Source organism: Cherax quadricarinatus, chromosome 5 (assembly GCF_038502225.1).
Source record: "Cherax quadricarinatus isolate ZL_2023a chromosome 5, ASM3850222v1, whole genome shotgun sequence".
In the NCBI taxonomy this organism is placed as follows: Eukaryota; Metazoa; Arthropoda; class Malacostraca; order Decapoda; family Parastacidae; genus Cherax; species Cherax quadricarinatus.
In genome coordinates, this window is record NC_091296.1 from 60,292,413 (window position 1) to 60,436,591 (window position 144,179).

The 144,179-nt window shown below is 40.2% G+C and overlaps 3 protein-coding genes across 20 annotated transcripts in view; 2 read left to right on the forward strand and 1 right to left on the reverse strand.

The window, feature by feature from the left end:
* Nf-YA (nuclear factor Y-box A) overlaps positions 1-5,303 on the forward strand; it is a 157,598-nt gene extending 152,295 nt beyond the window's left edge. For 3 of the 8 annotated variants that reach the window (XR_011394337.1, XM_070102779.1, XM_070102808.1), the window contains 2 exons: positions 1,978-2,080; positions 3,757-5,301. Coding sequence is in view for 7 of the 8 variants with exons in the window: in XM_070102779.1 (XP_069958880.1) it covers positions 1,978-2,052 (75 nt within the window). In the remaining variant the exon portion in view is untranslated. Of the gene's footprint in view, positions 1-1,977; positions 2,081-3,756 lie in introns of all 8 variants that reach the window. The other 5 variants (XM_070102789.1, XM_070102791.1, XM_070102781.1 and 2 more) reach the window with 3 other exon arrangements.
* Positions 5,304-12,979: 7,676 nt separating this feature from the next.
* Positions 12,980-105,508, forward strand: LOC128685066 (carbohydrate sulfotransferase 15). 7 transcript variants are annotated; one of them, XM_053771526.2, is made up of 10 exons: positions 12,981-13,179; positions 60,333-60,473; positions 60,817-60,896; positions 69,444-69,571; positions 85,983-86,152; positions 86,467-86,926; positions 91,657-91,813; positions 93,678-93,828; positions 97,966-98,159; positions 104,856-105,508. In XM_053771526.2, exons 2-10 carry the CDS (start codon positions 60,380-60,382, stop codon positions 104,901-104,903), a joined length of 1,482 nt encoding a protein of 493 aa, XP_053627501.2. In that variant the 5' UTR covers positions 12,981-13,179; positions 60,333-60,379; the 3' UTR covers positions 104,904-105,508. The 7 variants fall into 7 exon arrangements, with proteins under 7 accessions (XP_053627507.2, XP_053627501.2, XP_053627503.2 ...); XM_053771528.2 differs by lacking the exon at positions 12,981-13,179 and adding an exon at positions 17,686-17,754; XM_053771531.2 differs by lacking the exon at positions 12,981-13,179 and adding an exon at positions 36,733-36,755.
* Positions 105,509-112,833: 7,325 nt separating this feature from the next.
* sds22 (protein phosphatase 1 regulatory subunit sds22) overlaps positions 112,834-144,179 on the reverse strand; it is a 48,491-nt gene continuing 17,145 nt past the window's right edge. For all 5 annotated transcript variants that reach the window (XM_070102910.1, XM_070102907.1, XM_070102906.1 and 2 more), the window contains 7 exons: positions 143,887-143,942; positions 140,886-141,082; positions 123,496-123,658; positions 120,954-121,070; positions 118,323-118,514; positions 115,962-116,131; positions 112,834-113,828 (listed from right to left, as the gene is read on the reverse strand). In XM_070102910.1, coding sequence (XP_069959011.1) covers positions 113,825-113,828; positions 115,962-116,131; positions 118,323-118,514; positions 120,954-121,070; positions 123,496-123,658; positions 140,886-141,082; positions 143,887-143,942 — 899 coding nt within the window. In that variant the 3' untranslated portion in view covers positions 112,834-113,824. The remainder of the gene's footprint in view (positions 113,829-115,961; positions 116,132-118,322; positions 118,515-120,953; positions 121,071-123,495; positions 123,659-140,885; positions 141,083-143,886; positions 143,943-144,179) is intronic.

Genomic DNA, 144,179 nt, shown 5'->3' on the forward strand with positions numbered 1-144,179 from the left:
TTATTTTGCAGAAACAAGCACCAAAAACAGTGATAATATGGATAATATGGAATGTACTGAATGTATCCTTAGATGCGCGCACACTGGCTGGCTTGTAAACACTGGCACACATGGGGCAATTCAGGCCACATGTGGGCACATCTCGTACGAATCGTATCGCGTACCGGGTTTTGTAACGGGAACCGAGGCAAATTTTTTGCGATATAATGCTTCGGATACCGGATTTATCGGTTACCGATGACTTCGCGAACCGGGGGTCCACTGTGATTTGATTTACATTACGTATTTCTCATGGGAAATATTACTTTGGTTTTCATCCATTTTGGATTTCAACTGACCTGGAACGGATTAAGGACGAAAACCAGGAGTCTACTGTATAAAGTAATGCTATTGGGTGGGTTATTCCATATTTTAGGTCTGTTTGCAATTTGAATTAAGCCCTATATGTATTAGGAAAATAAGATACTGTACTTATTTGTATAAAGCCCTTGAGTTGGGCTATAGCTCTCCAGGAAGAGTGTAATTTGGATTAATATTAAAATGCCTACATTTTTTTTTTTTCAACAAGTCGACCGTCTCCCACCGAGGCAGGGTGACCCAAAAAGAAAGAAAATCCCCAAAAAGAAAATACTTTCATCATCATTCAACACTTTCACCTCACTCACACATAATCACTGTTTTTGCAGAGGTGCTCAGAACGCAACAGTTTAGAAGCATATACGTATAAAGATACACAACATATCCCTCCAAACCGTGTTTGACGTATATATACTCAAATTCTAGCGGCTTCAAATCAAGCAGGAGAAAGCTGGTAGGCCCACATGTGAGAGAATGGGTCTGTGTGGTCAGTGTGCACCATATAAAAAAAATTCTGCAGCACGCAGTGCATAATGAGAAAAAAAAAACTCCGACTTTGTTTTTTAATTAAAACGCCAACTTTGTGGTGTATTTTCTTATAGTATTTATTGTTGTATTCTTGTTTTCTTGGTCTCATTTGATAGAATGGAAAACATATTATAGAAATAAAGGTAATTTTGATTGGTTTTACTATGAAAAGAACCTTGAAATGGAGCTCAAAGTAGGGAAAATGTTTGATTTTTGCCAATGTTCAAAAGTTAACAAACGATGTCATTGTCCAGTAAATGTCCAACTAGCCATTCTAATATGCAGTCATGAATGGGTTGACATTATTTATACAATTATTACAATATTGCAGTAGTCTGCATAACAGTAAATCTTCTATTTTTTGTTTGAATAAAAATTCAAAATAGAAAGCAAGAGTAATATCAGAGGGGCCTGGAGACATGACTGATGAACAAAGAAAATGTTATTTTAGAGCCAGGAATGTCTGCATTGTTCATTCTGGACCCTATTTTGAAATTTGCATATTTCTTAATTTGCATGAAATTGGCCAAATTTCAAATTTCTGACCACATTATTGGGTAGTTGAAATCGGTAAATGGGCAGTTTCTTGTACTCAATCGATAGAATAAATGGAGTTCTTAAGAAATAGCTACGAGTTTGGTCGCCTGGAACAATGGAATTAGCCGAAAATAGGGCTCAAAGTGGGCAAAATCCCTGATTCGTAAATATTGCCGAGGTTGCTAAATTTGCGAGAGCGTAATTCCATAAGTTTTCCATCAAATTTCATTCTTTTGGTGTCATTACCATCAGGAAAAGATTCTCTATCATTTCATAAGAAAGCTTTTTTCTTTTTTTTTCCCGACACCAGGAGACGCCTCAGGATTTGGGGTTGTGACAGTCAAAGGGTTAGTATATTTAATAGCATTGGTAAATTTGATACGTCTTTCTCAATGGCGTCACTACCCTCAATCAGATAGAAGCTACCTAGATGTGGCAGAAGTGAGAGGATAATGAATATCTTTAGAAAGAGATGTAGAGAAGAGTGTAAATATATTATACTCAGATATATTTATTTCCATTATTTTTATTTTGGATTTTTAATGCAATTTTCAGAATGGTATGGATGAGCTGATAACTGGTGATCCTGTACAGTCCCGAGTAACAGAAACCAAAGTCTTTGTTAGCTGAGGCATCTCGGGTTGTTCTCCATAGCTTGGTAAGTTTTTGTCTTGGCGGTTGTTCTAATGACTGTGCCATTTTTGTTGCATTATTCATGTTGGTGTAGAAAGATGTAGTGGAGGACGTAGATGTTACAGTCCATGTTGAGATACTTGGGAGTGGACGTTTCTGCAGATGGGTATATGAAAGACAAGGCAAATCATGGAATAGGTGAGCAGGGAAAAGTTAGGCGGTGTGTTGAGGCATCAGTGAAAATTTATCATTGAAGACAAAGGGGAAATATACCATGTTTTTGTAATTAGCTGATACCTGCTAATAATACCATGAAAATTAGCATAAGGCATTGGCTGTAAATGTTGCAGCTAGGAGGCTAGAGGCAATGGAATTGTCATGTCTGAGAGTAATGTTGAATGTGAATATTATGCAGAGAATTCAGAGTGTAGAAGTTAGAAGATGGTATGGGGTCACCAGGATATAAATCAAAGGCATAATTATGAAAATGGTATACAATACCAGAAAGTAGACGAGTAAGATGCATGTGCAACAGTTAGGTATCTTCATTGTTGAAATGTTTCACCTACACAGTAGGCTTCTTCAGTTGAATACAGAGGAAACAGTGAAAGCAGTGGAGAGGTAATGATGTGATCAGTCCATCACACTTGAAGAAATAGTTTTGAATTGGTCAGTCCCTCTGCCTGGAGAAGGGTTCAGCTGTATATGCTGGAACAAAGTGAAGTTGAAGCTTGGTAATGGAGCCTTGTGTATTGCCAAAGGTGAGGCAGTATATAAGGCTCCAACTTCACATTGTTCCAGATTATGGAGCTGAAGTCTTCTCTAGGCTAAGGGACTGACCACCTCAAAATACTTATTAAAGGTTGTTAGACTGATCATATCTTTACCTCTCCACTGTTTCTGTTGTTACCTCTATTCAACTGAAGAAGCCTACTGTGTAGGCTTCAGTTAAATTCAGAGGACACAGTACATTTTGCTCATCTATAATTCAAAAGGCTGATGAGGGAGTATTGAAGTGGTTTGGGCATTTAGAGAGGATGGAGTAAAGGGTGTTAAATCTGAGGATGAGTAGGGGTCATCCCAGGAATGGTTGGAAGAAAGAAGTAAAAGAGGTTTTGAGTTCTAGAAGCTTGCACATTCGTCATTAAAACCTGAGATATTTAAATAGTTGGCTGGCTGATGCTATGGTAACAGGCAGAAAGAGAGCCCCAGTAATCCTTGCTATGCACCTGACAGCTGATTTAAATATTTCTACAATTGCTAACCTTTTTCTCTCAGACTTAGCTAGGTTTGGTAGAGTATAGCTATGCATATGAAGTTACCATACCACAGGTGGGGACTGAACTCATGGCGAGTGAGTCATAAAACTCGAGGCCAGCACGTAAGCCACTGGGCCAGCTGGCTACAATAAGATTCATCCAGTTAGGTATATTTATACACCAATCATGTCATTACAATTTTGCAAGTCGTGTGTGGTTATGTATAACAGATGTCTTAGTATGGATATGTTAAATAACTAGGAATAGCATGGTTCAGTGTTTTATTTAGGCAAATTTGAGGGGAACATTACAGTGTTGGTGTCCATATTTATTAGGGTAGTTTGACATTAAGCCCATATTAAACTGAGCCGCCTTACACTAATTACTTAAATTACATAGTGCAGTTGCAATACATACTTGAGTCGATTTTCTTTTTTCTCAGAGGAAGGTTGACACGTGCCAAGCAGGTAACCTGCCATTCTGTCATACGAGGGTGAAAGATGGACTGGTGGCTGAAGCAGTGAGCTATTTTTTGGCAGTTTTTTTTCTTTTTTTTTTTCATTGTTTTCTTAGCTACAGAAGTGTCAGAAATAGCCCATCATGTCACTCGGTCACCTTCGGGCATTATAGTGTATGATGTATCCTGCTAATGGCACAGTGCTTTCCACTGGAGAAGAACCCTGCCTATTTGGTGTGTGTGTGTGATAGGTGTGAACTGGAGAAGTGGCATGAAATCAGAAAAGGCATTTTCATGAATTAGTATTGATCTCAAAAGGAAAGATTGTTTTTGTGTCAATTTTGCTCAAATTTAATAACCATTATGAAAGAATTGCACTAAGTGTACAAAGGAATTTATTCATGAAAAGTGTGTGATTGTAGCTTTAACTTGTGATTGAATGGTATATATTTCTATTTTTTAATTTGTTTACTGGATAATATATATATATATTTTTTCATTGTAGTTAAAACTAATTGCTTTGACGTTCCTAGAGTGCAAGAGCATTTATATGGACACATGGCATTTGATGAGTTACGGACTTTAAACCTATTACAGTACAGATTTTTCCAGTGTGTTAAAATTACAATGGATTGTTAGATGGTATTCATCAAAATACGTATACCATTCATAGTGTTAAAACAAAGTTGGTTAATTCCTTGACAAGTGATTTTGTTTTATCTTAGAAGGGAGTTTGTCTTGATTTTCCAGATATTGAAATGTAATTATATTACCATAGGTATTTCTGTACATGATGGAAATATTATTTATTAATATGTAGCATTAGTTAATTTTTTTATAATTTAGAAATATACATATGTATATATAGTTTTCCTTGATCTTCTAAGGTTATTGAGGTTTGGGGTTAAATACTTTATTTCAAATGATATGGTAGTTAATTTTTGACATATGTATGCCTAGTACATTTACTTTGCACATTAAAAGTTTTATTGCAGACTTTGAGAGAGTACTGTCTTCAAAGAGATGACTTGGTTTTAATTAATACAATTATTCAACTTAAAATCCTTTACATACCTCATATTAATGTTTTGAAGAATGTACAATTTCTAAAATCTCCCAGTTAGACCTCCTCTTTTGTACTTTACAGTTTATTACTGTGGTGACTCCCTCAGCAGGTGCTGGTATTATTCATAACTTATCAGAGACTCCGCTCTGGACCTTGCTGTCTTAAAATGATTGTTTTTGTGTCAATTTTTACGTCCATTCTAATGTCTAATTGCATCAATGGTAGCCTCACATTTTATGATGTACGTTACTGACACCTAAACTCGATTGTCATGCATTAGCATATGTCACCATAGATCATTTTGGGTGGGTTCATCGTTTAATTGATCAACTACAATCTTGAATCTTGAGTCAATATTAATGATCTGTGCCAATGTTGAAATCACTTTGTAGATAGAACTAATATTACTTTATTCCTTTTACATAAGTATATTTGTTGGAATTTTTGTAATAAAATATGTTTGTGTACTTCTTTGTTTTATTCTTCCCATTCATAGTATTGCTTATTCACTGACAACAGTTTATTGGTTTATTTAATTATACTACTCGCTCAACTATGTTTTGTGTAACTTCATAATATATGACAAAGGGAGCTCTTGGCTATAATGGCACTTGAAGCCTGTCGACTACACTAAGGTCATTAAGGAAAGGGAGTTTATTGCTATAATGGGGATGTAAAGCCTATCAACTTGTTCAACTAGACTAGGGTCAGTAAGGAAAGGCTTAGAATTCATTTATTTTTCCATGCATAAATTAAATTTATCATGATATGTTTCTTAATGTGGAGTGCTGCTAAGTGAAGCTTTGCTCGTGATAAGATTTTGGTCGGATTTTTAACCCCAGAGGCTTAGCCACCCAGGGTAACCCAAGAAAGTCAGTGTGTCATTGAGGGATTGTCTGTCTTATTTCCATTGTGGTCCTCAATCTTGTCCCCCAGGATGTGACCCACACTAGTAGACTAACCCACGTACCTACTTGCTAGGTGAACAGGACAACAGGTGTAATGAAAAGTGTCGAAATGTTTTCACTCCGCCGGGAATCGAACCCAGGCCCTCAGCACATGAAGCAAGAGCTTTGCCAGCCAGGCCACTTTTCAACAGCATACCAGTTTCTCGTAAAAATGAATGTATCACATCAAAATATGCATAAAAAATATAAAGAGGAACATACTAGGCTACATACAGCTTATCCTAGAAATGACTTTTTTTCACACATTACACTTACATACGCTTACACGTGTGGGTACCTTAATGATTATAATCGTAACCATGATTTGTAAAGAGGTGGAAGGGTAAGCCAGTGGAAAGCCTCGGTCAGATGACCAAAAGCTCCAGCTGTGGGTTATCATATAACTAAGAGAAACATATACTTGCCTATCTACATTAGAATTCAGTGAACTATGCAAATTAGGTTGTTAACATGCTAAACTAGTATGATAATTGTACCTGTGTACCTGTACCTAAATAAACTTAATAAAACTTCATAAATCTAAACTAACTTAGAATAGCAAACATTTAATTTTGTTGATGCTTCGATAAACAAAATTAAACACTTGCTGTTCTAGGTTAGGTTAACAAGCTAATTTGCGTAGTTAACTGCCAATAACGAGAGGCTTACGTCTGGCAGTGCGGGACATCATAGACCTCTAGAGCGTTGGTACCTGCTCATTGGTTGTTAGTAAGTAAGTTTATTCAGGTATACACAAATACAGTTACAAAGAATTATCATACATAGCAGCATATGTGTAGAGAACCTAGGATAACCCAAAAAAGTCAGACAGAGTGACTTATTTCCATTGGGGTCCTTAACTTGGACATCAGCATTCCATGTGAGCATATGTAGAAGGGCAGGAGTTGGCAATTAGAGCATCTTACTGCTGACAATGGAACTACAGGAGATATAGAATTTATACTTGACAGCAGTATAGTTATGGAAATAAGTCACCCTGTCTGACATTTTTGGGTTATCCTAGGTTCTCTACACATATACTGCTATGTATAATAACCTATGTAACTGTACTTGTGCATACCTGAATAAACTTACTAACTAGTGGCAGCGGAGCATTGGCAGCAGCGGTCTCGTGCGCCTGGTAGCGGAGTCTCGGTAACGGGTCTCTTACGCCTAGAAAAAAGTCTCGGCAGCAGTGGAACCTTGAAAGCAAGTCTCGAATGCCTGACAGCAGAGCTGTGACATTGGGAGAATATTACACACCTACCAGTGAAATCTTGGCAATAGGAGAATCCCGTGTACCTGGCAATAAAGTCTTGCAGTAGGAATCTCATACACCCGGTAGTACAGCTTTCGCAGCCAGTGTCTCGTACATTGGACAGCGGAGCCTTAGCTTGGGTGGCAACGCTCTCGCCTCACACGCTGAGTGTCCGTGGTTCGATCCCCGACACGGGTGAAAATATTTGGCATACAGTGGACCCTCGACCAGCGATGGCATCGATTAACGATAAATCTGACTAGCGATACATTTTATCGCAAAAATTTTGCCTCGATTAGCGCTAAAAAACTCGACCAACACTATTCCTTCCGTCTGAGACGCGTCCACTTCTGGCCAGTGTTTACAAGCCAGCCAGCCACCGCGGTCGCTTCCAAGCATACAATCGGAACATTTCATATTATCACAGCCTTTTTAGTGATTGCACCTGCAAAATAAGTCACCATGGGCCCCAAGAAAGCTTCTTGTGCCAACCCTACAGCAAAAAGGGTGAGAATTACTATGGATATGAAGAAAGAGATCATTGCTGAGTATGAAAGTGGAGTGAATGTCTCCGAGCTGGCCAGGCTGTGCACAAAACCCCAATCAACCATCGCTACTATTGTGGCCAAGAAAATGGCAATCAAGGAAGCTGTTCTTGCCAAAGGTGCAACTATGTTTTCGAAACTGAGATTGCAAGTGATAGAAGATGTTGAGAGACTTATTGGTATGGATAAACGAAAAACAGATAGCAGGAGATAGCATCTCTCAAGCGATCATATGTGAAAAGGCTAGGAAGTTGCATGACGATTTAATTAGAAAAATGCCAGCAACTAGTGGTGATGTGAGTGAATTTAAGGCCAGCAAAGGTTGGTTTGAGAGATTTAAGAATCGTAGTGGCATACATAGTGTGATAAGGCATGGTGAGGCTGCCAGTTTGGACCAAAAAGCAGCTGAAAAATATGTGCAGGAATTCAAGGAGTACATAGACAGTGAAGGACTGAAACCTGAACAAGTGTTTAATGGTGACACTGACAATGTTGTGAAACACGTTAGGAATGTCATAAAGGAACGGGAGGTACATGCCTCTATGGGCAGATATGTTATGCAACAGAGGTCCAGTGACTCTCAAGCTGGTCCTAGTGGCATTAAAAGAAGGGAAGTAACCTCGAAAAAGGACTTGCCACCTCAAGTCCTAATGGACAGGGATTCCCCTTCTAAACACTAAGACCATCAACACACTCCCCTCTTCCCATCCCATCAATCATCACCAGATCTTCAATAAAGGTAAGTGTCATGTAACTGTGCATGTCTTCTTCAGTTTGTGTGTATTAAAATTAATATTTCATGTGTTAAATTTTTTTTTTTCAATACTTTTGGGTGTCTTGCACGGATTAATTTGATTTCCATTATTTCTTATGGGGAAAATTAACTTGACTAACGATGAGCTCTCAGGAACGGATTAATAGCGTTAGTCGAGGGTCCACTGTATTTCCTTGCACCTGCTGTCCCTGTTCACCTACCACTAGTCGACTGGTGTGGGAGGTATCCTGGGGGAAGAGACTGAAAAACCTCAGTAGAAATAAGACATGACTCACGAAATCGTAGTGACACGATTGCAAACAAGCCATACCACGGGCGGGGATAGAACCCGCGGGTTCTATCCCCGCCCGTGGTATGGTTAGAAATAAGAAAGTTCTCGATGACACTGGCTTTCTTGGGTGGCTAACCCTTCCCCGGGTTAATAATCTCAAATCTTATCCAACTCATAACAGTGGACACTTGGCAGCAAGAGCTGCCTATCCTTAGAGAGAAAACTTTGCAGCAGGAGACTTTTGTAAAGCTAGCGGCAGCAAAATCATGGTAATAAAATAGTCTCATACGTCTGGCGGCAGAGGTACGACAGAAATCATTGTTAATTTATTCGGAAGCCTAGGTACGGCAGCAGTGAGAGCATCGAACACCAGGCAGAGGAACCCTGACAGCAGGTGACTCGTATGTTGATGGTTCATATGTGTCTGACCTTTTACTGTTACAAAATGGCATTACCTGAGTCACTATGCACATAGCTGAAAGGTGAACCTTGAGAAACCTGTGGAAGAGAGCGCTTGTTACAACTCCGCCATGCTATGTGGATCTCAAATGAACGACACTCGTTAATAATTATTTAACCAGTTCTCATTCTGCTGCGTTAATATTCTTACGAGGATTAGATATCAGTCTGTTAACGCTTCTCTTAATCATACAAATACGATTATTTAAATTTTTAAAGTGAGGTTATGTTAGGATGTTACCTGCCATCCAGTTATAACACGGAATGTCCGAGCTGCAGTTGTTGAATTTCTACCCTTTCTAATATGGAACCAGAATTTAATACTCTCAGTTCTGTTAAGTTAACGTTTATTAACCTATATTTGTGAATGCCTTACGTCTGCCAGTGCCGAACAAGTGGTTCCACATACAGCGTGGTTGTTCTCACAAACACTGAACTAACAGCCGCTGTAACAAAGGGGCAGATCTTAATTAACCAGGAAACGTTCAGATCTGCACGTGGTACCAGAATGGATTGTTATGGAGGTATCAGATGAATAACCTACTTCATCAGCGTCAAGTTACCCTCTGTGAAGAGTACTTCCCTCAATGGAGGTTCCTTGACGCTGGTGAGGGGCTCTTGATCTAGGGAATTGGATCTGTGCTCGTTTCCTGAACTGAGCCTGAATACCTTTCATTCCCCCCCCCCTCCCACATGCGCTGTATAATCCTACGGGTTTAGCGCTTCCCTGTGATTATAATGTGAAGGGTACTGCAGAGGAGAGCTGTTTAAAGAATGTTGGTAGAATGGTGGTGTTTTGTTGGTCAGGAAACAGGACAGTGTCTACAGCCAGGCTATCACCTCACTTAAAAACAAAGAATAACTACGGAGTCATGGGAGGTGGGAACCAGAGCGGCACTTAGCACCGGTTCTGGTTTCTCATAATAATGCTAACATTCCAGTAGCTTGGTTAGGGGGTTATAACTACTACAGGTCTGATAAATTAGACACATGTGCAACTCTTAGGTATCTTTATTGAGGAAACGTTTCGCCACACAGTGGCTTCATCAGTCCATACGTAGGAGAAACTTGAAGAACAGGAGGAGAATGAGGTAATCAGTCCCTCAACCTTGAGTCGATGTGTTCAGTCCATCAAACTTGAATAGAATACGGCATATCAGCGGAGAAGCAGCTTATAAACCGTATGGCAGAAGAGGTGCAGCAGACATAGGTCGTGTCACATTTGTTCAATGTGACACGACACACAATGTGTGGCGAAACGTTTCCTCAATAAAGATACCCAAGAGTTGCACATGTGTCTAATTTATCAATATGTCGGTTCTCTGAACCATTCATCTACAAATCTGTCAGACACTGCAACTTCTTGGGATCTTAATACTTAGGAATTCTTCGCTTGCCTAATTCTTGGGCACGACCTACTTCCACATTGAACAAATGTGACACGACCTATGTCTGCTGCACCTCTTCTGCCATACGGTTTATAAGCTGCTTCTCCGCTGATATGCCGTATTCTATTCAAGATTGATGGACTGAACACATCGACTCAAGGTTGAGGGACTGATTACCTCATTCTCCTCCTGTTCTTCAAGTTTCTCCTACGATTGGACTGATGAAGCCACTGTGTGGCGAAACGTTTCCTCAATAAAGATACCCAAGAGTTGCACATGTGTCTAATTTATCAACATGTCGGTTCTCTGAACCATTCATCTACTACAGGTCTCTTGAAGGGGAGAGCTTCGTTGATGGCGAAGGGTTCTTGATCTAAGGAGCTGAAGCTACCCTCCCGTTCCTTGGATCAAATATTATTGCCTCTCATTTCTCAGGTCCAGGAACTTAACAGACTAACGGTTCACTATAGAGATGCCATAACAAAATGTGAGGTGTGTGGACATAAGGCCAGGCCATACACCTCCATGCAAACCTTATAAGATATGGCAAAACACCTCATTGTTAATGATAACTGAAATCTTGAGGTTGTATCTACATTTTGCAGTGACTATAAAATTATTTTTATAGAGATTGCAACCAAGTTATAACCCATTTTTAAAAAAAAATAAGATATGTTTTTTTTATCTTATATTCCCTACTGTACTGGGTATAACTATATGAAGCAATTGTAAAATACGAAATGACTAGTATTTCTTTCTAGCTATGTAACAGTGTTCGGTGGGATCTGACAAAGACCCATTGTGATCTCTAATTCTGTTTTTTTTTTTTTTTTTTTAGCTGGCGCTCACGGGAAGAGCATGGGGAAGGGGGGTATACAATAAACTAGCCGCTCAGGCAGCACTACTGATAATATCTTTATTTACTACAAGTACATGTATAAGGTATACAGACCATAGCTGACATCAGTGACATACTACTGTATAGAAAGCTGCTTGTTATGCTGAACATTTCGGGCAGATTAGGTCAGTTTTGTTCCAGGATGCGACCCACACCAGTCCACTAACACCCAGGTACCCATTTTACTGATGGGTGAACATAGATAACCGGTGTAAGGAAACACGTCCAATGTTTCCACCCCTTCGCCAGGGATCAAACCCGGACCCTCACTGTGTGAAGCGAAATTTTGAGCCACTTGACCTGGTAACACAGTGTTAGTCTAACAATGTATTATTTTTCAAGGAACACTAGACTCTTAAAGGTCATACAGCGTCTAGTGAGTGGGAGGTAATCAGGTTTGATCCAAGGAAAAGGAGGGTAGTCCCTGAGATGAGATATTAAGGAATCTGTGCGGGTACTGTGAGTGAGTTGCAGCAGCTGCGGTCAGCATATCTGCTCCTTAAGATACACGGGTTGTCACATAGCAACATGTGGTAACACTATGTACACTTTCTAGCTCATGTTTCACATTCTTTTACCGCCTGAGTATCACGTTCTGGAGATAAAGCAAATTTTGAGAACTGGGAGGAGGTGTCCGCTGGGCTTGTCCTCCAGTCACATGCAAGCAAGGTAAAAAAAATGCAAAAGACGACATTGCAATCTGTTGCATTACCATACATTCCCACGAGTCCACCAGGACATAGCTATCTACTTTTTATGTAGCCTAACCTACACCCCAGCTTAGATTTATATCATAGTCTTGACACACATGACTATATTACTCAGAAAACCCACATTTTGAAAGCCCAAGAAACAATCCTTATTTAAGCATTAATCCTTCATCATTTTCAGCACAGATTAACAGGAATAAAATATTCAATTTTACCGTCTTTTTCAGAATGTTGATTTGTGTAATTTTCAAATATGACATTACCCTTTTATTTGTCATGATAAATAACGCTGTGGGTTTTTACGCTAAAACTTAAGAAATCAATAGGTATATGCCTGTCCATTAAGTTTTTTTTTTTTTTTTTTTTTTTTTGCAGGGAGTCGTCAACGTTAATGTATATGAAAATACTACCACTATTTACATGATCACGTCAGGGAACCTTCCGTACACTCCTAAGAAAGAATTATTAGTTTTTTTCTTATTGCAAACCACAACAATGAGAATCAATAAGCAGCACTTAATAAACCTCTCGTCACACAATTATACCCGCAGTGTACACATAGCCTATCTGTAAACTCACAAAAAATATAAAACTTTTTTAAATCATTAATGTAAATATTGTGATTGTTAGTGAAAATTGTACATCATCACACTCTGGCAACTAGAGACCCCAGACGCCAGCGAGATTATTGCCATATATAGTAAACATTAAACTTTATATACTCTTTCTCGCTGTGTTTTCCATAACTTCATTTTAACTCTGGTCATACTAATGGAATGAATATTATACATCAAGTAAGCAACACAAAAAAAAGGGGCAAGGCATGCTTCCAAAATAGCTATACTATTTTTTTGAAAGTAGGCATCCCACCACAATTTTGAGCCGAAAGGTTGAGTCCATCTTCAAGTCAGTCAGTCCAAGACTCCCGTCCAGGGTGGGTGACGTTGGTACGTAGTTACGTACGTGTGTGTGCGTGTGTGGGACGTGTCGCCCAGAATAATACATATACAATTTTCGCAAGAGAAAAAGATGCCAAGAGATAATATATGCTGTAATGATCCTGGGCAAAGATGAACATAGCGAGATTGCAGGTATGTTTCTATACGAAAGTTTGATAATCCAGGGTCCTGGAAATATTAAGAACACTTTCAGTTTTAAGTGTTATTATTTTGAGAAAAATTTAAGGATTCTATGTATGTATGTATATATATATATATATATATATATATATATATATATATATATATATATATATATATATATATATATATATATATATATATATATATATATATATATATATATATATATATTATATAAATAATGTCGTGCCGAATAGGCAGAACTTGCCATCTTGGCTTAAATAGCAACGCTCATCTTGCCATATAGGACAAGTGAAAATTTGTGTATGCAATAATTTCGCCAAAATCATTCTGAACCTAACGAAAAAAATATATTTGATTGTGTTTGTTTAGCACTAAATTACTGTAAACGTATTTAAAATATATTTTGTGGGGTTAGGCTAAAATAAATTGCTTTTGTTATAATAAGGTTAGGTAAGTTTTCTAAGATTCTCTTGGTGCAAAATTAAAAATTTTTACATTAACATTAATGAAAAAAATATATATTTAAACGTATAAGAGAAAATTTCAGAAAGGACTTAATTTTAAATGAGTTCTTGCTAATTGACCAGTTTTACATATTCGGCACGACATATACTATATATATATATATATATATATATATATATATATATATATATATATATATATATATATATATATATACATATACATACATACATTATATATATATATATATATAATATATATATATATATAATATATATATATATATATATTATATATTTATTTTTCATAATATAACATTGTCTATATATATATCAATGAACTTTAGTTCCTTGGTAATGTAAGAACTCACGAAAGCGCTAGGAATTTCGTTATTTTTTACAGTGGTTCTGTATATTGTTCTGTCTGTGTATATATATATATATATATATATATATATATATATATATATATATATATATATATATATATATATATATATATATATATATATATATATATATTTCGCAAGAGCAGGCGAAATATACACTAACACTGATCTCTGGCTGAAGGAGACTGAAACCTACGAACCTTGGAACAAGGTACGCAGTGCTTTACCAACCTACCCACACTTGGTAGATTGGATATACAATCGTCCCCCCATCCTTAATTCCGTCTCTTCATATAAAGAAAATCAGTCCTTTTCATCAGGTATTCGTTTTTAATAACAGTAACAGTCAAGCGGCGGCTCTGTTACAGAAGCGTATTGTTTCCCGGTCTTCACTGTCACATTTGTTATATTCTCACAGGCTATTAATATTCAAAAAATAATATATACACTGAACGTTGAGAATATCAGTGTATATACACTGAGAGGTGCTGTGTGTTTTTCATGGTACATAAATTTTTATTACATTTATAAGGAAGCGCTAAACCCCTTTGGGGTCATATAGCATCTGGTTAATGAAAATGTTCAAAGGTTCGATCAGAGGAAAAGAAGTGTAGCTCCACTTTCTAGGATCAAGAGCCCTTCATGGCCATCAAGGCACCCCCGGTGAAGGGGTCTGTGGAGAGGAAATGAGAGAGCCGACTGTCTTAGCTCTCAACGCCACAAAGAGATCATTATAACACGGACGTGCAAGTATATAAAGGAACTTCGAGGGGGGAAAATGTTGAGCTTTCTCCATGAGGCTCTTGAAATATTCTCCTACCGCCCTATCTTATCCATACATACATGTTTACTTTGTTATTTAATACGGTACACAAGGTTTAAAGTACAAGTACAAAATATTTTTCCATAAAATACAAAGTTTAAGGATACATTAAAAGTATACATATGTGTCTGTCAACGATTACATTTACAAAGTTCCATTCAGTTCATTAAAGCTGGGACGCGTTTTAATATTGTTTGTGCTGTAGAAGAATGATGTAGGTTTTTGTTCAGACAGCTGTACCAGGTAAAGCAAGTGTTATTCGCCAAAGTTTTGTAACACGAGCGTTCTTTAATCTAGAACATAGTACAACATAACAGTTGTAATCTTCATGAGATCAGCGAAACGTGTTATGTATAACACTCATTACTTCTACCACTCATTACTTCCCCAAGTATTGCATATAATCGGAAAAGAAGTCTATCGTCGCACCATGGGTAGTAAGCGTGCAGATTTAAGCGTTTCCTGGCAATTCTCGACATCTTTTGAAGACGAGAATGGGTGAAAATATAAGAATTAATTTTCTTGCCATCAATCCTGCCCACCACCTTACACCTGGACATATATGCCTCGGCAATTTTATGACTACCTCCCATATCATGGGTACTGGGTGCATAATAAACTATTTAACATTACAAGGATATATAGAGGGGACTAAATACATACTGTCGATGCATTACAATTACATGGATATATTACGTTTAGCCTCTTGGCCAAGGCTCCAGCACTGAGGCTTTTGAAGGCTACTGTGATGGTGGGTAGTGCTTGCCTAATTGTAGGTGCAGGTGTCGGGACTCAGCTCCTGGCCCCGTCTCTTCACTGAACGCTACTAGGTCCTCTCACATTCAGTGTTAGTGTGCTCAAACGTTTATGATTGAGAATTGCCTATGTAACATGATCGTCAGCAGCCCATTAACAACTGTTGCCTCAGGATAAGTAAGTTTATTCAGGTATACACATATACAGTTACATAGATTATCATACATAGTAGCATATGTGTAAAGAACCTAGGATAACCCAAAAAAGTCAGTGACTTATTTCCATTGGAGTCCATTCACAATGACTTAGAGATTACAAATAGCTTTATATTAAGAAGTGATACGATTTTTACTCATGAGGCTTACAAATAATTCTACAGATAATATAAATTTCTATAACAATTGTGAAGGCACATATATACTGGCATACAGTAATGGTAAATCCTATATTTAACATAGAATAACCCAGCACAGTCAAGCAGTACTACATATCTCCACTGTAGTTCTTAAATTTTCATCACTATTTAATAAAACTTATTTTTAATCATATTTCGAAGATGTGGCACCACACTATCATGGATTATATGAGAAATATTTTATATAAGCATTAACGCTAAACTTCATCTCTGTTTTCACCATGTTAAATGAGGACTCATGGCCATTGAAGCACACACTGAGAAGCTCCAAGGCGGGTTAGACAGATCAGTGAATGGGAATGGTTGATGTGAGCTAGACCTGCCTAATATGGATCAGTAGGCATAATGTATAGTGCTCCTTTTTTGTTAGGTTCGTAGGAATATATGACCGAGCTCCTCATTTATATGTATCAGTTTTAAATCTGACATGTATCGCTCCTAAATTGGTAACTTCATTGCTGTAGTTTATCACACTGCTTGTAGGCGGCTTAAGCCGGTAGGAGACTTGGACCTGCCTCACATGAGCCAGTAGGCCTACTGCAGTATTCCTTCTTTCTTATGTTCCTATAACGTCAGTTCAAGTGACAGTTTTATGGCTTTACGCTTTGTGACATGATAAATGACTCGCTAATATAATTATATATATATATATATATATATATATATATATATATATATATATATATATATATATATACATATATATATATATGCAATAAGATCACAGTAAACAGGTGATTTCAGAATATGCAAAACAACCACTCTGAAAGAATAGAGAAATTCCAAGCGTTTTCGTGACTACTCACATTATCATAGTTCCTTGATAATGTGAGTAGTCACGAAAGCGCTTGGAATTTCTCTATTCTTTCAGAGTGGTTATTTTGCATATATATATATATATATATATATATATATATATATATATATATATATATATATATATATATATATATATATATATATTCCTGTTTAAACACTGTGTCAAGAAAATATGGTATTTACTCTGTTGCTTGTTAATATCTTATAACATTGTGTGTATGTTAACCTAAACATTATGCTTGGTGAAAACAGGATAATCTCAGGCTTCCCTGCACACCATATTGTGTTACTGTTTATCATGTCTTATTCCAAGAACATGACATCCTATCATTTCCTGAAGATTATTTTTTAAATGCTTAGTGCGTGCGTGCGTGCGTGCGTGCGCGCGCGCTCATGTGTTGCCTCAGGATTTCCCAGGTAATGAAAGGCCCTCGTTTATTTTGTCCTGATCAATTTCCGCACGTTGGTTGTAACAGAGTCGCAGTTATGCCTGAGTGTACTGAAATGGATTTATAGCTTAGGATAATTATTAGGTCTGTATACAGTACTGTTATTCTTGGTACTTTCACCATGATTTTTAATAGTTTTATGTTCTGTTGTTCCGTATTTACTGTCATATTTAATCATATTTTGGATTCGGGCGTCACTGCCCAATGAATCTCAAATGTAGTTTCATGTGAAAGCTGCTAACATTGTCTTGACTACGCTGAGGAGGCTATTTATCAGTGGAACTGGTTTTGGCTTGTTTATAGCCCTAAATGTTAGCGAAGTTGGGTTATTCTAATTGAATTGTTTTGACATGGTTTGTTGACGAAGCAGAGACTGGTGTGTCTGGCGGTGGGAGTGTGTAGTCTTGTTCCATCCATTAGCCTAATTCTTTCCTCTCGTGCTGGGGTGAGTATTCTTGTTCTGTAACGTACTGCTACCATATAGTGCTGGGGTGAGTGGTAAGAGTAGTGCTTGCTGGGGTGTGGTGGGAGTAGTGCTTGCTGGGGTGTGGTGGGAGTAGTGCTTGTTGGGGTGAGTGGTGAGTAGTGCTTGTTGGGGTGAGTGGTGAGTAGTGCTTGTTGGGGTGAGTGGTGAGTAGTGCTTGTTGGGGTGAGTAGTGAGAGTAGTTATTGCTGGGGTGAGTGGGGGGAGTAGTGCTTGCTGGGGTGAGTGGTGGGAGTAGTGCTTGCTGGGGTGAGTGGTGAGAGTAGTGCTTGCTGGGGTGAGTGGTGAGAGTAGTGCTTGCTGGGGTGAGTGGTGAGAGTAGTGCTTGTTGGGGTGAGTGGTGGGAGTAGTGCTTGCTGGACTGGTGGGAGTAGTGCTTGCTGGAGTGGTGAGAGTAGAGTAGTTATTGCTGGGGCGAGTGGTGAGAGTAGTGCTTGTTGGGGTGAGTAGTGAGAGTAGTGCTTGCTGGGGTGAGTGGTGGGAGTAGTTATTGCTGGGGTGAGTGGTGGGAGTAGTTATTGCTGGGGTGAGTGGTGGGAGTAGTTATTGCTGGGGTGAGTGGTGGGAGTAGTGCTTGCTGGGGTGATGGGAGTAGTGCTTGCTGGGGTGAGTGGTGAGAGTAGTGCTTGTTGGGGTGAGTGGTGAGAGTAGTGCTTGTTGGGGTGAGTGGTGGGAGTAGTGCTTGTTGGGGTGAGTGGTGGGAGTAGTGCTTGTTGGGGTGAGTGGTGGGAGTAGTGCTTGTTGGGGTGAGTGGTGGGAGTAGTGCTTGTTGGGGTGAGTGGTGGGAGTAGTGCTTGTTGGGGTGAGTAGTGAGAGTAGTGCTTGTTGGGGTGAGTAGTGAGAGTAGTGCTTGTTGGGGTGAGTACTGGGAGTAGTGCTTGTTGGGGTGAGTACTGGGAGTAGTGCTTGTTGGGGTGAGTGGTGGGAGTAGTGCTTGTTGGGGTGAGTAGTGAGAGTAGTGCTTGTTGGGGTGAGTAGTGAGAGTAGTGCTTGTTGGGGTGAGTAGTGAGAGTAGTGCTTGTTGGGGTGAGTGGTGGGAGTAGTGCTTGTTGGGGAGTGGTGGGAGTAGTCCTTGCTGGGGTGAGTGGTGAGAGTAGTGCTTGCTTGGGCGAGTAGTGGGAGTAGTGCTTGCTGGGGTGAATGGTGGGAGTAGTGCTTGCTGGGGTGAGTGGTGAGAGTAGTGTTTTCTGGGGTGAGTGGTGAGAGTAGTGCTTGTTGGGGTGAGTGGTGGGAGTAGTGCTTGTTGGGGTGAGTGGTGGGAGTAGTGCTTGTTGGGGTGAGTGGTGGGAGTAGTGCTTGTTGGGGTGAGTGGTGGGAGTAGTGCTTGTTGGGGAGTGGTGGGAGTAGTTCTTGCTGGGGTGAGTGGTGAGAGTAGTGCTTGCTGGGGCGAGTAGTGAGAATATTCTGTGTAGTACTGGACAAGATGCGTGATGGAGTTCCCATTGGAAAGTGGTAACATATTTTGCGCATTGTGACCAACTATCCAGGAAGGTACTACCGTCCAGTCATATGAATGTGAAACGGAAGCCTGTACAACGTTTTGTACTCAGGATTGCTAGCTTATATATATATATATATATATATATATATATATATATATATATATATATATATATATATATATATATATATATATATATATATATATAATATATTGTGAACATGTGGGATAGAAGATAAATCTTACCCACTTTCTGCTTACTTTCAATATATTGTACTTCACTTTCCTGTAAGTTTCTTTGTAGTTACTATTAATGCAATATTTCCTTTAAGATTTGAGAAGCCTCGTCTGTGACCGGGCCTCGGGGACAATTATTCCGAACAAGTAACAATTAACACATACTTGGTTTGTGACAGTTTCTCCTTATAGTTTAGCGTGTCTATATGTTTTCTGCTTCGTTCTTCTTCATTCCCATGGCATGTGTTTCAGCGAGGTGCTCGTGGCTTGGTTGCCAGTGCCCTCAGCTTACACAGAGAGTCCGGGATCGATCCCGGGCACGAGTGAAGCGTTGGGCATGTAGTAAGTAGGTACCGGGGTGTTAGTCGACTGTTGTGGGCCACATCTTTGGGGACAAGATTTATAGACCAGTTTGCCGTTTATATCTTCCCTAAAAAAGAGTCGGCCTATCTCCAGGTAGGCTCCCTTTAGCCAGCGTTCTTCTCTTGCGTCTTTGTAAACTAATGGTGTATGAGGTTCATCGACATGGTAGTCCTTTTCTTACTGCGAAGATCAAAGGTAGATTTTACATATGACTTGATCGGTTTTATACTTCATGCATATCACGAGATAATTTCCTTCCTTAAACCCGTTATTTATTGACCCCGGCTCTAAAAAATTTTGCCCTCTTTTTCATATTTCCTGCTCCTGGAGAGGATGGTATAACCTATGATATTCTCAGAACTCTAAGGCACGTGCCTGATAACCCTTTGTTGGCACTGTATAATCTCAGTTACATTGAGGGCGTTCTTCCTACTTCTTGGACCAATAGTCTCATTGTGCCTATCCCTAAGCCCCAACAGCCTGATACATTTAGGCCGATCTCCTTAACTAGTTGTCTTTGCAAAACTTTTGAAAGAATGATGCTTAACAGATTGTACTACAGAATCAGACATCAACTTTCCCCCTACCTCTATGGGTTCATGAAAGGTAAAAGTGTGCAGAACTGTATTTCCACCTTTCTCACTGCACACACCTCTACTAGTTTTACCACTTTTCTTGATCTAAAATCTGCATTTGATATTGCGAACAGAACCGTTATACTACATGAACTAGCCAAAATGAATATTGGTGGTAGCTTACTCTGCTGGATAATAGGATACCTGTCAAATAGAGTATCCTCTGTCCTTTACCAAGGCTTCAGAAGTGATTCTAAAGAAATGTCTTTAGGTACACCGCAGGGAGGAGTTCTTAGTCCCATGCTATTTAATATTCTGATTAATGCTCTCCTAAATGCTCTACCTGCCTCACCTAAACATATAGCTATAAGCTATGCTGATGATATCATGATCCATACAACAGGGCATAAGAAGATGAATACCATTCTTAATGAAGTTCAAGCAATTTGTAATCGACTAGGCCTTATAATATCTTCCTCTAAAACAAAGATATTAACAAGCAAACGACATCCCCCACCCATCTATTTGCAGGGTGAAATCATTAGCTACGTTAAAACTTACAGATATCTTGGTGTAGATGTACCCTTTAACAAATCCACTATACCACAACTAAACAAGAAATGCAAAGCTAGGCTAAATGCTCTCAAAGCTGTTGCTGGTTACAATCCCAACTATGGTGCTAATGTGAGAATCGTGAGAATGATGTACATAGCCTATGTTAGGTCCTTAATTGATTATGCTGCTCCCATGTTGATATTAGCTAGAGAAAGTTCCCTCCGACCCTTGGAGTTAATGCAAAATGAAGCTCTCAGGATTATTCTTGGCTGTCCCAGATCTACAAAAGTTCTTAACATGAGGAAGGAGCTTGGTATTTCTAGTATCAGTGATAGGATTGTTGAAATTAACACTGTACTCGGTATTAGAATGTTGAGAAACGAACCAGACACTGTCACAGTGAATCTTACCAAGTGTCTAGAGGTAAATACACACAGATCTAAATGGATTGTGAAAACGTGCAATTGCATTAAGTTTTATAACCTGCATGAACTGTATCACTGTAGGCAACAAGAGCATTTCACCCCTCCATGGAAGATGTGTTCATTTAATATCACATACCTACAAGTCCCTCCCAAGAAGCTCATTGCTAGTAATCTCTTCCTTAAATCTCTTGTTAGAGCAACTGCTCAAGAAGAAATTTTTCGCCTAGCTGGTAGTAATAAGTTATCACAAGTTATATACACTGATGGATCTAAACAGGAGTCTTCTGGCAGGGCTGCATCTGCTCTTATTGCCACCTCCCTAGTTAAGAACGATAATAAATTTGTTGAGTTAGGCATAAGAATTAACAACTGGGCGTCTACACTGCAAACTGAATTATTTGCAATCCTAATGGCGCTAAAGCTAACCTATGACACTGAGCTTGACTCTATCATCATTACTGATTCTATGTCATCATTGAAGGCTCTTGGCTCATATAATGACTCCAACAACATGCTCATTGGGGAAGCCAGGTATAGATACTCAAAAATTAGGGACAAAGGAATTAATGTACAATTGCTATGGATCCCATCACACATTGGATTACTCCTTCATGATAAAGTTGATATGTTAGCCAAGAAGAGTACCCAGAAGGAGAACGTAGAATATAACTTTGGTATAACTGTGTCTAGCATTAGGAATAATATTAGGAGAGAAGTAAATAATGAAGATGATTGTTATAGGAATGCAGTTAGAAGCCTGAGTAGATCTATAACCCACTATGATAACATGAACGTAGATAAGTATGTTTATGGAGCAACTTGCAATGTGAACAGACTGACTGATGTTGTAGTGGCCAGGCTTAGGCTTGGTTACAAGTACTTCTGGCAGTTTGGGAGACACACAGATGATGATCAAACTAAATGTAAATTATGTGATCAGGCATATGGTCACTGTCTTGAACACTATGTGCTTAATTGTCCACTTATTGAGGAATACAGAGACAGACAGTATAATAACCTATGTGACATGTCAAGATATCTTATTAATGAAAATAAGATACCAGATATACTAAGCAAATTTCCTAAATTTGCTTGTAACAGATAAGTGAACTATAGATATGTAGATATAAATCCATATGTATTCCTGTTAACCCTTTGGGGCCTAGTTCCTAGGCCTTTTGTGTATCCACATGCTCTCGCGCTACCGTCCACAGGATGGATATGGGGTGCACAATAAACTAGCCACTTCGGTGGCAAAATCTAATCTAATCTAATCATCGTGAGGAGCAAGAGGAGAGAAAATGGAAGCAGGAGGCACAGAAGACTAGGGAGGATAGCGTGGAGAGCAGGAGAGAAGTGAGAATGGGGAGGTAGTGTGAGTAGCAAGGGAAGGGCAGTGAGGAAACGAGTGAGGATAAGGAGGCAGCGTGGGTGATGGCTGGCCAGAGGTACTACCAAGTCAGGCAACAAGGGTTCAAGGCGACCAACTTGTGCTCGTCGAGAATACATATGACGCATTGTACCTCAATGGAATTAATAGCAAGGCAATGCGTATATCCTCCAGAGTAGCTACGCCAAACGACGAGGTGCTCATTTTACCGTAGACTGTGCAATAGAAATAAAAAAAAACGTATAAGCTACACTGTGAATTCATGTCTACATACATAATTCATTACGATTGTAACCAGACCATAAACAATGTAAATAGTTCATTACCATAGTAACTTCTTTGCTATCTTAATTTTGGAGCCTAGTCCCTGGACCTATTATGTCTGTAATATTTTGACTACCCCCTTCCCTCTCCGCAGGATGGGTATGGGGTACGCAATAAAGCTATTAAAGTTAAAACGGTCTACAATTAGATTCACTTGTGAGACCACATTTATTAGTGCCTATTCGGTTGAATTTTATTATACTAATAAAAGAAGTCTGATTCAGAGCAAGTATATAATTTTTGAGATAGTTTATAAACTGCGTCAACGAGCAGACAGAGGTGACAGCTGGCGCAGCCTCCTGCTGTTTGCAATGGCTGTCTGGCTGTCCTACCGAGGAGGGACAGGCACCTAGCAACATCTGTTGTTGGGGCAATGGATGCATTCCCTAGAATGTTAATTTCTCATTACTCTGTAATTTGTTCATGATTGTAACCATGTATGGACGTGTGTATGATCCATTAACTTTGTAACTTGTCATGAATGTGACCAGCTCTACCTGGAGCTCATTACCTTTGTAACTTGGTCATGATTGTGACCAGATCTAGTTTATTACCTTTGTAACTTGTTCAGCTGTCAAAACTTTGGAGTCCAGTCCCTGGACCAATTGTGTACCTCTGCAATCTTTTGACTACCACCCACCTGGAGGTTATTCCAGGGATCAACGCCCCCGCGGCCCGGTCCATGACCAGGCCTCCCGGTGGATCAGGGCCTGATCAACCAGGCTGTTACTGCTGGCCGCACGCAGTCCAACGTACGAGCCACAGCCCGGCTGATCCGGCACTGACTTTAGGTATCTGTCCAGCTCTCTCTTGAAGGCAGCCAGGGGTTTATTGGTAATTCCCCTAATGCTTGATGGGAGGCTGTTGAACAGTCTTGGGCCCCGGATACTTATGGTGTTTTCTCTAAGTGTACCAGTGACGCCCCTACTTTTAATTGGGGTATTTTGCATCGCCTGCCCAGTCTTTTACTTTTGTAGGGAGTGATTTCTGTGTGCAGATTCGGGACCATTCCTTCCAGGATTTTCCAAGTGAAGATTATGATATATCTATCTCCTGCGTTCCAACGAGTACAAGTCAAGTGCTTCCAAGCGTTCCCAGTAGTTACGGTGCTTGACAGAACTTATACGTGCAGTAAAGAATCTCTGTACACTCGCTAGATCTGCAATTTCACCTGCTTTGAATGGAGATGTTAATGTACAGCAGTATTCCAGCCTCGAGAGAACAAGTGATTTGAAAAAGGATCATCATTGGCTTGGCATCTCTCGTTTTGAACGTTCGCATTATCCATCCTATCATTTTCTTTGCACTTGTGATCGTGGCACTGTTGTGATCCTTGAAAGTGAGATCCTCAGACATTACTACTCCCAGTTCCCTTACATTATTTTTCCGGTCTATTGTATGGCCAGAGTCTGTAGTATACTCTGTTCTAGTTATTATCTCCTCCAGTTTTCCATAACGGAGTATCCAGTTTTCCATAACGGAGTAGTTGGAATTTGTCCTCATTGAACATCATATTGTTTTCCGTTGCCCACTGCGTTCTCAGCAGATGACAGCCTCATGCAGATCCTAGTATCATCTGCAAAGGATGATACGGTGCTGTGGTGTATATCTCTGTCTATGTCTGATATGAGGATGAGGAATAAGATGGGGCGAGTACTGTGCCTTGTGGAACAGAGCTCTTCACTATGGCAGCCTCCGATTTAACTCTGTTGACCACTACTTTGTGTTCGATTTGTTAGGAAGTTGAAGATCCATCTCCCCACTTTCCCAGTTATTCCTTTAGCACGTATTTTGTGCGCTATTACGCCATGATCGCATTTGTCAAACGCTTTTGCAAAGTCTGTGTATAATACATCTGCATTCTGATTTTCTTCCAGTGCATCCAAGGCCATATCATAGTGATGCAGTAGTTGTGAGAGGCAGGAGCAACCTGCCCTGAACCCATGTTGCCCTGGATTGTGCAGATTTTGGGAATCCAGGTGATTTGCAATCCTGCTTCTTAGCACTCTTTCAAAGATTTTTATGTGGGACGTCAGAGCTATTGGTCTATAGTTCTTAGCTAATGCTTTGCTGCCACCTTTATGGAGTGGGGATATATGCGTTGTTTTAAGTGACTGGAATTTCACCCATGTCCAAGCTCCTCCTCCATAGTGTCCTTGGGGCACGCGAGAGGGGTTTCTTGCAGTTCTTAATGAATACAGAGTTCCAAGAGTCTGGGCCCGGGGCTGAGTGCATGGGCATGTTGTCAATGGCTTTTTCGAAGTCTATCGGAGTTAGGGTAATGTCGGAAATCTGGCATACATTTATGGAGTTTTGAGGCTCATTCATGAAGAAATCATTTGGGTCGTCGATCCTCAGACTGATTAGTGGCTCACTAAACACAGAGTCGTATGTATTGGGATTTCAGTATTTCACTCATTTCCTTGTTGTCATCATCTGTGTAAGTCCCATCCTGTTTGAGTAAGGGCCCGATACTAGATGTGGTATTTGCCTTGTTTTTGGCATATGGAAAGAAATATTTCGAATTTCTTTCAATTTCACTAATAACTTTAAGCTCCTCCTGTCTCTCTTGGTTCCTGTAAGTCATTAAACTTAAGTTCGATAGTTTCCACTTCCCTGGTCAGCCCCTCCTTTCGTGTAACAGATGGGTATGGGGTGCATAATGAAGATATTAAACTAACTAAACGAGCAGTTGGCGTTAATTTTCCCGTTCTACTACATTTGTTTTCATGATGTCCTCACACTTTCCACTAAGTCTGTGTGTTATGCCAACCAAAATGGTGGTTCCAGTGTAAAGGAAGCTTTAATCCCAAGGATTACATTCTGAACCCAGAATGAAATACTTGGCGATGTTCTCATCGCCTTACTAAAATCTGATCCTAGCATAGGCTTACATATTTCATTACCTTAATTGAAAACCTATCTTGTATAATGGAGTGTGGCAGGGCAACCCATCTTGTATGAGGGAGTATGACAAGACAGTCCATCATGTATGATGGAGTATGATAGCAATACCCATCATGCGCAGTGTGTGTTAAGTAAGCATAGTTCTTGATCTAACTTTGTAATATATCGTGTAGATCAACCGCAAAGTGCCGTGTGACCAGTTTTATTGGAAAAACAAAAGTGGTTTATTGTTTACCTCAACCCTTCCATCTAAAAAAACAAAACAAAAAAAAATATTGCGCATCTAGATTTCCAGGATTTGCGCCGTTTTTGATCTGACTGCATCGAGGCTTTGAAAGATGAGACTTCGTTTGGCGTTACGAAATATGAAAAAACAGAGCACTCGAAACAATTTTCAATCCCGTTCATGTGAAACAAAATACTGCGTGAAACTTAGATATTTAATATGCGCTTCACACGTATACCAGCTCTGGTGTTTCTCACACATTTGTATAGCAATCTTCCCCAGGATGTCACCTACAATAGTTAGATGAATCCATATTTACTGTTAAGCGAGGATGAGCAGCGCTGGAACTTGCCTATCTCTTTCGTACACTGGAATCGAACTCGGGACATTTCGGTTATGAATAGAACTGTTCTACCATTGAGCTGCGCTTTGTTTGGCCTGGTGGCTAAAGCTCCCGCTTCACACACGGAGGGCCCGGGTTCGATTCCCGGCGGGTGGAAACATTTCGACACGTTTCCTTACACCTGTTGTCCTGTTCACCTAGCAGCAAATAGGTACCTGGGTGTTAGTCGACTGGTGTGGGTCGCATCCTGGGGGACAAGATTAAGGACCCCAATGGAAATAAGTTAAGACAGTCCTCGATGACGCACTGACTTTCTTGGGTTATCCTGGGTGGCTAACCCTCCGGGGTTAAAAATCCGAACGAAATCTTATCTTATCTTATCACGAGGCGCAATATTATTATTTTAGTCACTGGGAAACGCTGCATCCTTTGGGGTAGTGCAGAGCTCGGAAAATGGGAAGTAAATAGGGTACGCTGCAAGGAAGAGTTGCTGCAATACCTTGAATCAAAACCCTCTTCACCGGAATCGGGGTTCCTCTCTTGAAGGTATTGAGGGAAGAAGTTTGTTTACAAAGAGAGTATATGAAGGTTTATTTACAGAGAGGGAGAGTAAACACTGCCCAGCACCTGAGGAGCTCACTACCCAGCACCTGAGGAGCTCACTACCCAGCACCTGAGGAGCTCAGGATGCCAAATATTTACATTTTTAACTTTGACCTCAGTGGCAAAGACAGAATTATAATTTTTCTTTTGGATTTATATTATTGTATATGAATATGCACCTTAAGCGTTGTTACTCTTGATTTACTTACATTAATCAGATTATTAAGTCTTAAATTTCCGTGATATTTCTTCCATATCTCTCTATCTGTTTCATAGATTTTTGCAGTATACAGATACACAAGACAGTAGACTTGCAAACGTTAACTAAACGTATAAGTCTAAGAAAAAAAAAAAAAAAAAAAAAAAAAAAAAAAAAAAAAACCAACAAGTGATACCAATGTTTGGTCTAATAGATCGATCAAACATTACCCACTACAGCGTGCAACAGACTTGCTAGATACCAGTGCCGCACAGAACAGATTGACTAAACATTAACCACCACAGCCCACTGACCCCTAGACCACTTACCACATTCTCAGTGATTCACGGAGGGTTAACTCACCCTCCCATTTTTACTGCTGAACTGTATGCCATTCTTGCAGCACTTATTCGTATCGCATCTATGCCTGTGTCATCATTTGTAGTAGTCTCAGACTCCCTTAGTGCTCTACAGGCTATACGAAAATTTGATACATCTCATCCCCTAGTTCTCCGTATCCAACTTTGGCTACGCCGTATCTCTACCAAACATAAAGATATTGTTTTTTGTTGGGTCCCTGGTCATGTCGACGTACAGGGCAATGAACAGGCAGACACTGCTGCGCGGTCAGCAGTATATGACCTACCAATTTCCTATCGAGGTGTTCCATTTCTAGACTATTTTGCTGCAATAGCTACCCACCTTCGCACCCGTTGGCAACAACGTTGGTCAACTCTGCTCGGTAACAAACTTCATTCTATTAAACCGAGCATAGGTTACTGGCCGTCTTCTTGTCATCAGTGCCGAGGTTGGGAGACCACTCTCTCCCGCCTTCGCATTGGCCACACTCGTCTTACTCATGGGTATCTCATGGAGAGGCACCCTGTTCCTCTCTGTGAGCAGTGTCAAGTTCCAGTATCGATTAGCCACATTCTGTTAGACTGCCCTCTCTATCAACGAGCACGCAGAATTTACCTCCAACGTCGTCTTCGTTCTCCTACTCTCTCTTTACCTTCCCTTCTTGCTGATGGACCCTCCTTTAATCCTGACTCTCTCATTGACTTCTTGACAACGACTGATTTACTCCACAAACTCTGATGATACTTTTCGCACTCCCCTCAGCCCTTTCTGGTTCAGTCTCTTGCTGCCCTTTACCCTTTCACCATCCACTGCCCCGCTGTTATCCGTAACCTGTTGCTCATCCATCTCCCTTTTGCCACCTGATGCCCTCGCTTCCTTCCTGCCCTGCAGCGCTGTATAGTCCTTGTGGCTTAGCGCTTCTTTTTTGATTATAATAATAATAATAATAATAATAATAATAACTCACCCTCCGACCAGCACAACCATTCAGTATTCCCAGACCATCAGCAGAACTTTTTGTTTATGGTACTTAAGTCTCTCCAGCTCCACTATGACGTTTCGCCTTGTCACAGTTTGAAGGCTCAAGCTGTAGTCCTACCACAACTCATTCTGTAGTTATATTACCACATCCGCAGGGTGCCACCCACAACAATCGACTAACACCCATGTACCTTTTTACTACTAGAGTAAGTAGGTGTAAGGAGACTTACCCATAGGCCTCGTCCAGCTGGAAATTAACCTAAGGGTCCTTTCGGTTTTGAGAAGAACGCTGTATCACTAATCTACAGGATTTTATTGAATAACAGACTCTGCCACATGCTAGCTCAATACTCTCCTGCTGGTGTATTGTACTTGGCATTTACTAAATTCTAACAGCATAAAGTCTTCGTGGATAGTCATAACATGAAAACTTACTTAGCAAGTTGTGGACTAAAAATTGGAGGAAAAAAAATCAGGGAACTATGGGTTTACGTGCGGCCAGCAGTAACAGCCTGTTTGATCAGGCCCTGATCCACCACAAGGCCTGGTCACGGACCGGGCCGCGGGGGCGTGTACGCCCGAAACTCCCTCCAGGTATACTCCGGGTAACATTTCATGAGGTCTTAAAGAAATTCTTAGATATGACACTGAGTGAAGGTGGTCAGTGAAGTTAGCATGTGGCACACTCCAGTCTGTTGCTGGATAAAATGAATACTTATTATTGTATTGATCTAGTTATGAGTAAAGTATATACAGATTAAGAAGAAAATAAATTATGAAAGACTAAAGGCTTTGTGCTGTGGGGCCCTTAGACAACTAAATATATTGAAGCCACACAAGTTGCCCTGCCTGGATGAGGTTTTCAAGGATTCTAAAGGAATGTAATGAGGAACTTCGCAAATCATTAACTAATCTCAACAGATAACTACAAACTGATATGTAGAAAATGGCAAATATAATACCCACTGACAAGGCGAGAGATAGGTCCTTAATTTCAAATTATAAACTAATCACCCTGAACCTCAACTGGGAAAAAGTTAACGGAATAATTGCAGATGCAATTCGAATCCACCTTGAAATATATAATTTGATCAGTGAATGTTAACACGATTTTTAATTTGAATGATGAATCTCAACACGGTTTTACACCTGGAGTTTACCTACCACAAAGGGATATTCTTATCTTATGAATTTGCTTACCTTTTGTTCACTATAGGTATTGTGGAAAATACTGTATATATTTTCCAGAAATTCAGTATTTATATGTATATAGATGGCCATACTGTATTTAAAAGAATTATATTATGGAAAATGGGAAACTGGACCTGCGCCTGCGCAGACAGGAGACTCGCCATCTTGGTTTTAAATTTTGTACAAACGGTGTAATGGGAAGAATTTTTCGTGCTCTAGAGGTTAAAATTGTGTTGACACCTCTCAAATAGGAGGCGAAATTGGTGGATGTGCATTCCTGCATAACTTGAGATATCAGACGACTGGACAAGACAGCTCCAGGAACCTCAGATAAGCTCTCTAGATTTGTGTGTAATTCTGGCCAGCATTATTTTCATAGATTTAGTTAGTGAGGTTTTCTGAGTATGATACACATTAATCTCCAGTCAAATTGGTGAGTGATATTAAGATATATTTTCCTTCTGTTATGTAATTGTGTATATATATAACCATTTATTATTTTTAATATACAGTCCACAAAATTTATATATTTGCCAGTATTCCTGGTTATACATATTTCATTGGTAATTAATAGGTCCAGAGCAACTTGTGGATATGACAGTGGTAGGTATCGAAGGGGGACATTTTTGCGACCTAGGTGTCCCAAATTCCTACTTGTCTATGTAACATTGATAAATAATAATTATCTTTGTTATTTACTGTTATGTACATAATGAATTACATACAGATAAATGCAATTTTCCACAGGTATTTAGATAATAGACCAAGATAAAGAATATAATACTGTGTACACTATATGGACATTTCTAAGGCCTTTGATAGCCCCACGCAGAAGACTGATTAAGTAGCAGCACATGGTATAGGAGGAGAATTTATCTCCTGGTTTGAACTTTTTCTTTTTATATTTAAAAACATGCCAATACACACATATATATATATATATATATATATATATATATATATATATATATATATATATATATATATATATATATATATATATAGATATATATAGAGAAGAGTCTCACAATAGGCTCCCGACAATGTACTGCCGCGCTTCCTAACTCCACAACTTAGGGGCGACAAAACTACCCCTCCCTCCTACCTGGAGTTTACCTGGAGAGAGTTCTGGGGGTCATCGCCCCCGCGGCCCGGTCTGTGACCAGGCCTCATGGTGGATCAGAGCCTGATCAACCAGGCTGTTACTGCTAGCTGCACCCAATCCAACGTACGAACCACAGCCCGGCTGGTCAGGTACCGACTTTAGGTGCTTGTCCAATGCCTGCTTGAAGACAGCCAGGGGTCTATTGGTAATCCCCCTTGTGTATGCTGGGAGGCAGTTGAACAGTCTCGGGCCCCTGACACTTATTGTATTGTCTCTTAACGTGCTAGTGACACCCCTGCTTTTCATTGGGGGGATGTTGCATCGTCTGCCGAGTCTTTTACTTTCGTTGTGAGTGATTTTCGTGTGCAAGTTTGGTACTAGTCCCTCTAGGATTTTCCAGGTGTATATAATCATGTATCTCTCCCGCCTGCGTTCCAGGGAGTACAGGTTCAGGAACTTCAAGCGCTCCCAGTAATTGAGGTGTTTTATCTCCGTTATGCGCGCCATGAAGGTTCTCTGTACATTTTCTAGGTCAGCAATTTCACCTGCCTTGAAAGGTGAAGTTAGTGTGCAGCAATATTCCAGCCTAGATAGAACAAGCGACCTGAAGAGTGTCATCATGGGCTTGGCATCCCTAGTTTTGAAGGTTCTCATTATCCATCCTGTCATTTTTTTAGCAGATGCGATTGATACAATGTTATGGTCCTTGAAGGTGAGATCCTCCGACATGATCACTCCCAGGTCTTTGACGTTGGTTTTTCGCTCTGTTTTGTGGCTGGAATTTGTTTTGTACTCAGATGTTTTAATTTCCTCATGTTTACCATATCGGAGTAATTGAAATTTCTCGTCGTTGAACTTCATATTGTTTTCTGCAACCCATGGAAAGATTTTGTCGATGTCCGCCTGGAGCCTTGCAGTGTCTGCAATGGAAGACACTCATGCAGATTCGGGTGTCATCTGCAAAGGAAGACACGGTGCTGCGGCTGACATCCTTGTCAGTGTCAGATATGAGGATGAGAAACAAGATGGGAGCGAGTACTGTGCCTTGTGGAACAGAGCTTTTCACCGTAGCCGCCTCAGACTTTACTCTGTTGACTACTACTCGTTGTGTTCTGTTTGTGAGGAAATTATGGATCCATCTACCAACTTTTGCTGTTGTTCCTTTAGCACGCATTTTGTGCACTATTACGCCATGGTCACACTTGTCGAAGGCTTTTGCAAAGTCTATATATTACATCTGCATTCTTTCTGTCTTCTAGTGCATCTAGGACCTTGTAGTGATCCAGTAGTTGGGACAGACAGGAGTGACCTGCTCTAAACCCATGTTGCCCTGGGTTGTGTAATTAATGGGTATCTAGATGGGTGGCGATCTTGCTTCTTAAGACTCTTTTCAAAGATTTTCATGATATGGGATGTTAGTGCTATTAGTCTGTAGTTCTTTGCTGTTGCTTTACTGCCCCCTTTGTGGAGTGGGGCTATGTCTGTTCTTTTTAGTAACTGTGGGACGACCCCCGTGTCCATGCTCCCCTCCATAGGATGGTAAAAGTTCGTGATAGGGGCTTCTAGCAGTTCTTGATGAACACGGAGTTCCACGAGTCTGGCCCTGGGGCAGAGTGCATGGGCATGTCATTTATCGCCTGTTCGAAGTCATTTGGCGTCAGGATAACATCAGATAGGCTTGTGTTTACCAAATTCTGTGGCTCTCATAAAAAATTCATTTTGATCTTCGAATTTGGTGAAGGCTCCCTCGTGACTAATCTCATTTTGTCGGTCTGGGGCTCCGCACATACATGTCTGAAACTCGATTATGTTGTGATCTGAGTATATTGTTTTTGATATGGTGACATTTCGTATCAGATCGTCATTGTTAGTGAAGATGAGGTCTAGTGTATTCTCCAGTCTAGTAGGCTTTATTATTTGCTGGTTTATGTTGAATTTTGTGCAGAGATTTAAAAGCTTGTGTGTGTGAGTTCTCGTCAGTGCTGCCTCCTGGTGTTATCACTGCAACAACATTATTTACTATATTCCTCCATTTTAAGTGCCTCAAGTTGAAATCCCCCAGGAGCAAGATGTTGGGGGCAGGAGCTGGAAGATTTTTCAGACAGTGGTCAATTTTTAACAGCTGTTCCTGGAATTGCTGGGACGTTGCATCCGGAGGCTTGTAGACTACCACAATGACTAGTTTTTGGTTCTCAATCTTTACTGCTAAAACTTCCACTACATCATTTGAGGCATTAAGCAGTTCTGTGCAAATAAGTGACTGCGATATACAGGCCAACCCCCCACCCTTCCTTTTGCCTGTTCACTCTGTCGCATCTGTATAGGTTGTAACCTGGGATCCATATTTCGTTGTCCAAGTGATCCTTTATGTGGGTCTCAGTGAAAGCCACGAACATTGCATTTACCTCTGCAAGCAGTCCATGGATGAAAGGTATTTTGTTGTTAGTTGCTGGCTTTAGACCCTGTATATTTGCAAAGAAGAATGTCATCGGACTGGTGGTATTGGTGGTACTGGGGGGGGGACTTTTTTTTCCGGCACTAGTATCTGTGTCTGTTGGCTTGGAGTGGAGGCCATCGACTGTGGTTCCACTCCAGAAATGACTGGATTTGGCATAAGATTTCTGCCATTTTCTGCCAGTTTTTTTTCCTATGCTAGAGTTACTTGATGTGTGACACCTCACAATATGGGCCCTGTTACACGCACAGAAAATGAAAGGCTTGCTACCAAAACCAGCCCCTAGGGGCAAGCCCAAGCACCCCCGTGCCCCCCCCAGTGGGCAAATGCCCTGGCCTAACACACATACTTTATGTAAGAGCTTTACACACAATGAAAGCACGAGTCATTACAAATGGCCCCACAGCGGTTTAAACAGCACCCGCTTACGGCGTGAAACAAAAATAATTCAACACAATGCACCGGTAATACGCAATACAACATGGCATATCTCTACAAAGCCTACCACACCATGACTTAACGGCACAGAACATATCAGGATCTCAGGCCTCAGAGGCCACACCGGCCCCCATCAGAACCCCAACTCTTACCCTGGGCAAAACCATCCTCTACCCACTCCAGCATACCTTTGACACAAGCAGGCGCCGGCATCCACCATGCACTGCATGTAAATCATGCCACACAGCACAATCGGAACACATGAGAGCCACCCATACCGGGTCACTCGCCTAACTCAGGTGCACCCATGCCCCTTATGAGGCGCTCGCTAAAAGGCAACCCCCCCAGACCCCACCTATCCATTGGTGCAGACCAACACGCCACACCCACAGCACACTCATCAGTCCACTCCATCCCCTAACCCCTCTCTCTGGACAGCAAGCCGGACGTCTTCCCCTGAGCCTACCTCCCCCTTTACGTCCTAAGCAAATCCTGCACCATGAGGGTACGGTACCCCGCCGAAAAGCATTCCTCCCACCTCAACCCATAAAGATTCCTATTTTTACTCATACGAAAGGACGTCTCCTCCCACTCATCAGGCTCTCATGCTCCATGAGATGTAAACATAATCCACAATCACATATGCCAGAGCACGAGCCATACCCTCATCCACCCCCCATCCAAACTCAGTGCCTGCAGGACACACCCTTTCCCCCCACCCTTGTCACAGCCCGACTGACCCATCCCAACCTTTCACAAAAGTACACAACATGAAAAGCTGTTTCCTCCCTCCCCCCCCCCCCACATCACCTATACCAACTCTCCTATCTTGCAGGACTGCTCCCCATGCAATATGCCGTGCAAAAAAAGTGGAACATGACCTCGCACACTTGGGGCTGTAACCACAACGTGCTGAACCTCCAAATATTTCCCCAATTGTACATTGGGTAAAACCCCTCCCCCGGAGTCACCTCGTACCCCACTAGCATCCGTTGCAATACCCCACCCTGACTTTCCAAGGATCGCTGGCCAGCGCCAATGCCTGCAAGACCACTTTACACTCCTGCAGATCCACCTGGCACAACCAGTAACACCCTGATCCCCACAAAAAAAAAAAAAACATCCGCCACTGGATATGTTGAATCGCCTATTCAGTTAATGGGAACACGTTGGCAACAAACCAAATCTTGCTGTACAAGAGCACGTTTACCACAATCACCCTTTGCAAAAGGGCGAGGGTGAAATACACCTTTCTGTCTATATCCTCTCAATGAGGCCAGTGCTCTATCAGCTGCAGGTAACATCACATGACCCTTCAGTGAGAATACACAGGAAACACCTGGGTGTGAAGGTTGCTAATATGCGCCATGAAATAGCAGGTTGTCTCAACCCTGGTGTCCTGCAAAAGGGCATAATAACTAGGCTGTTGTGTCCAAACTTTGCGGCCCAGTCTGTGGACCCATTATGTGCCTCTGTAGTCTTTTGGGTGCATAATAAAAATATTAAACTACCTAACGTCATTTGACCTTTCAAGGGATATTTCTTGATGCTGATGAGGGGGGGGGGGGCGGCTTCCATCCAAGGAATTGGACCTGTCCTCACTTTCTGTCGATCGAACTTGATCCATGACTGAAACTTGTGATGACGTTTCTATCTGGCTTGAACCAAAGTCAGCCCGAAACGTCGTTACCCGTTTCAGTCTCCTAAGTACTAGTTATTTGTGTATAGCGAGAAGAGTGCTTGAGGAAGTTGCAGAATTGAGTATTGTCTTCCACGGAATTAATAACCTTCAGTCCTTTGTATGATAGATTAACACTCTCCACCTGGAGGAGTATTTTGTTATTTTTTTTTTCCAAATATGGCACACTGTGTCATTCAATTAAATCATAGACTTGTTAAACATTTTGTGCACAATGACGTTGCGTACTATTTAAAAAAAAAATCTTGATCATTTTTTGTCGTGTGAATTCAAATACATATGTGAGAAGTTCATTGGTCACTTACTGGTGATCATGAGCTTTGAAGCTAAGAAGACATAACCATGCTATAAGAAACGGTAGGAATTACATTTAAGAAATCCATGGAGGTCAGAGAACACCGAGCGGCCAGTCAAGTTGTTTGTCACCACAGCACAGTCCGTCCCCTACCACAACACAATCTTGTCTCCCACAGCACGGTCTGTTTCCCACCACAACAATCTGTCTCCCCACCACAGCAATCTCTCTCCCACCACAGCACAATCTGTTTTCCACCACAACAGTGTCTCCCAACACAGCAGTCTCTCATACCACAGCACGGTCTATCTCCCACCACAGCACAGTGGGAGACAGCACAATCTGTCTCCCACTACAGCACAATCTCTCACCACAACAGTCTCTCCTACCACAGCACAATCTGTCTCCCACAGCCTAGCCTTCCTCCACGAGTATTAAACGTTAAGATTTGAAGTGTTGCATATTTTTTTTTAACAAGTTTTCACCTCCTGAATTGTGGTTGAGTAAGCTGCAAAGTTCACCTTAAGGAATGACACCGAAACTTCAGACTTCCTGACCTTCATTGGGGAGGGGGGGTGGCTTACTGATGCTTCTGATAAGACATGATAAAAGATGAAACATACTAATTTCAAGGATACAATTTATGCATGAAACAAATTGCATAATATCTTGAATATAACTCGCAATCAATTTAATTAATGGAAAATGATAATAGACAATCTCAGAGTAACTACGAGAGCATAGAACTTACCGTAAATTTATCAGTATGGAAGACACGAGGCTGCCAGCAGCAAAATGCATCACTAGCAAGCGGATACACCAGTGATTAGTTTGTGCATTCCTGAAGTGTGTACGTGAACTTTATTTCTGTCCCAGGCTGGTGATCCATTCGGGTGTAGCGCATGTTTTATTTGTAATGGTAATTACTGTTGCCTGCCTCTTGTATCGGTAAGGCGAAGAGGCATTTTAATGAGACTTCACGTGGAGGAATATCAAGCTGAGCAAAACTATTGCTGTTACTGAACCAGAATTTAGCACCGTTAGGGAACATATCCACTCGTTTGATCACCGTGTAGTTGACCTGGTCATAGTTACAGCTGGTAGACAGTCACTGTGTCTGGTGTAGGTGGTAACACTAGGTTAGTATCGTATGTTTAATTTGAGTTGGTTGTGCTTTAATATTTGTGTTTCCAAGTAATTCTTGTTGCTTTTAAATTTTTCTGTATTTTCAGTATTTTGTTTAAGTACGCTTGACGTGAATTATATTTTGTACTTCGGTAATTTTTACGTAACTTAAAGTTCTTGTGTTAAATTTGACTTCATTCGGCCATCTTACTTCATGGGTTATTTTTGTCATTGTTAACTTAGTCACATTTTGGTATTTAACGTACCCATATATGGCAATTCCAACTTTGTATTGTACCAATAAGACTTTTTTTTTTTTTTTTAATTTTAAATATTCGTTTTATCGACACCGATGAACCAGTTACGAAAAGTCAGTCCTATTGTAGTTTTAGCGCTTCTTTGTTATTATAATAATAATCAGTGTGGCACGGGACTAGCACTTCCTTGTGCTAATCCCGTGTCCAGATTTCAACCTCAAATTACATGGGTATTTTCACCACTTTCAAAAACACTTAAAATCGTAGTCTTGTAAACTTTCCGGACTAACTTTTTCGATATCTATATATTTTCAACCGTCTCTAAACTCGCCATAAAAATCTAAAAATTATTTTTTTTAGGAACCGAATCGATAAGAACTTATGGCCACACACACACAAGAAAACTGGGTTAGTGTCTTATCAATTATATATCCTTTAATAAAACATTGCTAGCCCTAACAATGAACTACCCCTCACATTTGTGGCGGACTGTCCTAATACCTATTAACACAATCACATTAGTACAAAATCCTGTTGCTTTATCACTACGCCGGCAGGCTGGTTCAGCCTCTCATCACGGTAAGTCTTGAAGACAGGTTACGCAGCAAGGCTTTATTGGGACAACAGTACACTCTCGTGAAAGATTATTTATTTTAAACGTTATTCCACTAAATGCTTATTGCCTGCTGTACCGCAGGTGCAGCAGGCAATAAGCATTTAGAATATCATAGAATAGCATTTAGAATATCATAGAATAGCATTTAGAATATCATTCCCTTCGCGATTGTGATAATGACAGTTGGGATCCTCGAAGGTGAGATCCTCTGGCATTCTCTCGCCAAATTATTTTTTTCCGCTTACCTGATTGCCTTCCAATCCCTCAGGCCCTCGACAGCCCCTAAGAATTTAGCGTTCCCTTCATGAATGTAAGCATAAGCACTAGCCTACTAAGAGGCCTCTTGTGTACATGAGTGTGAGTTAGGCCTGCCTAGCATGGGCCAGTAGGCCTCCTGCTCTCAGTAATACCAGTTCCTAGTAACCAGTTACCAGTAACCAGTGTACCAGTAGATGACTCACTACCAACCGTCTGCGTGAATCATTGACTGTTATTCATATTGCTGCTGACCATAGCAGGATTTCAAACACCCCTCACCGTCGTAAAGCCATTGCCTTACCAGGTGAGAAGATGGGTATAACGAACTTATTGTCCCATCGTATTCCACTTGAACCTGGTACTAGACCTATCTATATACCTGCGTACAGAATGCCTCATTCACAAGTTGCTGTCGCAGAAGAATTGATCAATCAAATGCTTGATGATGGAGTTATTGCACCTAGCAATTCACCTTGGAATGCGCCCTTGATCCCAGTGCCTAAGAAGGATGGTACTTGGCGCCCAGTGATTGACTTTAGGAAGTTAAATGTGAAAACTATTCCAGATCGCTTCCCACTCCCTGTACTGAGTGATCTTTTACTTAACATCGGAGATAACAAAGTCTTTTCAACCCTGGACCTCTTCAAGGGGGGCTCCTTGGCATGGTGAAGAGGCTGTTGGTCTGAGGAATTAGACCTGTCGGTCTCCTTCCTCAGACCGAACCTAATTACCCCCCAATCCCCCATTCCCTATCCCATCCTCCCCTTTTTCCTTTCCTCCTCCTCCTCCCCACCCCTCCCTTTTGCCCTTCCTTTTTGGCCTTTTTTTTTTTTTTTTTTTTTTTTTTAACCCACAGGCATGCTAGTTCCTAGGTAGGGGAAAGGGTACCGGGGTCCATCCCATTCCGTTGAGGTTCTTGGCGGTGGTGTAGTTTGCCGTGGAATCTGGATTGCCTGGGGATGTCCCGATCCCTCTCCGGTATCCCAGAGGGTGGCTTTGGGTGTCTCTCAGGCGACGGGTGTATCTCTGGAAGCCACCTTTCGGATTCTGGGGGTGGTGGCCGAAGGAGGTATGCTTTGTGGCAGATTTCTGGCCGCCCTCTCTTTTGTCCACCGAGGTAGCTCAGCAGATGTGAGGTTGCTATCCTGGATTGCCGGTTTACTGGCATGATGGGTAGGGTATGGCACAGGTTCCATGCTGCATCTATGCTACTTGCGGTGCTGAGGTCCTCTTGGGCACAGAGGGAGATTTCTGGCCCTTTCATTCCTCCTAGGAACTATCCCTCCCCGGTCCCCCCTTTTTTTATTCTTTTTTTTATTTTTATTTTCTTTTCTTCTTTCTTTTTTTTTCTTAAAAACAAAAAGAAAGAAGGAACCTAACCATAGCAGCCCTAGTCCATGAACCTGCTACCCCTGGGCCCCTTCTTGATACCGCACCCTGTTCTGACCCCGCCTCGTCTTTGGACCACTCTTCGGACACTCCTCATGCCTCTGTACCTCTTGCCCGTGCTGTTTCCTCACCCGCTTCAGGTACTGAGGCCTCGACTGACTCCTTCGATTTATCTGACCTTTGCTCTCCTCTGACTATGCTTCCGGCCTCTCCCTCTACGGTGCAGCAATTTTTGAATCGCCGGCCCGTTCCACGTCGGACCAACTCTGGTCCCATGCCTAAACGCCAACGACAATTACCTGCTGATACTTCTCCACCTTCTCGTTCTTCTCAGAAAAGATCGACACATCCTTCACTACATTTCCACGCTCAGTTTCAGACTGCACAATGGACTAAATTCTTCACTTTACGACCGACTTCCTCTACTGCCTATCTTTCTGACCACAGTATTGGCAAGGCACTCCTACGCCATGTTGGTAAAGATATTTCTTTTCATGCTCTTAAGAGCGGTACGCGCATCATCACCGTACAGAATGCTACCCAGGCTCATGAGCTTTCTCGTCTTTCCCATATCGATACTGTTCCTGTCACTATTGAAAAACATCATTCCCTCAATTCTTGTAGTGGTACCGTCATTCTGCCCCATACCATAGTTCAACAAAATTTCCAGTCATGTGGCACTGACATTCTTGAACAGCTGGAACTCCAAGATCTCCCAATCCTCAAGGTAGACACTTATGTTCTTCCTGCCCGCGGGCGGAGACGATACCCTAGCAATGTGGCTCGTTTAACTTTTGACAGCCGTGAACTCCCATCCTCAGTTTATGTAGCAGGACATCGGTTACAAGTTCGAAAGGTGATCCCTACACCGCAACAGTGTAGAAATTGCTGGCGATTTGGCCATCCAGCGAAATATTGCAGATCTATCGCCGAATGCCCGGTCTGTGGTGCCGATGACCATTCTAATATGTCTTGCAATCGACCTCCCTCTTGCCTTATTTGTCATGAGGCTCACCCTTCGTACTCTCGCCGTTGTCAAGTCTACTTAAACGAGCGGGAAATCCGTTACCTCAAAGAGGCAGAAGGTCTCCCTTATGCCATGGAAGTTTCTCATCTCCGCCTCCAAGGGAGACTACCTTGTGTTTCTTATTCCCATGTTTCAAAACATCCCCCCACTTCTGGGATCTCATCTTCTGCAACCACCTCTGTGGTTACCTCTCCCATAGTCACTCCTGTATCTAATTCTTTTTCTGTCCTAGGCTCAGACGTCCCTACTTCAATGCCTCAGTCTGATCTCGCTTCTTCGTGTTCTCCCTCACAAGCCTCAGTAGCGACGAGATCTCGTATGACACCTCCTAATCATCCCTCTACTTCTCAAAAGCAAAAAAAAAGGTCCGTTAACACCTCCTACCCATCTTCCACCTCCTCATTTTACCTTCCCTGTCTCTGTACCTGGTTCTTCCCCTCTCACTGGCTCTGTTACAAGTGTAGAGGTTCACCCTCCTCCTCGTACTGTTCCTTCCTTCCCTGTTCCCTCCCAAGTTTCTTCCTCTTCTGCCACCTCCCAGGTTTCTGCCTCTGTCCCCTTCCATGCTTCTCCAGTTCCCTCCACCCTTTCGCCCCCCCCCTACCTTGGTACAGTCCATTACAGTTCCAATCTTTACTCATTCTCCCCCTACCATTTCCAATATTGTCTCCCATACGACATCTCTGAATTCTGAAACACTTGAAGCAATCTCTGAATGTATTGCAGAGACCAAACCATCAGTGGACACTGATCCACCCTCCGTTCCTTCTCTCTCCTCTGCTCCATCTGCGCAACTCCTTTCTTCACAGCGCACCATTCCTTCGCTGCTTGAACGTTTTCCACTGCCTCCGCATGTGGACTTTTCTAACCCCTCTAGTCCGTAGGAACCCTTACCTGCGGATTTCAGGTATCTTTATCATTGGCAATCATGGCCTATTTACAGTGGAATATACGCGGCCTCGGGTAATCGGGGTGAGCTTCAGATGTTACTCTCCCAGTTTTCCCCTGTTGGTGTTTGCTTACAGGAACCAAAATTACACTCTGCTGTTATCTCTCCCATCTCAGGCTATAATTTATTGTATTCTTCAGATCCTTTTCCTGATGGGACCTTTAATGAAAGTGCCCTTCTTCTGCTCACTGATATTCCGTACCATCAGCTATTTGTTCGTACTTCGCTGCATTACACAGCAGCCCGTATCCACTTGCATAGGTGGTATATGCTCTGTTCTTTATATCTCTCTCCTTCTCGGGCATTATCTATTCTGGATATTGCCTTTCTTGTTTCGTCATTACCGCCACCGATTCTGTTACTTGGCGATTTTAATGCCCACCATTTCCTCTGGGGGGGTCTCACTGTGATTCCCCGTGGCATTCAGTTAGAGGCTTTTCTTGCCACCCACCCCCTCCATGTTTTAAATACAGGTACTCACAACCATTTTGATCCTTGGACTCACACTCTCTCTTGCATCGATCTCTCAGTCTGCTCTTCCCCACCGCATTAGACTTCACTTGGTCTGTTCTCCCGGACTTGCATGACAGCGATCATTTCCCAATCATTCTTTCTTCCCCTTCATATTCACCACCTCTTCGCATCCCACGCTGGCAATTTGATCAGGCAAATTGGAACCTTTACTCACACCTAACTGTTTTTAGAGAGGTTCCTTCTTCGTCCTCCATCGATGAGCTTTTACACCTCTTCTCGTCCTCCATTTTAACCGCAGCTTCTAATTGTATACCCCAAACTTCGGGCAGGCATTCTCAGAAATGCGTGCCTTGGTGGTCTCCTGCTTGTGCTCATGCAGTACGTTTGAAACGCGCTGCATGGGGCAGATACCGGTACAATAGAACCACGGAGAGACTTCTTGATTTTAAGTCGAAGCGTGTGATCACTCCCCGTGTCATTCGTGACGCTAAACGCACTTGCTGGCGAGATTATGTCTCCACCATCACCTGTGCTTCCTCTATGAGTGCAGTCTGGAAAAAAGTACGAAAACTGAGTGGTAAATATTCTCCTGACCCGGCTCCTGTTCTGCGGGTTGCCGGTGTTGATATAGCAAACCCACTAGATGTTGCCAATGAAATTGGCAATCATCTGGTCCATATTTCTCAGGGACTCCATCTATGTCCCTCATTTCTTTCCTCAAAGTCTGCCAGAGAGTTAGCACCCTTGGACTTTTCTTCTCTCAGAGAAGAAGAGTATAATGTGCCTTTTACACTTCAAGAACTGGAGGCAACACTCTCAGCTTGCCGATCATCGGCAGCTGGGCCCGACGACATTCATATTCGTATGCTACAACATTTACATCAGTCAGCCCTTGCAGTCCTATTACGCCTTTACAATCTTATTTGGTCACAAGGAGTTCTTCCACAGCTGTGGAAATCCGCCATTGTTCTCCCTTTCTGCAAACCAGGCACTACGGGACATGAAGCCTCCCACTATCATCCCATTGCTATTACCAGTGCAGTTTGCAAAGTGATGGAACGCCTAGTAAATAAACGTTTAGTGTGGTATTTAGAGAGACACAACAGTCTCTCCTCTCGTCAATATGGCTTTCATAAGGGACGTTCTACCATAGACCCCTTACTACGCTTGGATACGTATGTTCGTAATGCCTTTGCAAATAACCACTCAGTTATTGCCATATTTTTTGACCTTGAGAAGGCATATGACACAACTTGGAGGTATAATATTTTAGCCCAAGCCCACTCCTTAGGCCTTCGAGGCAATCTCCCATCCTTCCTTAAGAACTTTTTAACTGACAGGCATTTCCGTGTTCGGGTTAATAATGTGCTCTCCCCGGACTTTATCCAAGCTGAAGATGTCCCTCAGGGATGTGTTCTGAGCATAACACTTTTTCTCCTTGCTATTAATGATTTGGCCTCTAGTCTTCCATCAAATATATGGTCATCACTCTATGTTGATGACTTCGCTATTGCCTGTGCAGGTGCTGACTGTCACCTCATTACAGTTTCTCTCCAGCATGCAGTCGACCGTGTTTCCAATTGGGCCACCACACATGGGTTTAAATTTTCCAGCACTAAAACCCACCAAATTACTTTCATTAGACGCTCTGTCATCTCCGATCATCCTTTGTACGTCTGTGGCTCCCGTATCCCTGAATGTGATACAGTCAAGTTTCTGGGCCTCCTCTTTGATCGTAGGTTATCCTGGAAACCTCACATTACCTCTCTGAAGGCAACTTGTCACAGCCGACTGAACCTTCTTAAAACCCTTGCTCATCTTTCATGGGGAGCTGATCGTCAAACCCTCCTTTGCCTACATTCCACCCTCATTTTATCGAAACTTGATTATGGTGACCAGATCTATTCAGCGGCATCTCCTGCTACTCTCTCTAGCCTTAACCCCATTCATCACCAAGGATTACGTTTATGCCTTGGTGCTTTTCGCTCTTCCCCTGTCGAGAGCCTCTATGCAGAAGCGAACATTCCATCCTTATCCGATCGCCGTGATGCCCATTGCCTTTGCTACTGTGTACACTCTCATGATCTCCGCAATCCTTCCATTTATAGAATGGTCACTGATATTAGTAGACATTCTTTATTTGTTCGCCGCCCCTGTTTACTCCATCCCTTCTCTCTTCGCCTTCATTCGCTCTTGTCTTCTCTTCAATTACCACCTTTCTATGTTCATGTAGCATCTCACTTTTCCCTACCCCCCTGGGAAGTTCCAGCTGTTCGTGTCTGTTCTTTCTCTCTCCCTTGCTCGAAAGCCCAACTGTCTACGGTCGCTTCCCGCTCTCTTTTTCTTGACCACTTCCACTCTCATTCTCATGCCATTGCTGTGTACACAGATGGCTCTAAGTCTTCTGACGGCGTAGGATTCGCAGCATTGTTTCCGGACAGCGTCATACGAGGGCATTTACTATCTTCGGCTAGTATTCTTACTGGTGAATTGTATGCCATCCTTGCAGCACTTATCCGTATTGCATCTATGCCTGTGTCATCATTTGTGGTTGTCTCAGACTCCCTTAGTGCTTTACAGGCTATACAGAAATTTGATACACCTCACCCCTTAGTCCTCCGTATCGAACTTTGGCTCCGCCGCATCTTTACCAAGCATAAAGATATTGTTTTTTGTTGGGTCCCTGGTCATGTTGATGTACAGGGCAATGAACAGGCAGACACTGCTGCGCGGTCAGCAGTACATGACCTACCAGTTTCATATAGAGGTATTCCATTTACGGACTATTTTGCTGCAATATCTTCCCACCTTCACACCCATTGGCAACAACGTTGGTCTGCTATGCTCGGCAACAAGCTTCAATCTGTTAAACCGAGTATAGGTTACTGGCTGTCTTCTTATCACCAGTGTCAAGCTTGGGAGACTACTCTCTCCCGTCTTCGCATTGGCCATACTCGTCTTACTCATGGATATCTCATGGAGAGGCACCCTGCTCCTCTCTGTGAGAATTGCCAAGCTCCATTATCAGTCAGCCACATTCTGTTGGACTGCCCACTTTATCAACGAGCATGCAGAATTTACCTCCGTCGTCGTCTTCGCTCCGCTGCTCTCTCTTTACCTTCCCTTCTCGCTGATGGACCCACCTTTCATCCGGACTCTCTCATTGACTTTTTGACAACAACTGACTTACTTCACAAATTCTGATACCTTCAGCCCTTTCTACTTCAATCTCTTGCTACCCTCTACCCCCGTACTATCCCCTGCCCCGCTGTTTTCTGTAACCTACTGATCATCCCTCCTCCCTTCTGCCACCCAATACCCTCGCTTCCTTCTCTACCCTGCAGCGCTGTATAGCCCTTGTGGCTTAGAGCTTCTTTTTGATTATAATAATTCAACCCTGGATTTGTTGCGAGGGTTTTGGGAAGTCCCTCTTCATGAGGACAGCCAAGAGCTAACTGCATTCTCCACTCCTACAGGTCATTATCACTTTGTCCGTATGGCGTTTGGATTACGATCCTCCCCTATCAAGTTCTCAAGGCTCATGACTAATGTCTTTAGAGGTCTCATAGGTAATGCACTTATGGTGTACTTAGATGACGTAATCGTCACGTCTAAAGACGTGGATACACGCTTGAAAAGACTTGATGTAGTACTTTGTAAGCTTGAAGAAGCAAATTTAAAGATCAAACTGTCTAAATGTCAATTTTTCAGATCAGAAATTAAGTTTCTTGTTCACATAGTCACTCCTAGAGGGGTTATGACTGACCAAAGTAAAGTAACTGCAGTACTAAATTTTCGAACTCCCAAAACTGCTGATGCCATTAGATTCTTTGTGGGCTTAGCAGGTTTTTATAGATCTTTCATTGCCAATTTTTCTTCCATAGCTGCTCCTCTAACTGAGTTGCTTAAGAAAGATAGAAAGATGCTCCTTTTGTTTGGACCTTCCATCAAGAAAGAGCATTCTAAACTCTATAAGAAAAGCTAACATCTGCTCCAATTTTGAAATTTCCAGATTTTTCTAAGCCCTTCTATCTGACAACTGATGCTAGTTCTATTGGTATAGGTGCCGTACTAGCTCAGAAGACTGATGGCAAGTACAACGCAGTTGCATTTGCTAGCTGAGTCCTTACGAAGGCTGAACGTAATTATACAGTAACTGAGCAAGAAGCTTTACCAATAGTATGGTCTTTAAAGCACTTCCGAGACATTATTTATCAGTACTCTGTTCATGTCTTGACAGACCACGCTCCACTGATACCTTTATTCCAGAACAAACAACGTACTGGAAGGTTAGCCAGATGGACCTTGACTATCCAAGAGTTCAATCCCACCTTTGAACACTTACCTGGCAAGTCAAATGTAGTCGCAGATGCCTTATCGCGACATGTTAGTATAGTAACTGCAGACCCTCCATTTAGTGCTGAGGATGTAAAGAATGCTCAATGAACAGATCCCATGTGGTCTGGTGTGATTCGATTCCTGCTCCAGGAAGATCTTATTCTGACTGTGAAGCCACCAGCACCCATCAGTGACTTTGTCATGAACCAAGAATTACTGTATCGAACAGCCGAGTTGGGTACTCCTAGCAGAAGAGTTTACCAGTTAGTAATTCCACAGTCACTAGTGAATGTAGCCTTACAGCTAGTTCACGATGTACCAGGTGTTGCGCACCCTGGTATGGATCGTTCAGTAAAACAAGCCAGATTGAAATACTTTTGGCCTCGTATGGCAACTGATATTTCTGAGTATGTTAAGAAATGTAGTGTCTGCATGCAACATAAAGGTAATGCTAATGGCCCTAATCCAATCCAAGTGTATCCAACTACTAGCGAACTGTGGGAAAGAGTTGCGCTAGATTTGTTAACTAATTTCCAATGTTCCCTCCAAGGCAACAAACATCTGTGTGTTATGGTAGACCATTTCACCAGATATTGTGAGTTAGTTCCTATTGCAGATAAGACTGCTGAGACAGTAGCTAAAGCGTTTAAAGAACACATTATCTGCAGGCATACCACCCCTAAGTCCCTAGTAACAGATGGTGGTGAATTCTGTAATGAGATTCTTGAAAATTTGTGTACCTTGTACAAGATCTCTAAATCCACCATTGTTCCTCATCATCCTGCCAGCAATGGGTTAGCGGAACATACCAATAAGAAAGTACTTGATGTCTTGAGAGCCACTATCAATCCCAACAGTGAAACTTGGGATGAAGTTATACCTGATATGCAGTGTGCTATAAATTCTGCTTACAATGTTTCCATAGGTGACACTCCACATTATGCATTGTATGGTGTAGATAAACGTTTGCCTTATGAGTTGCTATATTCTAATCCGAAACCAAATTACAACCCTGATGATTTCATAGCAACTCGTACCAGCTTAGCTCAAAGTGTCTTTAGAAGAATCCGTGAAACACTTCATAAATCAACAGCAGAATTTACAAGAGTCGCTAACACTCGAGCAAAGCCGTCCAAAATCAAAGTAGGTTCGAGAGTTATGCTGACTAACTTTAACAAAATGTCTGCAATGCTTGATCAAAAGTTTGTTGGTCCTTATTGAGTAGTTGAACATATCAATGGTAATAAGTATAAGGTTAGAGAAATTAGTACTGGTCAGTATAAAGAATCGCATTTAGATCATATGAAGTTAGTATGTGATGATAATGATGTTCCATTATCGCCGAGCTCTCAGGAGTAGTACCAGTTCCTAGTAACCAGTTACCAGTAACCAGTGTACCAGTAGATGACTCACTACCAACCGTCTGCGTGAATCATTGACTGCTATTCATATTGCTTCTGACCATAGCAGGATTTCAAACATCCCTCACCCTGTAGGCACTTGTGAGTCAGTCGAAGATAGGGAGCAGAGAGAGGCAGGTCGGCTGTTAGCGCTTCCCATACTTCCTGTTATATATTATATGTACAAACCAGCCTACGTGAGTATTTTTACCCCATCCACGTTATTGAAACCCATATGACACTGCAATATTCCTTCGTTCTTGTGTTCTGGTTGATAAGCTCGTACCCGACCTGATCATTAGGACTAAACTGGCGGCCCAAATAAAGCAGTCTCGTCCGGGATGTTCTGCCTGCTAATCTGAAGAGATAAGGGCGTGTTGGGATGATGACAGTAGGTAAGACTTTAATAACATCTTAAGAGAACTGGGAACCTCAGACGTAGATTTTGTCAGTACTGTGAATAGTACAAATTTTCTTGGAACTTTTTGTTTTACGAAAGATGCTAAGCTGATAGTGACTTTGAGTCGTGCAATAATATTGCTCTTATTTAAGGAGGAGTTAAAACGCTAGTAATCCTAATTCTTCTGACGTTTCTACTCTTAATAAATATGCAGTAATTAAACTTTCTCTGAAATAATCGTACATGTTATAGGCAAATTTGTAAGTTCAGATAGTTTCGGCATCGAACTGAGATGTAAAGGTTTTATTAGCAGCAGCTTGGTGAAAGATTTTTTTTTTTTTTCTGGAAGCAAGTTTATTGGGCATCCACCCATGGTAACGGTACATAGTTCCAAATCAACACCACCCTTGGCAGTTGCATTACTCATACCTTGTTCTCAACCACAAACATCACCTCCCTCGTAAAAACAATTAAAGGGGTTCCTGTCGAAGGCGCCTTGAAACTTAAGTAGTTAAATTAAGACTGATTTGCTCAGGCACGCGCAATGGCTGCCTGTTTTCTGTTCGCGTCGTAGGCCTTTTTTTTAATAGCCTTTTATCTTATAAACAAATCCGGTGTGTGCGTTTTTATATATATATATATATATATATATATATATATATATATATATATATATATATATATATATATATATATATATATATATATTATATATATATTATATATATATAATATATATATAATATATATATATATATATATATATATATATATATATATATATATATATATATAATATATATATAATTATTATATATATATTATATATATATAATATATATATATATATAAATATATATATATTTATATATATATATATATATATTATTATATATATATAATATATATATATATATATATATATATATATATATATATATATATATATATATATATATATATATATATATATATATATATATATATATATAAGTAATTATATTATGGACAGAGGACAACCTAACCTAATTTCGAACATTGCTGCAGACCCAGGGTGAAGAAACCAGGACGGATTGATACTCGGGTATTTGAAATATCTTTACAAATTAACATTCTTTAAATGCAGCAAATCCTATACAGTACAATACATTTTTTTTTTTTTTTTTTGCAAAGGTTACCATGTGTGATTTGCATTTTGTAAAATGTTAAGTACAAAGAAAACCACTAATATGCCTGAGCATTTTGGTCCTATTTTTGTAAAATACTACGAACCTCGTGACAAAGTTCACTATATTTTTCATAAATACGTGTGTTAATTCTTTAAGAGTGTTAATCCTCTATAAACACTAAACATCACAGAAGGAAATAGCGCACACACCATATAGACGTCAGGGAGAGCACAACACTTGGAATTATCACTTGTCTTCCATTTTAGTTTCTTACATCCTCGCTAAACACTTCTCACTGTAAGTATATTTATATTGTTTCGTTACTTTATCAGATTTTAATGTAATTTGTGATCCACATAATGTGCCATAGCTATTGATTTGTGGCCCATTGAGGGGCCACAAATGTGACCAGTGTCCCAGGACCGAAACGTTCCCAGTAATATGCTTTAGTATTTGCACTTTGTCTTTTTCAACAACATAGCCGTCACATGCCATTTTTACCATCGTGATGGCTGTGTAAACCAGTGGGCCGCTAACAACAGCCTGGTTGAACAGGCAACCGAGGGAAGAGCCTGACTCAGTCGATCTGTGAGGAGTGGGGGGGGGGGGTTAAAGTATGGTAAGAAAAAATGAACCTGCTACAAGAATATTACATACCAATCCAGGATACTCGAATCTCCCAATATAATCTCTCAGAGTGCGTGAGAGCTGCACAATTTGGTGTATACTGTACACATTTTGAGTAGTAATATAGACACAACTGTAAGCATCTGCGCAAGATTATTGGTAAATTCATCGTTGAGCCTGTAAAGAACTTCGTACATGCCTTCATTGTCGTTTTAGCTAAATATAATTAAACGAGGAAGAATGATTGTAGATGATTTCATTGCAATAAACTGGGTTTACTTATTCGTTAAATGCGATTAGCTCATTATTTTTCAATATTTATCATCTCGCTTTCACTTACAGTGCGGTGACGTAAGGAATTATTTTTAATACAGGCACTTTGCATCTTATGACTCAAGTTATTAAATTAGTCCTGCGTAGCCTCACTCGTTTAAGACTGCTTATCTTCATATTTTAACAAGTTGTGGCCTCTTGTACAGTATTATCATCCTGAGTATTTTCTGTTCCGACATGAATGAACTCTTGAGTATATTATATAGTATATACGAAAGACAAACTCGCTATGGCCTCTGGCTGGAAGGAAAAGTGCCGACATTCATCGGTAATACATACACACTTATAGCTTTACTAAGTTACATATTGATCAAGCTTTTCTTGAGTGTAACTGTGGAAAATTAAATTTACCTGGATGTAACTCATAAGATACATACCAGTAAATGGTAACAAAGATAATTATTTTTTATTAAAGTTAGAGACAAGTAGGAATTTTAGGACACCTAGGTCACAAAAAATGTCCTCCTTCGATACCTACTACTGTCATATCCACAAGTCACTCTTGACATATTAATTTCAAATGAAATATACATTACCAGGAATTATGGTAAACATTAATATAAATATGTGGACTGTACGTTAAAATTAATAAATGATTACATATACACATTTATTTAACAGAAGGAGAATTTATCTTAATAAGACTCGCCAATTAGTCTGGAGATTATGGTGTGTCATACCCCCCTGCCTAAATTTATGAAGAAAATACTGGCCAGAATTCCAACATAAATAGACAACTTAGCTGGGGTTCTCAAGCTGTCCTGTCCATCTGCTTAATGCTCACGTTATGCAAGACTGCAAATCCAACAATTTTGGCTCCTATTTGAGAGGTTTTAAGCCCAATATAACCCCTAGAGCGACGAAAATTTATGCACATTACATTAGCGTGCCTGTACCACATTCAAAAACAATGGCGTCCCCTTCCCCAGCGACGCTCACCCATCGCTGGTTCTTTATTTACAAATTAATTTTTATTACCTATAATATATTCCATCAATTTACATACAAAATACAGTATTTTCTACAGTAACTTTGTCTTCATAAAAGCTTACTCCTCTCTAAATGTCTTTGCATTACATGTCTTAATAGGTATATAACTTTTTTTATTAAGCATGTATATTCAACCCATCCTTCTCAATAATAACAGCTTTGGGTGGTCAGAGGCTTACATGGAAGGATGAGTTAATAAGTCGTGAGGCTAGTTACAAACAAATAAGACTTGACTTAGTTTTTATCTATCTCAACTGTTATAAACATATATAATATATATATATATATATATATATATATATATATATATATATATATATATATATATATATATATATATATATATAATTGCTAATTGACCAGTTTTACATTTTTGGCACACTATAATTATATATATATATATATATATATATATATATATATATATATATATATATATATATATATATATATATATATATATATATATATATATATATATATATAATTATAGTGTGCCAAAAATGTAAAACTGGTCAATTAGCAAGAACTTGTTTAAAATTAAGTTCTTTCTAAAAATTTTCTCTTATTCGTTTAAAAATATATCTTTTCATTTGTTAATGTAAAAATTAATATTTTTGTACCAAAAGAACCTTAGAAAACTTACCTAACCTTATTATAGCAAGCGCAATTTAATTTAGCCTAATCCAGCTAAACATATTTTAGATAAGTTTACAATTTAATAACAGCCTGGTTGATCAGGCTCTGATCCACCAGGAGGCATGGTCACAGACCGGGCCGCGGGGGCGTTGACCCCCGGAACTCTCTCCAGGTAAACACGATGAAATGGTTTTTTTTTTCGTTAGGCTCAGAATGATTTTTGCGAAATTATTGCATACATAAATTTTTTCTGCCTTATTCGGCAAGAAGAGCATTGCTATTTAAGCCAAAATTGCAAGTTTTTACCTATTCGGCACGCACGTACGTGTGTGTGTGTGTGTGTGTGTGCGTGCGTGCGTGCAAAGCCAGGAATACTGCCCACTTCACCATGAGGTGCACAATAGTGAGGAGCAGTGTCATTCCACATACATGGACTTTTGCAGATTAGCACAGCCAGCAGCTGCGACCCAATGTAAGTTTTTACTAGGATCTTATTCCAGCTCTGACATACACAATGGCAGTGAAGAGGCGGGGCCAGGAGCTGTGTCTCGACCCTTGCAACCACAAATAGGCGAGGGCAGTATAGCTCCTGGCCCACACTCGCCCAGGATAGAGCTCCAGTCATTTGATAGTGAACCTAACGTGCTTCCACTTTTATTTTTTCAGCTGTTTAGTTGGTGCTGTATAAAACCCCGTCAGTGGGCTAGTTGTGCTGCTTGTAAGACAACACCGGAGAAGAGTCATAGGCTATTAGAGCAGGAAGAGATGTGACCCTGACCGACGCCTCACTCCCCACCTGTCTCTGTGACTTATCCTCATATTACTACGTTAATTTTGTTACCAGGTTTCCAGCGTTAATTTATTAAAGTTTCCTGTAATTCTTTATAAAAAGTATTTTCCCTGAGTTAGGTGTATTTTACTACAGTTTAGTTGAAGGGCTGAGTGCTCAGCTTATTGTGCACCCCATGATCATCCTATGAGCGGTAGCGAAAAAAAAAATTACAGGCATCTCAATACAACATGGAGTAACAATCACAAAAACATTGAAGTATCTTAATGTCACAAAACAGTTATTATTGACTTGCAGGCTCTTAAAATCAATTATCTATTAGACACAGAATATGGATACAGTCTCAGGATTTCAGATATCATTAGCAATGAAATATTTTGCCGTATTCACTAGTTTGCATGAAAGCTTGGATGTTTGGACACTGAGATATCGTACGAAAAACCTGGGAGCTGTAAGTTTGGCAACGCGGTGGCTGAACATAGCCCAAGAACGTACAGATCTACACGAGTGTCACTTGGGTCAGCTTGAGCTGGAGACTTTAGTAGGACGATGAGCATGTCAGCATTCCACTGTTGGCTCAATAACTCCGGCACTTTAATAGGTTCACTTCCAGCACGACTGAAGTTATTGTGTTTACTCGCCCATTTGTGGTTTCAAGGGTCGAATCATAGCTCCTGTGTGTGTGTGTGTGTGTGTGTGTGTGTGTGTGTGTGTGTGTGTGTGTGTGTGTGTGTGTGTGTGTGTGTGTGTGTGTTTGTGTGTGTGTACTTATATGTGGTAGGTTGCAGGGGTCGAGTTACAGCTCCTGGTCCTGTGTGTGTGTTTACCCTCGCGTGTGAGTGCGCACGAGAGAGAATGAGACACAGCACATGTCCATGTCTTTGTAAAAAAAAAAAAAAAAAAAAAAACTTAATTTCATCTCCTGCTTGATAAACATTTCCACACACCACACAGCGCCACAACAAACATTATACAGCAGAAGTGTCACGATCGTGACGTCAGCCAGACTCCAAAAATGGTTAAATTCCCCGGGTTACATAAATACACCAAGATGCTGGGCAAAACTCGCCTCTGACGCCCTTCAAAGATAATGTAATTTTTTATTACAAAACTATTTTTTTTTTGGGGGGGGGGGAGCGGGCAGTTTTTAAATTTTATTTTATATAAAGACCTTTGCCTATTTATTTTATCACAATGAAATTGACAGTATTGACATCTGATGTCACTGTCGTCACCTGCCTGTTAGTGTTGTGCATCATTTGAGCTTTTCAGAAAATTTCACATTTGTTCCCTTTTTTGGGAGGGGAGTAAATAAATTAATTATTATAGTCACTAATACCGTCACTATTTCCAGCACCTGACATTATTGAGTTCCACGATCTCGTGTTTCAGCTTACAGATTCATGGTCATTAAATACCTACCAATGCTCGCAGTATTCTAAATAACGGAACGGGTGGCATTTGAACCTATGTCAAGTGAATCCTATAACTCACAGGCCAGTGGTTAACGCACTGGCCCGTGAGAATAGTTGATATAAAAAGGCCAAGTGAAAGTCAATATCAGCTACCATATTGTGAATGCTTTAGAACAAAACCTTGAACATGTACAGGATGTAACCCCTATTCATCAAATTTGTACCCATTATCGTATCAAAATTAGGTAAATGTGGAATCAGTAGTTTCAATGAACGAACCTCCCTTGCAAATATAACCAGTCGTATAAAAGACTAATGGGTAGAAATTTAAGCACAAGAATATCTGAACACACGATGGCCTGGAGGTTACCTGGAGGTTATTCCGGGGATCAACGCCCCCGCGGCCCGGTCCATGACCAGGCCTCCCGGTGGATCAGGGCCTGATCAACTAGGCTGTTACTGCTGGTCGCACGCAGTCCAACGTACGAGCCACAGCACGGCTGATCCGGCACTGACTTTAGGTATCTGTCCAGCTCTCTTGAAGGCAGCCAGGGGTTTATTGGCAATTCCCCTAATGCTTGATGGGAGGCTGTTGAACAGTTTTGGGCCCCGGACACTTATGGTGTTTTCTCTTAGTGTACCAATGGCGCCCCTACTTTTTATTGGGGGCATTTTGCATCGCCTGCCCAGTCTTTTACTTTCGTAGGGAGTGATTTCTGTGTGCAGATTTGGGACCATTCCTTCCAAGATTTTCCAAGTGTAGATTATGATATATCTCTCCCTCCTGCATTCCAACGAGTACAAGTCAAGTGCTTCCAAGCGTTCCCAGTAGTTAAGGTGCTTGACAGAACTTTATACGTGCAGTAAAGGATCTCTGTACACTCTCTAGATCTGCGATTTCACCTGCTTTGAATGGAGATGTTAATGTACAGCAGTATTCCAGCCTAGAGAGAACAAGTGATTTGAAAAGGATCATCATGGGCTTGGCATCTCTCGTTTTGAAAGTTCTCATTATCCATCCTATCATTTTCTTTGCACGTGCGATCGTGGCACTGTTGTGATCCTTGAAAGTGAGATCCTCAGACATTACTACTCCCAGGTCCCTTACATTATTTTTCCGCTCTATTGTATGGCCGGAGTCAGTAGTATACTCTGTTCTAGTTATTATCTCCTCCAGTTTTCCATAATGGAGTAGTTGGAATTTGTCCTCATTGAACATCATATTGTTTACCGTTGCCCACTGGAAAACTTTGTTTATATCTTCTTGGAGGTTAACCGCGTCCTCAGCAGATGACAGCCTCATGCAGATCCTAGTATCATCCGCAAAGGATGATACGGTGCTGTGGTGTATATCTCTGTCCATTAGATATGCATAAAATAATGCAGCAGTTCATCAGAATGTTAAGAGCAATAACGGAAAGCTGCTTTCTTAACATTGGCTAAGATTGTATCACGATTCTTGAACAGTATCTCGCAAAGTTAGTATGTTCCCTCGAGGGAGGCGCCTTGATGCTGATAAGGGGCTTGTGGAAAATACTGTATATATTTTCCAGAAATTCAGTATTTATATGTAAATAGATGGTCATACTGTATTTAATAATATTTATGTCATAGAAAACGGAAAGCCTGCGTCTGGGCAGGAGACTCGCCATCTTGGTTTTTGAATTTTGTACAAACGTTGGTGTAATGGGAAGAATTTTTCGTGCTCTAGAGGTTAAAATTGTGTTGACACCTCTCAAATAGGAGGCGAAATTGGTGGATGTGCATTCCTGCATAACTTGAGATATCAGATGACTGGACAAGACAGCTCCAGGAACCTCAGATAAGTTCTCTAGATTTGTGTGTAATTCTGGCCAGCATTATTTTCATAGATTTAGTTGGTGTGAAGTTTTCTGAGTATGATACACATTAATCTCCAGTCAAATTGGTGAGTGATATTAAGATATATTTTCCTTCTGTTATGTAATTGTGTATATATATAACCATTTATTATTTTTAATATTCAGTCCACAAATTTATATATTTACCAGTATTCCTGGTGTATATATATTTCATTTAATTAATAGGTCCAGAGCAACTTGTGGTTATGACAGTGGTAGGTATCGAAGGGGGACATTTTTTGCGACCTAGGTGTCCCAAATTCCTACTTGTCTATGTAACATTGATAAATAATAGTTATCTTTATTATCATTTACTGTTATGTACATAATTAGTTACATTCAGATAAATGCAATTTTCCACAGGGCTCTTGGTTTGAGGACTTAGACCTGTCCTCCCTTGGACCGGCCCTGAGTACCTCCCGTTTCCCAGGAACTGTCACCCCCGTGGTTTTAGCTCTTCCCCTTATAATAGTGGTAGCCTAATAACTGCTCTTGTCCTGAAGTTACTTGCTCGTGCACCTGACTTGCTGAACCTGACCTATTTCCTATATCTGGTTTACATCATGTGAATTAGGCCAGGTGACCAAACTTTGTGCAGTTTTTGTTTGATGACGAGGGCTTTAGTGTGAGGCTGAAATATAGTGCCTATCTTTTGTTGTGAGATTTTATAGTGGTGTGATAGTAACAAATTGGAGTAATGGAAATCAACCCGGTGACCTCTGATGAGAATTCACCCTATTGACAAATCTATTTATTTGATTTATTTTATGTCTTTGCAAACAGTACATTGAGATTTTGTATTTACAATAGTGGGTTGCAATGCAAAGAGAGCCTCTATTATGCCTAGGCATTATGGGCCAACTTAACATTATTGGCTTAGTCTACCTGTGGAAAATACTGTATATATTTTCCAGAAATTCAGTATTTATATGTAAATAGATGGCCATACTGTATTTAATAATATTATGTCATAGAAAACGGAAAGCCTGCGTCTGCACAGACGACACTCGCCATCTTGGTTTTGAATTTTGTACAAACGTTGGTGTAATGGGAAGAATTTTTCGTGCTCTAGAGGTTAAAATTGTGTTGACACCTCAAATAGGAGGCGAAATTGGTGGATGTGCATTCCTGCATAACTTGAGATATCAGACGACTGGACAAGACAGCTCCAGGAACCTCAGATAAGCTCTCTAGATTTGTGTGTAATTCTGGCCAGCATTATTTTCATAGATTTAGTTAGTGAGGTTTTTCTGAGTATGATACACATTAATCTCCAGTCAAATTGGTGAGTGATATTAAGATATATTTTCCTTCTCTTATGTAATTGTGTATATATATATAAAACCATTTATTATTTTTAATATACAGTCCACAAATTTATATATTTACCAGTATTCCTGGTGTATGTATATTTCATTTAATTAATAGGTCCAGAGCAACTTGTGGATATGACAGTGGTAGGTATCGAAGGGGGACATTTTTTGCGACCTAGGTGTCCCAAATTCCTACTTGTCTAACTGATAAATAATAATTATCTCTTCATTTACTGTTATGTACATAATGATACATTCAGCTAAATGCAATTTTCCACACTACTTAACACTAAGGAGTATATCATAGTTGTACAGTAGGATAGTAATTATTTCATGGTTTTACAGTAGAATATTAATTATAAATTAATCAAAATTTGTATAATACAAAGATATATATTCGAAAATGATTTTTGTGAAAACAATGATTCAATTATATTCCTGTCAGCAAAGCATAAAAGGTTCAAAGTGATTTTTCAGTTATGATGTGGGAGTACATAGGCGAGTGTGTACTGAGTATTTAGCATTTAGTCTAGGGTGATTAAGTGGCTTTTGAGAAGTCTTAAATTGATTTTCAGACTGGGTTACTCTAATATCTTCTGGTAATGAATTCCATATTTTGGGGCCCTTTATGTGCATAGTTTTTACACCGTGTGATATGGACACGAGGTATATCAAAAAGAGATCTGTCTTGTGTTGTGGTCATGTGTCCTGTTTAGGTTGGTGAGGAGAAGTTTGAGTGGAGGGTTTATATTTGCGTGTATTGTTCTGTGTATGTAGGAGGCACATGAATAAGTATGGATGTTCTTAATGGTGAGCGGATTCAGACTTGAAAATTGGTGGAGTATGCTGGCGGGAGTGGGAATTTATTATTCTTACTGCTGCCTTTTGCTGGGTTATTAGGGGTTTTAGGTGATTGGATGTTGTTGATCCCCATGCACAAATTCCATATGTAAGATAAGGGTATATGAGTGAATGGTACAGTGCCAGGAGAGCTGATTGTGGAACGTAGTACCTTATCTTTGATAGTATGCCTACAGTCTTGGAGATTTTCTTGGTGATTTGTTGTATGTGTGTCCGGAACTTAAGGCTACTGTCAAGGTTTGAGGTTTGAGGTTCTGACCAGAGCTTTGGTAAGATTGGAGGGGGGAAGAAGGATGGGTAAGGATGGAATGTGGGAAAGGTTGGGGAGGGAGGAGGGGTAGGTGGGGTTATAAAAGGGTAGTGGCCTATCCACTTTGGTGTAATTTGAATATGCGTGTGCATATTGAGTAATTTATAAAGAGGTTGGTTTTATGAGTAGGGTATACCTCCTGCCCATCAATTTCAAGGTGGATACCTAGGAATTTTCGCTCTGTGAGTCTTGTGACTGATGATCCATTTTGCGTTATGTTAATTGGATCATTTGCAGCTTTGTTTCCAAACTGAATGAAATAGGTTTTATCAGTGTTCAGGGTAAGTTTGTTAGTTATCATCCAGGCATATTTTCTGTAATTCAGCCTTGACTGTGTTTGCTAGTATGACTGTGTTTGGGTCGGAAAAGGCATACGTAGTGTCATCTGCAAATAAATGGGTTTGAGTAGCTGTAATGCATTCAGTAGATCATTGATGTAGATGAGAAAGAGGAGTGGTCCAAGGACGCTTCCTTGTGGGACTCCTACTGTAATTGGTTGGGTGGAAGAGTTTGCATCATTTGCATGCACATATTGAGTCCTGTTACTAAGGTATGAGTTTAGGTAGTTGAGGGAGTGGCCTCTGATACCATAGTGCATTAATTTGGAGTACAGCAGTTCATAGTCGACTGTATCGAAAGCTTTACGTAAATCAGTGAAAATGCCCAGCGGGACTTCTTTCTTTTCAAGTGCGGTATATATTAGTTCTAGCATGTGTATGATAGCATCATTTGTGCTTTTATTATTCCAGAATCCAAACTGACAAGGGTTTAATATGTTGTGTGAAACGAGGTAGGAATAGATCCGTCTATGAATTAATTTTTCAAAGATTTTAGAGAGCAGTGGTAAGTTAGATATTGGTTTATAGTTATTCAAGTCAGCTTGGTCACCTCCTTTATGGATCGGAGTGACCCTCGCTATTTTGAGGATTGTTGGGAAGGTAGATGATTCAATGGATTTGTTAAAGAGCGTTGCAATAATTGGTGACAATAGTTGAGAAGCTTTTTTGTACATAAAAGCAGACAAGTTGTTTATGTCTCCTGCCTTGTTTTTAAGGGTGTTTATGATGAGCGTAACTTCTATGGGGTTGGTTGGAGCTAGGAATAGCGTATTTGGGTAGGTACCTATGAGGTAGTCTGATGGACGGGTGTTTGTGCTTGGTATTTTGTTTGCTAGATTTTTTCTTATGGTGGAGAAGAAAACATTAAGTCTGTTTGCTGTTTCGGTTGGAGTGAGTAGGCGTTCATCTGATTGTTAGTTTGATTGTTTTGTTTTTGGATAACTTTTTAGTTACAAGAATTTCAGATAGTTTTCCAGTTTTTTTTCATATTGACGAAAATTATTTCATCCAGGACTTAACACTGACACAAAGCAGTGTAGACTTTGGTTATGGCCCAAATATCTTTTCATAGAAGAAGGAACGCTGTACAAGGTTCGCGAACAATGATAGGTTATATATGAATCACTTCTGTATATGAAATGAGATTTCACACTGTTGTAAAAGTAGCAAATATTTTTAGAGATCAGATGAGCAAACTGGGGATTTTTCTGAGTAGTTCACCATATCCACTATAATCTAGCAAGCTCATATTTGCTTTGTGTGTGCGAAACGTAGTCATTAAAGAATCACGTACTACATTTGTGTCTTTCCATTTCATAGTCTCCTTCGCACCTTTCATCCACCCTAGCATTATACACCTTGATCAGCCTATCCTACTCGGCTCTTTAAAAATAACCAAGCCATTTCAACAACCCCTCTGCTGCTCTTTATTATACTGTATCTTTAATATTACTAGGCCATCTTCTAGTATCGTCACACCATACTCTGCATAACGAATTGTTATTAAAGTATTTGGTTTACCCTTACAGTGAGTGGAGTGTGAACTTGAGGATGGTGAAGGTAGGGTCACCCCAGCATGCGCAGAGCACAGTTCCTGGCCTCGTCTGCTGTCATCTTCTCTTTCATAATCTTCGTTCTTTATGGCAATCACATCCTTGTTAATGTCTCAAGTAGGTGAAAAGATAACTCATCTAATTAGTGAGGTGATTAAAGGTTCTTAGTTTTAGTAATAATATAGTAAACCATATCTGGGAGGTAATTTCGTATATAAAACACTAAAAAGTTCGGAAACAAAATTAAGGTTTATTATAGGAGATGTATTCATTTAAACCATTCTAAATTTGATGACAATGTTGTTCATTCTTGATATTTATCAGAGCTGAAAGTTGTATTGTCTCTCATAAGCACGATTAAGAAAACTTGCAAATATACATATTAGCTAAATTTGAAATATGTATTAAAAAAAGTATAATTACAGATTAATTTTTAGTTAAATTGTAACTTGAATTGCAGATAGGAGACTAATGCCCAACACAATACTATTCTTAGAAGCCCAAGGTCAACCTCAAACTGATGACATAGGAATTTTGAACGTGAGTATTTTGTGGACTGTATTCATTTTGAGAATTGTAGGTCATACAACGCCTGGGGAATAGTGTAATGAGTTTTGATCCAAGGAAGGAAAGATAACTTTAATTCCCTGGATCAAGAATCCTGTCTGCTTCTGAGCTCTCAATGAGTTGACACAATTTTGAGTTTAGAGTTACTGCGAGATTTGTAGACGTAAAATAGGCTGGATATTTGTCAAATCACTGATGTGTATAACTAGCAGATTTATATCTCGGGATTATAATAAACTGACAACAAATTACAAAGAAAAAACTACCCATTCATTGAAAAATTGAATTCCGGACTTCAAGTTTTACCAGTTTGAGGAGCCAGGTGCAGTATATGTATACCCACATAATGTAATAAAAAAAAAAACACGTGTAATACCAGAACGCTGTATTATGAAACGCTTCGTTCACTGGAAGCTTGTCAGTACAATTGATAGTTTCAAGTGAGCGAAACTTTTACCAATAAAATGTGTTGCGCAAGCGTCTCCATTACACAGGTTCAACCAGCCCAGTTCGAGTCCATTGAAAAAAAAAACCAGCTTGCTATATCTGAACTTGTAAATGAAATATGCAAATACTGGGTCATAACACACTATCATTATTTATTATACTTTTTCGCACTGGTTTTGTGGAAAATTACATTTATCTGAATGTATCATTATGTACATAACAGTAAATGAACAAAGATAATTATTATTTATCAGTTAGACAAGTAGGAATTTGGGACACCTAGGTTGCAAAAAAATGTCCCCCTTCGATACCTACCACTGTCATGTCCACAAGTTTCTCTGGACCTATTAATTACAAATGAAATATATATCACCAGGAATGCTGGCAAATCTATAAATTTGTGGACTGTATATTAAAATTAAAAAAGGATTATATACACACATTTACATAACAGAAAGAGAATATCTTAATATCACTCACCAATTTGACTGGAGATTAAGGTGTATCATACTCAGAAAACCTCTCTGTCTATCCATGAAAATAACACTGGCCAGAGTTAAAAACATAAACTTATCTGAGGTTCTTGGGGCTGTCTTGTCCAGTCGCCTTATATCTCAAATTATGCAGGAATGCACATCCAACAATTTCGGCTCCTATTTGAGAGGTGTCAGCCCAATTTTAACCTCTAGAGCATGAAAATTCTTCCGATTTCACCAACGTTTCTAATCCAAAATTCAAACAACAATGGCGAGTATCTTCTGCGCAGGCTTCTTCCCATTTTTTATAACATAATTTTTATTAAATACAATATAGGCCATCTATTTACCTATAAATTACTGTATTTCCGGAAAATATACAGTATTTTCCACAGGTTTTATACCCACACACGCAAACCCCACAAAAGACTGGTACCAAAGCTTGAGGAGCTGGCAGGAATTATATGAAAAACACTGCAGTGAATCAAGGAATACTTAACAGGAAGGAAGTAACGAGTTACTGTCAGGGAGGAGGTATCAGAGTGGGCGAATGTGACAAGTATGGTATCATGTGGGAGTTCGATACGTGGATTAGGGTAGAAATACTCACGTAGGCTGTTATACGTATAATTGCTGTTATGTGGAGAATGCCCGCCAGACGTACCTATCTCCTTGCTTCCACTCGTAACACTCGCTAGGCGGCTGGCCAGTACCCCGCAGTGGGTGTTTTGAAATAGTGTCAGCTCAGCACAATATGAAGACGTGACTCAAGACGGTTGGTCGTGAGTCAACGGACACTGGTTACTGGTAACTGGTTACTACGTTACTACTACTGAGATTACTGGTAACTGGTTACTACGTTACTACTACTGAGAGCTCGGCGACGCTAACGTATGTCGTCCCGACATACAACTAATACAAACTAGAGATGGCAGGTATACGGCTTGGGCTGATTCTATACAATGTCAAAGTACACAACATGAAACATTATAGATACATAAGTAGAACATTGGAATGAAAGCTTACGTAACTGAAACTGTAATGCAATACAAGGTATACTATAGTACAACTTAAAACTCAACAAATGAACAACGAACTCAACATTGAGATTACAAGTGATAAAAACAAAAATTTTGATCGATCGATCTGTATTCATGTGATCTACGGATTCTGAGGAAGGAATATATACAAAGAAAGAGTGTTTAACAGAAAGGCAGATTCGGTGCACGCAAATCTAGACTGTTAACTCTCAGAATGCGGAGAGAACATGAACACAAAAAAAAAATTCTTGAATACTGATAAGTTGATACTGTAATTATTCATCTATACAGGTTATTTACATTTAACCCCAACTCTGCTAGGGTAAGATTGGCATATGCAGAATGGGTGTCATCTCTGGGAGGATCAAACTCTGTAGCATTGGCTAACTCATGCTATATTTGAGGCAAATCTGAATTGGAAGTTACAAATGATACTTGAGGATTTCTCAATACCTGTCGTGTACGTAGGGAATAACGACATTCAGGTTGATCATCTGACTGAGTATCAGAGGAAGAGAGTACAGGATCAGGAGGATTGTCAGAGTCTGTCACATTAGTCTGGGTTGGAACATCATTATCATCACATACTAACTTCATATGATCCAAATGCGATTCTTTATACTGACCAGTACTAATCTCTCTAACCTTATACTTATTACCAGTGATATGTTCAACTACTCGATAAGGACCAACAAACCTTTGATCAAGCTTTGGCATAGCAGACGTTTTGTTAAAATTAGTCAGCATAACTCTCGAACCTACTTTGATTTTGGATGGCTTTACTCGAGTATTTGCGACTCTTGTAAATTCAGCTGTTGATTTATGAAGTGTTTCACGGATTCTTCTAAAAACACTTTGAGCTAAGCTGGTACGAGTTGCTACGAAATCATCAGGGTTGTAATTTGGTTTCGGATTAGAATATAACAACTCATAAGGCAAACGTTTATCTACACCGTACAATGCATAATGTGGAGTGTCACCTATAGAAACATTGTAAGCAGAATTTATAGCACACTGCACATCAGGTATAACTTCATCCCAAGTTTCACTATTGGGATTGATAGTGGCTCTCAAGACATCAAGTACTTTCTTATTGGTTCGTTCCGCTAACCCATTGCTGGCAGGATGATGAGGAACAATGGTGGATTTAGTGATCTTGTACAAGGTACACAAATTTTCAAGAATTTCATTACAGAATTCACCTCCGTTATCTGTTACTAGGGACTTAGGGGTGGTATGCCTGCAGATAATGCGTTCTTTAAACGCTTTAGCTACTGTCTCGGCAGTCTTATCTGCAATAGGAACTAACTCGCAATATCTGGTGAAATGGTCTACCATAACACACAGATGTTTATTACCTTGGAGAGAACATCGGAAATTAGTTAACAAATCTAGCGCAACTCTTTCCCAAGGTTCGCTAGTAGTTGGATACACTTGGATTGGATTAGGACCATTAGCATTGCCTTTATGTTGCATACAGACACTACATTTCCTAACATAGTCAGAAATATCAGTTGCCATACGAGGCCAAAAGTATTTCAATCTGGCTTGTTTTACTGAACGATCCATACCAGGGTGTGCAACACCTGGTACATCGTGAACTAGCTATAAGGCTACATTCACTAGTGACTCTGGAATTACTAACTGGTATACTCTTCTGCTAGGAGTACCCAACTCGGCTGTTCGATACAGTAATTCGTGGTTCATGAGAAAGTCACTGATGGTGCTGGATGCTTCACAGTCAGAATGATCTTCCTGGAGCAGGAATCGAATCACACCAGACCACATGGGATCGGTTCTTTCTTACTGGAAGGAATGAACAAACTCGGAGGAGTGGATGACTCCCCCCGGTTGAAAAAATAAAATTAACGCTATAACACACAATATGAGCAAGGGAGAACGAATCTACTATCTCAAACTACAAGCACAGGAGAAAAGAAATGAACACGGTGAACAATGCTGATATTCTGAGTCGCACACAGTAACATGAGGTATCAGCTATAAACTTCACTTGCAAACATTAACAACATGGAAGTTACTCGAGAAATAACTTCTTACAATGCACTGATTACTGTCAACTAGGATGGGATCACAATCTGAAACACAAGGGACAACAACAACACTCAAGTGAGCACACTAGCCACAGAAACATCTTTCTGCAATGGCTGGTGGCATCAGCAAGAGATGGCATAACTCGTTGCAAGTAAAGTTCTTCTCAAAGCGTCCCCTGGGAAGGAACGAATACTTGAACAAGTCGCCATCGCAAGGATAGTCGCACTATCCTGCGTGCACGATATTGTGGCTGGAGTCCAGACAGGAGTGACAGCATTACTAGTGCCTGACCGCTCGGCTACGTTAATAAGTAATTCACGGATCTATAGGAACTTAATCTGAACTTCACATTTCGCAGCACTTTAACAAATCTCAGATACAAGCTGTGAGAACAAACACATTGCTCAAGGGCTAGGTATTGTCTTTCAGTCAGTAAGGGAATTTTGGTACTGTAGACTGATTCATATTGACTTTGACAGGCATGATACACTAAGTGAACATTCAAAAGTGACTGGGACATGACCGCAAACCATGCTTCAAGACTATGTACATGGCCATTGAATAAAGGTAACGCATCAAGGGAATCACGAGTATAACTATAATATCTCGGTGTCTGAGTCGGTCTGTCAGTCGGTAAGGAACTGTGAGGACTGATGACAGGAGACAGGCTGGATGATAGGCTGACTGGCGTTCACTTCCACAGTCTGGCTTACTGACTGGCTTAATTGCAAAATCCGGGTCAACCCCTCGGAGATTGAAGCAATTAGCACACGAACTAAGCCAGGAAGCTTGAAACGGCTGCAACAGGCTTGCAGGCAGTAGGTAGTGAGTGAGGGTATAAGCTGCTGGCTGGAGGGTGTGAGGGGAGGGCATTCACCTTTGACCCTGCCGGCCACTCACAACAGTCTTCAAACGCCTTGAATTACCCTTAAAAACGTAAATCCACGCTCCACACCGCTGCACACCATTTATCATGTGGGAGTTCGATACGTGGATTAGGGTAGAAATACTCACGTAGGCTGTTATACGTATAATTGCTGTTATGTGGAGAATGCCCGCCAGACGTACCTATCTCCTTGCTTCCACTCGTAACACTCGCTAGGCGGCTGGCCAGTACCCCGCAGTGGGTGTTTTGAAATAGTGTCAGCTCAGCACAATATGAAGACGTGACTCAAGACGGTTGGTCGTGAGTCAACGGACACTGGTTACTGGTAACTGGTTACTACGTTACTACTACTGAGATTACTGGTAACTGGTTACTACGTTACTACTACTGAGAATGGTTCCACAAGGGTCAGTACTTTGACCAGTACTGACCCTTATGGAAATCAATTCAGAGGTGTGTCTGGTCCAATATGATGTGAAACTAATGAGAAGAATACAAACAGGAGTAGATCAAGAAAGATTACAAATGGATCTAGGCAAGCTGCATGATTGGTGTGACTAGTGGCTGTTGGAATTTAGTCCCAGAAAATGCAAAGTTACGAAAATCTGAGAAGGGCAAAGACGTCAGGACACAGTGTACAGGTAAGGGGACAAAGACTAAAACTTTCTGGATGAGAAGGGTCTTGGGGTGAGCATAGTTCCGAGAATCTCGCCTGAGGCAAATATAAGGGTAACTTTCAGGAAAATCAACAAGGATGCAATCACGACCATACATAATGGCACCTTGTCAGGTACTGTACTGTAGTAGGTTCGCCGGTCTTGCCCCGGCCCGGGTCTTTTCCAGATTGTGACCCGGCGCCCTTGTCAGACCCATCTTGGAGTGTGCAGGGCCAGTATGGAACCCGCATCTGGTAAAGCATGAAAAGACTTTGTAAAATGTGCAAAGGTTTCCAGTGAAACTTGTCCCAGGCCTGAGAGATGTGTGCTGCGAGGAGAAGCTAGAAGAGCTAAACCTGACGACACTAGAGTACAGATGAACCTGAGGTGACATGATTATTACGATGTACGAAACAGTGAGACAAACTGCCAGGGTGGACAAGGAATGATTGAGAGGCAGGTCTCTGGTACACGAGTCAAAGCTGGAAGTTAAATGCACAGATGAGCCATATGGATGTTAGGAAATACTTCTTCGGCCTTTAGAGTGGTCAGGAAGTGGAATGACCTCGACAGTAAAGTAGTGGAGCAAAATCCAAACACAACTTTAAGGATAAGTATGATAGGGCTCACGCAGTCAAAAGTGAAACCAGTAGCGGCCAGCAAAGAGACGGGACCAGGAGCTGAGTACCACAATTAGGTGAGTACACACGGGCGTGTGCACACACACATACCAGGGGTCAGGAGCTGTGAATTGACCCCTGCAACCACAAATTGGTAAGTAGGTACACAAACAGTAGCGACCAATGAATAAACGGGGCCTGAAGCAGTTAATTGACCCCTGTAACCACAATTAGGCGAGTACACACACACACACACACACACACACACACACACACACACACACACACACGAGCTGTGAATTGACTCCTGGAAACCGCATGGGAAGTACACACACACACACACACACACACACACACACACACCGAGCACATCTGAGGCGCACATCAACCAGATAATAGTAATGTATCTTTATTTCTACAAGTACATGTACATATACAACATTCCCCAAATAAAAAGCACACTGAGAGACAACACAATAAGTGTCCAGGGCCCAAGACTGTTCAGTTGCCTCCCAGCATACATAAGGGGGATTACCAATGGACCCCTGGCTGTATTCATGAAGGCACTGGACAGGCACCTAAAGTCAGTACCTGACCAACTGGGCTGTGGTTAGTACGTCAATTTGCGTGCGGCCAGCAGTAACAGCCTGGTTGATAAGACCCTGATCCACCATGAGGCCTGGTCTCAGGCCTAGCCGCGGAGGCGTTGATCCCTGAAACCCTCTCCATGTAAACTCCAGGTAGGTATACAACCCTAGCTAACATCAATGACATACATACTACTATATAGAAAGCCGCTTGTTATGCTGAGCATTTCGGGCAAATTAGGTCAGTTTTGTCCCAGGATGCGACCCACACCAGTCAACTCACACGCAGGTACCCTTTTTATACTGATGGGTGAACAGGGACAGCAGGTGTCTTATGGAAACACGTCCCTAATGTTTTCCAGCCGTACCGGAGTTTCGAGCTCCGGACATCATTGTGTGAGCTGGGTGCTCTAGCTAACTGTTGCAGCATATGGGTGCCTAGCAAACCTAAGAATATCATTCCTATACCTCAGTAAGGAACCATTGAGGACACTGTACACTATGTACATCAAGCCCATACTGGAGTATGCAGCACCATTTTCGAGCCCACACTTGGTCAAGCACGTCAAGAAATTAAAGAAAATGCAAAGGTTTGCAACAAGACTAGTCCCAAAGCTAAGGGGTATATCTTACGAGGAGAGGTTAAGGGAAATCGACCTGATGACACTGGAGGACAGGAGGGAGAGGGGGAGGACATAAGACATAAAATACTGAGAGGAATTGACAAGGTGGACAGACAGGATGTTCCAGAGATGGGACACAGCAACAAGAGGTCACAGTTTGAAAATGAGGACTTGGACGAGTCACAGGGATGTTAGGAAGTATTTTTTCAGTCAGAGTTGTCAGGAAGTGGAATAGTCTGGAGAGTGATATAGTGGAGGCAGGATCCATACATAGCTTTAGGAAGAGGTATGATAAGGCTCATGAAGCAGAGAGTGGATCTAGTAGTGACCAGTGAAGAGGCAGGGCCAGGATCTATGAATCGACCCCTGCAACCACAATTAGGCGAGTACACACAGATGCTAATTTAACATTTACATTCTAGGGGTAACAATAGCCAATTCCAGAGGCGTTGCTAGAGATGGTGTCACCCAGGGCGGAATCTCTGGTGTCACCCCATATAATTCAAGGGCAGGGGGGATGGGGGTAAACTCCAGTTACATCACTACTGTATGCCCAGTGATTGTTTATCAATGAGAATGTTTAAGGGCCATAAACTAAACAGGAGAATACTTCTTGACTTTATTAATGATAAATAATCATAGTAATATTGAGGAAATAAACTCAAATACCACTATAAGTATAGGCAACAGATCCTACATTTATTCATCTTCAACAAGGCAAAAACAAAAAAAAAACTTGAAAAATAAAGAAAAGCATTGCAATATCAGAGAAACACTAGTTCCGATCTGACCTAGAGTACAGGTAACATCTCAGTGAATCTGATGTTACATTTCCTTGCCTTCATTCCTGCAAAATCACCTATCTCATCATCAAAATCAACGATTTTCCCTATATAGGCTTATTTTTACTTTGTTAATATATAATAGGCTATATAGAAACGAAGGACTCTTCTGTTATGTTGGTGCAGCACTGTTTTGGGCATTAGTGTCACCTTTAGAGGCTCTATAGTGTCACCCCCTAAATGGTGTCACCCGGGGTGCCCCCCCCCTTACGGCGCCTCTGGCCAATTCACTTTATTTTCAATTTTGTACGATGTAAAACTTAAACTACAGCTGTACATTTGTGTTTGCAGGGAGTTGGAAGAGAGTTTCTTCCCAGCTTCAAGAATCCTTGTTGGTATGAAGAAAGAAAAAATAACCATGAACTGGGGAAGGTTGCAGCTTATTATATTTCCACAACCAAACCATTACTACTCTCAAAGTGAGTAAAGCTAAAAGTTGTGCATCTCTTCACTTACAAATTGATAATTAAAACACATGAGTATTTGGCAAGTCACAGGATTGGCACATTTAATATAACGATTCCAATTTGATTTCATACTCTCCAGCGCCTTCCTTTAAACCATTTACTTTCGTTTCATTTTTTTTTTACCCTTTTCAGAATGAACTATCTAATACCATTTTCTTGTATGTTTCACAATTTTTACTGAAACTGATTTGTATATTCCAATCACATGTGATACTTCATTCCATTTTCTTTCCTATTAAGTAATATCACCTTTTGCTTTATAATGTGGTTAATCCCCCATCGTTTGTCTGTTTGTCACACTTTGCAACATAAAAGTATACATGTTATTTCCATTTGACCATGATCACCGTTTCTATGTGAGTTTCGGTAATTTATATTTTGAATGTTTTTTCTAGTAAATACTAATGGTGGTGCTGACTGCATTTTATCTTCTCTCACTTTAGTAAATTTTGTGATGAATCTTGAAAAACTTGGTATAAGTATATTCATCACTTTCCTTTAGGTGTTTTTGTGTTTTTACACATCAATTTTATACCTGGAGTTTACCTGGAGCTTTGTATATAAATTGAGATAATGCAAGTACTGTATTGTACTATATGTATACAGAGCATGTTATAGGAGCGAATAGAGACCAATGGTTTTTGGGACCTGACGAGCTGTTTGAGTGTGAGCAGGGTAATATTTTGTGAAGGGATTCAGGGAAACCAGTTAGCCGGACTTAGAGTCCTGGAAATGGGAAGTACAATGCCTGCACATTAGAGGGGTTTGGGATATTGGCAGTTTGGAGGGAGATCTAAACTGTCGTATCTGAGCGCCTCTGCAAAGACAGTGATTATGTATGAGTGGTGATGAAAGTGTTGAATGATGAAAGTTTTTTCTTTTTGGGCTTTTCTTTCTTTTTAGATCACCCTGCCTCGGTGGGAAGCGGCTGACGTGTTAAAAAAAATAGTGGTACCTTGACTTACGAGTGCCCTAACTAACGAGTTTTCCGAGTTATGAGCCGTCGCTTTGAATTGCAAGCCAAAATCAGAGATACAAGCGAGCTTCAGATACGCCGCCACTAATTGGCAGCATATCTGAAGTCAAATACAGCTATGGACCCAGAGGAATGTCGGGTACTTCCTCCCATCCCACATGCTCTTCCAAGACATAACTGGAAGGATAATACTCCCACACTAATCCGAGATTGTAGTGAGGGACCTTGTCCCTTGTTTGGTTCTCTTATAAATCCCAGGAAGAGGTAACCTCCATGTCAACACTCCAAGTTTTTCCAGAAACATTAAGGTGGGTGGAGTAGTGATGGTGGTGGGTGGAGTAGTGGTGGTGGTGGGTGGAGTAGTGGTGGGTGGAGTAGTGGTGGTGGTGGGTGGAGTAGTGATGGTGGTGGGTGGAGTAGTGGTGGTGGTGGGTGGAGTAGTGATGGTGGTGGGTGGAGTAGTGGTGGTGGTGGGTGGAGTAGTGGTGGTAGTGGTGGGTGGAGTAGTGGTGGTGGTGGGTGGAGTAGTGATGGTGGTGGGTGGAGTAGTGGTGGTGGTGGGTGGAGTAGTGGTGGTGGTGGGTGGAGTAGTGGTGGTGGTGGGTGGAGTAGTGATGGTGGTGGGTGGAGTAGTGGTGGTGGTGGGTGGAGTAGTGATGGTGGTGGGTGGAGTAGTGGTGGTGGTGGGTGGAGTAGTGGTGGTGGTGGGTGGAGTAGTGATGGTGGTGGGTGGAGTAGTGGTGGTGGTGGGTGGAGTAGTGATGGTGGTGGGTGGAGTAGTGGTGGTGGTGGGTGGAGTAGTGGTGGGTGGAGTAGTGTTGGTGGTGGGTGGAGTAGTGATGGTGGTGGGTGGAGTAGTGGTGGTGGTGGGTGGAGTAGTGGTGGTGGTGGGTGGAGTAGTGGTGGTGGTGGGTGGAGTAGTGATGGTGGTGGGTGGAGTAGTGGTGGTGGTGGGTGGAGTAGTGGTGGTGGTGGGTGGAGTAGTGGTGGTGGTGGGTGGAGTAGTGGTGGTGGTGGGTGGAGTAGTGGTGGTAGTGGTGGGTGGAGTAGTGGTGGTAGTGGTGGGTGGAGTAGTGGTGGTGGTGGTGGGTGGAGTAGTGGTGGTGGTGGGTGGGTGGAGTAGTGGTGGTGGTGGGTGGAGTAGTGATAATGGTGGGTGGAGTAGTGATAATGGTGGGTGTAGTAGAGATGATGGTGGGTGGAGTAGTGAAGGTAGTAGGTGTAGTGGAGATGGTGGTAGGTGGACTAGTGAAGGTGGTGGGTGGAGTATACAATATTTCTTATTTATAAATACATTTTTCTTATTTAAAAACCTGTAAGAAAAAAAATGGGTGGTTTTTTGGGGATGAAACAGTTTAATGACATTTCAGTTAATTTCAATGAGGAAAATTGATTTGATATAGTACAAGCAAATTGAGTTACAAGCTCGGTCACAGATCGAATTAAACTCATAAGTCAGGTACCACGTTAGTTACCATTTTGTCCTGGGCACATGTCGATTAGACACTAGGCCTGTTGTGTGTGTGTGTAGGTGTGTGTGTGTGTGTTGTGTGTGTTGTGTGTGTTGTGTGTGTTGTGTGTGTTGTGTGTGTGTGTGTGTGTGTGTGTGTGTGTGTGTATGTGTGTGTGTGTGTGTGTCAGTATACACAGCAGACAGCCTCGTCAATGGTGTGTGTGTCAGCATACACAGCAGACAGCCTCGTCAATGTTATGGGTGTGGCCTACTTAAGTCTACTGGCTGAGCCTTAATTAACACGATATTAACTGAAAGTAGAATCTGACTACCTCAGAGTGTAATAACCATATCAAAACCACCTCAACTAAATACCCAGTTTGGTAAGAGTCGTCAACGACTTGATGAGGCTGCCAAGTACCATCATTCAAGCCAGTATTTTGGTTTGGTATAAACCTTGGTAATAAATACCGACAAACTGGTTTAGAAAGACACGCGAGCAAACACCAGGACATTAGAAAACGTCTCGGTCCTGGGACTTAGGTCCCACGACCGAAACGTTCTCCAATAAATATATCCTGGTGTTTGCCCACGCCTCCCTCTAAACCAGTATTTTGGTTACCTTTAAGAAACAGGTTGGACTGGTACACGTGTGGGAGTCGTTGGGTGTGAATAGCACCTGTTTAGCACGAGCCAACAGGCCTATTTCAGTGTTTCTTTATTGTTATGACAGGTTTGGTACTCGTAGGAGACGAGGATAGTATCTGACTACTTGCTAGTCTAACACTCTGCTAATCAGTGTGAATATAATTATGGCATACAATATCAACAAGTACATAAGACATGTGCTACAGTTAGGTATCGTTACTCTGATTACACCTACACAGCAGACGTCTTCAGTAGAATACAGAGATAGCAATGTGTTAATACAATCATAACTAAGCGCTAAACCCACTAGGGTCATACAGACACAGCAGACAATTGTGGAAAACGGTATAAAATACCATTCAGTCCCTCAGCCTAGAGGCTGAGGGACTGACCACCTCATTTTCATTTCATTAGTGTTGCTGCCCCCTTTGTATTTGACTGAAGAAGCCTACTGTGTAGGCGAAACATTTCCTCAATAAAGATACCAACTGTTGCTACAAGCTATTTACTTCGCCAAGGGCAACTTATGGTGGCTCGGTATCGAGGGGACTTGTTAATTAAGAGGTGCGTGTGTGGTAGGTCAGGTTACAGGAGTACCACAGGGGTTGGTGCTCACCCCAGCAAAATACAATCATGGAAAAGAGCAACTACCTGGATGAAAAGCCTTCCTCTGATATACCTGCCGCTGATTTCCAGGGGGGTTCCTGTATCCCCGCTGCAACGGCCTGAAGCCTGGCAGGCTTGACAAAGTTCCAGGAGAGCGAAACATTCCTACGATAAAATGTCATTTTATCGTATTAGTTGCACCTGTGTCCTACCTAACAGTGTCGGTAATTCTACCAACATACGAGGCCTGGTCTCAGACCGGGCCGAGGGGGCGTTGACCCCAGAAACCTTCTCCAGGTATACTCCAGGTATAACAACAATTTTACACTCTGGCAAGACTATTGTGTTTCGTGAACAAAATGGCGGCTAAATCTCATGATCTACTTACATCCGGTATAATACTCATCATGACTTTCACACAGGCATTACTATCAGCCTGACTGGTCACAGACCTGGCTGTAATTAACGGACGGAGGATCGAGCTTCCCACTCCTTGCTCTGGATGACTCTCACTGGTTTAACGCTTCATGCCAAATAAATTTAGATTTCTTAGCAGTTCACATCTCTGTGCAATGAGAACGTTAAGAAAGTGAGAAAGTCAGACTGTTAACCAAGAGATCTGGTCTGGGTCTAGGACCAGGCCGCGGGTGCAATCATCATCAGAACTGGTTAAGTAAGACCTGTACAACAGTTAGGTATGTAAAGTAAAAGGACACAAGTGCAACCAATGTGACACCTCACCGTATGTATGTATGTATGTATGTACGTATGTATGTACTCACCTAATTGTACTCACCTAATTGTGGTTGCAGGGGTCGAGACTCAGCTCCTGGCCCCGCCTCTTCACTGATCGCTACTGGATCCTCTCTCTCTCTGCTTCCTGAGCTTTGTCATACCTCTTCTTAAAACTATGTATGGTTCCTGCTTCCACTACTTCACTTGCTAGGCTATTCCACTTGCTGACAACTCTGAAGAAATACTTCCTAACGTATGCATGTATGTATGCATGCATGTATGTATGCATGTATGTATGCATGTATGTATACATGTATGTATGCATGCATGTATGTATGCATGTATGCATGCATGTATGTATGTATGCATGTATGTATACATGTATGTATGTATGCATGTATGTATGCATGTATGTATGCATGTATGTATGCATGCATGTATGCATGCATGTATGTATGCATGTATGTATGCATGTATATATGTGTGTGTATATATATATATTTACCTGGAGTTTACCTGGAGAGAGTTTCGGGGGTCAACGCCCCCGCGGCCCGGTCTGTGACCAGGCCTGGTGGATCAGCGCCTGATCAACCAGGCTGTTGCTGCTGGCTGCACGCAAACCAACGTACGAGCCACAGCCCGGCTGATCAGGAACTGACTTTAGGTGCTTGTCCAGTGCCAGCTTGAAGACTGCCAGGGGTCTGTTGGTAATCCCCCTTATGTGTGCTGGGAGGCAGTTGAACAGTCTCGGGCCCCTGACACTTATTGTATGGTCTCTTAACGTGCTAGTGACACCCCTGCTTTTCATTGGGGGGATGATGCATCGTCTGCCAAGTCTTTTGCTTTCGTAGTGAGTGATTTTCGTGTGCAAGTTTTCAACAAGTCGGCCATCTCCCACCGAGGCAGGGTGACCCAAAAAAGAAAGAAAATCCCCAAAAAGAAAATACTTTCATCATCATTCAACACTTTCACCACACTCGCACATTATCACTGTTTTTGCAGAGGTGCTCAGAATACAACAGTTTAGAAGCATACACGTATAAAGATACACAACATATCCCTCCAAACTGCCAATATCCCAAACCCCTCCTTTAAAGTGCAGGCATTGTACTTCCCATTTCCAGGACTCAAGTCCGACTATATGAAAATAGCCGGTTTCCCTGAATCCCTTCACTAAATATTACCCTGCTCACACTCCAACAGATCGTCAGGTCCCAAGTACCATTCGTCTCCATTCACTCCTATCTAACACGCTCACGCATGCTTGCTGGAAGTCCAAGCCCCTTGCCCACAAAACCTCCTTTACCCCCTCTCTCCAACCCTTTCGAGGACGACCCCTACCCCGCCTTCCTTCCCCTATAGATTTATATGCTTTCCATGATATTCTACTTTGATCCATTCTCTCTAAATGACCAAACCACCTCAACAACCCCTCTTCTGCCCTCTGACTAATACTTTTATTAACTCCACACCTTTTCCTAATTTCCACACTCCGAATTTTCTGCATAATATTTACACCACACATTGCCCTTAAACAGGACATCTCCACTGCCTCCAACCGTCTCCTCGCTGCTGCATTTACCACCCAAGCTTCACACCCATATAAGAGTGTTGGTACTACTATACTTTCATACATTTCCTTCTTTGCCTCCATAGATAACGTTTTTTGACTCCACATATACCTCAATGCACCACTCACCTTTTTTCCCTCATCAATTCTATGATTAACCTCATCCTTCATAAATCCATCCGCCGACACGTCAACTCCCAAGTATCTGAAAACATTCACTTCTTCCATACTCCTCCCCAATTTGATATCCAATTTTTCTTTATCTAAATCATTTGACACCCTCATCACCTTACTCTTTTCTATGTTCACTTTCAACTTTCTACCTTTACACACATTCCCAAACTCATCCACTAACCTTCGCAATTTTTCTTTAGAATCTCCCATAAGCACAGTATCATCAGCAAAAAGTAACTGTGTCAATTCCCATTTTGAATTTGATTCACCAAAATTTAATCCCACCCCTCTCCCGAACACCCTAGCATTTACTTCCTTTACAACCCCATCTATAAATATATTAAACAACCATGGTGACATTACACATCCCTGTCTAAGACCTACTTTTACTGGGAAGTAGTCTCCCTCTCTTCTACACACCCTAACCTGAGCCTCACTATCCTCATAAAAACTCTTTACAGCATTTAATAACTTGCCACCTATTCCATATACTTGCAACATCTCCCACATTGCTCCTCTATCCACTCTATCATATGCCTTTTCTAAATCCATAAATGCAATAAAAACTTCCCTACCTTTATCTAATTACTGTTCACATATATGCTTTAATGTAAACACTTGATCTACACATCCCCTACCCACTCTGAAACCTCCTTGCTCATCCGCAATCCTACATTCTGTCTTACCTCTAATTCTTTCAATTATAACCCTACCGTACACTTTTCCTGGTATACTCAGTAAACTTATTCCTCTATAATTTTTACAGTCTCTTTTGTCCCCTTTCCCTTTATATAAAGGGACTATACATGCTCTCTGCCAATCCCTAGGTACCTTCCCCTCTTTCATACATTTATTAAACAAAAGTACCAACCAGTCCAACACTATATCCCCCCCTGCTTTTAACATTTCTGTCATGATCCCATCAGTTCCAGCTGCTTTACCCCCTTTCATTTTACGTAATGCCTCACGTACCTCCCCCACACTTACATTCTGCTCTTCTTCACTCCTAAAAGATGGTATACCTCCCTGACCAGTGCATGAAATTACTGCCTCTGTTTCTTCCTTAACATTTAAAAGTTCCTCAAAATATTCTTGCCATCTACCTAATACCTCCATCTCCCCATCTACTAACTCCCCTACTCTGTTTTTAACTGACAAATCCATACTTTCCCTAGGCTTTCTTAACTTGTTTAACTCGCTTCAAAATTTGTTCTTATTTTCATTATAATTTCTTGACAGTGCCTCTCCCACTCTATCATCTGCTCTCCTTTTGCACTCTCTCACCACTCTCTTTACCTTTCTTTTACTCTCCATATACTCTGCTCTTCTTATAACACTGCTGCTTTGTAAAAACCTCTCATAAGCTACCTTTTTCTCTTTTATAACACCCTTTACTTCATCATTCCACCAATCACTCCTCTTTCCTCCTGCTCCCACCCTCCTATAACCACAAACTTCTGCCCCACATTCTAATACTGCATTTTTAAAACTATTCCAACCCTCTTCAACCCCCCCACTACTCATCTTTGCACTAGCCCACCTTTCTGCCAATAGTCACTTATATCTCACCCGAACTTCCTCCTCCCTTAGTTTATACACTTTCACCTCCCTCTTACTTGTTGTTGCCACCTTCCTCTTTTCCCATCTACCTCTTACTCTAACTGTAGCTACAACTAAATAATGATCCGATATATCAGTTGCCCCTCTATAAACATGTACATCCTGGAGCCTACCCATCAACCTTTTATCCACCAATACATAATCTAATAAACTACTTTCATTACGTGCTACATCATACCTTGTATATTTATTTATCCTCTTTTTCATAAAATATGTATTACTTATTACCAAATCTCTTTCTACACATAGCTCAATTAAGGGCTCCCCATTTACATTTACCCCTGGCACCCCAAATTTACCTACTACTCCCTCCATAACATTTTTACCCACTTTAGCATTGAAATCCCCAACCACCATTACTCTCACACTTGATTCAAAACTCCCCATGCATTCACTCAACATTTCCCAAAATCTCTCTCTCTCCTCTACACTTCTCTCTTCTCCAGGTGCATACACACTTATTATAACCCACTTTTCACATCCAATCTTTATTTTACTCCACATAATCCTTGAATTAATACATTTATAGTCCCTCTTTTCCTGCCATAGCTTATCCTTCAACATTATTGCTATTCCTTCTTTAGCTCTAACTCTATTTGAAACCCCTGACCTAATCCCATTTATTCCTCTCCACTGAAACTCTACCACCCCCTTCAGCTTTGTTTCACTTAAAGCCAGGACATCCAGCTTCTTCTCATTTATAACATCCACAATCATCTCTTTCTTATCATCTGCACAACATCCACGCACATTCAGACTTCCCACTTTGACAATTTTCTTCTTCTTATTCTTTTTAGTAAACTTTACAGGAAAAGGGGTTACTAGCCCATTGTTCCCGGCATTTTAGTTGACTTTTACAACACGCATGGCTTACGGAGGAAAGATTCTTATTCCACTTCCCCATGGATATAAAAGGAAAAGTAATAAGACCAAGAACTATTAAGATAAAATCAAAGAAAACTCAGATGAGTGTGTATAAATAAATGTGTACATGTATGTGTAGTGAGACCTAAGTGTAAGTAGAATTAGCAAGACATACCTGTAATCTTGCATATTTATGAGACAGACAAAAGACATCAGCAATCCTACCATCATGTAAAACAATCACAGGCTTTCGTTTTACACTCACTTGGCAGGACGGTAGTACCTCCCTGGGCGGTTGCTGTCTACCAACCTACTACCTAGGATGGATATATATTTTTTTTTTTTTTTTTCAACAAGTTGGCCGTCTCCCACCGAGGCAGGGTGACCCAAAAAATAAAGAAAATCCCCAAAAAGAAAATGCTTTCATCATCATTCAACACTTTCACCACACTCACACATAATCACTGTTTTTTGCAGAGGTGCTCAGAATACAACAGTTTAGAAGCATATACGTATAAAGATACACAACATATCCCTCCAAACTGCCAATGTGTATATATATATATATATATATATATATATATATATATATATATATATATATATTCTTCTTCTTTCAACACACCGGCCGTATCCCACCGAGGCGGGGTGGCCCAAAAGGAAAAACGAAAGTTTCTCCTTTTACATTTAGTAATATATACAGGAGAAGAGGTTACTAGCCCCTTGCTCCCGGCATTTTAGTTGCCTCTTACAACACGCATGGCTTACGGAGGAAGAATTCTGTTCCACTTCCCCATGGAGATATATATATATATATATATATATATATATATATATATATATATATACATGTATGTATATATATATATATGTATATAATATATATATACATGTATGTATATATATATATACATGTATGTATATATATATATATGTATATAATATATATATATATATGCAATAAGATCACAGTAAACAGGTGATTTCAAAATATGCAAAACAACCACTCTGAAAGAATAGAGAAATTCCAAGCGCTTTCGTGACTACTCACATTATCAAGGAACTATGAAAGTGAAGCATCGAAGGAACAAATAAATAGCTTGGAGGTGAGTTGTGCAAAGGACCTATCCAAGTTGGCTCGCCGCGCGTCACGTGTTTAACCGTTGTGGGATCTGATGGTGAGGTGCTGGCCGGACCCCTTATATAGCTTCCTTGGATGCTTCACTTTCATAGTTCCTTGATAATGTGAGTAGTCACGAAAGCGCTTGGAATTTCTCTATTCTTTCAGAGTGGTTGTTTTGCACCCTGCCTCGGTGGGAGACGGCCGACTTGTTGAAAAAAAAAAAAAAAAAAAAAATATATATATATATAATATAATATATATATATATATATATATATATATATATATATGTACATGTTTATAGAGGGGCCACAGATATATCAGATCACTTTCTAGTTGTAGCTACACTGAGAGTAAAAGGTAGATGGGATACAAGGAGAATAGAAGCATCAGGGAAGAGAGAGGTGAAGGTTTATAAACTAAAAGAGGAGGCAGTTAGGGTAAGATATAAACAGCTATTGGAGGATAGATGGGCTAATGAGAGCATAGGCAATGGGGTCGAAGAGGTATGGGGTAGGTTTAAAAATGTAGTGTTAGTGTGTTCAGCAGAAGTTTGTGGTTACAGGAAAGTGGGTGCAGGAGGGAAGAGGAGCGATTGGTGGAATGATGATGTAAAGAGAGTAGTAAGGGAGAAAAAGTTAGCATATGAGAAGTTTTTACAAAGTAGAAGTGATGCAAGGAGGGAAGAGTATATGGAGAAAAAGAGAGAAGTTAAGAGAGTGGTGAAGCAATGTAAAAAGAGAGCAAATGAGAGAGTGGGTGAGATGTTATCAACAAATTTTGTTGAAAATAAGAAAAAGTTTTGGAGTGAGATTAACAAGTTAAGAAAGCCTAGAGAACAAATGGATTTGTCAGTTAAAAATAGGAGAGGAGAGTTATTAAATGGAGAGGTAGAGGTATTGGGAAGATGGAAGGAATATTTTGAGGAATTGTTAAATGTTGATGAAGATAGGGAAGCTGTGATTTCGTGTATAGGGCAAGGAGGAATAACATCTTGTAGGAGTGAGGAAGAGCCAGTTGTGAGTGTGGGGGAAGTTCGTGAGGCAGTAGGTAAAATGAAAGGGGGTAAGGCAGCCGGGATTGATGGGATAAAGATAGAAATGTTAAAAGCAGGTGGGGATATAGTTTTGGAGTGGTTGGTGCAATTATTTAATAAATGTATGGAAGAGGGTAAGGTACCTAGGGATTGGCAGAGAGCATGCATAGTTCCTTTGTATAAAGGCAAAGGGGATAAAAGAGAGTGCAAAAATTATAGGGGGATAAGTCTGTTGAGTGTACCTGGTAAAGTGTATGGTAGAGTTATAATTGAAAGAATTAAGAGTAAGACGGAGAATAGGATAGCAGATGAACAAGGAGGCTTTAGGAAAGGTAGGGGGTGTGTGGACCAGGTGTTTACAGTGAAACATTTAAGTGAACAGTATTTAGATAAGGCTAAAGAGGTCTTTGTGGCATTTATGGATTTGGAAAAGGCGTATGACAGGGTGGATAGGGGGGCAATGTGGCAGATGTTGCAAGTGTATGGTGTAGGAGGTAGGTTACTGAAAGCAGTGAAGAGTTTTTACGAGGATAGTGAGGCTCAAGTTAGAGTATGTAGGAAAGAGGGAAATTTTTTCCCAGTAAAAGTAGGCCTTAGACAAGGATGTGTGATGTCACCGTGGTTGTTTAATATATTTATAGATGGGGTTGTAAGAGAAGTAAATGCGAGGGTCTTGGCAAGAGGCGTGGAGTTAAAAGATAAAGAATCACACACAAAGTGGGAGTTGTCACAGCTGCTCTTTGCCGATGACACTGTGCTCTTGGGAGATTCTGAAGAGAAGTTGCAGAGATTGGTGGATGAATTTGGTAGGGTGTGCAAAAGAAGAAAATTAAAGGTGAATACAGGAAAGAGTAAGGTTATGAGGATAACAAAAAGATTAGGTGATGAAAGATTGAATATCAGATTGGAGGGAGAGAGTATGGAGGAGGTGAACGTATTCAGATATTTGGGAGTGGACGTGTCAGCGGATGGGTCTATGAAAGATGAGGTGAATCATAGAATTGATGAGGGAAAAAGAGTGAGTGGTGCACTTAGGAGTCTGTGGAGACAAAGAACTTTGTCCTTGGAGGCAAAGAGGGGAATGTATGAGAGTATAGTTTTACCAACGCTCTTATATGGGTGTGAAGCGTGGGTGATGAATGTTGCAGCGAGGAGAAGGCTGGAGGCAGTGGAGATGTCATGTCTGAGGGCAATGTGTGGTGTGAATATAATGCAGAGAATTCGTAGTTTGGAAGTTAGGAGGAGGTGCGGGATTACCAAAACTGTTGTCCAGAGGGCTGAGGAAGGGTTGTTGAGGTGGTTCGGACATGTAGAGAGAATGGAGCGAAACAGAATGACTTCAAGAGTGTATCAGTCTGTAGTGGAAGGAAGGCGGGGTAGGGGTCGGCCTAGGAAGGGTTGGAGGGAGGGGGTAAAGGAGGTTTTGTGTGCGAGGGGCTTGGACTTCCAGCAGGCATGCGTGAGCGTGTTTGATAGGAGTGAATGGAGACAAATGGTTTTTAATACTTGACGTACTGTTGGAGTGTGAGCAAAGTAACATTTATGAAGGGATTCAGGGAAACCGGCAGGCCGGACTTGAGTCCTGGAGATGGGAAGTACAGTGCCTGCACTCTGAAGGAGGGGTGTTAATGTTGCAGTTTAAAAACTGTAGTGTAAAGCACCCTTCTGGCAAGACAGTGATGGAGTGAATGATGGTGAAAGTTTTTCTTTTTCGGGCCACCCTGCCTTGGTGGGAATCGGCCGGTGTGATAATAAAAAAAAAAATAAAATATATATATATATATATATGGGTGGGATTAAATTATGGGGAATCAAATTCAAAATGGGAATTGACACAGTTACTTTTTTGCAGATGATACTGTGCTTATGGGAGATTCTAAAGAAAAATTGCAAAGGTTAGTGGATGAGTTTGAGAATGTGTGTAGAGGTAGAAAGTTGAAAGTGAACATAGAAAAGAGTAAGGTGATGAGGGTATCAAATGATTTAGATAAAGAAAAATTGGATATCAAATTGGGGAGGAGGAGTATGGAAGAAGTGAATGTTTTCAGATACTTGGGAGTTGACATGTCGGCGGATGGATTTATGAAGGATGAGGTTAATCATAGAATTGATGAGGGAAAAAAGGTGAGTGGTGCGTTGAGGTATATGTGGAGTCAAAAAACGTTATCTATGGAGGCAAAGAAGGGAATGTATGAAAGTATAGTAGTACCAACACTCTTATATGGATGTGAAGCTTGGGTGGTAAATGCAACAGCGAGGAGACGGTTGGAGGCAGTGGAGATGTCATGTTTAAGGGCAATGTGTGGTGTAAATATTATGCAGAAAATTCGGAGTGTGGAAATTAGGAGAAGGTGTGGAGTTAATAAAAGCATTAGTCAGAGGGCAGAAGAGGGGTTGTTGAGGTGGTTTGGTCATTTAGAGAGAATGGATCAAAGTAGAATGACATGGAAAGCATATAAATCTATAGGGGAAGGAAAGAGGGGTAGGGGTCGTCCTCAAAAGGGTTGGAAAGAGGGGGTAAAGGAGGTTTTGTGGGCGAGGGGCTTGGACTTCCAGCAAGCGTGCATGAGCGTGTTAGACAGGAGTGAATGGAGACGAATGATACTTGGGACCTGACGATCTGTTGGAGTGTGAGCAGGGTAATATTTAGTGAAGGGATTCAGGGAAACCGGTTATTTTCATATAGTCGGACTTGAGTCCTGGAAATGGGAAGTACAATGCCTGCACTTTAAAGGAGGGGTTTGGGATATTGGCAGTTTGGAGGGAGATGTTGTGTATCTTTATACGTATATGCTTCTAAACTGTTGTATTCTGAGCACCTCTGCAAAAGCAGTGATAATGTGTGAGTGTGGTGAAAGTGTTGAATGATGATGAAAGTATTTTCTTTTTGGGGATTTTCTTTCTTTTTTTTTGGGTCACCCTGCCTCGGTGGGAGACGGCCGACTTGTTGAAAAAAAATAAAAATATATATATATATATATACACACACACACACACACTAAAAAAGAGAAGAAAAACTTTATAAAACTGGGATGCTTGAATGTACGTGGATGTAGTGCGGATGACAAGAAACAGATGATTGCTGATGTTATGAATGAAAAGAAGTTGGATGTCCTGGTCCTAAGCGAAACAAAGCTGAAAGGGGTAGGGGAGTTTTGGTGGGAGGAAATAAATGGGATTAAAGAGTAGTAAATACGAGGGTCTTGGCAAGAGGCGTGGAGTTAAGAGATAAAGAATCACACATAAAGTGGGAGTTGTCACAGTTGCTCTTTGCTGATGACACTGTGCTCTTGGGAGATTCTGAAGAGAAGTTGCAGAGATTGGTGGATGAATTTGGTAGGGTGTGCAAAAGAAGAAAATTAAAAGTGAATACAGGAAAGAGTAAGGTTATGAGGATAACAAAAAGATTAGGTGATGAAAGATTGGATATCAGATTGGAGGGAGAGAGTATGGAGGAGGTGAATGTATTCAGATATTTGGGAGTGGACGTGTCAGCGGATGGGTCTATGAAAGATGAGGTGAATCATAGAATTGATGAGGGGAAAAGGGTGAGTGGTGTACTTAGGAGTCTGTGGAGACAAAGAACTTTGTCCTTGGAGGCAAAGAGGGGAATGTATGAGAGTATAGTTTTACCAACGCTCTTATATGGGTGTGAAGCATGGGTGATGAATGTTGCAGCGAGGAGAAGGCTGGAGGCAGTGGAGATGTCATGTCTGAGGGCAATGTGTGGTGTGAATATAATGCAGAGAATTCGTAGTTTGGAAGTTAGGAGGAGGTGCGTGATTACCAAAACTGTTGTCCAGAGGGCTGAGGAAGATTTGTCGAGGTGGTTCGGACATGTAGAGAGAATGGAGCGAAACAGTGTGACTTCAAGAGTGTATCAGTCTGTAGTGGAAGGAAGGTGGGGTAGGGGTCGGCCTAGGAAAGGTTGGAGGGAGGGGGTAAAGGAGGTTTTGTGTGCGAGGGGCTTGGACTTCCAGCAGGCATGCGTGAGCGTGTTTGATAGGAGTGAATGGAGACAAATGGTTTTTAATACTTGATGTGCTGTTGGAGTGTGAGCAAAGTAACATTTATGAAGGGGTTCAGGGAAACCGGCAGGCCGGACTTGAGTCCTGGAGATGGGAAGTGCAGTGCCTGCACTCTGAAGGAGGAGTGTTAATGTTGCAGTTTAAAAACTGTAGTGTAAAGCACCCTTCTGGCAAGACAGTGATGGAGTGAATGATGGTGAAAGTTTTTCTTTTTCGGGCCACCCTGCCTTGGTGGGAATCGGCCAGTGTGATAATAAAATAAATAAAATATATGAAAATAAGAAAAATTTTTGGAGCGAGTTAAACAAGTTAAGAAAGCCTAGGGAACGAATGGATATATCAGTTAAAAATAGAGTAGGGAAGTTAGTAGATGGGGAGATGGAGGTATTGGGTAGATGGTGAGAATATTTTGAGGAACTTTTAAATGTCAACGAAGAAAAGGAGGTGGTAATTTCATGCACTGGCCAGGGAGGTATACCATCTTGTAGGAGTGAAGAAGAGCAGGATGTGAGTGTGAGGGAGGTGCGTGAGGCATTACGTAGAATGAAAGGGAGTAAAGCAGCTGGAACTGATGGGATCATGACAGAAATGTTAAAAGCAGGGGGGGATATAATGTTGGAGTGGTTGGTATTTTTGTTTAATAAATGTATGAAAAAGGGGAAGGTACCTTGGCATTGGCAGAGCATGTATAGTCCCTTTATATAAAGGGAAGGGGCACAAAAGAGATTGTAAAAATTATAGAGGAATAAGTTTATCCTAGACAGTAGGTTGGTAGACAGCAACCACCTAGGGAGGTACTACCATCCTGCCAATTGAGTGTAAACAAAAGCCCATAATTGTTTTACATGATGGTAGGATTGCTGGTGTCTTTTGTCTGTCTCATAAATATGCAAGATTACAGGTACATCTTGCTACATTTACTTCCCTTAAGTCACACTACACATACATGTACAAGCATACATATACACACTCCTGTGGGTTTTCTGCTATTTTCTTACTAGTTCTTGTTCTTGTTTATTTCCTCTTATCTCCATGGGAAAGTGGAACAGAATTCTTCCTCCGTAAGCCATGCGTGTTGTAAGAGGCGACTAAAATGCTGGGGGCAAGGGGCTAGTTAGCCCTTCTCTTCTATAAATTACTAAATTTAAAACGAGAAACTTTCGTTTTTCTTTTTGGGCCACCCTGCCTTGGTGGGATACGGCTGGTTTGTTGAAAGAAAGAAGAAGATATGTATATATATATTATATATACACTCACACACTGTATGCCTTTGCACATTCATTGGCTTCCTCATTTATATACCAGGTGTAATTTTGAGAACAACTTGCTATTAAATGCATATCAAAATTTGGTTTGAAATATCGAAGAGATGCTCAAGATTTTTTATCTGTAATTGGTAGACAGGCATTTAGTAATTTAATTTTTTTTGAGATCCAAAACAGTCATTCTAATCTTATTTTAGCTAGTATATAGTCAAAAAAACTTTAAATTCATGATATAGGATTTCACATACTCAATTCATTCTTTTCAGGTGTCATTATAAAAGGCAGTCAGATATGATATTGCGCTGTCTTCCATACTTTTTTTTAATTGGTCAGCCTAAGTGTGCTACAACAGATGTCTTCCGGCGAATTAACCTGCATCCAGATGTTGTGGAACCCATAGTGAAGGGACCACACTGGTGGACAAGGAAAAGATATGGTAATGTTTATAAATCTTGTACTTTGTTTGATTCATGTATATTTTGTCATGATTTAAACACTTTTATTGTGTATTTGTACTGTATATTGTACATATTGCTAACCAAATAAAAAAGTCACAATTGCATAACGAGAACAAGCCATAGCGTAAAATAAATTGGAGATGGAATTAGCTAATGTTTTCCTTTATCCTACATTAGTATTAAATTGCTAGCAATTAGATAATGGTCTAGGACAGACTGAAACATACTTTCATCTGCTATATGTGGCTTATTCGAATTGGCATAAATTACTGATTGTTTTTCATCCCCATAGGGCCACCTTATGCTTCCCGACCAGTTACATTCTCAGAATATCTGGATGTCTTTAATGCTCCTAAAATAGAAGAGAACACAAGGTGTGATAAAACTCTGCACAGGTGGTCGAATGAAAAGATTACCGGGGATGGGAGCACTTCCACCCTCTGGGATAGCAGCCCTACTATGAGTTACCTATACAAAATAATGTCTAGCGATACACAGTCCATTAGTGGGAAATTATTCTCAAGATGGCATATATCACATTCAGTATTTGAAAAAACTTCTGGCTATGTGGGGATGAACACAAGACATGATCCCAAATCAAAAAATGTTATACAAAATCTGCAGGAAGTTAAGTATCTTCAATATTATCAATATAAAGATGAAGTAGTGCTCCCTTTCACAGTGGCTAATGTCATACACTCAGTTCTTCCAAACTCTCGAATCATTGCAGTGATTCGGGAACCAGTTTCAAGGTAAGACTTGTTTATTGTTCAGTGTCCATGTCTTAAATTTTATGCTTCATTTAAATCATTATTACTTCTTTCAACGAGCCAGCTGTATCCCACCGAGGCAGGGTGGCCCGGAAAGAAAAACTGAAGATTCTTTTTTTTTTTTAACTTTAGTATTATATACAGGAGAAGGGGTTACTAGCCCATTGCTCAAAGCATGTTAGTTGCCTCTTGTTACACGCATGGCTTACAGAAGAAGGATTCTGTTCAACTTCCCCATGGAGATAATAGGAAATAAACAAGAACTAGTAAGAAAATAGAAGAAAACCCAAAGGGGTGTGTATCTGTATGCTTGTACGTGCATGTGTAGTGTGACCTAAGTGTAAGTAGAAGTAGCAAGATGTACCTGAAATCTTTCATGTTTGAGACCAAAAAAAAAAAAAAAAAGCAATCCTACCATCATGTAAAACAATGACAGGCTTCCGTTGTACACTCACCTGGCAGGACGGTAGTACCTCCCCGGGCTGATGCTGTCTACCATCCTGTAGAGAGTTCCGGGGGTCAACGCCCCCGCGGCCCGGTCTGTGACCAGGCCTCCTGGTGGATCAGAGCCTGATCAACCAGGCTGCTACTGCTGGCTGCACGCAAACCAACGTATGAGCCACAGCCCGGCTGGTCAGGAACCGACTTTAGGTGCTTGTCCAGTGCCAGCTTGAAGACTGTCAGGGGTCTGTTGGTAATCCCCCTTATGTATGCTGGGAGGCAGTTGAACAGTCTCGGGCCCCTGACACTTATTGTATGGTCTCTTAACGTGCTAGTGACACCCCTGCTTTTCATTGGGGGGATGTTGCATCGTCTGCCAAGTCATTTGCTTTCGTAGTGAGTGATTTTCGTGTGCAAGTTCGGTACTAGTCCCTCTAGGATTTTCCAGGTGTATATAATCATGTATCTCTCCCGCCTGCGTTCCAGGGAATACAGGTTTAGGAACCTCAAGCTCTCCCAGTAATTGAGGTGTTTTATCTCCGTTATGCGCGCCGTGAAGGTTCTCTGTACATTTTCTAGGTCAGCAATTTCACCTGCCTTGAAAGGTGCTGTTATTGTGCAGCAATATTCCAGCCTAGATAGAACAAGTGACCTGAAGAGTGTCATCATGGGCTTGGCCTCCCTAGTTTTGAAGGTTCTCATTATCCATCCTGTCATTTTTCTAGCAGATGCGATTGATACAATGTTATGGTCCTTGAAGGTGAGATCCTCCGACATGATCACTCCCAGGTCTTTGACATTGGTGTTTCGCTCTATTTTGTGGCCAGAATTTGTTTTGTACTCTGATGAAGATTTAATTTCCTCGTGTTTACCATATCTGAGTAATTGAAATTTCTCATCGTTGAACTTCATATTGTTTTCTGCAGCCCACTGAAAGATTTGGTTGATGTCCGCCTGGAGCCTTGCAGTGTCTGCAATGGAAGACACTGTCATGCAGATTCGGGTGTCATCTGCAAAGGAAGACACAGTGCTGTGGCTGACATCCTTATCTATGTCGGATATGAGGGTGAGGAACAAGATGGGAGCGAGTACTGTGCCTTGTGGAACAGAGCTTTTCCCCGTAGCTGCCTCGGACTTTACTCTGTTGACGACTACTCTCTGTGTTCTGTTAGCGAGGAAATTATAGATCCATCGACCGACTTCTCCTGTTATTCCTTTAGCACGCATTTTGTGCGCTATTACGCCATGGTCACACTTGTCAAAGGCTTTTGCAAAGTCTGTATATATTACATCTGCATTCTTTTTGTCTTCTAGTGCATCTAGGACCTTGTCGTAGTGATCCAATAGTTGAGACAGACAGGAGCGACCTGTTCTAAACCCATGTTGCCCTGGGTTGTGTAACTGATGGGTTTCTAGATGGGTGGTGATCTTGCTTCTTAGGACCCTTTCAAAGATTTTTATGATATGGGATGTTAGTGCTATCGGTCTGTAGTTCTTTGCTGTTGCTTTACTGCCCCCTTTGTGGAGTGGGGCTATGTCTGTTGTTTTTAGTAACTGTGGGACGACCCCCGTGTCCATGCTCCCTCTCCATAGGATGGAAAAGGCTCGTGATAGGGGCTTCTTGCAGTTCTTGATGAACACGGAGTTCCATGAGTCTGGCCCTGGAGCAGAGCGCATGGGCATGTCATTTATCGCCTGTTCAAAGTCATTTGGCGTCAGGATAACATCGGATAGGCTTGTGTTAACCAAATTCTGTGACTCTCTCATAAAAAATTAATTTTGATCTTCGACTCTCAGTCTGGTTAGCGGCTTGCTAAAAACTGAGTCATATTGGGACTTGAGTAGCTCACTCATTTCCTTGCTGTCATCTGTGTAGGACCCATCTTGTTTAAGTAGGGGCCCAATACTGGACGTTGTTCTCGACTTTGATTTGGCATAGGAGAAGAAATACTTTGGGTTTCTTTTGATTTCATTTATGGCTTTTAGTTCTTCCTGCGATTCCTGACTCCTATAAGATTCCTTTAGCTTAAGTTCGATGCTTGCTATTTCTCTGACCAGTGTCTCCCTACGCATTTCAGATATATTGACCTCTTTTAGCCGCTCTGTTATTCTTTTCCATCGCCTGTAAAGGGAGCGCCTGTCTTTCTATTTTACATCTACTCCTCCTTTTTCTTAGAGGAATAAGCCTTGTGCATACATCGAGTGCCACCAAGTTAATCTGTTCTAGGCATAAGTTGGGGTCTGTGTTGCTTAGTATATCTTCCCAGCTTATATCGGTTAGGACTTGGTTTACTTGGTCCCATTTTATGTTTTTGTTATTGAAGTTGAATTTGGTGAATGCTCCCTCGTGACTAATCTCATTATGTCGGTCTGGGGCTCCACGCATACATGTCTGAACCTCAATTATGTTGTGATCTGAGTATATTGTTTTAAAATACAATATTTGTATTTTTTCTTTTATTGCCTTATCTGTCCTGTAGTGTGTAATACAAGCACTTTCATTTTGTCAAATTAGTTTATATATATGACAATGGCTCATGCAAATTTTCACATTTTGTAATCTTCACTTGTGAATGTCTTTTATCTACATTTGTATAGGCCCTCTGCTATATTTTTTTTAATATTCATCTCGTTATTTTTCCATATTCCATTTTCTAGTTTTTAATCAAAAGTTCTGGTTTAACCCTTTCAGGGTTGGTGCCATACTAGTACGGCTTGCACGCCAGGGTTGGTGCCGTACTAGTACGCATAAATTCTAGCTCCTTCAAATCTAGCGAGAGAAAGTTGGTAAGCCTACATATGAAAGAATGGGTCTATGTGGTCAGCGTGCGCAGTATAAAAAAAATCCTGCAGCACACAGTGCATAATGAGAAAAAAACTCCGACAGTGTTTTTGGTTTAAAACGACGACTTTGCAGTGTATTTTCGTGTGATATTTATGGTTTTATTCTAGTTTTCCTGGTCTCATTTTATAGAATGGAAGACACATTACGGAAATTGAGATGATTTTTAATTGGTTTCACGATCAAAAGTACCTTTAAATTGAGCTCAAAGTAGCAGAAATGTTCGATTTTTCCCAAAGTTCAAAAGTAAACAAAACATGCCATGCGTCCAATACACGTCAACTGGTAAGTCTAATATTCTTTCACAAGTGCGCTGATATTATTTATATCATTTCTACACCATTTCTACACTAATGCAGTAGTCTGCATAACAGTAAATCTTCTATTTTTTGTGAGAATAAAAATTCAAAGTGGAAAAGAAAAGAAATGTAACAGAGGCCTGGGGACGTGACTAATGAACAGAGGAAATGTTATTTTAGTGCCAGGAATGTCTTTCATGTTTATTCTGGACCCTATTGGGAAATTGGCATCTTTTGAAATTTGTGTGAAATTGGCAAAATTGCCAAATTCTGACCACTTTTTTGGATAGTTGAAATCGGTAAATGGGTGGTTTCTTGTACTCATTTGATAGGAAAAAATGGGGTTCTAGCAAAATAGTTATGATATTTGTCAACTGGTACATTGGAATTGGCCGAAAATAGTGCTCAAAGTGGGCGAAATCGCCGATGTGTAAACAACATCAAGACCGCTAACGTCGCGAGAGCATAATTCCGTAAGTTTTCCATCAAATTTCATACTTTTGGTGTCATTATGATTGGGAAAAGATTCTCTATCATTTCATAAGAAAAAATATTTTTTTTTTTTTTTCCAAAAATTTCCAACCCTAAGAACAAGTTTAGGAGAGGGCCTGCCGACCCTGAAAGGGTTAATATAAAATCACATTCAAGTTCAATTTTAGTTTCATTCCAGTTATAGATTTTCAGGATATTTAGGTTCCTAGAAGTGATGTTTTGGTTTTGAGGATCATCTGAGCAGTGATGTTAGCAACCTTCTTGCAAGTCAGTGACTGAATGAATGACAGGTCACCCTACCTCAGTGGGAGATGGCCTGAGTGTTTAAAGAAAAATTATATTTTTCTATTTCTTTGATTGAAGCTTTCCCTCACTGCCAGAAGAAAGTGCATCAATTAACCTGTGTAAAGATTTGGTACCTTTTAATTCAAGGATGTATTCGTATCTAAAGTTAATATGAGAATGAAGAGTATTTTCATTCAATATTTTGGATCTAGTACTTGGGAATTCTAGATGTAATTGGATTTTAGAAAAGCAGAATATTACTTGAATATTTATTAGTTATTTATGCTGAGATTCTTTAAAACACTTGACTGTCTATTTTTAATGCACCATTAATTTGCTGTCTGATATTCCAGGCTGTATTCAAGTTATCTTTTCTTCACCAAGAAAACAAGCTTATCTCCAGAAACCTTTGACAGGAATGTTAAAGACTCCATACAGAAATGGCAAGACTGTACCAGACAGTATTCTGACAGGACCTGTGCATATAACAAGACTTTGCAAAATAGCTTGGTAAGTATTTGCATGTCATTGAAGATTGATCTTGCACGTTGTGTATCAGCTTATGTGAAGACCTAGATTTTGTCTTGCTATGCTAATATGATTTGTGTGTGTGTTTAAATTTATAGTCAGCTTTTATGAAGTAATATAATATTTTGAAAATGGAAAAAAGGCTTCCAAAATTTTAATAGCATATACTATGAAGATCTTTTCATGTGTTGTTGAATTTTGGATGCATTATACTGTATAGTAAATAATCTGTTTATCTGGTGAGTGATTATTCTGCTTTGAACAATATTTGGCAGGCATATTCAGTCCTCCACCTAATCAGACGATACAAAAATTGTAAAAAAAAATAAAAAGTGATGATCAGGTGGCCTGGTGGCTATAGCTCTCACTTCACACACTGAGGGCCCGGGTTCAATCCCTGGCGGGTGGAAACATTTTGATGTGTTTCCTTACACCTGTTGTCATGTTCACCTAGCAGCAAATAGGTACCTGGGTATTAGTCGACTGGTGTGGGTTGCATCCTCATCCTGGGGGACAAGATTGAGGACCCCAATGGAAATAAGTTAGTCCTCAATGACGCACTGACTTTCTTGGGTTATCCTGGGCGGCTAACCCTCCAGGGTTAAAAATCCAAACAAAATCTTATCGCATTTTTTTACTCTCCTTTTTTTTTTTTTTTTTTTTTTATTATCACACTGGCCGATTCCCACCAAGGCAGGGTGGCCCGAAAAAGAAAAACTTTCACCATCATTCACTCCATCACTGTCTTGCCAGAAGGGTCCTTTACACTACAGTTTTTAAACTGCAACATTAACACCCCTCCTTCAGAGTGCAGGCACTGTACTTCCCATCTCCAGGACTCCAGTCCGGCCTGCCGGTTTCCCTGAATCCCTTCACAAATGTTACTTTGCTCACACTCCAACAGCACGTCAAGTATTAAAAACCATTTGTCTCCATTCACTCCTATCAAACACGCTCACGCATGCCTGCTGGAAGTCCAAGCCCCTCGCACACAAAACCTCCTTTACCCCCTCCCTCCAACCTTTCCTAGGCCGACCCCTACCCCGCCTTCCTTCCACTACAGACTGATACACTCTTGAAGTCATTCTGTTTCGCTCCATTCTCTCTACATGTCCGAACCACCTCAACAACCCTTCCTCAGCCCTCTGGACAACAGTTTTTTATTTTTACTTTTTTTTTTGTGTGTGCCTCCTTACCTTCCCAGGAGAGGCTGAATAAATGGTAATCTTAAGTGCAATATATAAATTTTCTTTAAAATTCATATAGATAAAGCCTTGCATGGAACAAAAGAATAAGTGCCCCTGTGTCAAAACACAGTTAGTGAACAAATAAATTCCTTAATGTAGATAAACTGTGCAGAGAACCGACAAGTTGATGAATTACACACGTGCAACACTTGGGTATCTTTATTGAGGAAACATTTCTCCATGCAGTGGCTTCATCAGTTCTAAACACAGGAATGGTGAAGATCAGAAGGAGTTTAAGGTAATCAGACCCTCAGCCTGGAGTCACTGTAATCAGTCTAATTCGTCAATTCCTTAATGTTTTATCTTTTTATAAATTATCATACTTCTATCTTCCATGCAGCTGGAGGTAAGAGTTGAAATAAGTATCAAAACTTTAACTGTCTCCATTCTTTAATTATTCTTTTCTGCTGTGCAATGCCTCAAATACCCTAGAGAATAGGATGTAATCAGGTTTGATCTGAGGAAGAGGAAAGTAATTATAATCTTTGAGATCAAGAGACCTTCACCAAGACCAAGCAACTTCCCACGAAGGTAATGTATATTTAGCTTATACATGTATATTACTGAATAATGTTGAAACCATTTTCTTCCTTTAACAGGGGGTACGTTTGCATAATGGTTTATATAGCCTATTTCTTCGTGACTGGTTGAAGGTATTCCACAAAGACCAGATTTTGGTACTGAGAATGGAAGATTATCACCAGAATGTAGCAGAAACTATCATTTCTATCTATCGCCACCTCGGTTTAAGTAAGTAAATTTAAAACTAATGATTTTCAGTATCTACTGTGTACATTTTTCATGGCATGCTTCCTTTGGGAATTTAATTCTCAAATATTAATTACAATAATCATTTTGATCCTTATTCAAGTTATTTTCTTTATGCCAAAGCCTATATGTTTTGTACACTGCTAAAGTCATTTGAATTGTGATATTTGCACATTGAGAATGACCAGTATTTAAAGAAATGTATTGAATATCTGTGTAGGGAATGTCAAGTATTATCAACACAACTCGGATGATTTTATCTTATCTAATCATTGCAGTTAATTTTTGAATTATGCTCCTGTATATAAATTATGCCGGGAGCAATGGGCTAGTAACCCCTTCTCTTGTAGACATTTACTAAAAAAGAGAAGAAGAAAAACTTTACAAAACCTGGATGCTTGAATGTGCGTGGATGTAGTGCGAATGACAATAAACAGACGATTGCTGATGTTATGAATAAAAAGAAGTTGGATGTCCTGGCCCTAAGCGAAACAAAGCTGAAGGGGGTAGGGGAGTTTCGGTGGGAGGAAATAAATGGGATTAAATCTGGAGTATCTGAGAGAGTTAGAGCTAAGGAAGGGGTAGCAGTAATGTTGAAGGATCAGTTATGGAAGGAGAAAAGAGAATATGAATGTGTAAATTCAAGAATTATGTGGATTAAAGTAAAGGTTGGATGCGAAAAGTGGGTCATAATAAGCGTGTATGCACCTGGAGAAGAGAGGAATGTAGAGGAGAGAGAGAGATTTTGGGAGATGTTAAGTGAATGTATAGGAGCCTTTGAACCAAGTGAGAGAGTAATTGTGGTAGGGGACCTGAATGCTAAAGTAGGAGAAACTTTTAGAGAGGGTGTGGTAGGTAAGTTTGGGGTGCCAGGTGTAAATGATAATGGGAGCCCTTTGATTGAACTTTGTATAGAAAGGGGTTTAGTTATAGGTAATACATATTTTAAGAAAAAGAGGATAATAAGTATACAAGATATGATGTAGGGCGAAATGACAGTAGTCTGTTGGATTATGTATTGGTAGATAAAAGACTGTTGAGTAGACTTCAGGATGTACATGTTTATAGAGGGGCCATAGATATATCAGATCACTTTTTAGTTGTAGCTACACTGAGAGTAAAAGGTAGATGGGATACAAGGAGAATAGAAGCATCAGGGAAGAGAGAGGTGAAGGCTTATAAACTAAAAGAGGAGGCAGTTAGGGTAAGATATAAACAGCTATTGGAGGATAGATGGGCAAATGAGAGCATAGGCAATGGGGTCGAAGAGGTATGGGGTAGGTTTAAAAATGTAGTGTTAGTGTTCAGCAGAAGTTTGTGGTTACAGGAAAGTGGGTGCAGGAGGGAAGAGGAGCGATTGGTGGAATGATGATGTAAAGAGAGTAGTAAGGGAGAAAAAGTTAGCATATGAGAAGTTTTTACAAATTAGAAGTGATGCAAGGAGGGAAGAGTATATGGAGAAAGAGAGAGGTTAAGAGAGTGGTGAAGCAATGTAAAAAGAGAGCAAATGAGAGAGTGAGTGAGACGTTATCAACAAATTTTGTTGAAAATAAGAAAAAGTTTTGGAGTGAGATTAACAAGTTAAGGAAGCCTAGAGAACAAATGGATTTGTCAGTTAAAAATAGGAGAGGAGAGTTATTAAATGGAGAGTTAGAGGTATTGGGAAGATGGAGGGAATATTTTGAGGAATTGTTAAATGTTGATGAAGATAGGGAAGTTGTGATTTCGTGTATAGGGCAAGGAGGAATAACATCTTGTAGGAGTGAGGAAGAGCCAGTTGTGAGTGTGGGGGAAGTTCGTGAGGCAGTAGGTAAAATGAAAGGGGGTAAGGCAGCCGGAATTGATGGGATAAAGATAGAAATGTTAAAAGCAGGCGGGGATATAGTTTTGGAGTGGTTGGTGCAATTATTTAATAAATGTATGGAAGAGGGTAAGGTACCTAGGGATTGGCAGAGAGCATGCATAGTTCCTTTGTGTAAAGGCAAAGGGGACAAAAGAGTGCAAAAATTATAGGGGGATAAGTCTGTTGAGTATACCTGGTAAAGTGTATGGTAGAGTTATTATTGAAAGAATTAAGAGTAAGACGAAGAATAGGATAGCAGATGAACAAGGAGGCTTTAGGAAAGGTAGGGGGTGTGTGGACCAGGTGTTTACAGTGAAACATATAAGTGAACAGTATTTAGATTAGGCTAAAGAGGTTTTTGTGGCATTTATGGATTTGGAAAAGGCATATGACAGGGTGGATAAGGGGGCAATGTGGCAGATGTTGCAAGTGTATGGTGTAGGAGGTAGGTTACTGAAAGCAGTGAAGAGTTTTTACGAGGATAGTGAGGCTCAAGTTAGAGTATGTAGGAAAGAGGGAGATTATTTCCCAGTAAAAGTAGGCCTTAGACAAGGATGTGTGATGTCACCATGGTTGTTTAATATATTTATAGATGGGGTTGTAAGAGAAGTAAATGCGAGGGTCTTGGCAAGAGGCGTGGAGTTAAAAGATAAAGAATCACACATAAAGTGGGAGTTGTCACAGTTGCTCTTTGCTGATGACACTGTGCTCTTGGGAGATTCTGAAGAGAAGTTACAGAGATTGGTGGATGAATTTGGTAGGGTGTGCAAAAGAAGAAAATTAAAAGTGAATACATACAGGAAAGAGTAAGGTTATGAAGATAAAAAGATTAGGTGATGAAAGATTGGATATCAGATTGGAGGGAGAGAGTATGGAGGAGGTGAATGTATTCAGATATTTGGGAGTGGACGTGTTAGCGGATGGGTCTATGAAAGATGAGGTGAATCATAGAATTGATGAGGGGAAAAGGGTGAGTGGTGCACTTAGGAGTCTGTGGAGACAAAGAACTTTGTCCTTGGAGGCAAAGAGGGGAATGTATGAGAGTATAGTTTTACCAACGCTCTTATATGGGTGTGAAGCATGGGTGATGAATGTTGTAGCGAGGAGAAGGCTGGAGGCAGTGGAGATGTCATGTCTGAGGGCAATGTGTGGTGTGAATATAATGCAGAGAATTCGTAGTTTGGAAGTTAGGAGGAGGTGCGGGATTACCAAAACTTGTCCAGAGGGCTGAGGAAGGGTTGTTGAGGTGGTTCGGACATGTAGAGAGAATGGAGCAAAACAGAATGACTTCAAGAGTGTATCAGTCTGTAGTGGAAGGAAGGCGGGGTAGGGGTCGGCCTAGGAAAGGTTGGAGGGAGGGGGTAAAGGAGGTTTTGTGTGTGAGGGGCTTGGACTTCCAGCAGGCATGCGTGAGCGTGTTTGATAGGAGTGAATGGAGACAAATGGTTTTTAATACTTGACGTGCTGTTGGAGTGTGAGCAAAGTAACATTTATGAAGGGATTCGGGAAAACTGGCAGGCCGGACTCGAGCCCTGGAGATGGGAAGTGCAGTGCCTGCACTCTGAAGGAGGAGTGTTAACGTTGCAGTTTAAAAACTGTAGTGTAAAGCACCCTTCTGGCAAGACAGTGATGGAGTGAATGATGGTGAAAATTTTTCTTTTTCGGGCCACCCTGCCTTGGTGGGAATCAGCCAGTGTGTTAATAAAAAAAAAATAATACATAAATTATTACATTCATGAGGGTTGTGCTAAACCAGTAGGCTCACATAGCATCTGAAGAATAGGAGGCAATCAAGTTTAATCTAGAGACAGTGATCAAGAGCCTGTCAGCAGCATCAAAGTGCACTCCTTGAAAGGTGCAGTATATGAAGCAGCTCTTCAATGCCTCAGAGCAATTTAAGAAAATAATAGTCTAGCAAAATAAAGAGCACCCGTACATTAACATGCTACAGTGGTTCCCCGAGTTTCGAACTTTCTTCGTTCCAGAAGGCTGTTCGAGTGCCGCTACTGAATGAATTTGTTCGCATAAGGAATGTAAATTAGATTAGTCAGTTTCAGATCCCCAAAAATACCCTTGCAAATGCACTTACAATAATAAACTTGCATAATTGGTTGAGTTGGGAGCAGTTCAAAACTTGGGGTACCATTGTACAAATAAAAGTGCATTTAAGATATCATGTCTGATATCTAATGTCTTAACCATAATTAAAAATTTGGGTCACTAGTGTTTTGGAAACTTTAAATGTCCTACACTGTCTTAAAAAAGTTTTCCTACAGGGGCATTAACTGAGGAAGAAGAGAAGGTGGTGAACATGGCTCCAGTTCTCAACAAGAATTGGAAGAAGCCCACAATTGGAAAGATGCTGGAATCATCTGAAAAAATTCTCAAAGAATTTTACAAACCATACAACAGAGATTTGGCTGATCTTTTAAAAGATTCAAGATATGAATGGGAAGATATTTATTTAAAGGTACGTATGCATATGGTAGGGTTATTATTGAAAGAATTAGAGGCAAAACAGAATGTAGGATTATGGATGACTAAGGAGGTTTTAGAGTGGGTAGGGGATGTGTAGATCAAGTGTTTATATTGAAGCATATATGTGAACAATATTTAGATAAAGGTAGGGAAGTTTTCATTGCATTTATGGATTTAGAAAAAGCATATGATAGTGGATAGGGGAGCAATGTGGCAGATGTTGCAAGTATATGGAATAGGTGGTAAGTTACTAAATGCTGTAAAGAGTTTCTATGAGGATAGTAAGGCTCAGGTTAGGGTGTGTAGAAGAGAGGGAGACTACCTCCCGGTAAAAGTAGGTCTTAGGCAGGGATGTGTAATGTCACCATGGTTGTTTAACCCTCTCAGGGTCGAGAGGCCCTCTCCTAAACTTGTTCTTGGGGTCGAAAATTTTTTGGAAAAAAAAAATTATTTTTTCTTATGAAATGATAGAGAATCTTTTCCCGATCATAATGACACCAAAAGTATGAAATTTGATGGAAAACTTACGGAATTATGCTCTCGTGAAGTTAGTCTTGCCGATGTTTACGCATCGGCTATTCCGCCCACTTTGAGCCCTATTTTTGGCCAATTCCTGTGCACTAGTCGACAAACATCATATTTATTTCGCTAGAACTCCATTGTTTCTATCAAATGAGTACAAGAAACCACCCATTTACCATTTTCAACTATCCAATAAAGTGGTTAGAAATTGGCAATTTTGCCAATTTCACACAAATTTCAGATGATGCCAATTTCCAAATAGGGTCCAGAATAAACAAGAAAGACATTCCTGGCACTAAAATAAGAAGTTCTCTGTTTGTTAGTCATGTCCCCAGGCCCCTCTTATATTTCTTTTGCTTTCCACTTTGAATTTTTATTCTTACAAAAAATAGAAGATTTACTGTTATGCAGACTACTGCATTAGTGTAGAAATGGTATAAATAATATCAGCACACTTGTGAAAGAATATTAGATTCATCAGTTGACGTGTATTGGACGCTTGGCATGATTTGTTTACTTTTGAACTTTGGTAAAAATCGAACATTTCTGCTACTTTGAGCTCAATTTCAAGGTACTTTTCACTGTGAAACCAGTCAAAATCATCTCAATTTCTGTAATATGTCTTCCATTCTGTAAAATGAGACCAGGAAAACTAGAATACACCCATAAATACCATACAGAAATGCAGTGCAAATTCGCTGTTTTAATCCAAAAACACGGTCAAAGTTTTTTTTTCTCATTACGCACTGTGTGCTGCAGGATTTTTTTTATACTGACCACATAGACCCATTCTTTCATATGTAGGCCTACCAGCTTTCTCTCGCTAGATTTGAAGGCGCTAGAATTTAGGTGTACTAGTACGTCAATAACCCTGGTGCGTAAGCCGTACTAGTACGTCAAAAACTCTGAAAGGGTTAATATATTTATAGATGGGGTTGTAAAAGAAGTAAATGCTAGGGTGTTGGGGAGTGGGTTTAAATTATGGGGAATCAAATACAAAATGGGAATTGACAGCTACTTTTTGCTGATGATACTGTGCTTATGGGACATTCTAAAGAAAAGTTGCAAAGGTTAGTGGATGAGTTTGGGAGTGTGTGTAAAGGTAGAAAGTTGAAAGTGAACATAGAAAAGAGTAAGGTGATGAGGGTATCAAATGATTTAGATAAAGAAAAATTGGATATCAAATTGGAGAGGAGTATGGAAGAAGTGAATGTTTTCGGATATTTGGGAGTTGACGTGTCAGTGGATGGATTTATGAAGGATGAGGTTAATCGTAGAATTGATGAAGGAAAAACGGTGAGTGGTGCATTGAGATATATGTGGAGACAAAAAAACATTATCTGTGGAGGCAAAGAAGGGAATGTATGAAAGTACAGTGGACCCCCGGATAACGATCAGCTCCCAACTTGACCAATTATGTAAGTTTATTTTTGTAAGTGCTTTTGTAGGTGTATTTTTAGGGGTCTGAAATGGATTAATCTAATTCACAATATTTCTTATGGGAACAAATTCGGTCTATAACGGCACCCAAACAGACTTCTGGATTGAAATAATATCGTTATGCGGGGGTCCACTGTATAGTGGTACCAACACACTTATGGTTGTGAGGCTTGGGTTGTAAATGCTGCAGCGAGGAGGCAGTTGGAGGCGGTGGAGATGTCCTGTCTAAGGGCAATGTGTGGTGTAAATATTATGCAGAGAATTCGGAGTGTGGAAATTAGAAGGTGTGGAGTTAATAAAAGTATGAGTCAGAGGGCTGAAGAGGGGTTGTTGAGATGGTTTGGTCATTTAGAGAGAATGGATGAAAGTAGAATGGCATGGAGAGCGTATAAATCTGTAGAGGAAGGAAGGCAGGGTAGGGGTTGTCCTCGAAAAGGTTGGAGGGAGGGGGTAAAGGAGGTTTTGTGGGGAAGGGACTTGGACCTGACGAGCTGTTGGAGTGTGAGCAGGGTAATATTTAGTGAAGGGATTCAGGGAAACCGGTTATTTTTATATAGCCGGACTTGAATACTGGAAATGGGAAGTACAATGCCTGCTCTTTAAAGGAGGGGTTTGGGATATTGGCAGTTTGGAGGGATATGTTGTATATCTTTATACATGTATGCTTCTAAACTGTTGTGTTCTGGGCACCTTTGCAAAAACAGTGATTATGTATGAGTGAGGTGACAGTGTTGAATGATGATGAAGGTATTTTCTTTCTTTTTGGGTCACCCTACCTAGGTAGGAGATGGCCAACTTGTTAAAAAAAAAAAAAATGCTTATAATCAGAATTTTTTGTACACTGCACTTTAAATAAATATAATTGCCTCCTCAGGCTTTATGTAAAGCCTTTATTTTAAATTGTTGTTATCCAACAATTTGTTCTCCCTTTTCCCCCTTTCCTCTTTCCTTTTTTGTCTTTCTTCTGCCGTGTGTTTCTGTTCCTTCATTATTTATTTCATCACTTCCCCTCACCTCTGTGCACTTGCTCTCTCTCTGTGGGCACCTAGCTCCTTTGCAGTGCTCCCCTTTCTTTGTATTTGACTGGCTCCTCCTTTACTACTACTACTACTACTCCTACTACTACTACTCCTCCTACTACTACTCCTACTACTACTACTCCTCCTACTACTACTACTCCTCCTACTACTACTACTATTCCTCCTCCTCCTCTTCCTCTTCCTCCTCTTCCTCTTCCTCCTCTTCCTCTTCCTCCTCCTCCTCCATAGCTGTCGTGCTCCACTTCTGGTTAGTGTGACTTTGTAAATGGTCCAAGTCGGACCGAAACGTCCTCGTAAGCTCCTCTCTTCTATGTGCGGGTTATTTGTGTATCGTTCCAGTCACGGTATTGTGCCTTTTTTTTTGTTATTTAGTAGATTCTCATAATGGGGAAATGCTAAACCAGTATGGGTCATGCAGCACTAAGTGATTGGGAAGCAGATGATTTTAATCCAAGAAAGGGCACTTGTAGATTCATGGGGAAGTGTTTAACCCATGAGGATCATAGCACATACATGGGAAATTGGGGATAATCATGTTTGATCCAAGAAGAGGGAAGGGTAGCTTTAGTTCCTTGGATCAGTAGTCCTTCACTAGGATTAAGCCATTTATCTTGAGGGGCATACAAAATAGAATAATGTAGTTTATTACTCTTTCACTGTCTCTTGTAGATCTGTGTTATGAGCTCAGCTTCCTCAGATAAGCTGCGAGTGGTAAATTTTAGCCTAGATATGAGAGAATTGGTCTATGCAGTGAATGTGTACAGTATAAAAAGAAAATCCTGCTGCAAGTGGTTCTGACCTTGTTTGGTTTCAAATAGTAAATTTGAGGTGTTTTCTAGAATGGTTTTCATGGTTTTATTGGCTGTTTCTTAGAAGATATGCTATTTATATGGAGATTATTATGGTTGGTTTCAGGACAAAGCAGCTTTAAATTAGTTTCAAATTAGTGGAAATATTCATTTTTTGCCAATTTTCCTGTGGATGGAAAATGGAAGGTAAGTGTAATATAGGAGAGGCCTAGGAATGTATTAATGAACAGAAGAAAGTGACTGGAATGTCTACACTGTATATTTTGATATTTGTTTTTAAAATTAATTTTTTTTTTTTTTTTGTGTAAAATTGGTCAGTTTACAAACTTATGTACACTATAGGGTAGAGCTGCTAGTTGAATGGATGGTTTCTTGTGCTCAGTTGAGAGGACGGAAGGCATATTAACGAAATAACTAAGAATTTGATCGAATGATCAGTGGAATTGGCTTAAAATAGGATTCGGTGTTGACAAAATCGCCAGCGAGTAAATTGCACCTAGACCACTAACTTTGAGCCTGTGTAATTCTATAAGTTTTCCATCAAATTTCATACTTTTGGTGCCATTACCTCCAGGAAAAGTTTCTGTATCATTACACAATTTTTTTTTTAAATGTGCACGCACAGCCATTTTTATTTTAGGGGTCCTGACAGTGAAAGGGTTAAGGATCGATATACTTTGACTTTCAGTGCTGAAGTAATACTACATAGTATATTTCTATTAGTGTATACGTAAAGGATTCCTCTAAAAAATTTCAAGTACGAAACCAGTATACAGTAGATCACCAATTAGAATTTAATTAGACTCCACGAGATTATTTTAGCATAACTAAGAAATTGTAGATGGAAAAATACAGCATGGAAAAAAAAAGTCAGTGTTGAATGCTGAAGAGTGGGAAAAGATGAGATGGGGCCATGGTAGTACATGCTATGAATTTTTTCCCTCAAATGTTGCAGTCTGTGAACCCAAATGTCAATACAGTGGACCCCAGCATAACGATTACCTCCGAATGTGACCAATTATGTAAGTGTATTTATGTAAGTGCGTTTGTACGTGTATGTTTGGGGGTCTGAAATGGACTAATCTACTTCACAATATTTCTTATGGGAACAAATTCGGTCAGTACTGGCACCTGAACATACTTCTGGAGTGAAAAAATATCGTTAACCGGGGGTCCACTTTATTGTGTTTAACCCACTTGATGTAATCAATGGATTGAGGAGTTAAGACTTGGATGCCACTATGCATGAAAGGTAATGAAAAACTCAATGGCAGTAGATGAGAACTAAGACTGGAGTGCCAGAGTTCTAGCATAACTTTCTTCAGATGCATTTGCATACATAAGTGGCACGTAAGAAAGTGCCCCATTAAACTCTAAATGCAAGTTGGGGTCAGTTATTGGCAGCTGTGGAGAATTTCTCTGGCATTTCCTCAGTAAGTGGTCAAGAAAATTGACCGACAAGTGGTGACACGTGAGGGCTTTCAAGATATGCATGAAGTCATTGAAGATGATGCATCTGCAGAAGAAATGCTGGAGGACCTTAATTCCTAGTTAGGAGAGAGATAAAAGAACATAAGGATGAAGAATAACTAAAATAAACACTTAACACTGCAGGGATTACTTAAGTGATACCATATAATTGTTAGCTTTGTAGACTTTCATTGAGAAGAATCCTGACATGTCTAGAGGCAGAGCTTTGAAGCAGGATCTGGAGCAGGTGATGATGCCTTACCAAGTGTATAAAGTACAGCTGGGAAAAACAAGGTGCACACAATACATGACCACTACTGACAACTCTGCATCAACATAAGCACAAGAAGTACAACCATCCTCCTCAGACCCACATGAACCTTCTCCAGAAACTTCTATATGAACATTATTATATTGGGGGGGCACTAAACCCATAGGATTATACAGCACATGTGGGGGGGGGGACAGGAAGGTATTCAGGCTCAGTTCAGGGAACCGGAGCACAGATCCATTTCTCTAGATCAAGAGCCCCTCGTCAGCATCAAGGAACCTCCCTTGAGGGGTCTATATGAACAAGTAACAGCAATCTCAATATAAGGTAAGAAAAGGTTTGTAATTTTTAATGCTTTACAATATTTAAAAAAAAATTGGCTTGGCTTTTTAGGTCTCTGGAGCATAACCCAAATTTTCAAATGTTTTCTTCAGATTAGTTAGCACTAAATTAGAATGAACTCCAATTTTCAGAAGTGTAATTTATTCTGATTGACAGTCAACATTATTACACATTTCCAGACTCGCAGTATTCATATTCTGCTATTATTATATTGACAGGGAAGTGTTTACCCTTAATGGTTGTACAATGCCTGATCATGGGAGGTACTCAGATTTGATACAAGTAAAGGGAGGGGGAAACTCCAGTTCCTTAGATAAAGCCCAGCTGTTTATGAATATTTGTTACTTAAGAAAGGATAGAGTACACAAGTACTACACACCCTACTGTACATGTATTATTATTTGAAGAAATTATAAACCTGTAGGGTCATGCAGTATCTGGGGAATAAACAATCAACTTCAGTCCAAGGAAAGATCCAATTCCTTGGATAGTCCTCCCTTGCATGTACATGTAGAGTAACTGTATGGAGTTACTGTATTGTATCCATACAGTACAATAATTACTTAAGTCACCCTGCCTCGGTGGGATACCGCCTAGTCGTTGGAAAAAAAAAAAACACCTGTCTTTCATTATTGAAGGTACTGCATAATGCAAGCAGCCAAATATGCCATGTTTGATAAAACTATAATGTTCACAGACTGATTCTAGGCAATATTCGCTGTATAGCCCTTGTGGCTTGGCGCTTTTTTGATTATAATAATAATTTAGGCAATATTGATTTTTTTTATTTTCAGAGTGAAGAACTGAATGCTAGCCATCTTACAGCATCTTCGTATGCCTAGGGCACAGTGCCCATGTTTCCTGGATGAGAACTTGTGCTGACTGCATTTTCAGAAGGAATATTTAAGACTTGTATTTTCAAAATTTTAAATATAAAACTTATCTGAAACTTTGTCAGTGTGAATGCTATAAAGTTCATATCTAATACAGAAAAATTATAATGTAGCAACTAGTGTGCTGAATAAGAGCACCTTAGTCTCTACGGAAATAGGTACCCACATTTTCACACTGAAATCAAATTTTTTTTTTAAACTTTCATAACTTAAAAATGTAGAAAATTTATTTGTTCCTATTTATTATGAAATAATAGTCTGTTGAAATTCAGAATTCTTGTTTCAATAAGTGATTTATTTTCTGTTTAAGAGTGTGATTAAATTTTTTTTGTTCTTCATAATAATGTATTATTATTATTGCTTTTGTTTACATATGGCACCTTTTATTAATTTTTAATAATGTAATATTGTTATAGAAAAACTGTTAAATGAAAACAAAAGTGTGAAATCTTACATTTTCCACACCAGTGTTTAATGCAGGTTCAACATTATATCCAAGAAGGTAAACTGAATCTTAGTTGTTATTCCATGTATCCATTCAATAGTAGAAAATTATTTAAAAAATATAAAGTGAATTGACAGTTTCTTCATTATAACAATGATCATGTCCTCTTCAAGGGGGGCTCCTTGGCGTGGTGAAGAGGCTCTTGGTCCGAGGAATTAGACCTATCGGTCTTCTTCCTCAGACCGAACCTAATTACCCCCCAATCTCCCCTCCCCTATCCCATCCTCCCCATCCTCCCCTTTTTCCTTTCCTCCTCCTCCTCCCCACTCCTCCCTTTTGCCCTTCCTCTTTTTGTCCTTTGGGATTTCTCCCACAGGCGCGCTAGTTCCTAGGTAGGAGAAAGGACACCGGGGTCCATCCCATTCCGTTGAGGTTTCTTGGCGGTGGCGTAGTTTGCCGTGGAATCTGGATTGCCTAGGGATGTCCCGATCCCTCTCCGGTATCCCGGAGTAGCTTTGGGTGTCTTTTGGGCGACGGGTGTAGCTCTGGAAGCCACCTTTCGGATTCCGGGGGTGGTGGCTGAAGGAGGTATGCTTTGTGGCGGATATCCGGCCGCCCTCTCTTTTGTCCACCGAGGTAGCTCGGCAGATGTGAGGTTGCTATCCCAGATTGCTGGTTTACTGGCATGAAGGGTAGGGTATGGCACGGGTTCCATGCTGCATCTGCGCTACTAGCGGTGTCGAGTCCTCTTGGGCGCGGAGGGAGATTTCTGGCCCTTTCATCCCTCCTAGGAACTATCCCTCCCCGGTCCCCCCTTTTTTTTTCTTTTTTTTATTTTTATTTTCTTTTCTTCTTTCTTTTTTTTTCTTAAAAACAAAAAGAAAGAAGTAACCTAACCATGGCAGCCCTAGTCCATGAACCTGGTACCCCCGGGCCCCTTCTTGATACCGCACCCCGTTCTGACCCCGCCTCGTCTTTGGACCACTCTTCAGACATTCCTCATGCCTCTGTACCTATTGCCGGTGCTGTTTCCTCACCCGCTTCAGGTACTGAGGCCTCGACTGACTCCTTCGATTTATCAGACCTTCGCTCTCCTCTGACTATGCTTCCGGCCTCTCCCTCTACGGTGCGGCAATTTTCAAATCGCCGACCCGTTTCACGTCGGACCAACTCTGGTCCCACGCCTAAACGTCAACGACAATTACCTGCTGATGATACTTCTCCACCTTCACCTTCTCGTTCTTCTCAGAAACGATCGACACGTCCTTCACTACCTTTCCACGCTCAGTTTCAGACTGAACAGTGGACTAAATTCTTCACTTTACGACCAACTTCCTCTACTGCCTATCTTTCTGACCATAGTATTGGCAAGGCACTCCTACGCCATGTTGGTAAAGATATTTCTTTTCATGCTCTTAAGAGCGGTACGCGCATCATTACCGTACAGAATGCTACCCAGGCTCGTGAGCTCTCTCGTCTTACCCATATAGATACTGTTCCTGTCACCCTTGAAAAACATCATTCCCTCAATTCTTGTAGTGGTACCGTTATTCTGCCCCATACCATAGTTCAACAAAATTTCCAGACATGTGGCACCGACATTCTAGAACAGCTGGAACTCCAAGATCTCCCAATCCTCAAGGTAGACACTTACGTTCTTCCTGCCCGTGGGCGGAGACGATACCCTAGCAATGTGGCTCGTTTAACTTTTGACAGCCGAGAACTCCCATCCTCCGTTTATATAGCAGGACATCGGTTACAAGTTCGAAAGGTGATCCCTACACCACAACAGTGTAGAAATTGCTGGCGATTTGGCCATCCAGCGAAATATTGCAGATCTATCGCCGAATGCCCAGTCTGTGGTGCCGATGACCATTCTAATACGTCTTGCAATCGATCTCCCTCTTGCCTTAACTGTCATGAGGCTCACCCTTCGTACTCTCGCCGTTGTCAGGTCTATTTAAACGAGCGGGAAATCCGTTACCTCAAAGAGACAGAAGGTCTCCCTTATGCCATGGCAGTTTCTCATCTCCGCCTCCAAGGGAGACTCCCACGTGTTTCTTATTCCCGTGTTTCAAAACGTCCCCCCACTTCTGGTATCCCATCTTCTACACCCACCTCTGTGGTTACCTCTCCCATAATCACTCCTGTATCTAATCCTTTTGCTGTCCTCGGCTCAGACGTCCCTACTTCAACGCCTCAGTCTAATCTCGCTTCTTCGAGTTCTCTCTTACAAGCCTCAGTATCGACGAGACCTCGTACGACACCTCTTCCCAATCGTCCCTCTACTTCTCAAAAGTCAAAAAAAGGTCCGGTAACACCTCCTACCCATCTTCCACCTCCTCATTTTACCCTCCCTGTCTCTGTCCCTAGTTCTTCCCCTCTCACTGGCTCAGTTACAAGTGCAGAGGTTCACCCTCCTCCTCGTAATGTACCTTCCTCCCCTGTTCCCTCCCAAGTTTCTTCCTCTTCTGCCACCTCCCAGGTTCCTGTCTCTTCTGTCCCCTGCCACGCTTCTCCAGTTCCCTCCACCCTTTCGCCCCCCCCTACCTTGGTACAGTCCAATACAGTTCCAATCTTTACTCATCCTCCCCCTACCATTCCCAATATTGTCTCCCATACGACATCTCTGAATTCCGAAACACTTGAAGCAATCTCTGAATATATTGCAGAGACCAAACCATCAATGGACACTGATCCACCTTCCGCTCTTCCTCTCTCCTCTGCTCCATCTGCGCAACTCCTTTCTTCACAGCGCACCGTTCCTTCGCTGCTTGAACATTTTCCACTGCCTCCGCATGTGGACTTTTCTAACCCTTCTAGTCCGTAGGAACCCTTACCTGCGGATTTCAAGTATCTTTATCATTGCCAATCATGGCCTTTTTACAGTGGAATATACGCGGCCTCAGGGGTAATCGGGGTGAGCTTCAGATGTTACTCTCCCAGTTTGCCCCTGTTGGTGTTTGCTTACAGGAACCAAAATTACACTCTGCTGTTATTTCTCACATCTCAGGCTATAATTTATTGTATTCTTCAGATCCTTTTCCTGATGGGACCTTTAATGAAAGTGCCCTTCTTCTCCGCACTGATATTCCGTACCATCAGCTATTTGTTCATACTTCGCTGCATTACACAGCAGCCCGTATCCACTTACATAGGTGGTATACGCTCTGTTCTTTATATCTCTCTCCTTCTCGGGCATTATCTATTCCGGATTTTGCCTTCCTTGTTTCGTCATTACCGCCACCGATTCTGTTACTTGGTGATTTTAATGCCCACCATTTCCTCTGGGGAGGGTCTCACTGTGATTCCCGTGGAATTCAGTTAGAGGCTTTTCTTGCCACCCACCCCCTCCATGTTTTAAATACAGGTACTCACACCCATTTTGATCCTCGGACTCATACTCTCTCTTGCATCGATCTCTCAGTTTGCTCTTCCTCCGCCGCATTAGACTTTACTTGGTCTGTTCTCCCGGACTTACATGACAGTGATCATTTCCCAATCATTCTTACTTCCCCTTCATATTCGCCACCTCTTCGCACCCCACGCTGGCAATTTAATCGGGCAAATTGGAACCTTTACTCACACCTGACTGTTTTTAAAGAGGTTCCTTCTTCGTCCTCCATCGATGAGCTTTTACACCTCTTCTCGTCCTCCGTTTTCACCGCAGCTTCTCATTCTATACCCCAAACTTCGGGCAGGCATTCTCAGAAATGCGTGCCTTGGTGGTCTCCTGCTTGTGCTCGTGCAGTACGTTTGAAACGCGCTGCATGGGGCAGGTACCGGTACAATAGAACCACAGAGCGACTCCTTGATTTTAAACAGAAGCGTGCGATCGCTCGCCGTGTCATCCGTGACGCTAAACGCACTTGCTGGCGAGATTATGTCTCCACCATCACCTCTGCTTCCTCTATGAGTGCAGTCTGGAAAAAAGTACGAAAACTGAGTGGTAAATATTCTCCTGACCCGGCTCCTGTTCTGCGGGTTGCCGGTGTTGATATAGCAAACCCACTAGATGTTGCCAATGAAATTGGCAATCATCTGGTCCGTATTTCTCAGGGACTCCATCTATGCCCCTCATTTCTTTCCTCAAAGTCTGCCAGAGAGTTAGCACCCTTGGACTTTTCTTCTCTCAGAGAAGAACAGTATAATGTGCCTTTTACACTTCAAGAACTGGAGGCAACACTCTCAGCTTGTCGATCATCGGCAGCTGGGCCCGACGACATTCATATTCGTATGCTACAACATTTACATCAGTCAGCCCTTGCAGTCCTATTACACCTTTACAATCTTATTTGGTCACAAGGAGTTCTTCCACAGCTGTGGAAATCCGCCATTGTTCTCCCTTTCCGCAAACCAGGCACTACGGGACATGAAACCTCCCACTATCGTCCCATTGCTCTTACCAGTGCAGTTTGCAAAGTAATGGAACGTCTAGTAAATAGACGTTTAGTGTGGTATTTAGAGACACACAACAGTCTCTCCACTCGTCAATATGGCTTTCGTAAGGGACGTTCTACCATAGACCCCTTACTGCGCTTGGATACGTATGTTCGTAATGCCTTTGCGAATAACCACTCAGTTATTGCCATATTTTTTGACCTTGAGAAGGCATATGACACAACTTGGAGGTATAATATTTTAGCCCAAGCCCACTCCTTAGGCCTTCGAGGCAATCTACCATCCTTCCTTAAGAACTTTTTAACTGACAGGCATTTCCGTGTTCGGGTTAATAATGTGCTCTCCCCGGACTTTGTCCAAGCTGAAGGTGTCCCCCAGGGATGTGTTCTGAGCACAACACTTTTTCTCCTTGCTATTAATGATTTGGCCTCTAGTCTTCCATCAAATATTTGGTCATCACTCTATGTTGATGACTTTGCTATTGCCTGTGCAGGCGCTGACTGTCACCTCCTTACAGTTTCTCTCCAGCATGCAGTCGACCGTGTTTCCAATTGGGCCACCACACATGGGTTTAAATTTTCCAGCACTAAAACCCACCAAATCACTTTCACTAGACGCTCTGTCATCTCTGATCATCCTTTGTACCTCTATGGCTCACGTATCCCTGAACGTGATACAGTCAAGTTTCTGGGCCTCCTCTTTGATCGTAGGTTATCCTGGAAACCTCACATTACCTCTCTGAAGGCAACTTGTCACAGCCGGCTGAACCTTCTTAAAACCCTTGCTCATCTTTCGTGGGGAGCTGATCGTCGAACCCTCCTTCACCTACATTCCACCCTTATTTTATCGAAACTTGATTATGGTGACCAGATCTATTCAGCGGCATCTCCTGCTACTCTCTCTAGCCTTAACCCCATTCATCACCAAGGATTACGTTTATGCCTTGGTGCTTTTCGCTCTTCCCCTGTCGAAAGCCTCTATGCAGAAGCGAACGTTCCATCCTTATCCGATCGCCGTGATGCCCATTGCCTGCGCTACTATGTACGCTCTCATGATCTCCGCAATCCTTCCATTTATAGAATGGTCACTGATATTAGTAGACATTCTTTATTTGTTCGCCGCCCCTGCTTACTCCGTCCCTTCTCTCTTCGCCTTCATTCGCTTTTGTCTTCTCTTCAACTACCACCTTTCTATGTACATGTAGCATCTCACTTTTCCCTACCCCCCTGGGAGGTCCCAGCTGTTCGAGTCTGTTCTTTCTCCCTCCCTTGCTCGAAAGCCCAACTGTCTACGGTCGCTTCCCGCTCTCTTTTTCTTGACCACTTTCACTCTCATTCTCATGCCATTGCTGTGTACACAGATGGCTCTAAGTCTTCTGACGGCGTAGGATTCGCAGCAGTGTTTCCGGACAGCGTCGTACAAGGGCATTTACTATCTTCAGCTAGTATTTTTACTGCTGAATTATATGCCATCCTTACAGCACTTATCCGTATTGCATCTATGCCTGTGTCATCATTTGTGGTTGTCTCAGACTCCCTTAGTGCTTTACAGGCTATACAAAAATTTGATACACCTCACCCCTTAGTCCTCCGTATCCAACTTTGGCTACGCCGCATCTTTACTAAGCATAAAGATATTGTTTTTTGTTGGGTCCCTGGTCATGTTGACGTACAGGGCAATGAACAGGCAGACACTGCTGCGCGGTCAGCAGTACATGACCTACCAGTTTCTTACAGAGGTATTCCATGTACGGACTATTTTGCTGTAATATCTTACCACCTTCACACCCGTTGGCAACAACGTTGGTCTACTATGCTCGGCAACAAACTTCAGTCTATTAAACCGAGTATAGGTTACTGGCCGTCTTCTTATCACCAGTGTCGAGGTTGGGAGACTACTCTCTCCCGTCTTCGCATTGGCCATACTCGTCTTACTCATGGATATCTCATGGAGAGGCGTCTTGCTCCTCTCTGTGAGAATTGCCAAGCTCCATTATCAGTCAGCCACATTCTGTTGGACTGCCCACTTTATCAACGAGCACGCAGAATTTACCTCTGTCGTCGTCTTCGCCCCGCTGCTCTCTCTTTACCTTCCCTTCTCGCTGATGGACCCACCTTTCATCCGGACTCTCTTATTGACTTTTTGACAACGACTGACTTACTTCACAAATTCTGATACTTTCAGCCCTTTCTACTTGTATCTCTTGCTACCCTCTACCCCCGTACTATCCCCTGCCCCGCTGTTTTCTGTAACCTGCTGATCATCCCCCCTCCCTCCTGCCATCCAATTCCCTTGCTTCCTTCCCTACCCTGCAGCGCTGTATAGCCCTTGTGGCTTAGCGCTTCTTTTTGATTATAATAATAATAATAATAACAATGATCATGTGATGTTCTTTGTAAAAAGATAACTCTGGCCTCCAGGAGGTTATTAGTTATTATAAAAAATGTAATAACTATTTTATTGGTTTCTTAATGAAACTATAATTTTACTACATACTAAGTAAGTGTAGGATTATTTTTTAATCAAAATTTTTAATAAAACAATAGTATACTTTTTTGATCAGCTTCAGACTGTCATTCTGAAAAACAGAAGCTTCCATGAAGTATCCTAGTTTGTGACAGAGGAGGGTGTTAACTCCATGAAAATGAGGTAACTCAATAGACAACACCTGAGAGCCAATCAATATGACAGGAGTGACTGACAAACCCCTAGCCTTAAATAGCTGCCAGTTCATGTAGGTATTCAACTCATTAAGAAAGATTTGGATTCCTTCATACAATAAACCTTCAACCCAAGGCACAGAACAGGAATTGCAAATGTGGAACCTCAAGAAGACCAGTAGTTGATTATTGCTGAAACATTTCTCTATATGTACAGTAATTTTTTGTTAGCTATACACAAAGAAACCAAACTAGATTCTGCCAGTCATTGGGTATCTTTGTTGCCTTTCTTGAATGGTAATGCATATTTTGTAGCATGATTGCATCTTTTTTGATGTGCTGCATAAAAAACAAGGATTAAGAAAGATATCACTGTCAATAAGTTACTGTGTATTTTCTAATGCTCTATTACTAAGCACAGAGAATGCCTCCTTCATCAATATTCATTGTACAAAATACTTCTTACTGTACTTTAGATGCAAGATTGTCACTACTGGTTAATCAAATCTGGAATTTTGCTTTGTAAAATTAAATACCATACAAGTTGCTATTATGAAAAAATCGCATCCTATGTGCATGACTGGTTAAGTCAATCGAGTGATGTCTTAAATAGTTGCATACACCATACAATAAAATTATTACCTATTTTCCATGACAAGTGAAATAACTTTGTCTTCAAAACTTAAATCTATTAGCACGTCTGAGATCCATTTTTCAAAATGATGTGTAAATGCATTAAAAAGAACCTACTGTACATAAATAATATTTTTTTAATAGTAATTTATATATATATATATATATATTTCATATGGATAACTGGATTAACAAAATTATACTTACTCAGTTACTATATCCCAAACATCACATAAATATTTTAATTACATAACTGCCATACAGGCATATAAAAAAACAAGGGCAATATGTTAATTACTGCATAATAACAATCAATTTGACAATAGGTCCTCAGACAAATGCAAGGTGTAACTATATTCAGAAAAGTGCCACAAGTTTATTTCACATTGTATAAAGCTGTATCAACTATATTGCAGACAAGAACTACAAAATTTGGTGAAAAAATTTTTATTCATTCATTCCTTCTGTGAAGCTGTGTTAACTTCTTCACTGACAGAGACTATAAAAATGAGGTGAATGTGTTTTTGTTTTTTTTGTGAAGCTTTATCACTGACAAATACTACAAAACTGGGTGAACATTGTCTATAAAATACGATAGCAGAGACCACAGCTGTATCGACACGTGCAACATATGACTAACACATAAGAGACATTAAAGATCATGAAAAATTTGGCAGTTTTTGGGACAAAAAAAGGAAGAGCTTCGAATGCCAGTTCTCCAGCTTCATAATCTACCTGTAAAAAATGTTTATAATTAGTACAAATAGCAATGTTAAATTATAACATTTTCCCACTTCTTGCACATCAGAAATCATACATTACAATGAGTCTCTCAATAAGGGGTTAATGTTAATTAAATAAATGTATACTATATTTATATTTACTGCCACCAGCAACAAGAGGAAATATAAACATTTTTGAGGCTTTTTTTTTTTACCTTTAGGAAATCTTCATTTCTAAGAGATTAAAGAGTTCTAAATGGGAATCTGAAGGTGAAGAAATTGGTTCTCATGCTAGGCAGATGTGTAGGAAAATGAGAAGTGTGCATTGCATTTCTCAAGTTTTTCTATCTTCAATGTTGAGTTATATTATGTTTTCCCAAAACATGTTCATTTGTCAAGGTCAGGAATACTGTTCTGTATATTGCCTATAAAGCCGATCTCTTCACTCACGGTTGAATTATTTTCCTATTTTACTATAATTCTCCAAGAGCTTTTATCATTCCAACCATATGTTAGTTTTATGCCTGGTATGACTCTTTAGAGGAATAAATAATAAAAATTGAGTTGTTGAGGTGTAATTTGGGCATTTAGAAATAACTAAGAGGGTTTGTAAATCTAGAGTGAAAGGAGGGGTATGGATCAATACAAGAAAGGGCTGAAAGGAGGTGGTAAAGGAAGTTATGAATGCTAAGAGCTTGAACATCCCACAGACATGTGTAAGCATGTTACATTGGAGCAAGTGGAAATTGGTTTTAATGTATCGGTAAGTTAATATACATATACAAAGGGACTCAGGGAAACCAGTTAGCTGGACTGGAGTCCAGCTAACTGGTGCAAAAACAGTGCACATACAAAAGGGCTCTGCATATATAGCACTCTTTTTGGTGTTCCACATTTGTGTTGGCTTTCAACTGAGCCACTGTTCTTTATGATCACTGCTTATACCATTTTTCTGCCATTTTTATACAACAGTTGTGTAAGGGAAGGGTGAATTTTTAAATGCCTAGCTGTACTAAGCACAAAGTATGATGGTGTAAACATGTTGTCAGGTGTTTTAAACACATTCAATAATGAAAAAACTGCTCTAATCCACCCACTTGCAATTTTCACTTACAGTACGAGGTTGGGAACTTAAGAGCTATATATACGGGGCCCTCTACATTTTTACAGTTAACATTAGTGGACATTGTAGGTAGTAGGTTGGTAGACAGCAACCACCCAAGGAGGTACTACCATCCTGCCAAATGAGTGTAAAACGGAAACCTGTAATTGTTTTACATGATGGTAGGATTGCTGGTGTCTTTTTTTCTGTCTCATAAACATGCAAGATTTCAAATACGTCTTGCTACTTCTACTTACACTTGGGTCACATTATGCATACATGTACAAGCATATATATACACACCCCTATGGGTTTTCTTCTATTTTCTTTCTTGTTCTTGTTTATTTCCTCTTATCTCCATGGGAAAGTGGAACAGAATTCTTCCTCCGTAAGCCATGCGTGTTGTAAGAGGTGACTAAAATGCCGGGAGCAAGGGCCTAGTAACCCCTTCTGTATAAATTACTAAATTTAAAAAGAGCAACTTGTTTTTCTTATTGGGCCACCCTACCTTGGTGGGATACAGCCGGTTTGTTGAAAAAAAAAAAATTAGTGGACATGTTTGTCTGCTTTGCTAAACATTATTTAATGTGGATATATCATCAACACTATCCTCAAGGAACCAACGTGACCTTTTCTTCCCTCACCAACCACTCTCACATCGATAGCTTCTACTATTCCCTTCACTTGATAGCCTGCCTTATGTAATCTAATGATCTGCACACCTGTATCTTATGTCAGTGACTTACTCCTGCCCACATTAATTTGTCTATGGCCAAATATGTCTTAGCAAACTCAGCACTCAAGACCACATGGTGCATGGAGACCAATGACACAATCAGTCCACCACACAAGCCTAAAAGACCCTTAGGACCTTAGTAAATCCGGAGACATCCCACTGCATGTTGCTAGGCCAGTTTATCTTTTTTGTCTCGCCAAAACTCCTACCAGGGAACGACATTACTTTCGTCATTAAAGTATGCCAGCTGCCTCCACCCAGCCTGATTTAAGATGAGCACTATATCAAAGAAATTTACACCTACTTACCGGCAAAGTGTAGCATCAATCTGTGTAAGTGAAGGAAGTGCTAGTTTGATTTTGCGACGGTAATTAGGGTCCCGCTGTAATGGATTTCCCTCTAGATAAACTGTCTGTAAACCTTTTGCGTTTTCCAGCTGCTTCAAGTCATTCCAATCATTGATCTGGTTACCATTAAACTGAAGAGAGATAAGAGTGAGTATTAGCCACAGAAATATTAAAATAAACACTAACCTCCTGATTCACAGGCCCTGTATATTTGCAGTATGATTATTGTTTACACAAAGATTTCCAAATTCACACCCAATCAACTCGAGTATTGAATGTTACACGAGTTCTGTTTCATCCCCTACAAGCAGGACAACTCGTGCACGAGTCAAGAATAGCTATCCATAAAATAAATTTTATTTTATTTTGTTATGAAGAAATGTTAATAGGAAGTGTACCAGAATTTAATTTATTTATAAAATACCATGTAATTTAGGAGGAACACTAGGACCACAGAAAATGTGACTTCATAAATAGCAAAATCACATATATATGTACAAGGGCTTACTGTACATGACTCACTAAATGTGGGATTGAGGAAAAAATATCACATGAACAGGAAAGATTTAATAATGAAATCATGTTCTAGGAGGATATCAACATAGTCTTGCATTTGGTAGCCCATGGCCTGGTGGTGGTGAGGGTTCAAGTTTGATTCCCGGCAAGGGTTGAAACATTGGGCATGTTTCCTTACACCAGTTGTCTATGTTCGCTCATCAGTATAAAATGGGTATCTGGGTGTTAGTCGACTGGTGTGAGTTGCCTCCTGGGACAAAAATGATTTAATCTGCTTGAATTGCTTTCTGTAGTAGTATGTCACTGATGTCAGCTAGGCCTGTATACCTTGAACATGTACTTATAAAAGATATTATCATCAATTTTTAAATAGCAATAAAATATACAGTGGACCCTCAGTTAATGATGCCATCGGATAGCGATAGAATCGGATACCGATACGTTTTTGCGTCAAAATATTGGCTTGGCTAACAATAAAAAACTCAGTTAAGGACATTCGTCTAGAACGTGTCTGCGCAGTTTGAGCCGCCAGGCCACTCCAGTGTGCCATTGTTTACAAGCCACTGCGGACGATTCCATGCATACATGCAATACATTTTGCATTATTCCATTGTTTTTAGTGCTTGTAACTGCTAAATAAGCCACCATAGGCCCAAAGAAAGCTTCTAGTGCCAGCCAGCCCTTTGGTAAAGGGCTAAGAGAGAAGGGAGAATGTGCCTTTTTCAGTGATCCTGCAATATGTATGATACTAAAGCAGCAGGAGTCTATAAAGGGTATAGCAGCAGCCAGCGATAAAGTGTAGCATTAACCGTAGCAAGTAAGTTAAGCGATTAATCGATAGAAAGAGACAGCATGAACCTAACTCCTCCAATGTTGTTGGAGTTATGTAGGGCGACTGACAACACTGCCATCTCTACCGCCTCCCTCCACCACTATGTACGGCTTATGCTCTCAGTGGCCCTTATACACCCAACAGCAACAACACAGCAACACTCGTGACATACTTAATGATGTATTTTATTCATTCTAGAGTATTAATAACATGGAAACATGACATATATTGTTTATTATGTCATATTAGATAAACTGTGCTAGATAAATAAGCCGTAGAGCTGATATTAGTGTCATATTGAAGGACTATCTTGTCTCCTCCAACACAATTCCTAAAATACGCCAGAAACAGACCTCTCTGGAAAACTTTTTTGAGTGACAGGGGTCCAGTGGCTCTCGAGCTGGTCCTAGTGGCATTAAAAAACAAAGGAAGAGAGTAACCCAGGATAAGGACTTGGTACCTGAAGTCTTTATGGAGTGGGATTCCCCTTCCAAACAATTGTAAACTCCTCTATCCTCTCCCCTCCTCCTGTCTTCCATACATCACCATCTCTTCAATAAAGGTAAGTGTGATATTATTGTTTTATTCTTCATGTATCATTGTTTTCTGTGTAGGAAAATGTATATTTCATGTAAAAAAATTATTTTGTTTAATACTCTTGGATGTCTTAAATGGATTAATTGGATTTCCATTATTTCTTATGGGGAAAATTAATTCGGATGATAAAATCGGTTAAGGACAAGCTCTCTGGAACAGATTAATATCCTTAACTGAGGGTCCACTGTACATAGCAGATAAAAATGGTGTATAAATTTAAAGAAAGTGAACACAAGAGTACAAAAACCACTACAGAAAACTACAAAAAATACAAGTTTATTTTTATTACTACCTTCATAATTATTAGGTTTGGTAAACACGTTTCAATGCTGATTAAAAAAAAGGGCCATATATATGTAGATAAATTTAAAACTTACCCAGAATTCCTCTAGCTCAGAAAGATGATTAATGTTTTCAATCTTTTTAATTCTGTTGACAGCCATATCCAAGGTCTGAAGTTTGATATTATTGTCAAGACCTTCTAGTGCTTCTATGCCATTATGAGAACAGTAAAGCTGTTCCAGGTTGACAAGACGACCAAGACCTTCAATCTTGGTTATTCGGTTACTCTGAAAGTACAATTTTTTGGCGTGAGTAATGAATCTTTTCAATATTTCTAATTACTGGTCTGTCTCTATCAATATCTTGACTATGTAGTACAGCAATCACTGCACAGCCATAAAAACAAAAAAATGCACCCATGGTACTAATACACACCCAAACCCTTTCCCCCCTTCTCTCCTCTCTCCTCCCTCCCTCACACATACAAAACATCTTAAGCAGAATACAAATTTTTAATCTTCTTATTGATCCGAGAGAAGCTCACAACTGCTTGAGGTTTGTTTTACAGGTTAAAACGATAAAATAAGAAGCATGAAATAATAACCAAATTACTGATATTGTTCAGCATTTTATAGCTTTAATATTCTGTAAATATATGTAGACTAATCTTGCTAAAACTATTTTGAGACATTTCAAACATCTTTAAGTCAAAAGATATTTCATTCATTAGACATCATATAAATTTGTTAAAGAGAATATCATATGCTTGTTAGAGCATTTACAGGGAGACTTTTTCTTTATGAAACAAATAAAGCTAAGAGTTAAAAACTAGTTACAAACAATGGTGTGAATGTAAATCTGGTCTCTGATGATAATGCTGCCGATTTTGAAGGTTTCATTAAAAACTCACCATGAGATTATGGATGAATTAATGACTCATTATCTACCAGAAGTCATTCCTGATATAATTCATCAAGATACTCGCGTCTGAAATGAATATGACAACAATCTTCGTTGTATGCACTCCAATGCATTTGCTATACATCCACTCCATAATATGAAGACCAGAACTGTGTTGCATAATCTAAAGCGTTACCAATGATTTACAAAGCAGCAGAATAACCAAAGGAGTCTGTTCCTTTTTATCTCCTATGAAGATAAGCTGAAGGCACTCAATTTGCACTCTCTGGAAAGGTGCAGAATGTGGGGTAGGGAATATGATTAAACTATTGGTGTATGAATGGAAAGCCAGATTAAATACACAGACATGATTAAAGTGGATATAAAGGGAATATATTTAAAGGGGTTTGAATGCTCAGAGGCTTGTATGAGTGTTAGAATTAAGTGGAAGCTAGTGTTTTTTTTATGATTCAATGTGCTGTTGGAATGTGAGCAAGGTGGCATTTATGAATGAATTCAGGGAAACCGGTTAGCCAGACTTAAGCCCTGGAGGTAGGAAGTACTGTACAGTGGAACCTCATTACTCAAACAGCTCTGTGCTCGAACAATTCGGTATTTGGTAAAAAAAAATCACTCGGTAGTCAACCGTTTGCTCAGCACTCGACCAAACAAACATGACCTGTCAGAACTTCGCTGTAAACTATTTCATGTTTCTTGGCATTTTTTAAATTATTTGTATGAATAAGTCACCATGGGGCCTAAGAGGGTTAGTGATAACAACTAACCAAAAATAAAATTGGTCGAGAAAAATTCGTTCTGTACTTGAACAGCCTTCTGGAACCAATTAAGTTTGAGTGCCAAGGTTCCACTGTATACAGCCTCTCCTCACTTAATGACAGAGTTCCATTCCTAAGACCACGTCAGTAAACAAATTTTTCACTAAGTGAGGAGCATACAAAAATAGTAGTGGGTTTGTGTCAACCACCTTTTATACTGTTTTAATGTCACCTTTGCACCATTTATAACATTTCTGGTAATTTATAAATGTTCATATAGTAGTGCGCTGTATACTGTAATAAACAGAATAGAGGAAATCAGCTCTAATATTCATTATTTAGGTATGCATACTAGTCAGAGAGCCCGTTGTAAGTCCGGGTTGTTGGTAAACAAATATGTCAGTAAGTGAGGAGAGGCTGTAGTGCTTTAATTCTGAAGGAGAGGTAAGGATGTTGCAATTTGGAGGGTCTTCTGAACTGTGGTGTCAGCATGCTTCTGGCAAGACAGTGACTGAATGAATGATTCATGAAAGTGTTTCAGGTCACCCTTCCTCAGTAGGAGACAGCCAGTGCTGAAAACATTAACTCAAGCAACAGACAAAAGTTGGAAAAATTACATTTATGAAGGATATAGAAAAGCACTGGTTTGACAACAGCTATTGATGAGTGAAACAACTTCTAGGGTAGCTTTAAATATAAGTTGCACAAATAAATGAGTGTGAAGGGTTGAGTTTAAGAAGCTTGATCTATGTTCAAGAGCATAACAGCATTCTGAATAATGTTCGTACAGAAGTGGTAAGTAGTACTGCATTAATATTATTCATATTGTGTTTATTTTTAATGTTGTTTAGTCCTCTAGAGATTCTGCTAAGTGTTTAAGCTGGGATTTCAGTCAGGTGTTACACCCTAAGCCCGAGGAGTTCATGATAACTGGACACGACAGTAGGACTATAATAACTTTTTTTTAATTTGCAAGATAAATAAAAATATCTGCTGTATCAAGAAACATAAAAAATTTCCAGTACTGCCTATCAAAAGTACATCACTCACCTGTACACCAAGTATCTCAAGGTTGATAAGCGAGTCCAGATTCTGTAACTTCATTATTTTGTTCTTACCCAGGAAGATGCTATTTAAATTTGTCATTCCATCTAGGTTTTCAATGACCTGTTGACAGTCAAGCAATCTAGTTTTATTAAATTTTCAGTAATACAATGTAAATATTTATCAAAAATGTTAAAATTCCTATTTCAGGATAGGCTGAATCTATTTATATATCTATTCTTTTACTCTGTTTGCAGCCTCTACCCTCTTATTCCACTCATATACTCTCTCTCTCTCCGTTCACTGGTCTGTAATAACCCAGACTCACTCTCTCTACAGGTCCATATTAAAATACTCTATCCCTAATTGTTCACCATCTTTTATAAGTGAAAAATATCAATGATGACTAAGTGAGGCTAATCTGTCTTGTGCCAAAGCACATTCTCCTGCAAATCACCAGATGTGAGGCAATTAGGTTTGGTCCAAGGAAAGGGAGGGTAGCTCCAATTCTATGAATCAAGAGCCCTTTACTAGCATCAAGGTACCCCCCTCCCCTGGAGTTTACCCTCAAAAGTTTTTTTTTTTCAACGAACCAGCCATATCCCACCAAGGCAGGATGACCTAAAAAGAAAAACGCAAGTTTTTCTTTTTAAATCTAGTAATTTATATTGGAGAAGTGGTTACTAGCCCCCTTGCTCCCGGGATTTTAGTCACCTCTTATGACACACACATAGATTATGGAGGAAGAATTCTTTTCCACTTCCCCATGGAGGTAACAGGAAATAAAGAACAATAACTATTGAGAAAATAGAAGAAAACTCAGATGGGTGTGTAAATATATATATGCATGTACATGCATGTGTAATGTGACCTAAGTGTAAGTAGAGGTAGCAAGATACACCAGGTATCCTACAAGTTTATGAGACAGAAAGACACCAGCAATCCTAACATCATGTAAAACAATTACAGGTTTCTGTTTCACACTCACTTGGCAGAATGGTATTACTTTCCTGGGCGGTTGCTGCCTACCAACCTACTACCTAGGAAAGTGTAGCTGTCTTTCCCAAAGTAATGGCCAATAAAAGAATCTTTACTAATTCAATACCCTTCCTGTGTTAAGGCAACTATATTAGTTAGTTTTTTTTTTTTTTTTTTTTATCACACCGGCCGATTCCCACCAAGGCAGGGTGGCCCGAAAAAGAAAAACTTTCACCATCATTCACTCCATCACTGTCTTGCCAGAAGGGTGCTTCACACTACAGTTTTTAAACTGCAACATTAACACCCCTCCTTCAGAGTGCAGGCACTGTACTTCCCATCTCCAGGACTCAAGTCCGGCCTGCCGGTTTCCCTGAATCCCTTCATAAATGTTACTTTGCTCACACTCCAACAGCACGTCAAGTATTAAAAACCATTTGTCTCCATTCACTCCTATTAAACACGCTCACGCATGCCTGCTGGAAGTCCAAGCCCCTCGCACACAAAACCTCCTTTACCCCCTCCCTCCAACCCTTCCTAGGCCGACCCCTACCCCGCCTTCCTTCCACTACAGACTGATACACTCTTGAAGTCATTCTGTTTCGCTCCATTCTCTCTACATGTCCGAACCACCTCAACAACCCTTCCTCAGCCCTCTGGACAACAGTTTTGGTAATCCCGCACCTCCTCCTAACTTCCAAACTACGAATTCTCTGCATTATATTCACACCACACATTGCCCTCAGACATGACATCTCCACTGCCTCCAGCCTTCTCCTCGCTGCAACATTCATCACCCACGCTTCACACCCATATAAGAGCGTTGGTAAAACTATACTCTCATACATTCCCCTCTTTGCCTCCAAGGACAAAGTTCTTTGTCTCCACAGACTCCTAAGTGCACCACTCACTCTTTTTCCCTCATCAATTCTATGATTCACCTCATCTTTCATAGACCCATCCGCTGACACGTCCACTCCCAAATATCTGAATACGTTCACCTCCTCCATACTCTCTCCCTCCAATCTGATATTCAATCTTTCATCACCTAATCTTTTTGTGGGGGTGATGAAAGATTGAATATCAGATTGGAGGGAGAGAGTATGGAGGAGGTGAACGTATTCAGATATTTGGGAGTGGACGTGTCAGCGGATGGGTCTATGAAAGATGAGGTGAATCATAGAATTGATGAGGGAAAAAGAGTGAGTGGTGCACTTAGGAGTAGGAAGTACGCTTGAAATATTTTAGCTGGTCTTGAGTTCTAAAGATGGCAGGTACAGTGCCTGCCCTCGGAAGGATGGGTGGGAATGTTGTGAGTTAGAGGGTCATTTGAATTGTTATGTCCATTTACTCTTGATAAAAGAGCTATTGAATGAGTAATGGTAAATGTGTTTCCTTATCTGAGTTACTTTACATTGGTGGGAAATAACTGATAACCTTTTTTTTATACACCTGTATGCTGGTTTGGAACTCTTTGAAACAGTTACTACATACACAGAAACAACAATTCAAACAGATACTACTGCATCAAGATTTCAAGCCTTTCTAATACTAACATCCTGTTCCTCACCCTTATTTTGTTGTCCCCAAGTTCAAGTAGTTCCAGGTTTCTTAAATGGTTGACATTTTCAATCCGTGATATCTTGTTAGCACACAAAAACAGCTTCTTCAGGTTGGTTAGTCCCTCCAAGTTCTCAATTTTTCTAATTCGATTGAAAGAGATATCAAGAACCCTAGATGGGAAAAAAGAATCCAATCAATCATAATGTATGAATATTATCAATTTAGGTTGTTAGTTAGAGATGTAAATCAATGTTGGAAGACTGCCTAGTTTGAGAGAAAATTATGAAGTTCTGGAAAAGGTATGTATTATTTATGAATGCAATTTCAATGTGTACAGTAGAGGTTAGTTACATTAGAAGAATGGATGAAAAAGAAGTAAAAACTTACTGGTGGAACGGTAAGGTACAAATGTGAATAAGAAATAAAAAATTAGGATGCTAAGGATTTTTGAAATGCAAAATTTTTGCAAATAATAGAATGTGTGAAGGTACTGTCAAATCTCCCTGTATATAACTAGATAGAATAAATATATATAGTGAACAGGGCAGGGAGAACTTAAAAGTAACAACCAATAACAGAGCTGCACAAGGAAAGGATGAGCAAAAATTAACAATACAGTATGTTGAAAGCTGTAAAGAATCTTTATAAGGGAAGTGAGGCATATGTTATATGCAGAAAAGAAGAATGATATGTGCGTGTGTGGTGATTTTGCATTTGATACACAAGGGGCTGTAAGACAGGTAAATGCAAATGTTTAGAAGAGATATAGTTCTGAGAAATAACAAAACTGATTCAAGGTGGGAACTGTCACAATGGATGTTTGCAGAGAAAGATGAGCTGCAGAAGTTGGTACTGTGGAAGAATCTCGAAGGGTGTGCAAAATGAGGAAGTTGACAAGAGACTATTAGACAAGAACAAGATGGTGAGAACAAGCAGAATACTAAGAATGAAACAGATGTCAAAATGGAAGAAAAAGACATTCAAGGCCATGAATGTACTGGTATGAACTCATACACTATAGGTAAAGTGAATCAACACATGGTTCTATGAAAGATGAGGTAAATTACAGAATAAAGGAAGAAAAGGAAGTTGCAGGAATGTTGGAGAGTTCATGAAGAGACAAAAATGTCAATGGACGCAAAAATGGGGATGTACCGGAGAACTATGGTGGGGATGATTTTTTATACAAGTATGAAAAATATAAGTATAAAAAATGAATAAACATGCAGACTGTGTAATTGTGAAAAGGTTATATAAATATGGGGTGAATGGAAAGTGATGCAGTAGAGCATTCAGAGATGAATTGGAAGGATGGTTTGAAATGAACAATGCTAGGTAAGTACATGGGCATTTAGTAGACATGTGTAAGTGTATTAGACTAGAATGACTGAGATTTGTCATACTGTTGGAATGTAATAGTCAATGTATATACAGATTGCAAAGATGAGTAGTGGGGGGGTTGAAGAGGGTTGGAATAGTTTTAAAAATGCAGTATTAGAATGTGGGGCAGAAGTTTGTGGTTATAGGAGGGTGAGGGCAGGAGGAAAGTGGAGTGATTGGTGGAATGATGAAGTAAAGGGTGTGATAAAAGAGAAAAAGGTAGCTTATGAGAGGTTTTTACAAAGCAGAAGTGTTATAAGAAGAGCAGAGTATATGGAGAGTAAAAGAAAGGTAAAGAGAGTGGTGAGAGAGTGCAAAAGGAGAGCAGATGATAGAGTAGGAGAGGCACTGTCAAGAAATTTTAATGAAAATAAGAAAAAATTTTGGAGAGAGTTAAACAAGTTAAGAAAGCCTAGGGAAAGTATGGATTTGTCAGTTAAAAACAGAGTAGGGGAGTTAGTAGATGGGGAGATGGAGATATTAGGTAGATGGCGAGAATATTTTGAGGAACTTTTAAATGTTAAGGAAGAAAGAGAGGCAGTAATTTCATGCACTGGTCAGGGAGGTATACCATCTTTTAGGAGTGAAGAAGAGCAGAATGTAAGTGTGGGGGAGGTACTTGAGGCATTACGTAGAATGAAAGGGGGTAAAGCAGCTGGAACTGATGGGATCATGACAGAAATGTTAAAAGCAGGGGGGATATAGTGTTGGAGTGGTTGGTACTTTTGTTTAATAAATGTATGAAAGAGGGGAAGGTACCTAGTGGTTGGTACTTTTGTTTAATAAATGTATGAAAGAGGGGAAGGTACCTAGGGATTGGCAGAGAGCATGTATAGTCCCTTTATATAAAGGGAAAGGGGACAAAAGAGACTGTAAAAATTATAGAGGAATAAGTTTACTGAGTATACCAGGAAAAGTGTACGGTAGAGTTATAATTGAAAGACTTAGAGGTAAGACAGAATGTAGGATTGCGGATGAGCAAGGAGGTTTCAGAGTGGATAGGGGATGTGTAGATCAAGTGTTTACATTGAAGCATATATGTGAACAGTATTTAGATAAAGGTAGGGAAGTTTTTATTGCATTTATGGATTTAGAAAAGGCATATGATAGAGTGGATAGAGGAGCAATGTGGCAGATGTTGCAAGTACAGTGGACCCCCACATAACGATCACTTCCGAATGCGACCAATTATGTACGTGTATTTATGTAAGTGCGTTTGTACGTGTATGATTGGGGGTCTGAAATGGACTAATCTACTTCACAATATTCCTTATGGGAACAAATTCGGTCAGTACTGGCACCTGAACATACTTCTGGAGTGAAAAAATATCGTTAACCGGGGGTCCACTGTATATGGAATAGGTGGTAAGTTATTAAATGCTGTAAAGAGTTTTTGAGGATAGTGAGGCTCAGGTTAGGGTGTGCAGAAGAGAGGGAGACTACTTCCCAGTAAAAGTAGGTCTTAGACAGGGATGTGTAATGTCACCATGGTTGTTTAATATATTTATAGATGGGGTTGTAAAGGAAGTAAATGCTAGGGTGTTCGGGAGAGGAGTGGGAATTGACACAGTTTCTTTTTGCTGATGATACTGTGCTTATGGGAGATTCTAAAGAAAAATTGCAAAGGTTAGTGGATGAGTTTGGAAATGTGTGTAAAGGTAGAAAGTTGAAAGTGAACATAGAAAAGAGTAAGGTGATGAGGGTATCAAATGATTTAGATAAAGAAAAATTGGATATCAAATTGGGGAGGAGGAGTATGGAAGAAGTGAATGTTTTCAGATACTTGGGAGTTGACGTGTCGGCGGATGGATTTATGAAGGATGAGGTTAATCATAGAATTGATGAGGGAAAAAAGGTGAGTGGTGCGTTGAGGTATATGTGGAGTCAAAAAACGTTATCTATGGAGGCAAAGAAGGGAATGTATGAAAGTATAGTAGTACCAACACTCTTATATGGGTGTGAAGCTTGGGTGGTAAATGCAGTAGCGAGGAGACGGTTGGAGGCAGTGGAGATGTCCTGTTTAAGGGCAATGTGTGGTGTAAATATTATGCAGAAAATTCGGAGTGTGGAAATTAGGAAAAGGTGTGGAGTTAATAAAAGTATTAGTCAGAGGGCAGAAGAGGGGTTGTTGAGGTGGTTTGGTCATTTAGAGAGAATGGATCAAAGTAGAATGACATGGAAAGCATATAAATCTATAGGGGAAGGAAGGCGGGGTAGGGGTCGTCCTCGAAAGGGTTGGAGAGAGGGGGTAAAGGAGGTTTTGTGGGCAAGGGGCTTGGACTTCCAGCAAGCGTGCGTGAGCGTGTTAGATAGGAGTGAACAGAGACGAATGGCACTTGGGAACTGACGATCTGTTGGAGTGTGAGCAGGGTAATATTTAGTGAAGGGATTCAGGGAAACCGGTTATTTTCATATAGTCGGACTTGAGTCCTGGAAATGGGAAGTACAATGCCTGCACTTTAAAGGAGGGGTTTGGAATATTGGCAGTTTGGAGGGATATGTTGTGTATCTTTATATGTGTATGCTTCTATACTGTTGTATTCTGAGCACCTCTGCAAAAACAGTGATAATGTGTGAGTGTGGTGAAAGTGTTGAATGATGATGAAAGTATTTTCATTTTGGGGATTTTCTTTCTTTTTTGGGTCACCCTGCCTCGGTGGGAGACGGCCGACTTGTTGAAAAAAAAAAAAAAAATATATACAGAGATGGAAAATTTACCTGTTGTGAATTTATGGAAACTGAAAAATACAAGGCATGCTCTCAGAGAGTAGCTAACGATTTTATTAATTTTATGCTAATCAGTAAATGCTACTTATAAAGTGCCTGATGAATGGAAGGAAATCAAGATTGATCCACGGAAAAGGGGAGTTATCGTTTTTTTCCCAAAAATAAGTCTCGAAAATTTACCCAGCATCTTGGAGGCAGAAGTACCATTTATCTTTTTTTCCAAAATTTAACCAGTCAAAATGAAGGGGAAGGGGGGCTCCTCAACCTCAGAGTGTCTTGTTTGCCGTTAAATATGTTTGCTCAAATTCCTTCAAAATCATTCCTTGAAATGATTAATATAATGTAAACTTGGAACTATAAAATACTGACTAATCCTTGTATGAATATATCTACCAAGTGCAGTCATTTACCATTAACTTTTTCACATATAATATATAATAAACATACAATATTACTGTGTTTCTTCTTTTTCGGGTTACCCTACCTCGGTGGGAGATGGCCAGTGTGTTAAAAAAAAAAGTTATGTACTGTATTGTAATCTGGCTAATTCTACTTCAAGCCCAAGACATAATCAACATAAATAAAATTCATATAAAGCAAACTAACATTAAGTACTTGGTATCCAATAAACATCAAATTATACATAATACTTTCTCAACAATTTACAATGATTACTGTATAGTAAAATATAATAAACCCTCAATTAATGAGATATTATATTAACTCTATTGAGTAACTGCAGCCATAAAGTCATAGTGTTAAAATGTTCAATATTGTGCACCATAAAGCATAAAAGAATCAGCACTGGTGTAAATGTACTTGCAAGTTTGTGGGAGCCTGCACAGCAGAAGTTTTCCAACCCACACTGGGCACAGCACCATCCCTTCTCACACTGCCACCCATATTGCATTTTGGGATATTGGCAGTTTGGAGGGATATGTTGTGTATCTTTATACGTATATGCTTCTAAACTGTTGTATTCTGAGCACCTCTGCAAAAGCAGTGATAATGTGTGAGTGTGGTGAAAGTGTTGAATGATGATGAAAGTATTTTCTTTTTGGGGATTTTCTTTCTTTTTTGGGTCACCCTGCCTCGGTGGGAGATGGCCGACTTGTTGAAAAAAAAAAAAAAATTTATTAAGCAATTTTGAATTTTTTTTTCTCACCCCATCTTATCTCTGGATATTTGCCAGGGACCCAAAAGGAATACTAGTGATGCTAAAGGTGCTAAAGAGAGAAATGGGAATCTCTGACAGAATCAAAGGAAGTTGACAATTTAGAAATGTTTAGAGGTAGTGCATGTATAATGGAAATGCCCACTCTTTTGGCGAGAGAAAATAAGTTGTGCAATGACTTGTGCAGACTGTGATGTGCTAAGCAGAATGAAAAAGATGTGTCAATACAGCAAAATAAAAGGAAAAAGTTTCTGAATGTGTGGACTGAGGAGAAAACAAGAAAAGGTTCCCTAAAGGCACCTTCAGAACAATACTGTACATGTTTAGTGCTGGATGGTTTGAAAGTTTTATTAAGAGGCATAACTAACTTCCCAGTGTAAGGTTAGCGGTAGGAGTGCATCAGCTATCAAGTTGCCATGGGAAATGTCCCAAACAAGTGTTTAATCCTTTCACTCATGTAGATCTACATTATTGATGCCAGGGTCCTGCATGTAGATCTTTGTCATGAGCTCAGGTAAGTTGTGAGGGGCAAATTTTGGCCTAGATATGAGAGAATGGGTCTGTGCAGTGAGTGTGCATGATATAAAAAAATAAAAAAAAACTTCTACCCCACATGGGGCATCATGGGAAAAGTAAAACTCTGACCTTGTGTTTGATAAAAGCAAATTTGAGGTGCTTGCTAGGATGGTTTTTTATGGCTTTATTGGCTGTTCTTTTATCATTTAATGAAATGGAACACATACTACTGAAACAGAGATGATTTTTGTTGTTTCCAGGACCAAAAATAGCTTGTAATCAGCCTCAAAATAGCAGAAATATTTGATTTTTACCAATTTTCCTGATAACAGGCAAGGCTCCCACTACATCCCAATCTGTTTTTATGGGCTTTTACTAGGCCTGATTAAATTATTGGGACACTGTAAACCATGACCAATAATTCCTGGTTATATTTTATCTAAGAAAAAGGACAAATCTTCAAATTTTTTGTGTGATGCATTCAAAATGGAAGGCAAATGTAAAATAGGAGAGGACTGGGGACATGATTAATGAACAGAGGAAATGCTGTTTCAGTGCTTGGAATGTCTACAGTGTTTACTTTGGACTTGTTAAATTTGATTTTTTAATTTTGCATAAAATTAGTTAAATTACCAACTCCTATGCACTTTATAAGGCATTTCTGATAGTTAAATGGGCAGTATCTGGTGCAAAATAGCTAAAAACATTGTCAAACTGAGCAATGGCTTTAAAATAGGACTCAAAGTCGGCAAAATCGACAATGCATAAACTACACCCAGACCGGTAACTTTGTAATTCCATAAGTTTTCCATCAAATTTCTTATTTTTTGGTGTCATTACCTTTAGAAAAGAAAATCTTTACCATTTTAGAAACTTTTTTTTTATATGTGGACACAAGGTGTTAATTTTGAAGGTCGGGATGGTAAAAGGGTTAATACTGACGACACAGAACAAAGTCAGAAGTGCCTGTTATCAAGAACTTGCATCAGCAAGCAAGAAAAATTTGCACCTAGTTTCAGGGCAGCTAAGGACTGTTTCGGCTTGCTTCTCTATGATAATGCAACAAGCGATTTCAAGTGCAAGCCTATGTTAAATTTATGAAGCAGAGAATCCAAATGCTTTAAAAAATCAAACAAAATCTGTTTGCCTGTTATTTGGTGGTCTAACAAGGTAGCATGGATGATTTTATTTTATTTCTGCAATTAAGATGTACCTGTCCAGAAACAACTTTGCATTCAACGTTCTCTTTACTCTTGAGAATTTCCATTGTCATCCTGAAATCTTGCAGTCTGTTGATCCAAATGTGAAGGCTGTATTTTTACCTCCAATATGAAGTCTTCAACATAGCTATTGTCCATTGTTAAGACATATAAGTGCTACTGCCCAGGCAATGAAAAAACTTATTGCAGCATTCGATGACAGCTCTAAGACTGGCATGTCAAGAGTTCTGGCATAAATTTAACAACCTAGATGCACCTGCACACCTCAAGGTGTTAAGAAATGAAGTGGCCTAATGAACCACACATGCAGGCTCAAAATAATTATAGCCTTCTTTTTTTTTTTTTTTTTTCAACAAGTCGGCCGTCTCCCACCGAGGCAAGGTGACCCAAAAAAGAAAGAAAATCCCCAAAAAGAAAATACTTTCATCATCATTCAACACTTTCACCACACTCGCACATTATCACTGTTTTTGCAGAGGTGCTCAGAATACAACAGTCTAGAAGCATAAACATATAAAGATACACAACATATCCCTCCAAACTGCCAATATCCCAAACCCCTCCTTTAAAGTGCAGGCATTGTACTTCCCATTTCCAGGACTCAAGTCCGACTATATGAAAATAACCGGTTTCCCTGAATCCCTTCACTAAATATTACCCTGCTCACACTCCAACAGATCGTCAGGTCCCAAGTACCATTCGTCTCCATTCACTCCTATCTAACACGCTCACGCACGCTTGCTGGAAGTCCAAGCCCCTTACCCACAAAACCTCCTTTACCCCCTCTCTCCAACCCTTTCGAGGACGACCCCTACCCCGCCTTCCTTCCCCTATAGATTTATATGCTTTCCATGTCATTCTACTGTGATCCATTCTCTCTAAATGACCAAACCACCTCAACAACCCCTCTTCTGCCCTCTGACTAATACTTTTATTAACTCCACACCTTCTCCTAATTTCCACACTCCGAATTTTCTGCATAATATTTACACCACACATTGCCCTTAAACAGGACATCTCCGCTGCCTCCAACCGTCTCCTCGCTGCTGCATTTACCACCCAAGCTTCACACCCATATAAGAGTGTTGGTACTACTATACTTTCATACATTCCCTTCTTTGCCTCCATAGATAACGTTTTTTGACTCCACATATACCTCAACGCACCACTCACCTTTTTTCCCTCATCAATTCTATGATTAACCTCATCCTTCATAAATCCATCCGCCGACACGTCAACTCCCAAGTATCTGAAAACATTCACTTCTTCCATACTCCTCCTCCCCAATTTGATATCCAATTTTTCTTTATCTAAATCATTTGACACCCTCATCACCTTACTCTTTTCTATGTTCACTTTCAACTTTCTACCTTTACACACATTCCCAAACTCATCCACTAACCTTTGCAATTTTTCTTTAGAATCTCCCATAAGCACAGTATCATCAGCAAAAAGTAACTGTGTCAATTCCCATTTTGAATTTGATTCCCCATAATTTAATCCCACCCCTCTCCCAAACACCCTAGCATTTACTTCCTTTACAACCCCATCTATAAATATATTAAACAACCATGGTGACATTACACATCCCTGTCTAAGACCTACTTTTACCGGGAAGTAGTCTCCCTCTCTTCTACACACCCTAACCTGAGCCTCACTATCCTCATAAAAACTCTTTACAGCATTTAATAACTTACCACCTATTCCATATACTTGCAACATCTGCCACATTGCTCCTCTATCCACTCTATCATATGCCTTTTCTAAATCCATAAATGCAATAAAAACTTCCCTATCTTTATCTAAATACTGTTCACATATATGCTTCAATGTAAACACCTGATCTACACATCCCCTACCCACTCTAAAACCTCCTTGCTCATCCGCAATCCTACATTCTGTCTTACCTCTAATTCTTTCAATTATAACCCTACCGTACACTTTTCCTGGTATACTCAGTAAGCTTATTCCTCTATAATTTTTACAGTCTCTTTTGTCCCCTTTCCCTTTATATAAAGGGACTATACATGCTCTCTGCCAATCCCTAGGTACCTTCCCCTCTTTCATACATTTATTAAACAAAAGTACCAACCACTCCAACACTATATCCCCCCCTGCTTTTAACATTTCTGTCATGATCCCATCAGTTCCAGCTGCTTTACCCCCTTTCATTTTACGTAATGCCTCACGTACCTCCCCCACACTTACATTCTGCTCTTCTTCACTCCTAAAAGATGGTATACCTCCCTGACCAGTGCATGAAATTACTGCCTCTGTTTCTTCCTTAACATTTAAAAGTTCCTCAAAATATTCTCGCCATCTACCCAATACCTCCATCTCCCCATCTACTAACTCCCCTACTCTGTTTTTAACTGACAAATCCATATTTTCCCTAGGCTTTCTTAACTTGTTTAACTCACTCCAAAATTTTTTCTTATTTTCATTAAAATTTCTTGACAGTGCCTCTCCCACTCTATCATCTGCTCTCCTTTTGCACTCTCTCACCACTCTCTTTACCTTTCTTTTACTCTCCATATACTCTGCTCTTCTTATAACACTTCTGCTTTGTAAAAACCTCTCATAAGCTACCTTTTTCTCTTTTATCACACCCTTTACTTCATCATTCCACCAATCACTCCTCTTTCCTCCTGCCCCCACCCTCCTATAACCACAAACTTCTGCCCCACATTCTAATACTGCATTTTTAAAACTATTCCAACCCTCTTCAACCCCCCCACTACTCATCTTTGCACTAGCCCACCTTTCTGCCAATAGTCGCTTATATCTCACCCGAACTTCCTCCTCCCTTAGTTTATACACTTTCACTTCCCTCTTACTTGTTGTTGCCACCTTCCTCTTTTCCCATCTACCTCTTACTCTAACTGTAGCTACAACTAAATAATGATCCGATATATCAGTTGCCCCTCTATAAACATGTACATCCTGGAGCCTACCCATCAACCTTTTATCCACCAATACATAATCTAATAAACTACTTTCATTACGTGCTACATCATACCTTGTATATTTATTTATCCTCTTTTTCATAAAATATGTATTACTTATTACCAAATTTCTTTCTACACATAGCTCAATTAAAGGCTCCCCATTTACATTTACCCCTGGCACCCCAAATTTACCTACTACTCCCTCCATAACATTTTTACCCACTTTAGCATTAAAATCCCCAACCACCATTACTCTCACACTTGATTCAAAACTCCCCACGCATTCACTCAACATTTCCCAAAATCTCTCTCTCTCCTCTACACTTCTCTCTTCTCCAGGTGCATACACGCTTATTATAACCCACTTTTCACATCCAATCTTTATTTTACTCCACATAATCCTTGAATTAATACATTTATAGTCCCTCTTTTCCTGCCATAGCTTATCCTTCAACATTATTGCTACTCCTTCTTTAGCTCTAACTCTATTTGAAACCCCTGACCTAATCCCATTTATTCCTCTCCACTGAAACTCTCCCACCCCCTTCAGCTTTGTTTCACTTAAAGCCAGGACATCCAGCTTCTTCTCATTCATAACATCCACAATCATCTCTTTCTTATCATCTGCACAACATCCACGCACATTCAGACTTCCCACTTTGACAATTTTCTTCTTCTTATTCTTTTTAGTAATCTTTACAGGAAAAGGGGTTACTAGCCCATTGTTCCCGGCATTTTAGTTGACTTTTACAACACGCATGGCTTACGGAGGAAAGATTCTTATTCCACTTCCCCATGGATATAAAAGGAAAATTAATAAGACCAAGAACTATTAAGATAAAATCAAAGAAAACTCAGATGAGTGTGTATAAATAAATGTGTACATGTATGTGTAGTGTGACCTAAGTGTAAGTAGAAGTAGCAAGACATGCCTGTAATCTTGCATATAGCCTTCTGTGGTGAATAATTTCAGTGTTTTTTCTCAGTAATGAGTCAGGTCCAGGAAACTGCCTCTGGCAATGATTATGAGATGTGAGGACCTTGAAGATATGCCTGAAGATGTTAATGAACTTTTAGAAGAGGGTGAAAAACAAAGTGTAGAAGAACAAACTACTGAAAGACCTCAATTCTCAGTTAGATTCCATGTTAATGATAAAGTTGCAGACTTTTTTCATCAAAGAGGACTCTGGAACACCTAGAAGTGTTACTCCTAAGCAGTGTCTGAAGCAACTGATGATGCCTTATCAGCTGTTAACCCTTTCAGGGTCCAGAGGCCAAATTTCAAAGTGTGCACCTGTGTCCAAGAATTTTCAAAAAATAATTTTGTTATTTTTTTCTTATGAAATGGCAGAGAATCTTTTTCTGAAAATAATAAAACAAAAATTATGAAATTTGATGGAAAATTGACAAAATTATGCTCTCGCAAATTTTGATGTGTCAGTGATATTTACACACCGGAGATTTTGCCGACTTTGACTCCCATTTTAGGCCAATTACATTATTCCAGTCAACCAAATTCTTAGCTATTTCACTAGTATTACTTCTATTCTATCGATTGAGCACAAGAATTTGCCAAGTCGACTGTTTCAACTACAAAATAAAGTGATCGAAAATTGGTAATTTGGCCAATTTAATGAAAAGTTCAAAATACTCCAATTTCAAAACAGAGTCCAGAATAAACAATGCAGGCATTCCTGGCACTAAACTAACATTTCCTCTGTTCATTAGTTACGTTTTCAGGCTTTACTAATGAATTCCATTTTGATTTTTAATTCACATAATGAATTTTTATTCAAACCAATAAGTAGAAGATTTACTGTTATGCAATATTGTAATAATTGTATAAATAATATCACTACATTTGTGAACGTATATTAGACCCACCAGCAGGCGTGTATTAGACGTGTGAGGTCATTTGTTTACTCTTGAACATCAGCAAAAATTTAACATTTCTGCTACATTGAGCTCAGTTTCAAGCCATTTCCAGTGCTAAAACCAATCAAAATCATCTCTATTTCTGTAATATATCTTCCATTCTATCAAATGAGACCAAGAAATCGCAAATACAACTATAAAAACATACGAAAAAACACTGCAAAGTCGCTGTTTTAATAGAAAATTACGGTTTCATTTTTTCTCTCATTATGCACTATGTACTGCAGAATTTGTTTATGTGGTGCACACATACCACATAGATGTATTCTCTTATATCTAGGCCAAAATTTACCGCTCACAGCTTATCAGAGTGAGCTGAGCTCATGACATAGATCTACGGTTTGGACCCTCAACGTAAAGCCGTAGATTTATGGCACGGACCCTCAAAGGGTTAAAAGCACTGCAGGGTAAAATAGACCAAACATACATTATGGAATACCTCACCAATACAATACAATTATCAACTACTGAAAATCTGCATCCACATCAACACAAGAACCACAGCCTAACCCTAATAGGTTCACATTAAGCCTCTCCATGCACTTCCATGTCAACAAGGAATGACAACTGGAATGTACAGGTATTTTGAACAAGGTAGAATTTCGTAAAGAGTTGTCTGGGTAGTAGGTTGGTAGACAGCAACCACCCAGGGAAGTACTACCGTCCTGCCAGATGACTGTGAAACAGAAACCTGTAACTGTTTTGCATGATGGTAGGATTGCTGGTTTCTTTTTCTCTCTCATAAACACGCTAGATAACAGGGATATCTTGCTACCCCTACTTACACTTTGGTCACACTTCACAGACACGCACATGCATATATATATATATATATACATACACAGTAACTTTTTGCTGAAAATACTGTGCTTATGGGAGATTCTAAAGAAAAATTGCAAAGGTTAGTGGATGAGTTTGGGAATGTGTGTAAAGGTAGAAAGTTGAAAGTGAACATAGAAAAGAGTAAGGTGATGAGGGTATCAAATGATTTAGATAAAGAAAAATTGGATATCAAATTGGGGAGGAGGAGTATGGAAGAAGTGAATGTTTTCAGATACTTGGGAGTTGACGTGTCGGCGGATGGATTTATGAAGGATGAGGTTAATCATAGAATTGATGAGGGAAAAGAGGTGAGTGGTGCGTTGAGGTATATGTGGAGTCAAAAATCGTTATCTATGGAGGCAAAGAAGGGAATGTATGAAAGTATAGTGGTACCAACACTCTTATATGGATGTGAAGCTTGGGTGGTAAATGCAGCAGCGAGGACACGGTTGGAGGCAGTGGAGATGTCCTGTCTAAGGGCAATGTGTGGTGTAAATATTATGCAAAAATTCGGAGTGTGGAAATTAGGAGGTGTGGAGTTAATAAAAGCATTAGTCAGAGGGCAGAAGAGGGGTTGTTGAGGTGGTTTGGTCATTTAGAGAGAATGGATCAAAGTAGAATGACATGGAAAGCATAAATCTATAGGGGAAGGAAGGAGGGTTAGGGGTCGTCCTCGAAAGGGTTGGAGAGAGGGGGTAAAGGAGGTTTTGTGGGCAAGGGGCTTGGACTTCCAGCAAGCGTGCGCGAGCGTGTTAGATAGGAGTGAATGGAGACGAATGATACTTGGGGCCTGATGATCTGTTGGAGTGTGAGCAGGGTAATATTTAGTGAAGGGATTCAGGGAAACCGGTTATTTTCATATAGTCGGACTTGAGTCCTGGAAATGGGAAGTACAATGCCTGCACTTTAAAGGAGGGGTTTGGGATATTGGCAGTTTGGAGGGATATGTTGTGTATCTTTATACGTATATGCTTCTAAACTGTTGTATTATGAGCACCTGTGCAAAAACAGTGATAATGTGTGAGTGTGGTGAAAGTGATGAATGATGAAAGTATTTTCTTTTTGGGGATTTTCTTTCTTTTTTGGGTCACCCTGCCTCGGTGGGAGATGGCAGACTTGTTGAAAAAAAAAAAAAATCTAGGTTTTTCTCCTTTTTCTAAATAGCTCTTGTTCTTCTTTATTTCTTCTATTGTCCATGGGAAGTGGAAAATAATCTTTCCTCCGTAAGCCATGCGTGTCGTAAGAGGTGACTAAAATGCCGGGAGCAATGGGCTAGTAACCCCTTCTCCTGTAGACATTTACTAAAAAAGAGAAGAAGAAAAACTTTATAAAACTGGGATGCTTGAATGTGCTTGGATGTAGTGCAGATGACAAGAAACAGATGATTGCTGATGTTATGAATGAAAAGAAGTTGGATGTCCTGGCCCTAAGCGAAACAAAGCTAAAGGGGGTAGGGGAGTTTTGGTGGGGGGAAATAAATGGGAACAAATCTGGAGTATCTGAGAGAGTTAGAGCAAAGGAAGGGGTAGCAGTAATGTTGAAGGATCAGTTACGGAAGGAGAAAAGAGAATATGAATGTGTAAATTCAAGAATTATGTGGATTAAAGTAAAGGTTGGATGCGAAAAGTGGGTCATAATAAGCGTGTATGCACCTGGAGAAGAGAGGAATGTAGAGGAGAGAGAGAGAGAGAGATTTTGGGAGATGTTAAGTGAATGTATAGGAGCCTTTGAACCAAGTGAGAGAGTAATTGTGGTAAGGGACCTGAATGCTAAAGTAGAAGAAACTTTTAGAGAGGGTGTGGTAGGTAAGTTTGGGGTGCCAGGTGTAAATGATAATGGGAACCCTTTGATTGAACTTTGTATAGAAAGGGGTTTAGTTATAGGTAATACATATTTTAAGAAAAAGAGGATAAATAAGTACACAAGATATGATGTAGGGCAAAATGACAATAGTTTGTTGGATTATGTATTGGTAGATAAAAGACTGTTGAGTAGACTTCAGGATATACATGTTTATAGAGGGGCCACAGATATATCAGATCACTTTTTAGTTGTAGCTACACTGAGAGTAAAAGGTAGATGGAATACAAGGAGAATACAAGCATCAGGGAAGAGAGAGGTGAAGGTTTATAAACTAAAAGAGAAGGCAGCTAGGGTAAGATATAAACAGCTATTGGAGGATAGATGAGCTAATGAGAGCATAGGCAATGGGGTCGAAGAGGTATGGGGTAGGTTTAAAAATGTAATGTTAGAGTGTTCAGCAGAAGTTTGTGGTTACAGGAAAGTGGGTGCGGGAGGGAAGAGGAGCGATTGGTGGAATGACGATGTAAAGATAGTAGTAAGGGAGAAAAAGTTAGCATATGAGAAGTTTTTACAAAGTAGAAGTGATGCAAGGAGGGAAGAGTATATGGAGAAAAAGAGAGAGGTTAAGAGAGTGGTGAAGCAATGTAAAAAGAGAGCAAATGAGAGAGTGGGTGAGACGTTATCAACAAATTTTGTTGAAAATAAGAAAAAGTTTTGGAGTGAGATTAACGAGTTAAGGAAGCCTAGAGAACAAATGGATTTGTCAGTTAAAAATAGGAGAGGAGAGTTATTAAATGGAGAGTTAGAGGTACTGGGAAGATGGAGGGAATGTTTTGAGGAATTGTTAAATGTTGATGAAGATAGGGAAGCTGTGATTTCGTGTATAGGGCAAGGAGGAATAACATCTTGTAGGAGTGAGGAAGAGCCAGTTGTGAGCGTGGGGGAAGTTCGTGAGGCAGTAGGTAAAATGAAAGGGGGTAAGGCAGCCGGGATTGATGGGATAAAGATATAAATGTTAAAAGCAGATGGGGATATAGTTTTGGAGTGGTTGGTGCAATTATTTAATAAATGTATGGAAGAGGGTAAGATACCTAGGGATTGGCAGAGAGCATGCATAGTTCCTTTGTATAAAGGCAAAGGGGACAAAAGAGAGTGCAAAAATTATAGGGGGATAAGTCTGTTGAGTATACCTGGTAAAGTGTATGGTAGAGTTATTATTGAAAGAATTAAGAGTAAGACGGAGAATAGGATAGCAGATGAACAAGGAGGCTTTAGGAAAGGTAGGGGGTGTGTGGACCAGGTGTTTACAGTGAAACATATAAGTGAACAGTATTTAGATAAGGCTAAAGAGGTCTTTGTGGCATTTATGGATTTGGAAAAGGCGTATGACAGGGTGGATAAGGGGGCAATGTGGCAGATGTTGCAGGTGTATGGTATAGGAGGTAGGTTACTGAAAGCAGTGAAGAGTTTTTACGAGAATAGTGAGGCTCAAGTTAGAGTATGTAGGAAAGAGGGAGATTATTTCCCAGTAAAAGTAGGCCTTAGACAAGGATGTGTGATGTCACCGTGGTTGTTTAATATATTTATAGATGGGGTTGTAAGAGAAGTAAATGCTAGGGTCTTGGCAAGAGGCATGGAGTTAAAAGATAAAGAATCACACATAAAGTGGGAGTTGTTACAGTTGCTCTTTGCTGATGACACTGTGCTCTTGGGAGATTCTGAAGAGAAGTTGCAGAGATTGGTGGATGAATTTGGTAGGGTATGCAAAAGAAGAAAATTAAAAGTGAATACAGGAAAGAGTAAGGTTATGAGGATAACAAAAAGATTAGGTGATGAAAGACTGGATATCAGATTGGAGGGAGAGAGTATGGAGGAGGTGAGTGTATTCAGATATTTGGGAGTGGACGTGTCAGCGGATGGGTCTATGAAAGATGAGGTGAATCATAGAATTGATGAGGGGAAAAGGGTGAGTGGTGTACTTAGGAGTCTGTGGAGACAAAGAACTTTGTCCTTGGAGGCAAAGAGGGGAATGTATGAGAGTATAGTTTTACCAACGCTCTTATATGGGTGTGAAGCATGGGTGATGAATGTTGCAGCGAGGAGAAGGCTGGAGGCAGTGGAGATGTCATGTCTGAGGGCAATGTGTGGTGTGAATATAATGCAGAGAATTCGTAGTTTGGAAGTTAGGAGGAGGTGCGGGATTACCAAAACTGTTGTCCAGAGGGCTGAGGAAGGGTTGTTGAGGTGGTTTGGACATGTAGAGAGAATGGAGCGAAACAGAATGACTTCAAGAGTGTATCAGTCTGTAGTGGAAGGAAGGCGGGGTAGGGGTCGGCCTAGGAAAGGTTGGAGGGAGGGGGTAAAGGAGGTTTTGTGTGCGAGGGGCTTGGACTTCCAGCAGGCATGCGTGAGCGTGTTTGATAGGAGTGAATGGAGACAAATGGTTTTTAATACTTGACGTGCTGTTGGAGTGTGAGCAAAGTAACATTTATGAAGGGGTTCAGGGAAACCGGCAGGCCGGACTTGAGTCCTGGAGATGGAAAGTACAGTGCCTGCACTCTGAAGGAGGGGTGTTAATGTTGCAGTTTAAAAACTGTAGTGTAAAGCACCCTTCTGGCAAGACAGTGACGGAGTGAATGATGGTGAAAGTTTTTCTTTTTCTGGCCACCCTGCCTTGGTGGGAATCGGCCAGTGTGATAATAAAAAAAAATAAAAAATTGTCTGGGGAATTTGAAGTTGTCTAGAATGTAACCCTAATTTTTTCCATAAATCCTTCACTTCATGTAAAGCTATTTTAAGTTAAGCACTATTTTTCAGGAATGCAACCCAGGCATTAATCAAGGATTTAGAGTAACTTGAAATATCAGCTTACTCAAGGTTGATGAGCGCAGACAGATTTTCAATAACGTTAATTTGGTTATCATACAATTCCAACTCCTTGAGCATGGTAAGTGTATGCAGATTTTCAATTCTTTTAATAAGGTTCCATCGCAAACAGAGTGTCTCTACACAAGTCAGTGACTCCAGGTTCTCTATCTTGGCAATGCGGCGGTGATTTAAGTCAACCTCCTGAAAAGATATTAAGTATTATAACTCTGTTGACAAATTATGTCACTACATATAACAATCAACACAGTGAGGATCAAAAAGTGTCTTAGCTTCAGGAATTCATGACAGCAAAACTATCTATTGATCATTACACTGTTCAATGTGGTAAGCTTAAATTGCAGTTTCTCTGCCTTCATAAAAAAAAAAAAAAAATACACACACAGTGATATTAATCAAACTATTGCAGTAAAGAGAAGCATGCCTGTGTCTCATGGTGACTAACTCCAAATGCTGTCATTAAGTAAATAATATATACAGTAGTGATTAAAAAAAAAAAAATAAGATTTTAAAGTCTCCCTCAACATAAATGCCATGTAACTACAATAATGCTAAAGGAATTATGTGATACATATAACATCATATATTCTTTATTACTCGTGCCTAAGATTTATGTAATGCAACAGGCATGCTGACATTTTACTACTGCATTACAATAAACCGTCTGATCTACAGCCTCTCCTCACTTAGTGACGTACTCGTTTATCGACAACTCTGACTTGCCACAGGCTCTCTGACCAGTATACATGACTAAATAATGTATATTAGAGCAGATTTCCTCTATTCTGTTTATTACAATATAGAGTACACTATTGTATAAACATTTAAAAATATACTAAAAATGTTATAAATGGTGCAACAGTGACATTAAAACAATAGATGGTTGACACAAACCCACTATCATTATAGTATGCTCCTTGCTTAGTGACAAATTCGTTTACCAATGTGGTTTTTAGGAACGGAACTCTGGCATTAACCCTTTCAGGGTTTCTGACGTACTAGTGTGGCTTACGCGCCAGGGTTTTTGACGTACTAGTATGCATAAATTCTAGCGCCCTCAAATCTAGCAAGAGAAAGCTGGTAGGCCTGCATATGAAAGAATGGGTCTATGTGGTCAGTGTGCACAGTATAAAAAAAATCCTGCAGCACACAGTGCGTAATGAGAAAAAAAAACTTTGACCATGTTTTTGGTTTAAAACAGCAACTTTGCACTGTATTTTCGTATGGTATTTATGGTTGTATTCTAGTTTTCCTGGTCTTATTTTATAGAATGGAAGGCATATTACAGAAATTGAGATGATTTTGATTGGTTTCACAATGAAAAGTACCTTGAAATTGAGCTCAAAGTAGCAGAAATGTTCAATTTTTGCCAAAGTTCAAAAGTAAACAAATCATGCCGCGCATCTATTAAACGTCAACTGGTGAACCTAATATTCTTTCACAAGTGTGCTGATATTATTTATACCATTTCTACACTAATACAGTAGTCTGCATAACAGTAAATCTTCTATTTTTTTTGTGAGAATAAAAATTCAAAGTGGAAAGCAAAAGAAATGTAAGAGGGGCCTGGGGATGTGACTAATGAACAGAGGAAATGTTATTTTAGTGCCAGGAATGTCTTTCATGTTTATTCTGGACCCTATTTGGAAATTGGCATCTTTTGAAATTTGTGTGAAATTGGCAAAATTGCTAAATTCTGACCACTTTATTGGATAGTTGAAATCGGTAAATGGGTGGTTTCCTGTACTCATTCGATAGAAAAAATGGAGTTCTAGCAAAATAGTTATGAATTTTGTCGACTAGTACACTGGAATTGGCCGAAAAAGGGCTCAAAGTGGGCAAAATCGCCGATGCATAAACATCGTCGCGACCGCTAACTTCATGAGAACATAATTCCGTAAGTTTTCCATCAAATTTCATACTTTTGGTGTCATTATGATCGGGAAAAGATTCTCTATCTTTTCATAAGAAAAAATAATTTTTTTTTTTTTTGAAAATTTGGCAACCCTGAGAACAGGTGTGGGAGAGGGCCTGTCAACCCTGAAAGGGTTAAGTGATGGGAGGTTGTATATAGCTAACGTTCTTAGTTAATAAACTTCCTAACTAGCAACTATATTCAACAATTTCAATGTCAAAATTTTAACTCTGCCATCAATGGTTATTCAGTGATACTTATCAAAAATATTTTTTTAAGCCTTATACGTGTGAAAATCATGTTACCAGGATATATACCGATACAGTGGAACCCCTCGTTTCGAACTTTCTTTGTTCCAGAAGACCGTTCGAGTGCCGTTACTTAACGAATTTGTTCCCATGAGGAATAATGTAAATTAGATTAGTCCGTTTCAGACCCCCAAAAATATACCTACAAAAACACTTACAATAATACACTTACATAATTGGTCGAGTTGGGAGCAGTTCGAAACTCAGGGTACCACTGTATACCAGTGGCCTGACATCCTGCAGGGGTGTGAGCATGGTATCATTTATGAAGGGATTCAGTGAAACTGGTTAGCCAGGTTTGAGTCCTGGAGGTAGAAAGTACAATGCTTACACCCTGAAAGGAGATGAGGGAAAGGAGGGGAAATGTTACAGATCAGAGGATCATTTTAATTATAATGTCAGTACGTACACTTTTGTTTGGAGGGATATGTTGTGTATCTTTATATGTATATGCTTCTAAACTGTTGTATTCTGAGCACCTCTGCAAAAGCAGTGATAATGTGTGCATGTGGTGAAAGTGTTGAATGATGATGAAAGTATTTTCTTTTTGGGGATTTTCTTTCTTTTTTTTTTTTTGGGTCACCCTGCCTCGGTGGGAGACGACCGACTTGTTGAGAGAGAAAAAAAAAAAAAAAAAAAAAAAACGTACACTTTTGGTAAAATAGCTATCGAATGTATGATACTGAATGTGTTGCCTTGTTTTTTGGGTCACCCTTCCTCTGTGGGAGATAGTATGTTAAAAAGATGCAGGCAATGGAACTCACCACTGCATTGGGGTCAAGGATGACTAGATCTTCCGTTTCACCCTCATCCGGATCAGCTGTAGAAATACATAAAAAACAAGAAGACTAGATTTATGAAAATTGATTATTGTATATTTTGAAATGCAGTGATTGGAAATAATCTAAATCTAAACCTAAATTCAGCATTCACATTCATGCACTTTGTCTCTCTGCTATCAATATATTTCTAACCCCCCAAAAATTTTAACACTAAAATTGTCATTGTGCTCCTGTGTTACTGTCCCTTCCTTTTAACAGCACTGCTTTAATGAACA

What these genes read in the sequence shown, in the direction of transcription:
- LOC128685066 (XM_053771526.2), top strand. Translation starts at nt 60,380, where the DNA reads ATGCGCAGAGCACAGTTCCTGGCCTCGTCTGCTGTCATCTTCTCTTTC. An exon ending in ATTCGGGAACCAGTTTCAAG is followed by an intron (nt 86,927 to 91,656) that starts GTAAGACTTGTT and finishes CTGATATTCCAG; the next exon opens with GCTGTATTCAAGTTATCTTT. An exon ending in CTATCGCCACCTCGGTTTAA is followed by an intron (nt 93,829 to 97,965) that starts GTAAGTAAATTT and finishes GTTTTCCTACAG; the next exon opens with GGGCATTAACTGAGGAAGAA.